At 41.0% G+C, this 144,179-nt stretch overlaps 3 protein-coding genes, 1 long non-coding RNA gene and 1 pseudogene across 7 annotated transcripts; 1 reads left to right on the top strand and 4 right to left on the bottom strand.

Moving 5' to 3' along the window:
• The first annotated feature begins 6,415 nt into the window (after positions 1–6,415).
• PDP2 (pyruvate dehydrogenase phosphatase catalytic subunit 2) lies at positions 6,416–15,693 on the top strand. 2 transcript variants are annotated; one of them, XR_012471836.1, is made up of 4 exons: positions 6,416–6,510; positions 6,753–6,860; positions 7,197–13,101; positions 13,613–15,693. XR_012471836.1 is itself a non-coding variant. In XM_074202984.1 (3 exons), the coding sequence occupies exon 3, from the start codon at positions 7,250–7,252 to the stop codon at positions 8,852–8,854; it is 1,605 nt and encodes a 534-aa protein (XP_074059085.1). In that variant the 5' UTR covers positions 6,416–6,510; positions 6,753–6,860; positions 7,197–7,249; the 3' UTR covers positions 8,855–15,693. The 2 variants fall into 2 exon arrangements, 1 of the variants encoding a protein (XP_074059085.1); XM_074202984.1 differs by having other exon boundaries at positions 7,197–15,693.
• Positions 15,694–43,541: 27,848 nt separating this feature from the next.
• Positions 43,542–63,491, bottom strand: LOC141500081 (uncharacterized). The gene is made up of 3 exons (XR_012471833.1): positions 59,811–63,491; positions 47,799–47,873; positions 43,542–46,939 (listed from the first exon to the last, which is right to left on the bottom strand). It is a non-coding gene; the product is annotated as an uncharacterized LOC141500081 (long non-coding RNA).
• A 1,470-nt stretch (positions 63,492–64,961) lies between these two features.
• Positions 64,962–105,459, bottom strand: CDH16 (cadherin 16). 3 transcript variants are annotated; one of them, XM_074202959.1, is made up of 19 exons: positions 105,275–105,459; positions 100,228–100,342; positions 98,050–98,110; positions 95,751–95,834; positions 95,063–95,218; positions 94,496–94,634; positions 92,966–93,124; positions 91,752–91,948; positions 88,138–88,260; positions 87,040–87,190; positions 84,801–85,025; positions 82,959–83,035; positions 82,159–82,347; positions 75,339–75,580; positions 73,100–73,233; positions 71,226–71,489; positions 70,827–70,934; positions 66,168–66,284; positions 64,962–65,425 (listed from the first exon to the last, which is right to left on the bottom strand). In XM_074202959.1, the coding sequence occupies exons 3-19, from the start codon at positions 98,092–98,094 to the stop codon at positions 65,331–65,333; spliced, it is 2,505 nt and encodes an 834-aa protein (XP_074059060.1). In that variant the 5' UTR covers positions 98,095–98,110; positions 100,228–100,342; positions 105,275–105,459; the 3' UTR covers positions 64,962–65,330. The 3 variants fall into 3 exon arrangements, with proteins under 3 accessions (XP_074059060.1, XP_074059055.1, XP_074059068.1); XM_074202954.1 differs by lacking the exon at positions 100,228–100,342 and having other exon boundaries at positions 105,275–105,458; XM_074202967.1 differs by lacking the exons at positions 84,801–85,025; positions 100,228–100,342.
• An 11,467-nt stretch (positions 105,460–116,926) lies between these two features.
• On the bottom strand, positions 116,927–127,957 carry RRAD (RRAD, Ras related glycolysis inhibitor and calcium channel regulator). Its single transcript, XM_074202948.1, has 5 exons — positions 127,882–127,957; positions 127,023–127,404; positions 123,159–123,232; positions 121,454–121,658; positions 116,927–118,267 (listed from the first exon to the last, which is right to left on the bottom strand). The coding sequence occupies exons 2-5, from the start codon at positions 127,381–127,383 to the stop codon at positions 117,990–117,992; spliced, it is 918 nt and encodes a 305-aa protein (XP_074059049.1). The 5' UTR covers positions 127,384–127,404; positions 127,882–127,957; the 3' UTR covers positions 116,927–117,989.
• A 15,811-nt stretch (positions 127,958–143,768) lies between these two features.
• The window catches only part of LOC141513471 (small ribosomal subunit protein uS2 pseudogene), a 960-nt pseudogene continuing 549 nt past the window's right edge, over positions 143,769–144,179 (bottom strand).

The following is a 144,179-nucleotide window of genomic DNA, read 5'->3' as shown; positions in this document are numbered from 1 at the left end:
GGTATAGAGGCCTTAACCAGGGAATGTGCTGGTAAATACTTAACAATCAACTTTCTGAAGGGGAAAAAAATGTACCCAGAAACAGTTTTAAATTAAACTGAATTATTAACATTTTCCTATCTCTTTGAGACAATTGATGAAATAATAAATCATGCCCTGATCATTTTCAAGGTATAAATGCTCCTATATGAAATGTTTTGAGCTGATTCCAAAACACCCCTACTTCAATTCCCCTTTTTATCCTTCTAAAATGAGAAAAATGTATAGATAAGACAAAAGGGACCAAAGAGAAAGGAAGAAGAAAAGGGAAAGGGATAGAATAGAGGAAGAAGAAGGGGGAAGGTGGAAAATGCAGAGTTAGAATCGCTCAGGTTATGATGTAGCTTCAGATATGGTTAAATAACCAAATCCAAACAAAGATTTTTCATAAGAGTTTGGAAGGGGGTCTCTAGAGAAGTGTTCAAAGGAACTGTCCTTGACTCTATGTTGTTTGCCAGTTTTATTATTTACTTAGATAAAGGCACAAATAAAACAATTTTGAAGACCGTGAAGGTATCATGAGCAAGAATTTTTAAGGCTTCCTTGGCCTGGCCCTCAGAAGCCAGAACTAAGAACAACTGGTAGAGATTGCAAAGACGCTATAAATTAGGCTTGATAGAAGAAAAACTTATGTAACATTTAGAATTATCCCTAAGATGGACTGCCTTAGGAAGTAATATGGCTGTCAGATCAAAGAAAATTGGATTCTTACTGTTGCATAATTGACAATTTAACATATATCTTGGATTGTATTTTTATTTATTTTGTTAAACATTTTCCAATTCCATTTTAATTTGGTTCAGGCTAAACTTGGGCTGAGAGTTTGACATTTCAGAAATAGTTGGTCTCTCTTCACTTGATATCTATAAAGAAAAGTTTTATGTACCTGGTCAGGTATGTAATAGAGATTATGTGAGTTGGTTTCTTCAGTTTTTGCTATTTCTAAGATTCTGCAGGGAGCAGGAATCTACTACTTCCCCAGAAAGCCTATTTCAATTCTATGTAACTCCAACTGTATAGTTTATTTTCTCTGAGACTTCCTCTTTAGGACAAAGTATAATAAATCTAATTCATCTTCCACAGGAAAGTCCTTCAAATGTGAAGGCAATGTTGATGTTCACTGCACCTATTTTTCCGTTTCTAGGCTAAACATCCACAAAGAAACTGATTAACTCAAGGTCACACAGCTATTGAGTCACCTGGTTTGAATCTAGGTCCAAATCTGGGTCTCTCCTCTACTTTGTGTCTCAGGTTCCTTAGGAGCAACATACCAAGGGGATGGTGGTAAGGAAGTTTTAAAAAAAGGTCATTTTTGAGGGGAGGAAATGGGAGACTGGGAGAACTTGGGAATGCTCAAGCTCAAAGAGAGAAGACAGAAAGAGCTGGGATTTCTGGCTTTGCTACATTTTCTAACAGATTAGAAACTCCTTGGTTTAGGTTTTCCTGCCCAGGGAGAGTATTGGGGTGTTTCAGAAGCAATTCACCATCCACTGTTCACCAACCATATATTGTTGTTGCTGTTTGACCTTCCTTCTAAAAGAGGACCAAGGCATCAGGGAGGTGATGCCATGGCTTTTCAAGAGAGTTGGATTTAAGTGAGGCAGGGCTGTGCAAAGTCATCAGTATTTATTAGGTGACAACTGTTTACTAAGGCAGGCACAGAATACAACTGAATTCAGGGGAATAACTAAAATGATTAAGTTATTTCCTATATTTGAGAGCTTCTAATTTTAATAAGACACTATAAACAAGAATAATATATCATTCATATATATATATATATATACCTAAAACATAGTTCTGTAACATAAGTGGTTGGTTTTCTTCTTTCTTTTTTAATCAAATTGACCAGAGGTTTATCAATTTTATTGGTTTTTTCATAATACCAACTTTTGGTTTTATTTATTAATTCAATAGTTTTTTGCTTTCAATTTTATTAATTTCTCCTTTAATTTTTAGAATTTCTAATTTGGTACTTAATTGGGGATTTTTGATTTGTTCTTTCTCTAATCTTTTTAGTTGCATGTTAAATTCATTGATTTCCTCTTTCTCCAATTTATTCATATAAGCATTTAGAGCTATAATATAAACATAAGTGGTTGGAAGATCATCTTTCCCATAAAGCCTTTTTTGGGGGGCGGGATCCTCTGTTTTTATTGTTTTGTTGTTAGTACGGCTATTTTATTATTTTTTTTAGCTATCTTTTTTTAAGATTTTGTTTGAGTTTTACAATTTTTCCCCCCAATCTTACTTCTCTCCCCCACCCCCACAGAAGGCAATTTGCCAGTCTTTACATTGTTTCCATGGTATACATTGATCTAAATTGAATGTGATGAGAGAGAAAAATCATATCCTTAAGGAAGAAACATAAAGTATAAGAGACAGCAAGATCAGACAATAAGATGTCAGTATTTTTCCCCTAAATTAAAGGTAATAGTCCTTGGTCTTTGTTCAAACTCCACAGTTTATACAGATGGTATTTTCCATTGCAGACAGCCCAAAATTGTCCCTGGTTGTTGCACTTATGGAATGAACAAATCCATCAAGGTTGATCATCGCCCCCAAGTTGCTGTTAGGGTGTACATTGTTCTTCTGGTTCTGCTCATCTCACTCAGCTTCAGTTCATGCAAATCCTTCCAGACTTCCCTGAATTTCCATCACATACATATACCACAGTTAGTTAAGCCATTCCCCAATTGAAGGACATTTACTTGATTTCCAATTCTTTGCCACCACAAACAGGGCTGCTATGAATATTTTTGTATAAGTGATGTTTTTACCTTTTTTTATGATCTCTTCAGGGTATAGACCCAGTAGTGGCATTGCTGGGTCAAAGGGTATGCACATTTTTGTTGCCATTTTGGCATAGTTCCAAATTGCTCTCCAGAAAGGTTGGATGAGTTCAATGCTTCACCAACAATGTAACAATGATCATTATCCTTTCTGGTCATATTGGCCAGTCTGAGAGGTATGAAGTGGTACCTCAGAGAATTTTTAATTCACATTTCTTTAATAAGTAATGATTTAGAACAATTTTTCATATGACTATGGATTGCTTTGATCTCATCTGTAAATGCCTTTGCATAATCCTTTCACCATTTGTCAATTGGAGAATAGCCCATAAAGCCTTTTCAAAGGGATCAAATTAGAGAACAGAGGGGTGGTCCAACTTTCACCTAGATACCTTTAATCAGGTCAATTTAGTACTTGAAGATTTTTCTAAGAGAGAATTCTCTTAATTATAAACAGAACACTGGCTAGTCTTAATTCCATCAAGCCCCCCTCCAGTTTTGCTTTGAAGGTCTTTTAGACTTTCCTTTTCCTGGAGTGTTCCCTTTATCTCTTCCCAAGGTGCCCCTGTACCTCCCACTTCATTTTATGTTGGTCCCCCCTTTCCCCTTTGATAGGATAGGTCTGAGTATCAGGTCACACCTTCTGACCGTTAAGGCTATTTGAGGACAAATAGTAAGTGTCCATTATGGGAAGGAGTCTGGCTCTCTAACTATACACTTCCCTCCCCCCTCCCATGCACACTGGCAAAGTTCTTGACTTAGAGAAACATCAGTAAATGTGCTTGTTAACCTACTTCTGTTTTGCTCTTTCTTAAGGCCAAAACCTCTGATAATGTTTTTGTCTAATTAGGACAGACTCTGGAAAGGTTTAACAAATTTATTTCCAACAGGTCAAAACTGTGGGTGATGACCTCTCCACATCTTGGGAAGGCTCCATCACAACACAAATATACTTTACTTGATAACTACGCAATAGCTCTGTATAATCAACTATTCCATAAGGGAAATTGGAAGCGATAGAAGGTAGGGACAGCAAGGTGGTACAGTGGAAAGAGTGCCTCACCTAAAGTCAGACTTCAGATCCTTCCTAGCTATATGACCCTGGTTAAGCCACTTAATCATATTTGCCTCAGTTTCCTCATCTTTAAAATGAACTGGAAAAGGAAATGGTAAAGCTCTCCAATATCTCTGTCAAGAAAATCCAAAGATGGGGCAGCTAGGTGGTGTAGTGGATAAAGCACTGGCCCTGGAGTCAGGAGTACCTGGGCTCAAGTCCAGTCTCAGACACTTAATAATTGCCTAGCTGTGTGGCCTTGGGCAAGCCACTTAACTCCTTTTGCCTTGCAAAAACCTAAAAAAACAAAACAAAAAAAAAGCCAAGAAAACTCAAAGAGGATCACAAAAGAGTCTGAAATGACCAAGCAACTGTTGTTGTATGCTTTTGTGAATGTTTCTTCCAGCCAGGAAGATTGGAAGTAGGAATGGAAACATAATGGAAAAGTTATCAATGGCTAGCTGCATTCTGGTGAAGATAGAATCAGAATTACCCATCAGATTTCCTTTGCATGAATGAATTATGCTGAATTCATTTTTTTTAGTTTATCCTATGTAGGGGCAGGAGAGAGGTGAGGATCAGGTCTAGGGGTATATGAATATAGTTTGGTAATGATTCTGCTTTGAGTCACTGGCGGTCAGGCAGGCAACAAGAATTTAAGAACTTGCTAAGTACTTATAGAACAGCTAGGAGCTACTGTGGATAGAGTCATGAAGACAGTTCAAATCCAGCTTCAGCCATTCACTATCTGTGTGACTCTGGCAAATCACTTTTTGCCTCAGCTTCTCATCTGTAAAATTAGCTGGAGAAGGAAATGGCAAACTACTTTAGTATCTTTGCCAAGGAAACCCTAAGTAGGGGCACAAAAAGTTGAAGATGACTGAACAGCATGTGCTCTTAGGCATTGTGCTAAACGATGATGATAATTTAAAGAAAAAGAAAGGCAATCAAAGAGCTTACATGGGGGGGAGGGGGAGAAGACAATATAAAAAAAAAGAGCTGAAAAGTGGAGAAGGGGAAATTACCGAACTTAGGCACTTCCTCTGTGTAGATACCATAAACTTGTGATGATTGGAAGAATTCTGAGATCCTTTTTAGACAATCAACAAGTATTTTTTAAGTGTTGACCTAAGGCGTGTGTGTGTGAAACCCCCTAGGTCATGCAGATGCCCTTTGTGCTGAGGAGTACAAGATGAAAGGGATGATGGATATATTTAGCATCTCTCTCCTGCAAGTCTTGCCAGGAACCTTAGAACATCAAGCTAGAGCAGAAGGTTGCAAGCTGGGGGTGCTGCAGTTTGTTTACCCCAAATCAGCAGGAGCCATAAACCGCTAATGAATCGAGTTCACAATCGGATAAGAGATGGAGGCAGGAAAGCAGAAGCCCCTTCCCCAAGATCCTTTGTGACCTCTTGGTGTGTTTGAGAAACGTTTGTGGGCCAGGAATATGGGGGAGGGAACTAAGGAGGAAGGAGAGAGAAAGATCAATGGTTATCAGATGTCCTTTGGATGAAGGAGGTAAAGGTATGCTGAATTTATTTTTTTATGCAATAAAGCTACTAGGATGATGACCTAGTAGGTCGCCTATGAATTCTGATGAAAGATACTGAGAGAATTAAGTGGAGGGTGTGGACAGAGCTCCAAAGTCATTTTATTTCGTCCCTAAATGGAGGGCACGGGGTAATGCCTTGCTGCAAGTCCCGGTACTGGGGCAGGGCTGGCATCTGAGGCTTTGGGAGAGCACGGTGTTCACGGGCGGGAAAGCCCGGGGGAGGCAGGGTTCTAAGACGCCACTTCCACGTGGGCATGGGATATCCGGAGATCATTAAAAAAAGGCAAAGCAAGATAAGCAACCGGGGGAGGCGGTGCCGGCAGCTTCGGGCCGGCCGGCGGGAAGTTGTGGTGCCAGGCCTGGCCGTGAGGGGGTTGGCCCGGGCCGGGGGCAGCTGCCAGGCCGGGGGCGGCCCTGCGGGCCGGGAAAGGCCGGGCCGAGTCCGCACTCCGCGGGTTCCCGCTAAGGAAAAGCGGTAACAAGCCACGTCTTCTGAGGGGATTTCCCAGCCAGCCCTTCCCTCGGGCCTCCGTGGCCCGCGGGCCCGGCCCGGCCTAGGCTTCCCCTCCGGCCCTGGGAGGACTTGGGGCGCGAGACAACGGGGCCGCGGGCGCGCCCGGCCCCCGAGGCGCGGAAAGCCCGCGCGTTACCCATTTGCAGTCACGTGTTCATCCCGGCCCCGGATCTCTCCCGGCCGCTCCGCTCTCCGGGGGCTGGGTCAGAGGTCACCGCGTGTGCGCCCCCCGCCCGGGTCCTTCCGCGTCAGCTTGGGGGGGGTCGGGCCTCGCGGCCGCGCCCTCGCCCCGCCCCCGCCCAGCTCGGGGAGGGGGAGAGGTGAGGCGAGGAGACGAAGCCTCCGGCCACCCTCGGCGGCCCTCCCCATTGGCTGCTGCCTCCAGCCGTCGCGGGCCGGCGCCTCCCGCTCGCCCAATGGCAGGGCGCGGAGGGGGTAAGGGGGCGGGCGCTGCGGCCCGCCTCCCCGGCCCTGCCGGGAGCTAAAAGGCGGGGGGAGGCGGAGCGGCCGCAGCAGCCGGGAGGCCCGGGAGCGAGCGGCGCCCGCGGGTGCGGAGCAGGTGAGGCCGGCGCGGGGAGGCCCGCCCCGGGGCCGGGGGAAACTGAGGCCTGCGGCGGGCGCGGGGTCACCCATGGGGCCATCAGCGTCGGCGACCCTCCCCTCCCCCTCTCCACGAGCTTGCGCAGACCCAGCTGTAAGGGCCCCTCCTCCCCTCGGCCTGAGGTCACCCCAAAGAAGCCCCTGTCCCCCCAGACTGGGGGCCCCACCACCCCGCTCCCATCCTGTGGCTTTCTCCAACAGATCCTGCCCTGGCACGGGTGCCCCTGGAGGCCCAGACCCGGTGCGGCCACCTGGAAGGAGGGAGGAGCCCGACCTTTGCCCGCTTCTGGCTGTGATGAGCCTCCAGGGGTAAGACTTAGGAACTTGACCTTTGGGGGGGGTTGAACCAAATTTTCCTTGGGTGAAAGTTGCCCAGCTTGACCCCCCCCTTCTGCCCCAAAACAGCACTTAAAATGTTTTGAATTCTTTTAAAGGGCAGTGAAACAGTTTCAAGCCTATTTTTATACATGTTCTATTTCAAGAATTGTCTTCTTGGGGCGGCTAGATGGCACCGTGGATAGAGTCAGGAGGACCTGGGTTCAAATCTGGCCTCAGACACTTAATAATGACCTAGCGGTGTGGCCTTGGGCAAGCCAAAAAAAAAGGATATCTTCCAACCCTTGCAAAAACTTCTTTACCTTTCAGATTGTAGAAGATCTGATTGTCCTGAAATCTCCCCATCCCGTCTTAATTTCATAATGTCTAGTACTGTGACCCGTCAGATTTTGAATTCAGCCAGAAACAGGCTTGCCACATTCCAAGGAAAAGGACATTTGTATTCAGGATGTGTCCAAAGCAGAAATAAGTTGAAAAGGAAGGTTTTTTCCAAAGGGCTGTTGGACTCCACAGCAGTAGATTGTGGACTGCACAGTAGTGGCTTTTTTCTTCAGAAAGCTTTCCGGCACACTTCCACGGAAGAAGATGACTTTCATTTGCAGCTCACACCTGCCCAGATAAGTGAAGTCTTGAGAGCTGGTGAATCATCACGGAAAATTCTTGAATATGAGAGCAAACTTCGCAATCCAGTGTTAAGGTTTGAAAGTAACCAGTTGGCTGCCAACTCTCCAATTGAGGACCGTCAAAGTATAGCATCTTGCCTTCAAACTAAAGGAATGATGTTTGGTGTCTTTGATGGGCATGGGGGCCACGCCTGTGCCCAGGCAGTAAGTGAAAGACTCTTCTATTATGTTGCTGTGTCCTTGATGTCTCATCAAACCCTGGAGATGATGGAGGATGCCATGGAGTATATGAAACCTCTCCTGCCAATCCTGCAATGGTATAAGCGTCCAGGTGACAGTATTTACAAGGAAGTCACTTCCATGCACTTTGAACACCTCCGAGTATATTGGCAAGAGCTACTTGATCTGCATATGGAAATGGGGCTTACCATAAAGGAAGCTCTAGCATATTCCTTCCAGAGACTGGATTCTGACATCTCTACTGAAATTCAGGCTCCCTTAGAGGATGAAATGTTGAGAAACCTCTCCTTACAGGTTGCCTTTTCTGGTACAACAGCATGTTTGGCTCATGTTGATGGGATTCACTTGCATGTGGCGAATGCTGGGGACTGTCGTGCTATACTTGGGGTGCAGGAGGAAAATGGAGCTTGGTCTTGTCTGCCCCTTACCCGAGACCATAATGTCTGGAACAAAGCTGAACTCTTAAGGCTAAAGAAGGAACACCCAGAATCTGAGGAGAGAACTGTTATCATGGATGATAGGCTATTGGGTGTTCTCATTCCTTCTAGGGCATTTGGAGATGTCCAGTTAAAATGGAGTAAAGAATTGCAGCAGAGTGTCCTTCAGAGAGGTTTTGATACTGAGGCATTGAATATTTATCGGTTTACTCCTCCTAACTATCACACACCACCTTATTTGACTGCAGAACCAGAAATCACTTACCACAAATTAAGACGGCAGGATAAGTTTCTTGTTATAGCATCTGATGGACTGTGGGATTTGCTAAATAATGAGGATGTGGTTAGGCTTGTTGTGGAGCACCTTGAGGAGGCTAGTAGGCAGAAACCTGAACTAACTGAGAAACCAGCTAATTTGGGCCTCATGCAAAGCCTCTTACTGCAAAGGAAAGCTAAAGGTATCCATGCCCCTGACCAAAATGCAGCCACTCATCTAATAAGGCATGCCATTGGATGCAATGAATATGGAGAGATGGACCAGGAGAGGCTTGCTGCCATGTTGACATTGCCAGATGATTTAGCACGGATGTATAGGGATGATATCACAGTTACAGTGATCTATTTTAATTCCGACTCAATTGACATGTTTCATAAGGGGAGTGAGTGAGTTTCTACCCCTTCCCCTGTCTATTGCAAAATTCATTATAAAAATTTTTTGTTTAAGCTGTCTTATTTGAATTTAACTTAAATGAAAAGTGTGTACAAATGTCTACTGAAATATTTTAACTTAATAGATTAAGCTAAAACAAGTTGAAGACTGGTTTAATATTTTCATAAGCACAAAAGAAACCTAATATGAATGAGGTCAAACTATGTATAACCTAGTTGAACAAAATAGGTTGGGTTGTTTGTCTTTTTAAAGAGTAATTTGAATTTGAGAAATTCCAGTCCTGATTAATGTTAATGCTTGGAGCTTTGAATTATGTGAAAATTGATTCTTGAGTCACATAGAATAAACTAGACCAGTAGTTTTGTTTCCCTCCATTTCCAGGCTACTATTGAATTCATCAGGCATAAATCTTACATTTTATTCATATTATATATTATACATATTATATTTATATCTGCAAACTTGGAGTCATGATTCACTGGATAAGGACTTAATGGGCTGTGAAGGGAATTTTTTAATATCCATGCGTGGTTTACAAAGCATACTATTTATACTTTGCTCTAGTCAGTATTATATAATATTTATACTGTTGTCCTTGTGAATACATTTTGTAATGACATGTCCTTTTTTTAGGTCCTGGAAAATTGAGTGTAGGAGCTTACAAATGGATCTCTGCATGTATGCCTTAAAATTTGTGGAACTTTTTCCCTACCCCCCCCCCAGCCCCCTTCTCCCTCAAGTGTAGGTAGTAGAATAATTATGCAAGTTCCAGCCTGATCATTTGAATAGATATCACCTAGCTTGTGGCAGAGACTTAAGTAGGCATAACCTCCCCTCTCTTGGCCTCTTAGGATCCATCTTACTTAATTTTTTTTTAGGTTTTTGCGAGGCAAATGGGGTTAAGTGGCTTGCTCAAGGCCACACAGCTAGGTAATTTAAGTGTCAGATCAGATTTGAACCCAGGTACTCCTGACTCCAGGGCCTGTGCTTTATCCACTGGGCCACCTAGCCACCCCCCCCCCCACTGCGCCACCTAGTCACCCCCATCTAACTTAATTTTTAAATTTTATTTTAAGACAATGGGGTTAAGTGACTTGCCCAAGGTCACACAACCAGGCAATTATTAAATCTCTGAAGTTGAATTCCAACTCAGGTACTCCTGACTCCAGGGCTGGTGCTCTGAGTCACTTAGCTGCCCTTAATTGATTACTTCTTAATGTAAGTCTCCCTGCTTTTACCTATCAGGATTATTCCCCCTACCCGTATCATTTTGACCAAACCTTCTCTTTGCTATTGCTGACAATTAAATGATGTTAAGGGGAAAAAAGTGGAGGGCTTGCTTTTCAGTTTTATGGGGACTTATCAGGCTTTTTGAATGCAAGATTTGAATTGAATTGTAGAGGACTGGGGTTGAGGTCAAGAAGACCTACTTTCAAACTCTTGTCTTTGACACTTGTTAGCTGGGTGACTTTGAACACATTTGAGTGTTCCATTGTAATGAAGTCCTAGAAAGTCTGATTCATGGAAACTCCTTCACCTATTCTGATATTTAAGAAGCATCTAAATGGTACTGTTCATCTCTAAATCCCTAGGGATTTACTTATAAGCTATATCAAAACTGGAACTAATCAGAATTTAAAACCTATAATAAGTTAGTGGTTGAACTCTAGGTCACAGATCCGGGGATTAAAATTGTCAGCCCAATACTTGAAGATGGTCTTTATCTGTATGCTTGTTTTTAGAATAGGCTAAATTAACAGCCAGTATTTCACTAGCCACTGCTCAGTATCAAAACTGAAGCACTAGTTAAAAGGTAGTATTTATTTGGCATTAGTTTTCACCTATAAGTTCTTTAATGTTTCATGGATATTCATTCTCTGGAGGGATTCCAAGCTTTTTCTTGTGCTCTTTATCCCCTCTCCTGAAAATGGAACTTTTTAGCAAGGGATGCTTGGTACAACTAAGAACAGGTCTACTTTACAAAGGTACCACTCTTTGTCAGTGTCCTAGGAGTGATCAGAACACCTGCTGTCTTTGGGTAACACAAGAACCTGAGGAATGTGAATGAGCCATCACACACACACACACACACACACACACACACACACACAAATTTTGAGAAACCAAAGGTTTAAAAAGCTAACACCTTGTGTTGCTCCCTCCACCCTCATTCAGAGCAGACAAAAGTGTCCCTCAATTAACTATGGAGTTTATATATCTTGGGCTTAATAAGGACCCATCCCTTTTGAACCTCTATTAGTCTGACTTGGCACTAACTTTTACTATTTATTTTGTTGTATTTATCAGATTATTGTATCCCTCATCCACTGATGTTGCGGATAGTAGTAAAGGGTTTGGAACATTTTATTGTTCTCCATTTTCTGTTCACCATGCTGTAAGACTTCATGTTTGTGGTCTTAGTTTTAACATGGGTTTGGTTCTGTAAGTAATAAAACTTAATTATGCATTTATTCAAAACAGTTACTGGTTTTGAACACTCATTTTTTTTCACCTAGGTAGATTTGATTCCTGATGCCCATGATAGCCTTAAAGTATCAACTAGCGTAGCTTGGGTTAATTTATTTCTGGGAACAATATTGCTGCGTCTGATGTCTTTGGTTTGACAAGAAAACACAACTGAGAATGCTGCTAGTATTGATATACTTCACGTAACTACATTTTTTTTAAGCTTACTAAAAAAATCAACATTTTTAGGGGGGCAGGGTCTTTAACAAAATTTCTATTTATAATCTTAGAGATTGTGCCATATTTGAGATTTTAGTTTAAGCACTTGGGATTATAAATATAACCAGCAGTTTATCCAGTTAGGTGATATGAATCTATCTGTAAAGAATCCAGACTTAACTGCAATAATGCACTTTGCAGGCAGCCTACCTGGAGATCCTATTTCTGAGATTCTCTCCCATTTGGTACACTTTCTCATGTTATAATCTTTGATCTGGAAGGATCAACCATAAGAAATGACTTTATAATTCATTGTGGGGATGGTTGTGAATATTCAACTTTCCAAATGTCTGTAGATGTCAAGGAAAAGATTTGTTTGCTCAAGAACAGTGCAACCTTTGGGTTAAAGAATTGAATCATGTCTGTTAGAAAACTTCAGCCTCATCCGAACCATGCCCTCAGCTGCTGTTTCACCTTCTCTGGCTTGTCTTTATGTTGGGACTATTAATGGTTTGGGAGGTTAGCAATAAAGGTCTTACCTAGGAGAGAAAGTTTTTTAGGACAATATTTTTGGATAGGAAGAAAAATTGAATATTACCAACTAGTGCAGTTTCCAGTGTTCTGCTGGTTTCATAATGTGAATGTACTTATAGAACTCACTTTGTTAATTTCTACTCTTAAAGGAAACACAGAAACAGCACAGCGATTTTTTAGGAGTCCAGATAGCTACCAACATTACTTTCTCCTCCAATTACAAGAACTTAATCAGAAGTCTTTGAAAAGGGGCAGCTAGGTGGTGCAACAGTTTACCTAGCTGTGTGACCTTGGGCAAGTCACTTAACCCCATTGCCTTGCAACAACAACAAAAAGTCCTTTGAAGCATTAGTTTTTGTGGGACACTAGCTATTACAGGTTTGTATTTATAAGGAGAGATGTCCTCATCACTGTGAATGTGAAATGTAATTTGATCAGATGTACTGACAATGAAGCACTTTCTAAAGGAATACATATCTTTATCTTAATTTCTCAGGCATTTACAAGTTTAACTTGCCATGGAGAAAACATAGTTGTCTTATTAAGAATTTACAGTATTGGTGAAAATTAACAATGCTCTTTAATAATTTCTGAAATTGTATTTGTTATACAACTATTCATATGACTGATTTTTTTTCTAACCATTGCAAATATTTAAATGAGCAACTTGTGAATAAAGTAGCAAAACTAATCTTGGCATTGGCAAAATTTTTTTTTTTAATACTGACTGTTTTAAGGCCTTACATTAATAGATTAGATTTGACCCTGGAAATTTTAATGGGCTGTACAAAATCTACTCTTAAGTTGAGTGGATACTCTGTGTACTGGTGGTTTAAAGGACAAGACAATCCCATTCCAAGTGTTTGTTTTTTTTTTTTTAGATTTTGCAAGGCAATGGGGCCAAGTGGCTTGCCCAAGGCCACAGGACTAGGTAATCACCAAGTGTCTGAGGCTGGATTTGAACTCAGGTACTCCTGACTCCAAGGCCATTGATCTATCCACTGTGCCACCCAGCCGCAGCCCAGGTATAGTGGACGGCCACTCAAGTTCTTGTACTACTAAATTATTATGTTGCTTTATTGTTTGGAAATCTCTTGATGATGCTATGTGATTACAACATAGCAGCTTCTTAGTGTAGGTCTTTGGCATGACCTGGAGAATGGTCTTACTCCTTCCACTCAGGTCTCATCACTAAGAGTTGTTCATTGAGTTTCTTTGAAAGTAACTGTAATCATTATTTTAAGGATCCAAGATTTTCATCTGTGAGAGTCCTCTTTTCTGATACAGATCATCACTGCCTGAATTTAATTAGGCCCCAAAAAAGATGTTGCCAATTTGAACGTAGTTGGTCCATAATCAGCTGATAGAGCCTGTCCTTGAGCCCATACTCCAGGTCTCTTCCAATTTAGTATTGCTATGTAAATACCAGCTATTCATCTATGAAAGTTGGAAAAGCACTGTTTAAATGTTTGTTGACTGACCTTTCAGGAAACAGGATCATCTTTCTCCAATTCATGTATTGTCTTTCCCCCTTAGGACTGAATTTTCTGCCTGCCTTAACTCTTAACCAAAGCTCCAGTAGAGGTCCATAATAGAGGACTTAACGTGGGCTTCTCTAAAAAATTAGATTCATGAAAGAAAAAGGCCATCTGCCCTCTGATCTTGTCACATGCAACTTTGATTAGTTATTGTTAAAGGATTCATTCTAATCAGTGGATTTTTTTATTTTTTTAAATTTTTTTTTATTATTGGGATAAAAACTCTCTGATAAAAACTGGGAAAATTGGAAGTTAGTATGGAAGAAGCTTAGATTAGACCAACACCTAACACCCTTTACCAAGATAAGATCCAAATGGTTACAGGATTTAGACATTAAAAAACAATACTATAAGCAAATTAGAAGATCAAGGACTAGTTTACCTGCCAGATCTATGGAAAGGGGAACAGTTTATGATTAAGGGAAGAGTTGGAGAACATCACCAAAAACCAACTACATGATTTTGATTATATTAAATTAAAAAGCTTTTGCACAGATAAAACCACTGTAACCAAGATCAAAAGAAATGTAGTAAATTGGGAAACAATCTTTACAACTAATGATTGACAAAGGACTCATTTCTAAAATATATAGAGAACTGAGTCATATTTTTAAAACAAAAAGCCATTCCCCAATTGACAAATGGTCAAAAGATATGCAAAGGCAAATTACAGACGAGGAGATCAAAGTCATCCATAGCCATATGAAAAAATTGCTCTAAATCATTAATTATTAGAGAAATGCAAATTAAAGCTTCTCTGAGGTACCACCTCACACCTCTCAGACTGGCCAATATGACCAGAAAGATAATGGTCACTGTTGGAAGGGTTGTGGGAAATCTGGGACACTGTTACACTGTTGGTGGAGCTGTGAACTCATCCAGCCTTTCTGGAGAGCTATTTGGAACTATGCCCAAAGGGCAACAAAAGTGAGCATACTCTTTGACCCAACAATACCACTACTGGTTCTATACCCTGAAGAGATGATGAAAAAGGGTAAAAATATCACTTGTACAAAAATATTCATAGAAGACCTGTTTGTGATGGCAAAGAACTGGAAATCAAATAAATGTCCTTCAACTGGGGAATGGCTTAGCAAACTGGTATATGTATGTCATGGAACACTACTGTTCTATTAGAAACCAGGAGGGATGGGAATTCAGGGAAGCCTGGAGGGATTTGCATGAACTGATGCTGAGTGAGATGAGCAGAACCAGAAAAACACTATTACCCTAACAGCAACATGGGGGCGATGATCAATCCTGAAGAACTCACTCATTCCATCAGTGCAACAATCAGGAACAATTTTGGACTGTCTGCAAAGGAGAGTGCCATCTGTTTCCAGATAAAGCCATGGAGTTTTAACAAATTTCAAGGACTATTCCCTTTAATTTAGGAAAAAAACATATCTTATTGTCTGATCCTGTTACCTCTTAGACTTCTTGTCTCTTCATTAAGGATATGATTTCTCTCTCATCACACTCAATTTGGATCAATGTACAACATGGAAACAAAGTAAAGTCTGACAGATTGCTTTCCGTGGGGGGGCGAATTGTAAAAGTCAAATAATATCTTTAATAAAAAAAATAAATTAAAAAAAATGTTGGTTGAATTGAATTATTTTCATGGAAGACAGTGTTGATTTGGGGGAAAAGAGGGTCAGAAGGTAGAACCACTACTTCAGTGGTCTGGAAAAAGCAATGGATTTAGAAGAAAGGTACTTGGGTTTGAATCCAGGTTCTACTAAAAAACTAATTGTGGGCTGGGAAGATGGGATTCAATCCTACTTTGGACACCTAGGGGAAGTAGGTAGTATAGGTCTGATAATCTTGACCTCAAATCCTTAGAACACTTACAAATTGTGTGACCTTGACAAGTCATTTAGCCATTGTTTGCCTCCATTTTCTCATCTGTAACTGAGAATAATAGCATCCACCTCCCAGGGTTGTTGTAAGGTTTATATATCTAACTTACCAGGTATGTAACTGTTATTTTATTTTATTTTTGAAATTTTCTTTATTTTTTTTTTTTTTTAGGTTTTTTTGCAAGGCAAATGGGGTTAAGTGGCTTGCCCAAGGCCACACAGCTAGGTAATTAAGTGTCTGAGACTGGATTTGTACCCAGGTACTCCTGACTTCAGGACCAGTGCTTTATCCACTACGCCACCTAGCTGCCCCTTCTTTTTCTTTTTAAATAAATCCATAAGTTCTGAATTTTTCCCCAAGCATTTAGTATCTTCCCTTCTTTCAGACTCTTGGAGAATTTATCCCTGAAAACTCAAAATTATCACCCTTAGCACAGACTTCCTCGTTTACTTAATCTACTGTAGTTATTCTAAACAACTTATTGTTTACAATTACATTTCATTATGGATTCTATTTCTATTTACTTCATGAATTATATAAGGGTCTATATTGCTGGAGTCCCAATACATTAGTCTTCACTTTCTTTGAGAAGAAAATCATTTATTATGGAAATTTTTGTGAGATCCTTTCAAGTTTTTATTCTCCTTGCTGTCCTCCTTCCATTTTTATCCATAACTATTCCAGGGATGATTTTGCTTAATTATATCTCATGCCAAGCTTTGTCAAACTTGTTTTTTCTTTTCATTGCTTCTAATTATTTTATGAGGCAATATTACTCATAGTTTTCTCCATCCTCTTCTAAGAACTTTCAGGCAAGTTTATGTTCTAAATTGATGTTTCCCTTGGCTGCAAGTTCTCTCCGCTTGGCAAAGATATCATCAATTTATTGGCTGAGGGTTTCCAGACTCTTTTTATTCACCTCATTCAAGTAATCCATTTACATTGGTCAACGTTCTCTAACAAATGACCATAAAGGGGTAAATGTCTATTCTTTTATCCATTTCCCATTGGTCAGTCTCAGCTCATTTAAATAGGCCATGTTGGAATTGCCTCATTTGTTTGCCATGTTTTCTTTGTTCTAATCTAACTCAGCATCACTTTTGATCTTTGTTCTATTACCCAGTTGTACATGAGCAGTTGATTTAGAAATGACTTCTACATCAGTAACCCTTTGTTTGCTATCTGTTAAAATATAATCAATTTCATTTTAGTGACGTTATTTGGCATTTGTAAGTGGTGCAGCTGGTTTTATCTTGAATCCAAAGGCATCAAAAACTATTATCCCATGGGATTCTTGGTCATTTCTTTGTTTTTTTTTTAGGTTTTTTTTTTTTGCAAGGCAAATGGGGTTAAGTGGCTTGCCCAAGGCCACACAGCTAGGTAATTATTAAGTGTCTGAGACCAGATTTGAACCCAGGTACTCCTGACTCCAGGGCCGATGCTTTATCCACTGCACCACCCTAGCTGCCCTGGGTCATTTCTTGTTGCAGTGCCCCTGGAAATCATTTATAAAGAGATCACCATGAAAATAATTGTAGCTATTGAAGAGGACTGGAGAAAGAAGAGAAATTCTATGAAAACTTGATAAGATCCTCTAAATGAAAAAAAAAATTGATACTTTAATAGTTGGTGAAATCAGGACAAAAAAAATAGATAAATGAAATTGCAGTGAAAAAAGATGAAAAATTTAGTTTAGTAGTAAGAGACCAAAAGAGACCACAGGCTTATAGATTATATGAAGAAAATAACAAAAACCATATTAACCCTGAAATATAATAGGACTTTAAGTTTTAATTTTCCTAGACAGAATTACATTTTAGCCAGGCTTTAAATCAAATGAAGGAATAATGGAATTAAATTTCTTTCAAAATAGAATCCAGCAAATTTTTATTTAATGTTTATTATTTGTAAGACATTATGGTAAACCCTAGGAATACAAAAACATACACAGTTCCTATCCTCAAGGAGCTGAAATTCTCTTAAGGGGATATCACTGACAGACAGAGGAGGGAGTATTTGAACTGATCTTTAAGAAGATATTCTAAGAGGGTCTATGGGAATACATGGAGGCCAAACTTGAATCTCAAGTTTAAAATTGCTGTTGTTAAGTTGTTTTTCATTTGTGTCTGACTCTCCATGATCCCATTTGCTTTCTTCATGGCCAAGATACTGGAGAGATTTACCATTTCCTTTTCTAGCTCATTTTATAGATAAGGAAATTGAGGCAAATAGGGTGAAGTGACTTGCCCAAGGTTACCTACCTAGTAGGTGTCTGAAGTCAATTTAAACTTGAGAAAATGAGTCTCTCTCATTCCAGGCCTGGCATTTTATTTTATTTTTATTTTTAGAATCTTACAATTTTTCTCCCAACCTTGATTCCTTCCTCCCACCCTCCACAGAAGGTAATCTGATAGTCTTTACATTGTTTCCATGCTATAAATTGATCAAAATTGAATATGTTGAGAGAAAAATCATATCCTTAAGGAAAAAATAAAATATAAGAGATAGCAAAATTACATAATGCATAAGATAACTTTTTTTTTTAGAATTGAAGGTAATAGCAGGCCTGGCATTTTAAACCACTGTGCCACCTCACTGCCCTCAGTTTGGGATTACATTGGGAGAATGATTTCACAAATATAAATCAAGTTTACTTTTTCCCAACTTCCTTTGGTGGTCATGATGGTTAACAGTGGGTGTCTCCCAGGGTTGTATCCTGGTCCTGTTTTTTTCTCTGATTTCATTTGAAGACATCTGCTCCCAAGCATTTAATTATTATTTCCATACTGATGAATCGGACACTCTATGTAACCTTAATCTTTGCACTGCCCTCCAGTTTCATATCTCCAAATATCTATTAGATATCTCAAGCTGAAAGTCCAGTAGATATCTGAAACTGAACTCATCATCTTTCCCCCAAATTCTCTCTCCCTCCAAATTTCCCTATTTATTACCAAAGATAATCTTCTTCTCAGTCATCCAGGTTTGAAACCCAAGTGTTGTCTCTACTCCTCTCTCTCTCTCTCTCATACACAACAATTGCCAAGGTCTCTCAATTTTACCTTGGTAATATCTCTCCCATGTCTGTCCTTCTTTTCTCTGATATTGCCACCATTCTGCTTCAGGTCTTCATCTCCTCACTCCTGGACTATTGCCATTGCTTGTTGATTGCTTTGCTGATACAAGTTTTCCCCCACTTCAGTCTATTCTCTTCTCAGCTGTCAAAGTGATTTCCCTTTAGCATAAGTCTATGTTGTCCTTCTATTCAATACACAAATATTGAGGTTACTCCTTATTATCTGTAGCATCAAATATAAAATCCTGTGATGTCCAAGACCCTTTATAACTTGTCTCCCTTTCTAATTTTCCTACATCTTATGTCTCCCTTGTGTATCTTTGATCTAATGACACTGGTTTCCTCCTGTTCCCTCCAAATAGGACATTCCATTTTCCAATTTTGTCTCACTCTTCACCTTACTGGGAATGCTCTTCCTCCTCATCACTACCTCTTGGCCTCTCTGATTTCCTTCAAGACTCAGCAAAAATCTCACCTTTTCTCAGAAACCTTTCTCAATCTTTCTTAATTCTAGTGTCTTCCCACTGTTGATTATCTCCTGTTTTTTCTGTATAGAGTTGGTTTGTACATAGTTGTTTCCATGTTGTCTCCCCATTAGGTACTAAACTCCTGTTTTTGCCTTTCTCCTCATAGAAAGTGATTAGCACATCGTAGGTGGTCTCTTAGTAGGCACAATAAGTTTACAACTGATTGACTACCTCTTATCATGTCTCACTTCTTTCCAGAAACTAATTCCAATCCTATTATTTCCTAGGTTCTTTCCTCCAAAACAAAAATCAATACTTAAAAAAATTATTGTGTTTACTTTGTGGCATATTTTGAGTTAGGATATAAAAGTTCAAAAAAAATTATGCAGTCTCTGCCCTTATGGAGCTACAATTATAGGTCTATAGGGGTAGGAGTAAGAAAGGTATTGGAAAAACTAATTTTTTTTAGTTTTTTTAGTTGTAATACTATAAGTGAGGAAGATGTGTCCAAACAAAAGACATGAGAGATTTCTTTGGTTTTTTTTTTTTTTTCTAATTGTTATTTGTCCTTTGTTTTCCAAAAGGACCAATGACATCACAGGGTGACATCTTGACTTGAGGGTGAATTGGATTTAAGTGAGGCAGAGTTGCTCAAAGTCCTCAGGCTAACTCTCTCTTCCAGAGTCATCGAGTCCAGAGACAGGACAAAAGTCAAGATGTGAGGCAATGTCCAGGACACAATAGATAACCTTGTTGTCCTCAATGTCTGACCAAGCTCTCAGCACTATATAGCCCTGCTTTTGTTGCCTTTGTAGCCATTGAAACAAATTACCCTCATCAGCCCATTCTACCAGAAAAAGTCTTCATATCAATTCACCAGTGGGCTACCCTCAGTTATGTTTAACCTAATTTAGTCCATCTGTTTAGTTGCTCAACAGCCCTCACACCAGAGGTACTACTCCTCCCTGAACACCCCACAGTCCACATACTTTATGATTCAATGACACTGGACACTTGTTATTCTTCAAAAAGACCCTCCATCTTCTTACATTTTCCCCTTGTCTGTTTCCCATACTTGAAATGTTCCCTCCCTCTCCTCACTTCCATCTCCTGGTTTCCTGGACTTTCTTAAAGTTAAAATCTTAACTTTTATGAGAACTTTCTCAATCCTTTTAATGCTTCCCTTTGAGAGGGTTTTAATTTATCCTAACAAAGATCAATACTGCACCAAGACTTTTGGGACACCCTCTACAGCCTATCTGCTTGTAGTTGTTTACATGTTATTTCCCTGTACTAGAATGTAAACTCTGAGGGCAGGGGGCTGCATTTTGACTTTCTTTGTAACTAACATTTAGTAGTACATCAACTGGCACGTAATAGTCTAATAAATGCCTACTGATTTGACTTGTTCTTCCCATTAGAATGTGAGCTCTAGTTATGTGTTTAGTTATACTCCCCCTCCCCAGCTCTCAGGACATTGTTTACACATAGTAAGGCACTTAATAAAGACTTTATTATTAGTTATCCATTTCTAGAATTCGGTATGTATTTCCAAAGATCAAAGATTTAGAGCTAGATTGAATCTTTACAGACTATTCACTTTAATGTTTTCATATGATGATGGTTGATGATTGATGATGATGTTTGTCCTTTGTTCTCAAAGAAGATTGTGATATCAGGAAGGTGATATCATGACATGAAGGTGAATTGGAGTGAGGGGGTGCTGTGCTAAGTCATCAACCTCATTTTCTCCTCCAGAGTCATCTGAGTCCAGTGGCCAGATATGAATCAGGACAATTGGAGATGCCCCAGGATTTGAGACAATCAGGGTTAAGTGACTTGCCCAAGGTAATCACACAACTGGTAAATGTCAAGAATGTAAGGATTTGAACTTAGATCCTCCTGACTCCGGGGATTGTGCTCTAACCACTACAACCATCCTAATTGCCTTAACATGCAACATATAACATTCAGTAACTGAGGGGCATAGAGGTTAGCTTATTTGCCTTTGGTCAGAGATAGGAAGTTAGGAAGTGACAGAACTGAGATTTTTATCTAGGTTTCCTGATTCTAAGTCAGAATTCTTTCTATTAGAGCTTGTTTCCTTCCAACTTTACCCATTCCTTTATATGATAACTTTATCTCCTTACCCTTTGCCCATCTGGTAATAAGGATAGAGGGATGCTAATCCACCTCCAAAGGAATTGTGGAAAGTGGGATGATCCCACCCAACACCCCCTGGGAAAGTTCAGCCCATTTACACCTTGCTTTTACTTTAACATAATGATCTTACCTTGTAATCAGTATAAGATTTTTGTCTTCATTAAATGACTCCAATTTTAGATCACAAAAGAAGGATACAGATATTGGAGCAGATGCTATGCCTCAGTTCAGAGGGAATTATAAAAATCCTACTGACTGAAGCAGAGCCAAGCAGTCCTATCTTCTTTAAAACCAGGGCTATACCTGATTTTATCTATTTATTTATTTTTAGATTTTATTTATTTTGAGTTTTACAATTTTTCCCCTATTCTTGCCCTCCCCCCAGAAGGCATTCTGTTAGTCTTTACATTGTTTTCATGCTATACATTGATCTCAATTGAAGGTGATGAGACATATCATATCCTTAAGGAAGAAAAATAAAATATAAGAGATAGCAAAATTACATAATAAGATAATGGCTTATTTATTTATTTAAGGCTATGAGGTTAAGTGGCTTGTCCAAGATCACACAGCTAGGCAATTATTAAGTGTCTGAGGCTGGATTTGAACTCAGGTACTCCTGACTCCAGGGCCAGTGTTCTATCCACTGAGCCACCTAGCTGCCCCGACTATATCTGATTTTAAGAAAAACCAAATCAAACTATTAATATTGTGATTTCTTGTAGCACTCTTCACTTTTTATAAAATGCTTCCGACAGAGGATGTTAGGAAAGAGATCTCCTCAGAAGTCATTTCTTTGAAAAACAAAACTTTTATGTATCATAGGAACAATGAAACAAATGTAAAACTTCTTCAAAATAATGGTTGAGGGGCAACTAGGTGGTTCAGTGGATTGAATACCGGCCCTGGAATCAGTAGGATTTGAGTTCAAATTCAGTCTCAGACACTTAATAATTGCTTAGCTGTGTGACCTTGGGCAGGTCACTTAATCCCACTGCCTTAAATAAATAAAATAAAATAAAAACACAAAACAAAATAATGTTTGAAAGATTCAGAGACTAACTGCTCACCTGTTAGATGTTAGGGAAATCTAGTGTTGTTGAGGCAAATTTCATGAAGGGAGAAGTACCTGTGTTTGGAAAGAAAAGGATTCTAACCAACTGAGATAGTTGGAATGGTCTTTTTTTTTTTTGGTAAGGCAATGGGGTTAAGTGATTTGCCCAAGGTCACACAGCTAAGTCATTATTATGTTTGTCCTTCATTCTCAAAGAGAGCCACTACATCAGGGAGGTGACAAGCATAGGAATTAGATTTGAGGAAGGGAGTGCTCTGCTAAGTCACCAGCTTCACTTTTTCCTTCAGTCATCTGAGTCCAGTGGCCAGATCTGAATCAGTCTAAGTAGAGATGGCCCTGAATAGGAGGCAATCAGGATTAAGGAACTTGCCCAAGGTCACACAGTTAAGTGTCAGAGGCTGGATTCGAACTCCTGTCCTCCTGATCCCAAGGCCAGTGCTCTATCCACTGTACCACCTACCTGCCCCTGAGGTGGAATAGTCTTGTGAGGGATGAATGAACATCAATAGAGAGAGATGGGAAAGGACAAGATTACATCTGGGAACAGTAAACAGTTCATCTGGAACATAAACTGTGTAAAAGGGAATGGGTGAGGGATCATTGTTTTCACCTAGTTATAGTTTTCAACTTTCACCTAAAAAAAGTTTGTAGTTGAACTTTGATATTATCTATTCTTTCTTCAGTCCTGCAATATAAAGGAAAGTTTCCAAATTTCTGGGACTCTGTGCATTTTCTGCAAAGGTCATCTTATTCTGTCCTTTGTCCATTTTCACTCCTGGTTTACGGTTAGTTCCTAAACTTTGAAAGAATTTTTTTGGGGACAAATGACTCCACTTAGCAACCAATGATTTTCTAAGAAGCAGCTGTAGACCGAACCCTTCTCAGTAAATAGATTACTTTTCTCAAAGGAGAGGAAGAGTATTTCATGAATACCAACAAACACTGAATTTGGAGTGAGAGGACCTGGTTTGAAATCATAGCTGTACTATTTACTCTTTGTGGAATCTTAGCTAAATTACTTCACCTCATTTTCCTTATCTTGAAAACATGATTAATAACTATTCTTACTTTATAAGGTTGTTGTGAGGTCAATAAAGCAATGTATGGAAAGTCTTTTTTTCAAACTTTTAAGTGGCATCTATATATCAATTATTATTATTATTATTCAATTGATGAATAATTACTGTGCTCTTCCCCAAAAGAGAGGGAGTTATTTGTCTCAATGTGGGGGCTCTTGTTTCAGTTTTCCCTATATATTTTGGTTGGTATTCAGTGAAATTGTTATATAGTATTAATTCACATTAGAATGAGGAAGGACTGTTTTTTGCTTTTCTTAATATTCTTATTGCTTAACATGAGAGTTTAATAAAAAGTTGTTGTCTGACCAACATTTTTGCATCCTATTGCCCATTTTTTGACATGAGACCTACTTCCTATGTTGTTTCTGCAGTATTTTTGCTCACAGCTTCTTTTTTTTAAACAAGATATACATTGACATGTATTTTCATCACCAACAGAATTATAGAGATGCAAAAGGACAGAACTGCATATAGAAACCCTTTCTATTCTTGCCTAATTACTTCAGTCATTGCTAAGTTTCTGGAAAACTAGAATCATTTCTGATACTTCTTTGCTATCCACATAACGTTTGTAAAATGTTATACTTGTTGGAAGGAATGTGGGAAATCTGGGACACTAATACATTGTTGATGGAGCTGTGAACTCATCCAACCTGTTTGGAGAGCAATCTGGAATTATGCCCAAAGGGCAACAAAAATGTGCTTACCCTCTGATCCAGCAAAATCACTATTGGGTCTATACCCTGAAGAGATCATGAAAAAGGATAAAAATATCACATGAACAAAAATATTCATAGTAGCCCTGTTTGTGGTAGCAAAGAATTGGAAATAAGTGAATGTCCATCAATTGCAGAATGGCTTAATAAATTGAGCTATATGTGCATTATGGAATACTATTGTGCAATTAGAAACCAAGAGGATGGGAATTCAGAGAAGCCTAGAAGGATTTGCATGAAATGATGCTGAGTGAGATGAGCAGAATCAGAAAAACACTGTACATTCTAACAGCAACATGGGGGCGATGATCAACCTTGATGGACTCACTCATTTCATCAGTGCAACAATCAGGGACAGTTTTAGGGTATCTGAGATGGAGAATACCATCTATATCCAAAGAAAGAATGGTAGAGTTTAAACAAAGACTAAAGACTGTTACCTCTAATTTGAAAAAAGTTATTTTGTTATATAATTTTGCTTTTTTTCCCTTAAGGTTATGATTTCTCTCTCAATGCATTCAATTTTGATCAATGTATACCATGGAAACAATGTAAAGATCATCAGACTGCTTTCTGTGGGGGATGGGGGGAGGGAAGCGAGATTGGGGGGGAATTGTAAAATTCAAAAACAATAAAAAGTTATACTTGTTCTTAATATAATTTAATTCCATAAATATCTGTTGAATTAATGAAAATCGTTACTAATTCTATGACTTTTGGTGTCATTTCCCTTTTCTAGGTCTCACTGCCCTCAATTGTCAAGTGAGGGGTGTTGAGCTTGATCAGAAACTCTTTTTATAACACAAATATTTATTTGTTTTCCAATTATATACAATACTAGTTTCTATCAATCATTTTTTGTAAAGTTTTGAATTTTACAATTTTTCTCTGACCCTTCATTCCCTCCCCTTACTCCCTGACAGAAGACAGTCTGATAATCTTTATATTGTTTCCATGATATACATTGATCAACATTGAATGTGTTAAGAGAAAAATCATATCCTCAAGGAAAAAATAAAATATTAGAGATAGCAGAATTAGGTAGTACATAAGAAATATTTTTTTTAAATGGAAGGTAATAGTCTCTGTTTAAACTCCACAGTTTTTTCCTCTGGATACAGTTGGTATTCTCCATCACAGATACCCTAAAATTGTCCCTGATTATTGCACTGATGGAATGAGCAAATCTATGAAGATTGAGCATCATCTCCATGTTGCTGTTAGGGTGTATAATGTTCTTCTGTAGACCAAGAACTCTGAACCTTTTTTAGACCCCTTTTTGCTAAAGCCTGATGATCCTTTCCCAGAATAATATTTTTAAATGAATATAATAAAGAACTCAGAATTACAAAAGAAATCAATTAAATTGAAATATTTATCAAAATATGTATTAACCCTCCCCTCCAAATTCACAGACAAGAAATTAAAGACTCCTGGATGCTTTATTCTTTTTTCCCCAATATTTAATATTTATTTATTCTCATTTTGTACAAATAATTTTTTATACATTAATAAAATATTCTTGTTTAAGAGTAAACAAAATACCCCATCCCCCTAAAAATACAGACTTGCTTGAGTGATAAAGTAAAGGGGAGAGAAAAAAATTAAAATTAATAAAAAATAATAGTAATAATTGTAGGTATGGCCAGGTGGCGCAATGGACGGAGCACCAGCCCTGGAGCCAAGAGCACCTGAGCCCATATCCAGCCCCATACACCCAACAATCACCCAGCCATGTGATATGCAAGCCACCCCAACCCCACTGCCCCGCAAAAACCAAAAAAAAAGAAGGAAAAAAAGGACCCAATATAAAATAAAATAGTAATAATAGTAGGGGTGGCTGGGTGGCAGACAGAGCATTGGCCCTTGAGCCAGGAGCACCCGGGTCCAAATCTGGCCTCAGACACCCAATGATCACCCTGCTATGCAGCCCCAGGCAGGCTACCCAGCCCCATTTGCCCTGCATCCCCCCCCCCCCAAATAATAATAATAATAATAAAAAGTGTGCTTCAGTCTTTGTTCCAACACCAACAACTCTGTCACTGGTGGATCACATTCTTTATTATACAAGTCCATCGCAAAAGTTACTTCCATATTTTTCCACCATTGCCATTGCTGATTGCAACTCCCTCCTTTTGTATTTCTCCACTACCATGTACTATATTTTCTCTCTCCTTTCACTCTGACTCTGCTGACTTTGCTGTAGGGTCGCTCAGTGGCTCAGCAGACAGATCCCTGGTCCTGGGGCCAAGAGGCCCTGAGCCACCATACCACCCCTTAGGCCCAGAATCCACCTGACCCTATGGTCCTAGACAGGCCATCCAATCCCAGCCCCTTGCAAAAAAGTAAAAAAGAAAATGTGTTATATCTGACAACTCTCCCCTCATGGTCCATCCTCTCCTCCATCACTCACATCCCCCCATTCCCCCTGTCCCCCCCCCCTCTCCTTCTTACTCCAGATGTCTATACCCTATTGAGTATATATGCTGTTTTCTCTCCTACCCACCTCTGATGAGAGCAAAGATTCCCTCATTCCCCCTTGCCTCCCCCCTTCCATATCATTGCAATAGCTTATTGTAATAAAGAAAAATCTTATTATATGAAATATCTTGGCCTATTCCCCCTCTCCTTTTTCTTTCTCCCATTTTCTTCCCTTTTTCCTATTGACTCCATTTTCACACCATATTTTATCTTCAAATTCAGCTTTCTCCTGTGCTTCAACTATAAAAGCTCCTTCTACCTGCTCTATTAACTGAGAAGGTTCATATGAGTATTATCAGTGTCATTTTTCTATGCAGGAATACATGCAGTTCATCATTAAGTCTCTCATATTTTCCCCCTCTCCTCCAATCTCCATGCTTCACCTGAGTCCTGTATCTGAAGATCAAACCTTCTGTTCAACTCTGGCCATTCCAAAAGGAACATTTGAAATTCCCTTGGTTCATTGAAGGTCCATCTTTTTCCTTGGAAGAGGACATTCATTTTTGCTGGGTAGTTGATTCCAAGCTCTTTTGCCTTCCGGAATATTATATTCCAAACCCTACGAGCTTTTAATGTTATAGTTGCTGCTAAATCCTGTATGATCTTGACTGCAGCTCCACGATCTTTGAATTGTGTCCTTCTGGCTACTTGTAATATTTTCTCTTTGACTTGGCTATAATATTCCTAGGGGTTGGTTTTTTGGGATCTCTTTCTTGGGGGGATTGGTGGATTCTCTCCATTTCTATTTTGCCCTCTGCTTCTAAGATATCAGGGCAATTTTCCTGTAGTAATTCTTTGAAAATGATGTCAAGGCTCTTTTCCTGATCATGACTTTCAGGTATTCCAATAATTTTTAAATTATCTTTCCTAAATCTGTTTTCCATATCAGTTGTTTTTTTCAATGAGATGTTTCACATTTTCTTCTAATTTTTCATTTTTTTTTTGGTTTTGAAGTAATGAATCCTGATTTCTCATAAATTCATCAATCTCCCTGAGTTCTATTCTTTGTCTGAAGGATTTGTTTTCCTCAGAGAGTTTTCTTATGTCTTTTTCCATCTGGCCAATTTTGCTTTTTAAAGCATTCTTCTCCTCAATAACTTTTTGAACTATTTTACCCATTTGACCTAAGCTGGTTTTTAGCATGCTATTTTCTTCAGCATTTTTTTGGATTTCCTTGACTAAGCTGCTGACTTCATTTTCATGTTTTTCCTGCATCTCTCTCCTTTCTTTTCCCAGTTTTTCTTCCAACTCCCTCATTTGATTTTCAAAGTCTTTTTTGAGTTCTGTCATAGCCTGAGCCCAATTTCTGTTTTTCTTGGAGTCTTTAGATGCAGGAGCTTGTGCTTCCTCATCTTCAGACTGAGTACTTTGATCCTTCTTGGGCTCATATGCAAAATATTTCTCAATGGTCTTCCTCTTGTTTCTCTGCTTGCTCATTTTCCCTGCCTGAGCTTGTTTTTGGGGTGCTTCCTGAGCTTTTGAGACACTCCCACAAGGGTCTTAGTGTGTAAGGCTCTGTCCTCCCTCCTGGTCTGTAAATGACCATAAGTGCCCCTCTGCCGGGGCTGAGGTGGGGGGGCCCTGCTATTCTATGGGGGGGCCTAGACTTCCAACAGGATCTGAATGTGATCAGAGCCCCAGAGTCCTTCCAGGGGCAGAGGACAGAGCTCTGCAGTCTCTCTCTCTCTTCACTCCCCTCTCTCAGCTCAATGGGATCATGCCCTGGGGGGCTCCTGCTTACCAGCTCCACCTGCTTATGTTTCCTGGATCTGGAATGCAGTGGCCAAGCTGCTGGCTGTGTGCCCTGAGGGCTGGACTTCATGGGCTTGCTCTGGCAGAGGTCCCCGCCCAATTTGTGCCTGGTGCTCCCCAGGGTGTAGCTCAGGAGACTCCCCCGCTGCTGTGAGTAGTGGCTCCCAGCGCCCTGGGGCTGCCTCTGGGAGGCTGAAGTTCTTTTGCTCTGGCAGGCCGCCTCTCCAACCCTGGGGAGCAGAGCCTTTTTGCTCTTTTCCAGGTTACCTTGAGTAGGAGAACTGCCTCACTGGGACCCTCTGTGGGTTCTGTCTCTGGAAAATTTAGTTAAAGTCCTTAGTTTCGAAGATTTATGAGAGAGCGCCTAAGACATGATCCGCTCTTGTTACCATCTTGGCTCTGCCCCAGATGATTTATTCTTAAGATCTTTTGAGTGTTCTGCTCTCTAGACCTTCAAAGAATGGATTGGCTATGGTGGGAGCAAGTCAGTTAAGACATAAGGGTTTATTGGTAGACCATAATCCAGAGAGTATGGGGATGGGTGGGGAAAGGGGATAGAATACATTTCTCCTTTACTAAGGAGAGTGGAGTGGAGGGATGTGGATTATAGCATCTAAGTAGTATGAGACAGATATTATCCTCTGGGTCAGTTTGGATCCCAAGTTTCTACTTCTGGTAATGGTGTAATAGTTGACAATGGGAGCTGTCCAAAGTTAAATGGGCTGCTTCTGTAAGTTTCCTATCAATTGTGATTTTTGAGTGAAGACTTGACCATCCCAGGTGTTCACATGGACTATTCGAGCCCAAACTGTGGTAGATCATTCTGAACTTGCATTGTTCTGATCAGCCACAGTTAGACATGCTGTAATTTGTCTCAGACATAGGGATGTCATTTTGGTCTTCTTTGATCACAAAGGACAAGAACTGAACCAAACCAACTTATGGTCACATGTCAGACTTGTTACAGAGAGTATTTCTTTAGATTTGTGAACTGGGAGTAATTATAACACCTATCTTGGGAATGTTTGGAGAAACAAGATAAAATATATAAAGAGCTTTGCAAAGCTTAATACACTAGGCAAATGTGTCTTTTTTTCCTCCTCCTCCTCCTTCCCCTCCTCCTCCTCCTCCCCTCCTCCTCCCCTCCCCCTCCTCCTCCTCCTGATCCTTTTGCTTCTGCTCCTCCACCACCTTCACATCTACTGCTTCTTCTATTACTCTTGAGGGACTGTAATAATAGAGCCTACCGCAAGATGTCCCCATCACACCTTCTATAGCTATGAGCTGTTCCCTTGTAAGAGTTTTTCTTAATTCATAGGTTTTCAGCTTAGAAGATCATCTAGCTGAGAGTTGGGGTTCTCTACCTAGAATGATTCATGGCCCCTTTAGGCAGTCAGAGTAATGCTTTTAGCATCAAATACAAATAATTCATATAGGATCACAAAGGAAGACAAAGGATAGGGAAAATAAAGATGCATTTTTTTCCTCCATAGAACTTTATGGACTCCTTGAATCTGATCATTGGAGTTATGGGGACTCACATTAAGAACTGATGATATAGTCCAACTTGCTTATCTCACAGGTGATGGAACTGAAGTCCAGTGAGGGGAAGAAGGATCCTCCTTGTCTAGGAGGATAAATAATACTCCTTTTCCCCCCATATCACATTCCCTTTTAAATAGCAGCATTGGATTCCCTATTGAAGACTACAAGATATTATTTCACCCTAAGGAAAGTTATACATCTATCTTCTCTGTCTCCTGCTATGCAAAACAAAAAAAAAAAGGGTAAACCCCAGGAAGAGTTACTATTCTTAGCTAATATCTCCTTCCTGTGTTGTTATTTCCCTTATTTTTATTAAATGACTAGTCAGGGATGGACTTAACCAATTTCTGCTAATAATTTGACCAATAATGTAATGTCGTAGAGTGGTAATGTGGTAACGTGTAGAGTCCAGTGCCAGGAGCAGCAGGATACATACAATAAGGAATAGCATGAGGCCTCAAAACTCATTCACTTTCAAGCATTTATTATATATCTGTCTTGTTCAAAGGCATGGGGAAATAAAGATAAGACCCAACAGATAGAAATAGTCATGTCCTCTGGGAACTTGAATTTTATCGGTGAATATCATATATACAAAAGATAAGTAACAACTGCATAACATAGTAAATTATATAAATATCTACATCTATATCTATAGCATTTATAATTATATCTATAAGTAGTTTGGACTTTGACTGGGTATATCTGCTTACCTGAACTGCTCCACCTCTCACTTCTTTGTTAATTATCTCTCAGGGTGTATACAACAATCTAGTAGGGATGGCTGTTTGAGTTACTAAAGATGCAGAAATGTTCTTTCTCATTAGTTTGCTCTCACCCCAGCCTAAGAGGGGAAGAATTTCTTCTCCTTTTTGGATTAGTTTCCCCTCTTTTGCTCTTAGACTGCTAAAGGTTAGAACAAGAATTATTATAGATTGTGCTCTACTTTAAAAGCAGTTTAAAATAGTTTAGATAAGTAGTAAAACAAGACAAAATAGGCTGAAATATGAATTATGATTAGGTATGTATATGTGTGCATGTGTGTATGTGTGTATGTGTGTGTGTGTGTGAGAGAGAGAGAGAGAGAGAGAGAGAAAGTATGTGAAATCCTTTCCGAAAACTAGGAAGACAACTATCATATATAGGCAGTTGGAAGGCAGCTTCCCCAGACTGTATGTACAACAGGGAAGTAGGGGAAGGAAATGTGCTGTGGACTAGATTCTATGCCCTTCTAAAAGCTTTGCCCAGGAAAGAGACTTAGTAGGGTATACTGAATTTGTTATTAAAGAATTAGGGTTCCATTCCTCTCTCTGACCTTCACTTACTATATAACATTGGGTAAATCACTCTCCCTAACCTCAGTTTTCTCATCTGTAAACTGAGGTGCTTTCACTAGATAGTCTCTCTCTCTCTCTCTCTCTCTCTCTCTCTCTCTCTTTATCAATAGATGCTGAAAAAGCTTTTGACATAGATAGTCTCTAAGTTACATTGCAGCTCTGGTTTCATAGACTTAGGTTTGTGGTTGATTCCTACATCTGCATTTCATTACCTGTGTGATCTTGTGTGCTCAAGTTCACTGAACTTCTCTGGGTCTCAGTTTCTCATCTTGAAAGAACTTGGATTATTGGATAAGCTTCTGAGGTCCCTTCTAGCTCTAAATTTGTGAGCCTTCTTTGGATTTGCCTAAAGGACTCTTTGCTGTCACACTCTGGGTTCTGTGAGGCTATTTTGAAGTCTGCAAACTGGAAAAAAATCCATCCACTTACAGCTGAATTTCTTTATCAAGGGATTTTCCCATTTTTAAATTGTTTTATGTGCTATGACCTAGCCAGGTGGACAGATATAAACTCTGATCTTGGATTTTGGAAGACCAAGTAATTATTTCCTCATATACTTACTATCTGTGTAATCCTAGGTAACTCATTTAACCTTTCTTAGTCTCAACTTCTTCATCTGTAAAATGGAAATACTTATAACACCTATCTCATAGTTATTGTTAAGACTGATGTAAAGTACTTTTTGAACTTTTAAGAACTCCATAAATGTTATCTATTAATAGTATTAATTATAAGTATTAATATTATTATTCAGGTGGCTAGATGGAACAGTGGATAGAATGCTGGGCCTAGAATCAGTAAGATTTATTTTTGTGATTTCAAATATATGTGACCCTGGACAGGTCACTTAACCCTGTCTACCTCAGTTTCTGCATCTGTAAAATGAACTGGAGAAGGAAATGGCAAACCACTCCAGTATCTTTCCCAAGGAAACTCCAAATGAAGTCATGAATGAAATGGATCCAACTGAATTGATTGAATAATATTATTCTTTATTATTAATTTTATATAAATATAATTTTATTAAATTTATAATTTCTTAATCTGAATTTTCTGTTATACAGTTGAGAGAATGAATGAGACTGATAGAGGGGTGGGGTGGAAAGACCCTGGAGTTAGGAAGACTTTAGTTCATATTTGACTTCAGACACTTATTATATGATCCTGGTAAATCATTTATTTTCTGTTTGATTCAGTTTCCTCAACTATAAAATGGGGGCATCTCCCAGGGTTGTTGGGAGGATCCAATGAGATAATATTTGTAGATCAGTGCCTGGACAGAGTGGGCATGATATAAATATCTGTTATCTTCATCATTGTAGATAGAGAAAACAGATTATTAAGTATTCACTGTACCAAGTAGGAAAAAATGACAGACCTTACCCTCAAGGAGCTTAAATTCAAATGGCAGAAGATAACACATAAAAGGCAGCTAATAGAAGGGCTGGGAGGTGGGGGTGGAAGTGGTACTGCCAAGGAGGAAAGGGGGAAGAGTTCAGACAGTCCAGAGCTGAGCCATGATTTTTGTGGTCACTTCCATAGATGGAGATTTCAGGGTGAACTTTCTCCAATTGGAGTGAGCAGCAGGGGGGAATCATCTCCAGCATGAGAAAGTGATTGGGATGGAGTTGGATGAGTCCATTGTCAGAGACTGGGTAGGTTAAAAGAGAAGGAAAGAGAGAAAGAAAGAAAGAAAGAAAGAAAGAAAGAAAGAAGGGAGGGAGGGAAGAAAGGAAGAAAGAAGAAAGGAAGAAAGAAGAAAGGAAGAAAGAAAAAAACTCAGTGGCTAGAGCACCAATCCTGGAATCAGGAAGACCTAAGTTCAAATCTGACCTCAGACACTTAATAATTACCTAGCTGTGTGACCTTGGGCAAGTCACTTAACCCTGTTGTCTTAAATAAATAAAATTTTTTAAAATTGAAGGAAAAAAGAAAGAAGGAAGGAAGGAAGGAAGAAAAGAAGAGAGAGAGAAAGAAAGGATGGAAGGAAGAAAGGAAAGAAAGGAGAAAGGAAGGGAGGAAGAGAAAGGAGAAGAGAAGAGGAAGAGAGAATATGAGCAAAGGAAGAAAAAGAAAGAAAAGAAAGAAAGAGATAGTGAGATAGAAGGAAAGGGAGGGAGGAAGAAGGAAGGAAAGAAGAAAGAAAAAAGAGGAAGGAAGAAAGAAAGAAAAAGAAAAGAAAGAACACTGGCTTAGTAGTCAGAAGAGCTAGGTTTAAATCTCAGCTCTGCCATTTATTGGTTACATTCTCTTTGACAAATCACTGCTGTGCCTCTCAATATTTTCTTTGATCTAGTCTATTATTTTGGCTCTGATACCGTCATGGCAAGGAGGTAACTGTAGAAGGTCCTTTGAAACTCTACAAACTTCAAACATGAACATAGTTGACAGTCCCAGTATCAGCTACATGAAGAGAAGTTTATTATCAGGAGGTTGGCCACTAGGTGATGAATTCTTTGCTAATCTATCTGTAAAATGGGTATAAAAATATTTGTGCAAGGTTGTTTTATAAATGGAAAATGTGATAAAACATAACTGATCATTATTTTTCAGTCATTTTAATGGGTTAGGCTATCTCATCAGAATGCAGAGCAGCTAATTTTTTCCCCAATTACAAGCAAAAATGATTTTCAACATTCATCTATTTGTAAGCTTTTACATTCCACATTTTTCTACCATCTTCCCTTCTCTCTTCTCTCCCCAAAACAGCAAGTAATCTGATACAGGTTATACATATACAATCACGTTGAACATATTTCCATATTATGAGAAAGAAAAAAACATAAAACAAAATTTAAAAAAGTGAAAAGTATATCCTTTGCTATGAATTCAGACTCCATGTTTTTTTCCTTTGGAGGTGGATGACATTTTCCATTACAAGTCTTTTAGAATTGTCCTTGAGACAGGTAAGTTTATTCTGCATTTGTCCTAAGTTCTCCCCAGAGGATGAGCAAATTGAAATTCTACCAGATGGGAACCACTTAGGAAAGTGAATGACTTTTCTATATTACATCTGGAAAGTCCGTTTGGGGAATCTCTGGTACTTTGGGTCCAGAATGATGAAATTCAGAGTCTCAGAATCATAGAATGTTAGTGCGGTTAGAAAAACAGAATATGAATGAATTAAATAAAAACATTTAAGTTCTTACTATGGGCAAAGCAGCATCCCAAGTGTCTGGGTTACAAATAGAAATGTAAGACAAACCCTGATCTCAAGAAGCTCATATTTTAATGGAGGAGGCAACACATATGGAGGTTTCAGCTGTAAATTTGATGGAAAAGTCTCATAGTCCTTAGGGTGCAGCAGCAAAACAGAAGGGAATGCTTTTTCTTTGATGTCATTTCCACTAATAAAATGGCATCTGTTTCTGGATGTTGAACAGTTCTACCGAGCCAAGATTTTGGTGGCAAGAATGTTTGTTCTGGGTCTCCAATAGCTGTGACTGCAGCCCCTGCAGGAGCAATTGCCAGGCTCAGGATGGCTCCTCAGGATGATGGTTGAGGCCACTGGCATGGACCCCCTGCTATTTCCAAGGCTTTTTGGTTCAGCATCCTGGGCTGTCTCCATCAGACTCTGAAGAGAGAAGGTGGTTCAGGTGGTTCAGGTGGTAATGGTGATTTGATCTACCCAGCACATGCTGCCCTCTATCTTTCTCTCAGGGTACCTTACTGCTTTGGCTAAACTGGTCCACTCGCCCTACAGGTGGCAGCTAATCAGGAGACTGGGAGGGCTGTCCAGCCCCTCCTCCACAGGAGCTGCTCCCCCAGAAGATGGTTGCAAAGGTTGGGAGTGCTGCTACCCCTGGGGCTCTTCCCTTTGTCTCCCTATTGGTAGCAACTGATTGACCAGTGTGTTGAGAATATAATATATTAGAGCTAAATAGGATTTAAGAAGAGAGAAGTGTAAGCTAGAAGGTATTATAGAAATTACTTAGGCCAGCCCCCTCATTTTACAGATGAGAAAGCTGAACCCAGAGAGAAGTCATTTGCCCAAAGTCATTTGTTGAATCAGCTACAGAACAGGAACAAGAATATAGTGTTTTTTCAGACTGGATAATTTGGGCTGTCTCCCTTTGCCTCTTTCACGTGAACCCTTCCTCTGCTTTATTCCTTCTTCTTCTCCCTCACCCCTCTCCCAAACATTTCCAAAACCATGTTTTGTTGAATATGAGTTCTGATGAGAGATATCTTTTTTTTCCCCTTCTACAATACAGGACAAGTCATTTAACCTCTCTGCCTTAGTTTCCTCAACTATAAAATGGAGACAATAATAACATTTAACTTTCAAAGTTGTTGTAAGGATAAAATGAAATACTATTTAACACAGTACCTTGCAGATAGTAGATGCTTAGTAAATCCTTCCTTACTTCCTTCCCTACTTCCCTCCCTCTTTTTCCTCTTTCCTTCTTTCCCCTTCTTTCCTCCTTCTTTTCCTCCCTGCCCCTTCCTTCCTTATTTCCTTTCTTTTCTCTCTTCCTCCTTCCTGCTTCCTTCATTCCTCCCTCCCTCCCTTCTTCCTTCTCTCCTTTCTTCCTTTCCTCCTTCCTTCATTCCTTCTTTTCCTCTTTCACTCCTTCCTTCCTTGCTTCCCTCCCTTCTTTCTTCTTTCCCTCCTTCCTCCTTCCTCCTTTCTTCCTTCTCTCCTTCCTCTTTCCTTCCCTCCCTCCCTCCCTCCTTCCTTCCCATTTTCCTTCCTTTCTTCCTTCTTTCCTTTCCCTTCTTTTCCTCTTTTCTTTTTTCTTTCTTCCCTTCTTCCTTTTCTCCCTTCTCTCTTTTTCTTGCTTCTTTCTTCCCTTCCTCTTTTCTACCCTCCTTCCCTTATTCCTTCCTTTCTTTTCTTCCTTCCTTCTCCCTCCCTTCCTTCCTCCATTCCTTCTTTCCCTCTTTACTCCTTTCTTTCTTCCCTCCTCCCTTCTTTCTTCTTTCCTCCTTTCCCCCCTCTCCTTCCTCTTTCCTTCACATTTCCTTCCTTCCTTCTTCTTCTTTTTTTTATTTTAGTTTTTTTTGCAAGGCAAACAGGGTTAAGTGGCTTGCCCAAGGCCACACAGCTAGGTAATTATTAAGTGTCTGAGACCGTATTTGAACCCAGGTACTCCTGACTCCAGGACTGGTGCTTTATCCACTATGCCACCTAGCCACCCCTCCTTCCTTCCTTCTTTCCTTTCCCTTCTTTTCTCTCTCCCTTCCTTCTTTTTTCCTTTCTTTCCTCCTTCCTCTCCTCCCTTCTCCTCTCTTTATCTTGCTTTTTCCCTCTCTTCCTTCCTTCCTTCCTTCCTTCCTTCCTTCCTTCCTTCCTTCCTTCCTTCCTTCCTTCCTTCCTTCCCTCTTTCCCTCTTCCCCATCTCCTTTTTTTATGTAGTAGGGGCTCAGGAAGCATTTGCTGATGGTAGTAGTACAATATGGAGAGGTGCGACATAATGGATAGAATGATGAACTTGGAGGCAGGAATAAGAAGCATAATATATTAAGTGTTTGTAATGTGCCAAGCACTGGGAGCACAAATTCCTGACCTCAAGTAGCTTGCATTCTATGGACAGGAAACAACACACACAGACACATACACACACAGATACACAGACACACAAACCCCATTCAATACAAAAGGCAACTAAAATAGGTACAGACTAATCCCTAGGGGAAGAGTCCTAGCCTCTGGAGTGGATCAAGAGAGGTTCTCTATAGGAGGTGGAACCCCAGCAGAGCCTTAGAAGAAGCAAGGAATTCCAGGAGGGTGGGATGCATTTCAGGTTGGGGGGAAGGCCTGTACAAAAGAGTCAAGTAGGGAGAGAGATGGTGGTTGTGGATGGGGGACAGCAGGTGGGCCAGCTTAGTTCAGAGGTAGAGTGTGTGAAGGAGGGGAATGAAGAATAAGTCTATTGTGAAGGCTTTAAAAAGCTAAAAGGAGGAAGAAATCATGAAAAGGGTAAAAACCCACATGTACAAACATATTCATAGCAGCTCTGTTTGCAGTGGCAAAGAATTGAGAATTGAAGGAATGCCCATCAATTGGGGAATGGCTGAACAAATTGTGGACCACGTATGTGAAGGAAAACTGTTGTTCTATTAGAAACCAGGAGGGACAGGATTTCAGAGAAACCTGAAAAGACTTGCACGAACTGATGCTGAGCAAGATGAGCAGAACCAGAAGAACACTGTACACCCTAACAGCAACATGGGGGTGATGATCAATCTTAATGGCCTTGTTCACTCCATCAGTGCAACAATCAGGGACAATTTTGGGTGTCTGTGATGGAGAATACAATCTGTATCCAGAGAAGGAACTATGGAGTTTGAATGAAGATAAAAAATTATTATCCTCAATTTTTTTGAATTTTTAAATTGCTTTTTGAATTTTACAATTTCCCCCCAATCTCGCTTCCCTCCCCCACCCCCACAGAAGGCAGTCTGATATTCTTTATATTATTGCCATGCTATATATTGATCAAAATTGAATATGTTGAGAGAGAAATCATATCCTTAAGAAAAAAATATATAAAAGATAGCAAAATTACATAAGATACTTTAAAAAAATTTTAAATTAAAGGTAATAGTCTTTGGTCTTTGTTTAAACTCCACAATTCTTTCTCTGGATACAGATGGTGTTCTCCATCTCAGATATCCCAAAATTGTCCCTGATTGTTGCACTGATGGAGTGAACAAGGCCATTAAGATTGATCATCACCCCCATGTTGCTGTTAGGGTGTACAGTGTTCTTCTGGTTCTGCTCATCTCGCTCAGCATCAGTTCGTGCAAATCCCTCCAGGCTTCCCTGAATTCCTATCCCTCCTGGTTTCTAATAGAACAATAGTGTTCCATCACATACATATACCACAGTTTGTTAATCCATTCACTCAATTTCCAGTTCTTTGCCACCACAAACAGAGCTACTATGAATATTTTTGTACAAGTGATGTTTTTACCCTTTTTCATGATCTCTTCAAGGTATAGACCCAGTAGTAGTATTGCTGCATCACAGGTAAGCACATTTTTATTGCCCTTTGGGCATAATTCCAAATTCCTCTCCAGAAAGGTTGGATGAGTTCACAGCTCCACCAACAATGTAATAGTGTCCCAGATTTCCCACATCCCTTCCAACACTGATCATTCTCATTTCTGGTCATATTGGCCAGTCTGACATATACTCAATTAAAAAAAAAAGTTGTCTTAAGTATTACATAATTTTGCTATCCCTAACATTTTCTTTCTTTCTTAAGGATATATATTTTTTTTCTCTCAGCACATTTAATATTGATCTATGCATGTCATGGAAACAATGCCAAAATTATCAAGTTGCTTTCTGTTGGTTAGAAGGGGAGGGAAGGGAGGAAGGGGGGGGAATTGCAAAATTCAAAATCTTGCAAAAATGATTGGTAGAAACTACTATTGTATATAATTGGAAAACAAATAAAATATATAAAAAAATCTAAAAGGAGACAAGAGGTTTGTATTATTTTAGTCTAGTGGCAAAAAGGACTCATGAGGGCTTAAGCAAGAGAGTGATGAGGTCAGGTAGCTGTGGAGCGGTGGAATGGAGTGGGGAAATAAGGAGACTTATTAGAAGCCAGTTCTGGAACACTCACATCCCACTTTGGACCCTGTTATTGTGTAACCATAGGTATGCCCTCTCTGGGCTTCAGACAGTTCTTCAAGAATATGAATTTCAGACAGATGCAATTATTCTTCCCATATCTGTAAAATCATAAGTCTTTGCTGTTCACAAATCAAAATCACAAATATTGATGATGATGTAAAACAGGGAGGTCAAATTCAAATAGAAGGGGGCAGCTAGGTGGCGCAGTGGATAAAGCACCAGCCCTGGAGTCAGGAATACCTGGGTTCAAATCCAGTCTCAGACACTTAATAATTACCTAGCTGTGTGGCCTTGGGCAAGCCACTTAACCCCATTTGCCTTGCAAAAAGCCAAAAAGAAAAATTCAAATAGAAACAAGGGCTACCAATCTGTTCAAGAGGATTCTTAATGGCCACCAATTGACTTAGAAAATTCTTTTTCACATTATCTATGCTCTATTGTAGGCAGCTAGGTGGCATAGTGGATAGAATATCAGACCTGGAGTTAGGAAGACTCATCTATCTTGAGTTAAAATCTGACCTTACTAGCTGTGTGACCCTGGGCATGTCACTTTAACCCTGTCTGCCTCAGTTTCCTCATCTATAAAATGAACTGGAAAAGAAATGGCAAACCAATGCAGCATCTTTGCCAAGAAAGCCCCAATGGGGTCACGAAGAGTTGAACATAACTGAAATGTTCTATCTTGTTCACTATTTCACAATTACATTTTATTCTGGTTCAGACTGTACTTGGGAGTCTTGTGTGTTTGTCACCTCTGTAGTATTGACCCATAGGACCATATCATGTGTCACTGTTTTCCATTAGCTCCTAAATTACAAGTTCCCATGGGGACAGAAGCTATAATAACTTTGCCTTGGGGGAGGCTGCATTGGTGACTGTGATTTAAAAAAAAAAGTAAGGAAAAATAAGTAAAATGCCATTCACCGTCAGAGAAGAACCTGAGGAACTCTGAATGCAGATTGAAGAATAACTTTTGTTTTGTATGACTTCGCATGTAAAATCCTTCTCAAGGTGAGAAGAAAATTTAGAACTTAAAATTTTAAAATTGCTAAAAGTTTTTACATGTATTTGGAAAATATTTAATGTAATAAGTAAAATATAAAAAAAGAAAATAAATATAAATGAGATGGCAAAAATCTGTAAGGACCTTGTCCTTAATACATTGTCCTCAATGACTGATTGCTGTTACTAATTAAACTTTTTATGCACTTTGATCCTCTGTGAAAGTCTTTGTGTAGTAAGATGACCATCTTGGAGAAATGGGAGTTCTAATAGATCTTAAGATGGAAAGGTTGTGTATTTTGATAAAGCCCTGGACTTGGAATCAGTAAAAGCTGATTTCAAATTTAGCCCCAGATACATACCAGTGGTGTGACCTTGGGCAAGTTACCTTTGCCTGCCTCAGTTTCCCCAACTGTATAATGAGGTAATAGTAGCGCTTTCCCCCCAAGATTATTTTGAGGATAAAATGAAATGGTCTCTGTAAAGTGCTTTATATGTTATATATATTAGTTCTTATTACTATTTGTTTGTCATCAAGACTGAGCTTAGCTAATTTTGGATATGAAGATTGTACTGGTCTCTCCCTGAAGTGCCTGAGTATTTCATTGATTCCACCTGTGAGTAGTATCCCCCCACCCCCAGTTGGTCCTGGCTCCTGGTCCATGGGAGTACTGACTTCAATCCTCTTGGAGGACTCTAAAAAGAACTTCCAGTGTCTGACCCTGTCTCCCTGAATAGGACTTGCTAGGGACAAACTGACCCCCCCCCCTTGCCATTCTGAATGGCTGGGACTTGGGTCCCACTAAATTTTAGGTGCCACTCATCAGTGATTGGGTTGGCTACAAGTCCCATGGTATGTCCCCACTTGGAGTATCTAAGTGATTCTGGAATTTCTTTGTTGGATGCCCTTTCTGGTATTTCTATTAAATCACTTTCCACTGGTGCCTTTCAAAATTTTCACTGGGATGTTTGTTGGGGCATCTGGGTGGATTAGAACCTTTCATGTTATCATTTTAATAAAAAAAAAACTAAGCTTACATTCTACATATAAAAATTAATTTTTTCATCTACCTGCAAAGATAAGTTTTCCACAGTTCATTTTTCTGTATGATTTTGAGCTCCACATCTTTCTCCCTCCTAATGTATAACTATGTTAAACATATTTCCATATTTGACTTTATATTCTAGTAGAGGTATATAATCACATCAGGAAATGAAGGGTCATGTAAGAGAGTTTTGATCTGGGGAGTGAGAGAAGCTGTGTGAGTGATGCCCATGGCATCACTTGTCACATCCTTTCCATCAATAGTTCTTACAGCTAGGATACAATTGGTTATGAACATTGGACTTTCCCTACTAATTGATCAGGGAATCTAGGTGGTAAAGGGAATAGAGCCGCTGGATCTGGAGTTAGAAGACTCATCTTTGAATTCAAGTTTGGCCTCAGACATTTACTAGCTGTGAGAAACTGGGCAAATCAAAGTTTCCTCATCTGTAAAAAAATGAACTGGAGAAGGAAATGGCAAAACCACTCCAGTATCTTTGCCAAGAAAAACTCTTGAAGAGTCAGATATGACTGAAAACAACTGGATAGCTCCAACCCTGCGCGGATCATCAAAGTCAGCGGTGAGTGGATTATCTCCTCCAGAGTGGGAAGGGAATAAGCAGTTATAAACACCTACTGTTTTCCATACAGTGTACTGGGAACTTCAGAAACATTATTTCAGTCCTCTTTAGACTGAATCCAGAGAGACTGGGGGCTCATCCGACATGCACAAAATAATTTAATATCTGGAAGCTGATGAGGGCACTTGGAGAAAGGGAAAAAAAGGGAAGGGAATGAACATAGAGTCTTGAGTGATGCCTCGGGGGATAGTGATGCGAGATGAATGGGAGTGATCAGATGGGGAGGAGGAAGGCCAGGAGAGGGCAGTGTCACAAAAGCCAAGGGAGAAGGGAGTCTGGAGAGTGGTCTTCAATGTTAAGAGCTACAGAGGTCAAGAAGTGCATTGGATTTAGCAGTTGAGAAACAATCAGGTCCCACTTGGCCCCTCTTGGTCCCCGTGTCCCCTGGGAAGAATAAGGCAGGTTCTCAGAGGGTTTCCAAGCTTAAGACTTTCTAGGCTGTAGTTCTGGGTGTGGGAGAACCAGATGAAGCTCTGATTCTCTTTCATATCTTCCCTGCTTAGTGAAGGAGCCCTCCCTCCTTTCTCTGCCACCTCATGATTCACATCCACATCCATTAGGACTGCCTGGGCTTGGGTCTTGCTGACTATATTGGGAAGAGAATTTATGTCACTAAATCTGCTCGGGGTTGATTTCGGGCTGGATATTTTTTCCCTTTATTAGCATCTTGGTCCAAGATTCTTTCTACTCTCTTGTAAACTGTCATACGACTGGGTTTGCCCACCTCTCACAGGGAGGACTTTGAAAATGATTGCAGTAGCTGCTGGGCTGGGCCCCAGCCCCCTTTCCAGAGAGAAATTCATGACAAAACCCAGAATTGTTTTGTTTTCCCCATGAACTGTTTATACAGGAGGATGAATTTATTTGGAATTGGAAAAAGAAACCCAAGCAAATGTCTGAGACAGTCCTGAACCACAAGTTCCTGGGGCAAGATGAATCGGAGCCCTTTGGCAAAGTCACCTAACATGTTGACCATTTTGATTCTAACCAAAAGGCACCTACATAATAAGTGCTTAGTGAATGTTTCTTAATGGAAAATTAATATTAATTAATACTAGCATTAGTGTTTATATGATCCTTTAAGATTTTCAAAGCAGCATACAAATATCTCATTTGAACCTCATAACAACCTTAGAGAAGTAGGTGTTATTATTATTCCCATTTTATAGCTGGGGAACCTGAGGCAGGCAGTGGTTAAATGATTTGTCCAGATTATAAAGTTAGTATGATGCTCAAGATCAGATTTGAGTTCAGGTCTTCTTAACTCATAATCTAGTCCCAAACCCACTGTGGCTAGGACACTGCCCTTAAGAGATTCATCATCTATTGGGGGATAAAACCCAAACAAAGATATTTCATGATAAGTATATTAGATGCAGAACAAAATATTACATGAGATGGAAGGTTGTTACTGTTTAGATGGATCAGGGCTTCTTAGGAGAAGTGACAATTGAATGTAATTTTAAAGAATGGATAGAAATTCATCAGGCCAAGAAGAGAAGGGTAGAGGAGCAAAGGGTAGTCCTAAAGGTAACCAGGTTTGGTCAAATCATGGTGTATGCAAGAGGAGAATAAGGTAAAATAAGGCCCCCAGATTGTGGACAGTTTTGTCTAATTCCAGACATCTCTTTTTCCATTTCCAGGGTCCATCTTCCTTTTTCCTAAAAATATTATTGATATTGAAATGCTCTCAGAGCCAGGCAAGATGTTGAATTGGTGTTTGTGTTCATAGCTCTCTCATCTGCTTCTGCCTCTTCCTTCTCTCCCTGTAGGGAAGTTCATGATCTCTTGTTCCCATGCTGTGGATTTATCTCTTCTCCTAATCTATTTTCAATAGTCACCTTGAAAAGTCTAAATAAATTAAGTTATAATTATTTTCATGGAAAAAAATCAATATTTATCACAAGCCCTGTAATATGAGACAAGGATTCTTCTCATTGCCTTGGGCATAGACTAAAACAAACTGCCAACTCTTTTCATTTCTGCTTGGCACCTATGAGTCATCTTTACATTAAGCTATGACATCTTTCTTTCTTTCTTCCACTTTCATTTATAATAAACATTTCAAGATTGCTATGGTTCTGTTCTTCCAGTTATATATTTATTTAATGGTCATTAAGCAAGGATAGCACATTTAGAGTGCCAACAGTCAGTTAACGTTTACAGGTCAGAACAATTATCTATATATATATATTAACATTTATATGTAAACATATAAAAATTTATATAAAAATATTTTGTGTAAAACATAACATATATAATACATAGATTTATTGATGTGTATGAAGGTATAGACATGAAGCTATAGACATACAACACACATGTATGTACATACCATATATATTATAATAAAGAGAAATACCCCCAAGCAATATATAATAATATAAGTATGTATAAGTATACTTATATTCACATATGCATAAAAATACACATATACATATAGAAGCCTTTACTTATGTCCCAGACCTTGTGCTAAGCTCTTGGGTGCAAAAAAAGGGCAATAACATCTCCTGCTCCTGAAGAACTCATTTTACTTTGAGGAGACAACATACAGACACTATTATTAAATGGTACTGGTAAAGTTCTTTTCCCTAGGATTTTGATTGAGATCTGAAGGAAAATAAGGAAGCAAGGAGACAGATGAATAGGGAGAGCCTGGGAGATAGCTGGAGAAAATATATGGAGTTTGGAGTTCGGAAGGAAATCAGATGCACCCCTTGACACCACTCTGCCATCATCATAGCAAAAGTGGATTGAACAGAATGGAGGTCCATTTGGGAATGTTCTTTGTTTCTTGGGTTTCCAGAGCCAAAGAATTCATTGCTAAGTGACCAGCTTTTAGAAAATGTAAGAATAATAGGTGGAACTCACAGACAGGCAATAGATGCAGACTCAACCCAAGAAAAATCTTCCTAACAATTTTAGAGGGGAAAAAGCAGAATGAACTGCTTGGGAAAGTAGTTTTTCTCTCCTTATTTCAGGTCTTCAAGAAAAGGTTTGATGACTTGTTCAGTTGTAGGTTGGACCAGAGTCTTGAAAACCCAGAACCCTTAGATTTGTAGAAATCTAAATGGGATAGTGGATTGAAATTTCTCATAGATATATGTGTAGATATGTGTAGATATATGCTGGCTATAATAATTATTATACTATAATATATAATACTATAATAATTACTAAATAATATCACAATTACTATTCTTATCACATACACGTTAGATATGATTATTTTTATCTCAGTCAATCAACTAGAATTAATCAGGTTTTAGGCACTGTGCTGAGTGAAGTCCTAGAGATATTTGCACTTAATCTAAAGGTATAAACTAAAGGTATGTGGGCAGTAGAATTTTAGGGATTAGAGACAGAAGGCTGTATGTATGATCAACCTATGGTCAGTCAGCTCAGAGTTGTAGTGGGTTACCTTTCACCTCAGAATTCTGGTTCTTTTTTGGGTGTCTGAGACCACTTGTTCCCCACTGCTTGATTGAGTGGATAATGATGATAAGGCAGGACAAGACCGAACCTCAAGATAGTCTAGCTGTTGTCCCTAGGGTAAGAGTAGGGGCAATGTAGGGGCACAATTTTGGATACACACAAAATTACAATATTGGAGCCAGAAAGGGATCTTAGAATCCATTTCGTACATCTCTTGTTTTAAAGGAGGAAACTACATCTCAGGAAAAGGAAGTCATTTCTCCAATTGCACAGTGAGTTTAATGGTGGAACCCAGAAAAGAACTTAGGTTTCTAGACTCCTGGTTTCTTCTAGTGAGGCAATGAGAGGGAGGAGGAGTGTAGAGAAGGGAGGAGGGGCAGTGAGCAGGTCATTTATTTATTCAATGCTAAGTCCAGTCTTGGCAGGCTTCCTTCCCCCACCTCTTCTCAGCTCCATCCCTAAAGCCTTTCTTTTTTCCTTCCCCCACCACGTTTTCTACTGTCTCCCAAATAAAAAAAATAAAAAACCAAAAAAGTATGCTTACTTCTGTTGATTCTTATTTTTCAGGGTCTCTCACGGAATGAGGATAACTCCCAGAAGTCAGTTTTCTAAGGGACCTCATGCATTATTTCCACTATATCCCTATTGACAGCTTCCCAGTCTGGAGGAGTTGACATTTGGCCATAAAACAGGGTCTAGAGGGCAGCCAAGATTTACTAAACCTGTTCCTGTTATATTGTTTGGGGGTATTTCTCTTTATTATTTAAAGGCAATTAGTTAGGTGGTAGAATAAAAGTGTGTTATATTTGTTGTCAGGAGGACCTGGGTTTAAATTTAGCCTCAGATACTGATCAGCTGTGTGATTTTGGACAAGTCACTAATTTTTACCTTCAATTTCCTTATCTTTAAAATGGGGATAATTATAGTTCCTACCTTTTAGGGCCATTGTGATGATCACATCAAGTGACATAATATATGTAAAGTGATTTTTAGACCTTAAACTATTTATATAAATGTTAACTCTTACTTTTTATTAGGTATCTATAAAGACTATTCTTACTCCTACCCTCCATCCCCATACCACAGCAGAGCTATGGGTTTCCGTCCATCATATGAATTCATTGTTTTTGATTATACTACCATAACATTCATTTCTCTAGGTTTCTTGACTCCATCTTTGTAGATTGTGTGTGTGTGTGTGTGTGTGTGTGTGTGTGTGTGTGTGTGTGTGTAGGTCAGAACCGCAGGTCCAGAGAGACAGATATAACCATATTCTTTTTTTTTTTTAACAAGGCAAATGGGGTTAAGTGGCTTGCCCAAGGTCACACAGCTAGGTAATTATTAAATGTCTGAGACCGGATTTGAACCCAGGTACTCCTGACTCCAAGGCTGGTGCTTTATCCACTGTGCCACCTAGCCGCCCCCCACCATATTCTTTTGTGTATGCAGTCTGCCCATCCTTGATTACATTCGTTAGAAGGTGGACATGGCTCTCAGCAAGGTTGGAGATTTATCTTCACCCCTTCAATCTCATCTGTCCTCTCTCCAGAGTTATATGATTCAAGTACATCTCCCCATTGTCCTTGGGCAGCCCAGAACTTTGAAGGGATGAGATATAGACTTCACCTCAACCAGGGTTAGTAGGTTAGGATGAAGAGGGGATCCCTTTCAAGAGGGAGAGGCCAAGTTGTGAGAGATCTTATTATTTTTCTTTTTAATCTAAAAAAAATTTTTTTGAGAGACTATCTTCAAACTTCATTACATATATCTTATTCCCCTACTACACTATAAACTAAATAATGGCAGGGACGAATTTGCATCTCCATCACCACCAACATTTGCTGCAATGTATTATTACATCAACTTAGAGATCTGAGTGGAAGTTTGAAAGACGGGGAGGATTTGGTTCAGTACAAAGCAGGTAGAGTGATTAAGGAAAGTGAGAACTTTGTGAACAAAGATTCAGAGGCAGAAATGATGAGGGCCTGTTCCCATTAGTTCCAATTCTTGGTCAATAGGCCAGGGACTGGAAAGAGTTGTTGGAGGAAGTTTGTTCCCTAGGGAAAACAATAAAAAAACAAAGTCAAAGTATTTAGCGAAAAGTGACTAATTAATTTCATATTATTTCTCTTTAAGAGGGGTGGCCTGGTAGTGTCTATGTCTCCTTTAGATCCCCAGGGGTTAGTATGTTGGAAGGACGCAGAACCCACATGGACTAGATTTACTGTGTGGTCTTAGACAAATAATTTTCTTCCTTAGGGACTCCATTTTCTGTAAAATAAGGAATGGTTTCATTTTTATCTTCATGGTCTCAGGGCCTGTCCCAGAGCCCTGTATAGTAGGAGCTCAATAAATGCAAATATTGAGTTGAATGTGTTAAGATCCTTTCTAATGAATCCTCATTAGACTTAGACTATGTTCTAATATTTCATATCCTAAGGTCACTCTCAACTCTGACCTTCGGTGATTTTATGGGAAGCGGAGATAGCTCATCCTTCTTCAGGGCTTGATGCTGCCTCCTGCCCTTCCCCATCTCCCAGGTGGGGTGCCCTGAATTGGGGGTCAGAGTCACACTGTGTCTACAGTTGGAGGACTCTGCGTCAGAGATCTCCCATGCAAACCCTCTGACCCACTTATACTCAAAACTCCCTTTCCTCAGGGCTTAGAAACCACTTGGAAGCACTGCCCTGGCCCTCTTAGCTTCTCTGGGTCAGGCCATAAGGGGCTTGGCTTCCCAAAAGTCTCCGCTGAGGGGGAGGGAAAGGGGTTCCCATCTCTAGGACAGACTCCAGTTAGGAAGAGCTGCTGAGAATAGCCTTCAAGGCAGGGTTCCAGGCTGTCCTGACCTCTTGGCTGAGATTTGGGGCAATTGCCAGGGGGCCTATTTATATCTCTTACTGGACAGGGAATTCTCACCTTGTGCAATTATGAGGGGAAAAGTCATGTGACAATCCAGATTGCTTATCTCTTTCCACTAGTCCATGTTCTTTACTGAAACAGATTAATCCACAAAGGAAGGAATTGGTCTAGAGACCAGGAGAAACCAAAGGTCTCCTGCAATAGAGGGGACTGTCATCTATCATCCCATACTCTCCAAATCCTATTATTGTCTGTATTAGGCTAATAATTACAAGTCATGTCTACACTGCCTCAAAATTCACAAACATTTTTTCTCATAATCTTGGTGAGTATACAGGGGTTATCATTCTTAATCTTTTATTTTCCTTTACTTTTTTAGGTAATCAGGGTTAAGTGACTTGCCCAGGGTCATACAGTGGAGGAGTCTCCATAGAATCATAGAATCACAGAGCATCAGAGATGGGAGTGATCTTAGAATCTAAAATAGACTATACGTTTCTGAAGATGAATTTGAACTCAGGTCTTCCTGACTTCAGGGCTGGTGCTCTATCCACTATGCTGCCTGGTGATCTATTATTCTTTTTCTATAGATTACAAATAAATTCAGAATTTCTGAGTTGAAAGGAAAGGTCCAAGTCCAGGTTAGGCCTAACTCAGAATCACCTCTGACTCAGACTCTTCAAACAGTGGTCAATAATCTTTATTTGAAGAGTCCTTCATGAGAGGGAGACAGCCATCTCTCAAGGTGACCTGTTCCCCATTGGAACCACTACTCTCATTGGGAAGTTTTTCTTCTATCCAGTCTGAATCTTTCCCAGCAACTTCTAGCCACTCCCATTACTCCCAGTTCTGCCCTCCAGGGTCCAGGACGATAAGTCTAATCCACCCGGAGAGTTTCAGAATTTTATTTTTTGAGAGTTTTTTGAGAATCCTCATGGATATTTTGAGAATCCTCATGGATTCACTTATCTCCATTGAGTCCATGGTACCCTTTTAAGCCTTTCTCTGAACTCTTTGAAATCTGCTCCTCCAAAATCTCAGGTGCACTGCCAAACTGCCTCCGGATTTCCTCTCCTTCATCACAATTCTATGGTGAAATGACCACTTTCCCCCTAAGTTTTCCTATTACTCAGAATCCAATCCAAGATAGAATTTCTCATTGTTGGTTCCTCTACTTTTTGGAAGATGAAATTATTATCAAGGCAGATCAAGAAATTATTAGCTGTTCTGCTTTTGGCAAAGAGAACTCCAGCTGAGTCTGGATAATGGATCATTTGTTGGGAGCTCCTTTTGTGTATGAGTTAGACTGATTGTCCAGATTCCTTCCAATTCTGTGATTTCCACATAATTGAATTTCCCCCATCACTACTACTAAATTAAGCCTCTGTGCCAGAATTATAATTAATTTCCTTCACTTTCATTTATTTCCTCTTCTCTATTGTTGATATATACTACATTCCAATGACAAAACTCTTCCCATTTTTCCTTCCATTGACTTTTCCCCAAATGTTCTCCCCTGTCATTCCTTTGTAAGGGGGACCAATAGATTAATTTATGTTGATTATAGATTCTTTGATAAGTTTCTTCCTCATTTTGTGTGTGCATGTGTGTGTGTGTGTGTGTGTGTGTGTGTATGCAGAGATATGCATAATACATAGACTGAGTATTCTGGGGGGTTTCATAGGTCAAGATATGATTTACAGACAAGAAAGGAGGGTTGGGAGTCATGGCTACTTCTTTGTATAAAGGTCTGTAACTTAAAGAACCTTTAACAAATTGCTTTAATTTTCATTTTTATTGCCTAGAATGCTCTTGCTCTACATTTCTGCATCCTGGCTTCCCTAAGTCAGCTAAGATTCCATCTTCTTAAAGAAGCCTTTCATGGTTCTACTTAATGGCAGTGTCTTTTGGTTTTGTTTTTGTTTTTGCAAGGCAATGGGGTTAAGTGGCTTGCCCAAGGCCACACAGCTAGGTAATTATTAAGTGTGTGAGGCTGGATTTGAATTCAGGTACTCCTGACTCCAGGGCTGGTGCTCTATCCACTTTGCCACCTAGCAGCCCCAGGCAGTGTCTTCCCACAGAGATTTGTACTTCTACATCCATAGTTATTTGTCTTCTATCTTCTCTCATTAGAAGGCGAACTCTTTGAGGGTTAGAACCCCAAGTTTTTATCTTTTTTCTGTATTCCTACATTTCCTGGCTCATAGAAAGTCATTTTTATATCTTTGTTTTCTTATTGACTTGACTTTTCTTCTGTGTAGTAAATAACCTGGAATGAATGCATCATGATACCTCTAAGATTAAAGATGAAATTATTTTAATGTGATACAGGAAATGACATGGGGCTGTGAAAAAGCTGTGGTTTTGAAATCCCAGGTTCTGTGTTCTACTCTTGGCTCTGCTATCTGGCACTTGAATGTCTTTGGATAAGCTATTTTTCCAATCCCATGTTCCTTTAGTCAAATTGGCGGGTTGTGTGAGTTGTTCTCCAAGCTTTCCACCTGCTCTAAATTCTATAATCTTATGAATCTCTTGGCTTTCTATCTCCCTGTTCTGGAATCTTTGCCATCTGTTGATTTCTGGGAGAACAGTAGCTTAGGCCTTTCCTTCTTGGCCATGGAGAGAGCTAGCCAAGAGTGGCGTGAGAGAACCCGTGACTGATCTAAGAAATTCAAGTTGATGGGATTTCTCTGAGTCTCTGCTCCCAAAACAGCAATAGCTCCATATCTAATAATCAAAGGGCAGCTAAAAAAAGTGGCTGAGGGTTGAGCCACAGTCCTTATCACAAAGCTTGGGAAGGTTTCTTTGGATGGAGAGTGTTGACAAGGACACTCAACCTCTGGGAGGGTGTCTGGGAGAGTGGAGGCCGGAGCTGGGGAGAGAGAGCATAGTATGACATGGCAGGAGTGCCCTCTGCCTTGCATGTCAGGGGACTGCCTAGGAGAGTGTTACAGGACATAATGGTAGAATGTTAGAAGTGGAAGGGACCTTAGAACATAGATTATTGGGATAGAAGACTCGAGGAAAATATACTATTAGAACAGAGAATATCAGAGGCAGTTGAAACTTAGGACATTTGTAGAATCCAGAGTGCCAGAGGCAAAGGACTTAGAACCGAATGCCTGAATTGAATTGTGCGCAGTATATTAACTTTAATCCTCCTTTATAGACTTTGTTATTTGTACTTGGGTGAATCTAGTCAAGTCACTTGCCTGTCTCAGTTTCTTGCTTTGTAAAATGAAGAGGACAGCCTTGATGACCTTCCAGCTGTAAATCTGTGATCCTAAGAGCAGTCATTTGTCCATAAGAACATTAAGGATACATAAGAACATTACAATCTAAGTATATTAGTATACATTATATATATATAATAAAATTAAATATATTAGAAAAAGACCTTGAGTCAGCACTTTTGATATCAGAGCTGCAAGGGCTTTATAACATCAGGGCCCTGAGGGGATTCTGGGGTCAGTCACTTCTGGGAATAAGAGACATATGACAGGGAGTCACTAGTAAACAGAGAATAGCCATATGGAGCCCAAAGTCAGAGATGAGCTTTCTCTCATGGCATTGTTGAAGATCAAGACCAGAAAGGCAAGAAACTAAGATTGAAACACTGGCCATAGATGTGTGTGACCTGGGTGATGGGGCTTCTTAACCTCTCTTGTATCATTGGCCCCTTGGGCAGCTCTATGGTATAGTGGATAGAGCTTTGGGTCTAGAGTCAGAAAAATTCCTTTTCCTGAGTTCAAATCCAGCCTCAGACACTCACTAGATGTGAGACCCCAAGCAAATCATTTAACCCTGTTTGCCTCACTTTTTTTTCATTTGCAAAAAGAACTGGAGCTGGAAATGGAAAACCATTCTGGTACCTTTGCCAAGACCAAACGAAGACTGTGAAGAGTCAGACGTGACCCAAACAACTGAACAGTCATAATACAAAAGAGATCAATTATATTGAAACTGGTTTCAAAATAAAATACAGTTATCAAAAAACCTAACAACCCACCAAGGTCATGGACACCAGATTAAGAGCCCTTGGTCTAGCCCAACCCTCTCATTGCTTCCAAGCTCTGCCCTTCCTTGGTGATTTTGGGATGTTTGCTGCCTTCGGATTGGGAGGTGAGCACTACACTTTAATTTTGTATTCTGCTTGGGACTTCCATTTCCCAGCAGTCTGACCTTTCCAACTCATCACATTGGCCACACACATCCATTGCCGGTGGTCCAATGCTAGTTTCTAGCTTTGATCTTCAGTAATACCAAGCAATGAAGTTGGACCCAGGCTCATCTCTGACTCTGGGCTCCACATGGCTTAGTCTCTGTTTAGTGGTGACTCCCTTTCATGTGATGTGTCTCTTGCTCTCAAAAGTGACTGACCCCAGAATCCCCAGAGGGCCCTGGGGCCCTCAGAAAGGCGATGCCACTGCCAAGTTTCCAGGGAATGTGTTGGATAAGAGACCTTGTGACTCTGTTCCCCAACTCTCCTCTGACAGTTTTCACTATCTCCCAGGTGAGTAAGAATAGTAACAGCCCCCCCCTGGGGCAGCTAAAATGGGCAGCTTCACACCCCGGCCCCTTGACTGACCCCCTCTCCCCTCCCCTAGGATGTGCTAAAACAAACATGCATGAGTACTAAAAGTGTTAAAAATACCATTGCCACTACTGTCCCTGTGAATCTAAGAACTGGGGGACTATGATACAGATATCAAGAAGTCCCTTAAATGGTGATGTATCTTACTAAGGTTCTTTCTTAAGCCTTGGTTATATCTTTAGCATTGGCCAGAAGTAAGGAGATCCAAATTTTAGCCCTGGTCATAATACTAAAATTGGATGACCTTGGGTCAGCCCTTTTAAGGATTTTGGACTTTGGAGGTGGAAATCATCTTGGAAGCCATCTTGTCTAACTCCTTCATTTTACAGAAGAAAAAACCAAGATAAACAGAGAGAAATGATGAAGTAGATACCTAGAAAACAGCAGTGGCATGATTCAATCCCAGGACTTCTGCCTTCATAGGGCTTTTCCACTACACCTTGTTGTCTCTTAAACCTTCTTGGTGGTTTCAGTTTTCTCATTAGCAAAATAAGAGAACTGGACTCAATGACTCTGCCTTCTGGACTGGCAATGATGGGGTGGGGGGTCTTCCTTCCTCAGGAGTGAAGAGGAGCTCTTGTACCCTTCTCTGCTTCCTTGGGGAAACAGTCAACTCTGAAAGTGGATTTCCTATTTTTCCTTTTTCTCAATGTCTGGAGCTGCCTGGCTGCCCTAGTAATGGTTTGGACTTTCTGAATACTCCTGGTAACCCCTAAGCAGCTTCTACTCTCCTTGAAATCCCCAAGTCAATTCAAATTGGGCATTGGGGATGAGTCAGTTTGCAGACTGGCAGGGTTACATTATTTCTCCCTAAATTAGGCCTCAAGGGGAAGAACATCGTGGCTGCCATAATCTATGGGTCTTTGTCATTCCAATAGCTCACAGCATACAGGCAGACCCTGAAATTGGTGATTCATGGCAGAAACAAGAGAAAACCTCAGGGTCTTTGGAATCCTGTTGTCTTCACTTGCCCATTCCTGTCTTTAGCCACTTCCATTCATCTCTTTTAGCTTCAGGCCTTTTTGGATCATGCTCAACCTTTTGATAGCACTTAGAGAGTGGTGTTAGCTCCAAGAAGCAACTTACCTAGCAACTCAAATTGAGCCATGTCCCCTGCTGCACTGGCTTATATTATTTTCTACACTAGTTTATGTTTTCTTCTACACAAGTTTTTATTTTGGGTGGCTAGGTGGCACACTGTATAAAGCACCAGCCCTGGAGTCAGGTGTACCTAAGGTTCAAATTCAGTCTCAGACACTTAATAATTACCTAGCCATGTGGCCTTGGGCAAGCCACTTAACCCCATTTGCCTTGCAAAAACCTACAAAAAAAATTACACAAGTTTATATTTCCAACTAAACTGACCCATGGGCTTACATATTTCTCTTTCCAGAATCATTTACTACATCAATCCTTTTATTTTCATTTATTTATTTTATTCACTTTTATTTTTTCCTATCCTCCCATCTATTCTGGTCCATGCTCTCTTCTATATTGACCTACATCATCAACAAACATTTATTTTTTTAAAAAAAATTATTGATTTATTTGTAACATTCATTGTTAAAAAAAATTTTTGAGTTTCAAATTCTCTCCTTTCTCCCTCCTTTACTCTTTGAGAAGGCAAAGAGTATACTATCAATTGTATATGAAAAACATATTTACATACTAATCAAAAAAAAGTAAGAAAAATATAGTGAATTTGCCTTCAGAATTCATTAGTTCTCTCTCTGGAAGTGGATAGTTTTTTTCATCATGGGTCCTTTGGAATTGTCTTGATGGGAGAAGCTAAGTCACAGTTGATCATTACTGCTCAACTCGCATTGATTAAATTGTGCTAAATGCTGAGAATTTAAAGAAAGACAAAAACAGGATCCTTGCCCTCAAGGACCTTACAGTCTAATGGGTGGAGACAACAGTATTCTGCACTTGCCTCTAGGCTCTGCTCTCTTCTCACTGGTTTTCTTCTCTATGCTGACTTGTGTTTCCCTCTTTCCCAACACATTCTTCCCACACTGACCTTTTCTAGACATAATTGATTACAGCCCCTGTGTGAGTCCGTGTTCTCCTCTCCCTCAGCTTTCAGAGAAGGAGTATGAAATATAGTCCCTGCCTGTGAGAAACTTCTAGTCCAGAACGGTAGCTAGTTGACTCAGGGTAGGAACCTTAGCTGGGAAGGAGTATACATAGGATTGAGCTGGCAAGTAGTACAAATATGGGTAAGATTATACAAAGGGAAAATGGCTGAGAGCTTAGGTGGTCAGGGAAAGTTTCCTAGAGGAGGTGAGAGCTCAGTCTTAAAGAATTGATAGGTTTTGAATGGTTGGAAAAGTTTGGGGAAGACAATGAAGAGATGAACTTGGTTAGAGCACAGAGAGGTATAATAATCATGCAGTCATTTTCTTCAATCATGTTCAACCCCCATTTGGGGTCTTATTGGTCAAGATACTGGAGTGGTTTGATATTTCCTTCTTTGACTCATTTCACAGATGAAGAAGAGGCAAACAGGGTTAAGTGACTTGCCCAAGGTCTCACAGTTAATAGATGTCTGACACTGGGTTTGAACTCAGATCTTAATCCATTATATCACATCTTAGGTGAGAGAAATGGTGAAGTAAGGTAGGAACAATTCTGAGAGGGCTGGTGAGGCGAAGTTAAAGATTTTGGACTTAATTTTGTATAGGCAGTGGAGATTAATTACATACTTGCTGGTATGACAAATATGCATAGCAATGGGCCAAAACTATATAATACTTTTTTGGGGGGGGTGTTGTCTAAAGATGAATTTTAGCATTATCTTACTGGCACCCAGCCCTCCACATCCATCATTGCTTTCAAACTTCTTATCGTGCCCCTCCCCCATTTACTAGTACCCTTCTATGTATTGTGTTCCTCTATTAAAATGTAAGCTCCATTAGTGCAGTGGCTGCCTGGTGTGCATTTCTACCTCCAGTCCTTGGCATGCTGACTACCATAAAGTAAATGTCTAATAAATGTGTCTCTCTCTCTCTCTCTCTCTCTTCCTCCTCCCCACCTCCATCTCTGCTCCTCCTCCATCATCTTTTTCTTCTTCTTTTCCTTCTTCTTTCTCTACCTCTGTCTCTGTTTCTCTGTCTCTGTCTTTGTCTGTCTCCCTCTCCCACACACATACTTCTCATCTATTTAGCTACCTCCCTATTATGGGTGTGAGGAACTTCCAGTGAGATACCCCTCCACCAATGCAGATCTCCAACATATACAGCCTTAGAAAATCACCTGGAACATTAAGAGGGCGGATGCTTTGCCCTGGATCAGCCATAGTGAGCTCACAGAAAAATTCATCTTGGTCTCACTGGCTTCGCCGGCTTCCGTCCTTCCATCAGAGTCTTTCCTGATTCCCACTCTCTAATACCAGTCCCTTCCCTCTGATGACTATTTACCCCCCACTCAAGGGACCTCCCCAACTAGACTGTGAGCTCCATGGGGGCAAGGACTGTCTTTTGTTTTTCTTTGAATCCCTCACAGCTTAGCAGTGTCTGATACATAGTATGTGCTTTAAAATGATCATTGACTGACTTAATAACCCACAAAGTGTTTTCCTTATAGCAACTATGAGTTAGAATATTAATAATGCTCTTATTATCATCATTACTCCATTTTACAAGTGAGGAAACTGAGGCACATAAAAATGAAGGAGCTTGTGCAAGATCATTTGTCTAGTGACAGAAGAGGACTCAGACCCTTTCTGCCCCAGCTTGCCACCTCTCAGGTCCCAGGGTCCTGCTCTCAGAGGGTTCACTCTCCACATCATAGGCTGGTTCCTGGGTTTTTCAAAGATTTACTCAGCTCAGTTTCATGGAACTGGGTCCTTTGGAGACATCATCTATCTTCCTTCCTCCTGGCCTCATCTTCCAAAGGTCTTTCCCTGGGAGGTCCTGCCCCTTTCATACTGAAGGAGTTCAGAACCAGAGCTGTTTGGACGTTTAAATCATAACATCACACTCCATCAGTAGCTGGGAGACCAAGAGCCTGGCTACCACCCTGGCCCGGCTGGCCCTTGACTGGAGCTCAGAAGCTGCCTACACTCTTATCTTCCCATCTCCTACTTCCATCTCTACCCTAGACCCATTTTCCCAACATTTCTATCACTGTCCCTTCTGTGTAATTTAAGGCACTGCTGTTTGCTCACTCTCTAGCAGGTGTTATTTGTTCATCCTTGAAGAAGACCATGTCATCAGGGAGGTGATACCATGACAAGCACATGAATTGGATTGGAGTGAGGTGGGGCTATGCTAAGTCACCAACCTCACTTTCTCCTCTGGAGCCATCTAGGATCAGTGTCCAGATATGAATCAGGATGACTGGAGATGGCTCTGGGTGTGAGATAATCAGGGTTAAGGGACTTGTCTAAGATCACACAGCTAGAAACTGTCATGTATCTGGAGCTGAATTTGAACCCAGATCCTCTTGACTTAAAAACCAGTGTTCTATCCATTGAGTTGCCTAGCAATTAGGCCCCTTTGGGCAGGCAAGACTTGTCACGGGTAAGTAAGGAGCAAAACCAGAATTCAAACCATGGTTCTCTGACTTCCAATGGAGGACTCTTTCCTACTTTGGCACTTTTCTCCCAGGGTTGTTGTGAGGATCAAATGAGATCATTTTTGGGAAGCACTTAGTGCAGTGACTGGTACACAGTAGGGCCTTAATAAATGCTTCTTCTTCTCTCTCTCTCTCCTCTTTTCTCTTCATTCCTTCCTCCCTCCTTCCCTCCCTTCCTCCCTTTCTTCCTTCCTTTCTCACTCCCATCCTCCTTCCTTTCCTGCCTTTATTTTCCCCTCCTTCTTTTCCTCCCTCTTTTCTTCTTCCCCCTCCCTTTCTTTCCTTCTCACTCTATCATGATTCTGATTCTATGACCTTTTCCCTCTCCCTACTTGCTTTTGACCTTCTGCTTCCTATTCATTTGTGATTTCTCCTTCTCCAATTTATCCTGTTTTGTTGACCTCTGAAACAATGACAAAGAAAACCTCCAATCAAGGCAGTGCCTTAGATTATTAGGCAACTTGCTTTTGCTTATTACTGCATATTTAAGTCAGGGAAGGAGGAAGACAATGACCTTGTTCTCTGTACTTGATTTTGTTCCTATGTCCATCCCAATTCTTCAGTTCATTTTCATGAGAGATCAAAAGAGACTTGGGGTTGAGAAAGTGGAGAATATCAAATCTAGAAAGCCTTTGGCAGTTTTCGGGAAGAGCACATTCTAAACTGATGCTGACTAGGTACACTTTAACTAAGGACAATTAAGCAGAGAGCCACTGGAATTTCTAACTTTGTCACAGTAGGTCTCTGGCAGAGAGTCTGCCCAAACCTGAAGATCTTTATTAGACAGGGCAGTTCTGAATTTCTAAAAGCTTGGAATCCAGTGTGAGAAAATCTCCTTTTGAATAGGAAATTCTCATGTTAGTATTTTTTAAACATTTTAATTGATTAATTTATTATTCCAACTACATACAAATAGTTTTAAATATTTATTATTTTGTAAGATTTTTGAGTTCAGAAATGTTCATTTTAGTCAAGGACTGGAGAAACTGATGAAACCTTTTCATAAGAAGAAAAACCATCAAGGATTTTTTCTAGCTTAGGGCCTGAATATTTGAGATCTCTGCTCTGTAGTTAAAAAAGTCTCAAAGACTTCAAGTAAAAGAATTAAATTAGAGTTCACCTCAGCTGAAGACCTAAGATGATACCAGAAGCTGAAAGAAAAGCTTCACAACTTCATGCACTGGAGCAATACTTAGCAGCAATCAATGGGGATTCCAGAACCAATGTAATGCTATCAAGAAAGGGTCATAAGAGACCAATTGTGGGTCAATCCAGTGGGAGAAGTGAGATACCATCACTCAAAACAGAGGTAGCCCTGCAGCATTAAAGGTATGAGCTGATTTCTTTTCAGGGATTATCGTGAGTTTGAGGGAGACTATACCCCAGATTTGGGGGGAAATGTTTCATTGTTACTGTTTTTACTACTTTATTTCATAAATATATTTGCTTTAAACTATTTGGGTCCTTTGATCAACTAAGAACAATAACAGTAAACAGGCAGGGTCTTGTTCACTCTGATTTTAAGTGGATGTGGACCTTTAGTGTAATCTCAGTGAGTGAATTGAAGGGTACACCCAGGAGCTACTTGAGGGGCACTCAAGTCTCTGTTTGCCTCTAACTTTCCTCTACCTGTTTCCTTCTTCTTTGATTAGAAAACCATCTTATTCATCCTGAAATTTTCTGTGAGCATTACTTTGTCAATATTGGACAGCATAGCTATCTCTATAGGGTCACTGTGAAAATGCACAGATTAGTCAATTAGAAGGAAAATTAGTATGAAAAATATAATAGATAGAAGGAAATGTAGAATGTTAGCATTAGAAGAAAACTGAGAGATCAGCTTATATAACCCCTTCATTTTACAGATGAAGAAATTTATGCAAGTCACAATCTCTCAGTTCAAGTTTCCTCATCTGTAAAATAGGGATAATGTTTTTATTATTTACCCTTTAGCATTGTTGTGAGTATCTAATAAGACAATATAAATCAAACTGAAGTCCAAGCTATTACCATTGTTAGGGAAGTGACTTGTCCAAGAACACAAGGAAAGGAGGGAGGGAGGGACAGTGAAATAGAACTATATCCTTGATGGGGTGACTGGAGTTTTGTCTCAAGATGTCAAAATATAGAAAGTTCACTTAGGGAAAGTGGAAGTTGGTTGCTTCCCTCTCCATGGGTGTCTGGCCTTTCTGCCACATTGCCTCTAGTACTAGCCAGTTCTTTAGAATTCTGTAGGAAGGGCTCCATTCTCTCCCCCATTAGCACCATAAAAAAATCTTGTATTGCTCTGGAAGGTTGTTCTCACTCATGTCAGTCACAACCTAGAGTTGCTAACCGTGATGTTGTTCCTAGTAACCACTGGTTCTTAAATGCTAAAGCAGGGTTTCCTTTCCTGGGTAGGTACATTTAATGGGAGTCCCCTTATTCTCCAATCCCTCTGTGTACAAATGGCCAAAGAAGACACAGAATCGGCTTTAAGAAGCTTCCAGTCTTGTAATGAGGATAAGTCCGGGACATGACTGTAATATAAGACAAACATGGGGAAAGGGGCAGGGCTTTGCCCCTTGAGGACCTTTCAAAGAAATTTTTTAAAAATAAATATTAGGACACACACACACACACACACACACACACACACACACACACACACAAACACATGGGCTTTCTAGGAATTTTCATTCCCAGAGGGGCTTGAGTTGGCTTCAGAAGAAGCCAGTATGTTTGACATTGGTCTGTTTTATTGACCCTTTCAGTAGATAGAGTAGAGGGACCTGGAGAGAAAGGAACAAAGTCAAAGAGGGAGAGATATGATGGGGATAAAGAGACTTGGTCCTAGGGTCTGGCTTGGATATTTGGGCTTCTTTTGCCTACTTGGGTGGGTCTTTGGGAACCCATACCTGATAAGTCTTCTTGCCTCCATCATCCTGAAATGAAGGAGCTGCTGGCAGGGAGAGGGAAGTTGGAGATGTTGCTGAGGAAGAGATCTCTGATATAGGAAATAATGAATGGAGGAGGCAGTTAGGTGGCACCATGGGTCTCCAGAAACCACCCCCTTAGTGTCAGGAGGACCTAAGTTCAAATCTAGCCTCAGACACTTGTTACTCATTAGCTGTGAAACATTGAGAAAGTGACTAAACTTCATTGTCTCCTTCCCCCCCAAAAGAAAGAAAAGAAAGAAGGAAAAAAAGAAGGAAGGAAGGGAAAAAGAAGAGAAAGGAAGGAAGGAAAGAAAGAAAAAATGAATGGGAAAAACTTAGACTTCTTTGAACTTTTGTAGATTAAAGTAAGCAGAACCAGGAGAACAATTTACATAATGATCACAAAAATGTAAAAGAAGGAAGCCCTGAGAAAGATGCCACTCTAAACACAGAAGTTCCCAGGCATGACTTTGGAAGACTTCCTGCCTCTCAAAAGAGAGGAGTTGGGTCAGGGATACAGAATGAGACATATTTCAGTGTTGATTTGTTTTCTTCATATTTGTTATAAAGGAAATTTCCTTGTTAGAAGAAGAGGGAACAAGCCATCAGGAAGTAGGATGATGATGAAGAAGAAAGAAGAAAGAAGAGAAGGAAAGGGAGAAGAAGAAGGACAGCTAGGGGGCACAGTGGATCTGGACCTAGAAACAGAAAGACCTAAATTCAAATCTTCCCTCTGGTACTCACTAGCCCTTTGACCCTGAGCATGTCACTTAATCTCAGTTTGCCTCAGTTTCTTTAACTATAAAATAGGGATAATAATAGCACCTGCCTCCCAGGGTTGTTGTGAGAATTTAATTAGATATTTGTAAAGTGCTGTGCACAGTAGGGACTATATAAATACTTATTCTCTATTTTCCCATAATAACATTAGCTTATGTTTATATAGTGCTTTACATATATTATCTCATTTGATCTTTGCACCCATCTGTGAGATATGGACTATTATTTTAATCATCTTACAGATGGGGAAACCGAGGCAGATAGCGATTAAGTGATTTGCCCAGGGTCACATAGGTGGTAAAAAGAAAACAAAAACCAAGGTCTCCTATAATCTTTGGCACCCTTTTGTCTTGCTGCTTGACTTTGATGACTCTGGAGGAGACAGTGAGGCTGGATGAGTTTACACAGCTTTGCCTCACTTAAATCCAGTTCATGTACAAGTCAATACATCACCCTGTGATGTCCTCTTTGAGAATGAAGGATGAACAACAACAATGAAAAGGAGGTATTTTTGACCTTGGGTTCAACTCTGCCTTCTATAAGCTGTGTGACCTTGGACAAGTCCTGTTCCAATTTTGGAATTCAATTTCCTCATCTGTAAACTGGAAGAGTTAGACTTGATGTTATATAAAGTCTCTCCCAGCTCTAACATTCTACATTTTGCATTCTAACTATCCTTAATTTATGATCCTTTCCTGCTCTGATAACCAATGGTCTATGTTCCGACATTCTTTCTTTTATCTCTGACATTCTGTGTTAATAAAATTAACAATAATAATAGCATTTCTATTAGCACACCTAGCTGCCTAAAGTTCCATGGGTCCTTCTAGCTTTATCATTTTGTTATAAGGTTGTAGATTTAGAATCAGGTCTTAAGGATCAGCTAGGACTTGTTTAAGATAAGTAGCAAAAAACCAGGATTCAAACCCCTGCCCTCCGAGTCCAAATGGAATATTTTTCTCACTCTGCCGTGATTCTGAGTCTTGCCCCCATACAGATTTCTTTTTAACCATCTATTTTTCTACTCATTTGTGGTTTTCCCCTGTCCAGTTCATTCTTTTTTGCTAACCTCTGACACAATGGCAAAAGTTACCCCAACTAAGGAGCTGGTCTCCCCTCTGGCCCAGCCTCCATGTGCCCAGCCAGGGTGGTGCTGCCATTTTGCCTATGAAAGACTTGTATGGTTGTTGGTATTGACTGTGAAGGATGTAAGACTATGAACAAAAGAGGGGACTCCTGCTACTGCTCCCATAAAACAAAATAAAGCAATGCAGTTGGGGGGGGGGGATGGACAGGGAAGGAGGAGAGACAAGTTGGTCCCTGAAGTGGCTGCTGGCCCGGGATAGATTTTTGGTTACTCTCCTCCTTTTGCCTGTCGCCTGAGTCCTAGTTGAGAGAGTCTCTTAGTTGAAGTGCTCTAATCACTTGAACTGGAAAAAAAGTTTAAAAATACCCCCAGATGTTTACATTCCTTCCACATGAGCTTCTCTGTTCTCATTGCAGTTTGGCCCTTTGATCGGTGCCTGCTGATTGGGAAGTGTCTTTGGCATTGGACACAGGCCCAGCTCAGCCCCCTGACCGGCCCCCTGGAGGCCCCAGTAACATCCCTGAATCCTCCCTGTACCCAACCCCACCACAGAATCAGAGTGGGTGCTGAGAGACAGGGACAAAGGGTAAAATGTAGTGCAATTAGCCTAGACTCTCACCCAACAGAGCGTCCTTCCCAGACAGAGGCCAGACCCCTTAGGCCTGTCAGCCTCTTCTTATTAATAATAACAATAATAATGACTCAATTTATTTGGAGCTTTATATTGATAGTTCCCATTTCTGGAAGACTTGAAGGTATTGGAAATAGGGCCACGAAAGTGGATAGAATAATGACTCTATTGTCTGAGGTTCTGTCTTTTTTCAGTTGTGTCCTATCTGAAGGTTTCTCAGCAGGGGTACCTGCCATTTTCTTCTCCAGTTCTTTTTCCAGATCAAAAAAGTGAGGTCAACAGGATGAAGTGACTTGCCTAGCATCACACATTTAGTAGGTGACTGAGGCCAGATTTGAATTTAGAAAGATGAGTCTTTCTGACTCCAAGTCTGGTGCTCTAGTTACTATACTACCTAGATATGTCATCCTTGTTACTCAACTAATAATGTGAATTTGAGCAAATTATGTCTCTTGATTTCTATTTCCTCTTCTGTAAAATGAGATGTTTGGACTAGATGGCTTCTTAAGGTTCCTTCTAGCACTAAATTCTATGATGCTAAAGTTTAGAACATGCTTTCTTCACAGTAACTCGGTGAGGTCCATGATATTGTTATAAACAATCCTTACTTTACATATAGAGAGACAGAGACCTACAGACACAAAGTGAATTACTCTTGGAAGGCAGGAACCATAGCTTCTCCTTTTCCTGGCTCCTAAAAAGGATAATAGAATGTAGACTATTTTGGAAGGTGTCTTAGGAGATGGAGTATTAGGACACACCCCTTACCGCTGCTCTCATATCCAATCTGTTGTCAAATCTTGTCATTTCTACCTTCGTTCCATTTCTGCTGACTGATATCACCGTGGAACAAGCCCTTATCACCTCATGCCTACACTATTTGCATTAACCTTATGGCCAGTCTCCCTGCCTCAAGTCTCTCTCCATGCCAGACCATCCTCCATTCAGTCACCAAAATGATTGTTCTTAAAGCTCAGATCTAACCATGTCATCCCCTACTTAATTAAGTTCAATGGCTCCTTATTACCTCCAGGAGGCCGTATAAAGTCATTTATTTGTCACTTGAAGTCCTCTATAGTCTGCTGTATACTAACATTATTTCTAATAAGTCTACATTTTCTTCTCGAAGTGAACAAAGTAATAATGATGACAATGATGATGATGAGAGCAGCTAGCATTTATATAGTACTTTCTAAATAATTAGATAATAATTATTTAAATAATTATTATTATTGTTATTGTTGTTGTTATTGTTATTGTTATGCTTTACAATTGAGGGTATGAGGGGAGGCAGAAGTTGAGTGTCTTTCCCAGGGACACACAGCTAGTAAATGTCGGAGGTCAGATTTTGAACTCAGGTCTTTGTAACTTTGTGACTTCAGGCTCTATCTGCCTACACTCCCTAGCTATAAAAGTACTTGACAAATGTGAGTTTATATTAGAACATCCAATGTTCTATGATCTGATGGGCTGAACTAGACAGTGCAAAGAGATGGAGGAGGGTTTGGCGTAATGGCAAGAACATTGGATGCTGAATTACTGAGCTTGGGCTTGAGTTTGTGCTTGAGTTTGTGCTGTTAATTATAAGTTGAGCAATGGGTAAGTGCCCATTAAAATTCTTGATGCCTCCATTTATTTATCTGTAAAACAAGGAAGTCAGGCTTGATGAAAGTGAAGTTCTTCCCCATTCTAATATTCTTTGATTTTATTATCTCACCTTCACAGGCTCCTGGATGAAGGAGATAGGACATTGTCCCTGGAGCAACCTAGAGAAGTTATTTGGTAGATTGTCAGCCTATTTATCTAGGAGATGGGTGCCTTGATTAGCTAGCTTTTCATGTGGGTCCTCCTTAACCCCCACCTAAGTCCACAAAGGATCTACTGTCTCTCTCTCCAATTTGACTCAGGAATATCCCCAAAGTCTCTAAAAGAAAGAAAGATCATTTCCTCTTGCCAAGCTCTGAACATATAATTCTAGAAATAGGGTCAGGTGAAAATGAAAGGGTGCTTTTCATAATTTCAAAAATATTTGAAATTCATCAGTTCATGGGCACTGGGATTTTAGACTATGACCCTTTCTAACATGTCTCTGTAGCTGTTGGAATGGGTATAGGGAGAAGGATTGGTAGAGTTTTGTTTATGATAGGGAGTAAGGATCAGTTTTCAATCAGGTTGTGGGCATGGGTTCATCCATATGTAGGAATATATTTTGGCATATATCCTCACATGCATACTCACACACAGAAATGGCCACATATGTAGATATAAACTCCACTTAAGGACTCATACCTAGTATCCCCTCTAACATGCATATAATACTTATGCAGGTATCAATTAAATCTAAAAGTTCACCAGGGAAACACCAACCATAAGACTCATAGAGAATTCCTTTGACCCTCCCCCCTTCTATGTTCCTGGGAGAACATCCCTAGTGAGGCAGACCCTTTAAACTAAACAAGAGTCTTCCTTGTATTCTGTATATCCTCCAATGTTTAGCAAAGAGCTCTGTATTTAGAAGGTGTTTAATCCGTATTGGTTGACTGAATAGGCCTTCTAAACACTTAGTTTTGACTAACCTACTTCTCTCAACTCAGAGACAGAGGGATGAAAAGAGAGGCAGATGGATAAATCATTGGAAAGAAGACATGGGAATTTAAGAGCTCTGGACTCAGTTCCCACCAGGTTTTATTATTCTATAGTAGTAAGATGACTTTTATGTGAGAAACTAGCCATATTAGAAGAAAGTCTTATCTTTTACTGTTGGGGATATGGGCTCCAGGTTTCAGAGGAGAACTCTTTTTGGGACAGATGCTGTCTTGTCTGGTCCTTCTTCTAGTGCCTTTGGCTCATTGCAAATGGGAGGGCAGAAGTTCATCTTTGAGATGTTTTAACTAAGGGGTTGATCTCACCCAACTCTGTCCAGAATCCAAGTCCTCATTGTTGGAAGTATAGAAATTGTGGGTTATAGGGAAGGCAGGAGACTCAACCATGTCTGGCCCCATCAGACAGAATCTTTAAGGGGGATGCTGTCTGGTGGTTGTTCTACAGTCTTCCTTGTGAGGGCCAAGTGGCTGAAGATCAAGATTAAAAAGAAACCTGGGATGTTAAAGAGAGAGTCAATCAGTTCCAGGGGGCTTTTCCTTGATCTTGGGCAACCCAATTTACTAGTAATTAAAGGTGGGTTAACATATTTGTTGTTATTTTAATTGAATATTTTTTTTTATAGAAAAGAAAGCATATATTATTAAGTCATATGCCAATTTATACTCTTAGTTTTGGAGGGGGAATCCAGCTAGTAGACTCAGACAGCCATTGTTTTTCACCATTGTCTAACTCTTGGTCATTTTTCAAATTGCAGACCTGTTTCCCTCAAATGAGATAATATTTGTCAAAGACATAGCATAGTGTGCAGTATATTATTTCCTTTATTCTCCCCCTCCCCTTCATCATCTCTCCCTCTCTCTGTCTCTCTCCTCTGAGCCCTTCTGGGAGAAGCAAACTCATAGTACTCATGAAATAAAGTGCCCTTATACTTGCACTATAAATATAAAACTTAGGATATTTATTAGAGACAATACTTTTAGAAGTAGTTGGAAACCCACATGTATTCAGGAAGGGTCAATGGATTTTGGACACTCAGAAGGCAGGGGTATAGAGAAAGTACTCTGAGTGTCTGTAGTTAAGTCATTTCCCTTTCTTTAGACTTCAGTAAGAGATTGCTGTAGTCTATTCCAGTTCTAAATCTGATAACCCTCTGAACCTATACGTAGCCCCCAGTCTCTCTCCCCACATTGATGGGTTTCATCCAGATCACAAGTAAGACCAAGACTTCACTTACCTATTGCTGCAAGGGTGCCCACCATGATGCCAACAGCAGACAACATTGTGGGCATTCCCTTCATCCGATCCACTTTAAGTAAGCATCTCCTCTCTGAGTTACACACGCAGACCATCACTGTGACCAGAAGGAGGGAAATAGTATTAAGAGCTGGGAGGGCCTTGGGAACACAAAAAATCAGAGTTGGAGGTATCTTAGAACCCGAATGTCAGAAATGGGAGGATTGTCAGGCTCTTCTCTGTTCTCATCAACCAGCATGTTCCAACTGATTCTACAGAGGAGGAAACTGAGGTTTGGAGGGTGGAAATGACTAGTTCAAGGTCACACAAATGGGGATTATCCAAGCTAGATTTGAATTTTGGACTCTAAATCAAATGCTCTTGTCACTATATCCCATTGCTTCAGGACTGATGCTGTAAAAAGTAATTGAAAATATAGAGCTAGGGTTTTTCACCTGGAGTCTGCAGGGCTTCATGGATAGCTTTTTAGGGGGTCTGTGGATTTGGAAAGGATGAAGTAGCTAGGTGGTACAGTGGATGGAGCAATATTTGAGTCATCAAGAGCTGAGTTTAAATCTTTTTTTTTTTTTAGGTTTTTTTGTTAAGGCAAACGGCGTTCAGTGGCTTGTCCAAGGCCACACAGCCAGGTAATTATTAAGTGTCTGAGACCGGATTTGAACCCAGGTACTCCTGACTCCAGGGCCAGTGCTTTATCCATTATGCCACCTAGCCGCCCATGAGTTTAAATCTTACAGGAAAAAAATTACATCTTAATTTCACTAACCTTTAAGCTGAAATTTAGTATTTTTTCAATTGTGAATTTTAAAATATTTTTTATAAATTTAGATGGCCTCTCATGTCCCTCCAACCCTGAGATTCTCTCAAGAATTTGGAGTTGGAGGAAAAGGAGTTTCCCAGTCTCCCTATCTTTTTTTTTTTAGATTTTTGCAAGGCAATGGGGTTAAGTGGCTTGCCCAAGGCCACACAGCTAGGTAATTTTTAAGTGTCTGAGGCTGGATTTGAACCCAGGTACTCCTGACTCCAGGGCCGGTGCTCTATCCACTGTGCCACCTAGCTGCCCCCTCCCTATCTTTTTGTCTACCCTGAATATATCTTTCTAAGTTTTAATTCTGACTCCTTTTCTATTATCCAAATACTATCCAAGGCACAACTATTATACCTTCAGGGCTCCAGATAGTTGATTCATATCATCTGCCTTGATTGCCCTTTCTCCTTCTGTGGGGCCTAGCTATTGGAAGATGGACAGGCACATACATTGTTGGTAGAACTTTGAATTGTTCCAGTTACTCTGGAAAACTACTAAAATTTGACCCACCTATTCCACTATGAGCTTTAGATCCATAGGAGTTAATAACAGAAAGAAAGGTCCTATTTATTAATATATGCCAAAGAAGAAAAAGTTGAAAGCAAGATTGCCTGTTGATGAAGGAATGGTTAAATTTAGTAGAGTATGTGGATATAGAGGTATATTATTGTATTGGTAGAAGCAAGGATTAAGTGAGATTCTGGGAAATACAGAAAGATTTTTATAAAGTGATGCAGAGTAAAAGAAGAAGCATATTGGAAATGAACATTTTTTTTAAAAAAGCATCAGTTCAAAATTATTGGACAAGGAAAGTACCAAGTAACATCATGAAAAAGTTAGATTGATTGTATTTTAACAGAGAAGAAATAGATTGTTATTATTTGGGAGTTACTTCAGAATTAGTCGTATATGTGTGTAGTCAGATCACTGGCAAAGAACAAAATCAATTCCAAATTAGAAGAAATAACAAAAAGAGAGAAGAATGTATATAAGTATGTTGAGCAACTGAGGAAATTCAAGTAAGATGCTAAAAATTAGAAAATATATAAAAAATCTTTTTTTTGCAAACTATTAAAATTTCCCAAGGAAGTTTAAATCATATAAATCCATCACCATAAGGAGAAATCCAAATATCTAAACAGATTATCAACATTTCCTAAGGACATTTAATTGAGTTAAATTCATCACCATAAAGAGAAGTCCAAAAGCTTAAAAACAGTGTTAGCCAGCAAATACTTGATTTTCTTGCCAAGGGGAGAGATATGGCAGCCAAGGCTAACACTGGGTTAGAATATAAATGTGTTTGTAAAGTCTAATGGGTAATAGTAATGGAGGATTATGAATAGAATCCCCTCATAAAGTAGTGAAAAGCAGTGGAGGGACAAATCAAGTTTGCAGAATGGTTGGCAAGAGACCCTATAAAGTCAGATTATCCATTTCAAGGACATTTAAGGATGCAACCAGAAGGACAGGCAATTAGATGGCTCAGTGGATCTGGATCAATAAGACCTGAGTTCAAATCCTGTCTGATACTAGCTATGTGACCCTGGGCATATCATGTAATCTTGTTTGCCTCAGTATCCTCATCAGTAAAATAAACTGGAGAAGAAAATGGCAAACCACTCCATCATCTTTGCCATGAAACCCCCAAATAGGTTCACAATGAGTCAGACATAATTGAAACAATTGAACAACAACATGTAAGTAGTTATATAATATTTTCTTTCCAAAGAGGTCTTATTTTAGGAGCAGAGTCTATTTTTAGGTGTGCATGTCAATGAAATTCAACAACAAACATTTATTAAATGCCTACTGAATGAAACTATAAGGAATATGTCTTTTGAGATACAGACTCAGAACCTAAGAGATGGTGTTTCTATAGGGACTGTCAATACTAGTCAGTAAGCATTTTCCATTTGCTACGTACTGTATCAAGTGTTGGGGATACAAAAAGAGGCAAAAGACATTTCTCAGGGAGTCCCCAATCTAATTAAAATATTTGCAATTAGTCTCAGTGCCCAGGTTAGGGTTGCTTTGTTTGGAAACTGGGTCTCTGTCTCTTACCTGGGCTAGATATGCAGTGGCCACTCCCAATCTGGTCCCCTTACTGATCAGCACAGATGCGGCAGCACTCCATGCTTCCTTACCCACCCCAAAGCCATCCTACATTGGTGTGTGACTTCTAGAGTACATCCTTCAGTCCTACTTTAGCTCTCCTGATGTCAAGTGATGTACCAACTTCCATTTCCTCAGCATCAGGGAAAACAGAAATATGCCAACACACCTAGCTCGCAGGTTAGACAGTTCATTAAATGAGAAGTGACATATGGAAGTTGAATGAGAAGAAGGAAATGACTTTTGGGGGTAACAACACCTGTTCCCTATCACTTGTTAGCATTAGACCTATGACAGCCAAGGGATACCCACATGGCATTAGATTTGGGGATATTTAAGATGGTATACTCTATACTTATATGCCTAATATTTCTTTATTTTACCGTGATTTTACTAATCTAATTAAACTGTATGCTGTCTGACAGAACCTCCTGCCGGGGGATGTTGGGAATATGTGTATGAAATAAGACATTGAATGGTGAGCAACCCTAGATATAGAGCCTGGGATATAATGTCATAGGGTCCCTCAAACCAGGGGACCTGTTATTTCTATGGGACTCTCCCTGTCACATGTGAGAGACAATAGGATGTCTCTTACCTAGAGAACCATGTGGATGCTGGGGTAAGGGGAAAAGTTTAGATAAGGTGTGGTTCTTGTCCTCAAGTCTAGTCTAGTATAGGAATAAAACACAAACAGAGATAGCCCTAGTAGATTGTATTACATGCTAATTGAACTGTTGCTATTTATTCATTTTTCAGTCTTAGTGACCTCACTTGGAATTTCTCTATTTCCTTCTCCCGCTCATTTTATAGATGAGGAAATTGAGGCCAATGAGGCTAAAGTTGCACATCTACTCAGTGGGTGAGGCTCCCTCCAATCTCAGCATTCTATTCACTGTGCCATTTTAGCTGCTTGATAATTGATTTAGAGAAGTGAAATTTAGTTTAAAAATGTTTAATTGAGTTTAAAATGTTATGGGAAGTCTAGAGGAAGATAGTTACCAAGTAAGGGAATTAGGGGAGGCTTCCTGGAGGAGTGACATTTGAATTCAACTTGGCACAAATTCAAAATATGGAAGAGCAGGGAGAATGTTACAGGCTCTGGGAACAACATGAACACAGGTGGCATGGAGATAGGATACTACGGGTTATGGTGACTTGTCCATTTTGGCTTAAGAGTAGGATTAAAAGTTATCAAGGCAAGGCAGTGGTAGGGGGCAGGAGGCCCTGACTCCAGGTAGGAGGCTTTAGATTTTACTTGAGGGGCAATAAGGAGCCAGGGAAGGATTCTGATAACTTTCTCTCTTCTAATGTATCCTGAATATATCTTGGAGTTATGTCTATTTGTGGTTTGCTTGTTGTACCCTTATACTGAAGTAAGATGTGAATCTTTGAGGCCAGGGAATGTTTTTGCCTTGCTCTGTTGGAAACAGTAGGCACTCAATAAATGCTTGCAGACCTGATTTGACTGGAGAAACGACATATCCAGATCTAGGTGTAGGGGACCAGAGCTATACATACATGAAGAAATTCAGTCTGGCAGTATTGGGAGAGATATATTAGAGAAAGAAGAAGGAGCCTTGAACATTTCCATGCACTGAGCTACTGAGCTCTTAGGGAACAAGGACTATTTCATCTTACACTTCTCTTTCAAATGATTCCTGTACTTTAGCTCAGCAAATACTTAGTTGTTTCCCTCCGGAGATGAGCAGGGCTTACCTCGTATTTGGAGCAGCTGGGTCTGAGACAAGTGTGTCAGGAAAACTGGAACGAAGTATTCTTGGGGTTCCAACCAGTGGAGTGCCATGGTGAGGTAGGCATGGGTGTCTAAGATAGGAAAAGTGTGGGATGGATCACAAGATGGCAGCCAGGGCTCAGTATGTGATGGATCCCAAGATGGAGAACTGGAAGGTACCTTGGAGGTCATCTTGCCCATCTCTTTCATTTTTCCAAATAGGGAAACCAAGACCCAGAGAGGAAAAATTGCCCTCCACAAGGTCATCCAGTTTTTCTAGTCCCAAATCCAGGGTTCTTCCCATAAATCCCACTGTCTTTCTTGAAGAATTACCCAGTCATTCGGTCTCCTGCTTCTGGACCTCTACCCAATCCAAAACTCACCATTGAGTGCCCGGAGCCTCCACTCTCGCTGTACTGTGGGGTCCTCGCTTAGAGTGAAGGAATAGGGGTCATTGTCAGCAGCATGCTCTCCCCACAGCTGAAGCCCATTGATGATCACTCCCTGTGGTACATACTGGGGAGTGCAAAGGATCTGGAGCGGGGAGGAGACAGGTACAGGAAAGGAGGGGGATTTTCGAGCAGGGGATGGGAGATCACGCACTATATGAAGTACCAGAGCTGCTGTGGTAGATAGGTTGGGATGGTCTGCAGAAGAATCAAAGACAAGGTCAAGGACCTTCCCCCCATTCAGAGTGGGTAGGGCGAAGTTCTACAACCATTGATTATGTAGGGAGTGAGTTATTCAGGAAGAAGGCTAACTAGAGATTGGGAACTGGGAAATCCCTCCTCATCTCTGGGTTTCCATTTCTTCTTCAGAGAGGAACAGCAATGATTTGAAATCAGAAGAAGTGGCTTTGAATCCCAGTGGCATCATTTACTACCTATGTAACCTTGAACTTTGGGCTTCCATTTTTTCATCTATAAAACAGGGCTATGGATGATGTGATCTCTTGGCTCATAGACTTGAGAGCTGGGAGAGATCTTAGAGGACATCTAGTTTACTTCTCTTATTTCATAGATGGTTAAGTGACTTCTCCCAGGTCACTTAGCTAGAAGGTGTCAAAGGTGGCTCTTAAAGCCACGTTATTCTTGTCTCTCTAGCCCTTACTCTATAAATTTTGCTTCCTCTTTGAGGTCTCTTTCAGCTCCAATCCCTTTAGTTCTCAATAGGGGACAGAACAACATACCCTTTCCCCACCCCAACCCATCCCAAATCCATGCATTTGATTGGGACTTTAGAGATCCAATGCAGGGATTCTTAATCTGGGATCTGTGGATTTAAAAAAAAATTGTTTTAATATTTGAATATTATTGGTTTCATCATCCTGTAAGTTTTGCTTTATGCTTCTATAGATATTATCTCAAGAAGGGGTCCATAGACTTCACAAGACTGAGAAAGAATCCATGATGCACCAACAGATTAAGAATTCTGGATTTAATCCAACCCCCTCCCTAAATATGAGAGAATGGAGGGCCAAAGCCCAAGGCCACATAGTACTCAGTAGAACATTGCAGTCTAATGCTCTTCACCATAGTTCTCTTTCTCCTAATAAATCCTACCTCTTCCTACCAATACCCAGATCTCCTTGATCACCAGGGAGACCAGTTTATGCAAGTGGCTCTCATTCTTTAGGAAGATGGCAGAAGCCAATTTATGCCAGGGGTTCTCATTGGGGTCTAAATGGTGGAGCTTAATTTTTTCCCCCTTGGGCCTTGTTTAAAAAGCAGGGTGTAGGGAGTAGATAGTACACAAAAGGAGCAGTGGCTCTTTAAGAGAGAGTAGCTTCCCATCAAATCTCCTGATCAACCATTGATCACCTTTACCTGATTGAGCCAGGTAGTCATGATGGAGGGTGCTGGAAGGGTATAGGGAAAGCTTTTTGTCTTTATAGGGGAGTTGAGTGCCTGCGTGAACATCCTAGACTTAGCTTGCAGATGGAGACACTACTTTATACAGAGCTATCCCAAAGTGGAATGACTTGTCTTGGAATTTGATGAATTACCCATCAATTCCTGTATTGAAAGCAGATTGGATGGATGACCACTTGTTGGGAATAATGAAGGGGGATGTCTGCTTGGTGTGGGATGGTATGGATTATCTCTGAGAGTCCTTCCAACTTGGAATCTATGATTCTGGACTTCATACACTTCTTGGCCTCATTGAGAAAAAACCCCATTGTCTTCCTTTCGCTCTTTTTTCTTAGAATCTCTTTGACTCAGTGTGTGGGGCCAGCTCCTCCCAGATTCTCCCTTACCCATGATCTCGGCCACTACTTGCACAGTGTATGTCTCCTTAGGTTGTCCAGACCCCAGTTTCGAAGCTGTTCGGACTTCCCCAGAGTGTTCTTCAATGGACAGCCACCCTTCAAAGTCATCCATCATAGAGAACCTATGAATACATTGGCAAGAAGGTGGGGAAATAGCATGGGACAGACTGGAAGAAAGAAGGGGATACCTAGAAATAGGTGGATGAGGGAATGATAGAAAGGGCAAACCTTTCTCCTCTCAGGAAACTGTCCTCTGACTAAAATCATGTAACTTCTCTGTGCTTCAGTTTCCCCAGTGGGATTCTTCACAGTTTTATGATATCTAGAGCTCCAGCTGTCTGGAATGGTGACCTCATAGCTTTCTTTGGCTTAGAACGGGGGACCATAGGATCATATATTTAGAGCTAAAAAACTTTAGAAGTCATCTAATGATTCAATCCCATTTTATAGAGGAAGAAACTGAGTCACAGAGAAGCTGGAACTTGCTCAAGAACTCAAAATTAGTAATTGGGAGTGCTGGGATTTGAACTCAAATCTACCTTACTCTAAGACTTCTTTGCATTGTGTCATGTGCCCTCACTTTACATTGTGTCACCTATATTATAGAACAGTTATAAGAATCAAAGAAAATAATATATTTATATTACTTTGCAAACCATAAAGTTAAATAAATATTGGCTTTTAGATTGTGAACTCCTTGAAAGCAAAGACTTTAGGGGATTTTTTTGTTGTTGTTGCTGCCTTTCTTAGAATCCTTGAGGCCTAGCCCAGTGTCCTACACATAACAGGCTCTTAATAAATGCTAGTTAATTTGATTTGAATATTATTCTGTCAGACTGGGTCTGGGGATGGGCCAAAGGCAACTGGAGGCTGGGAATGGGAGAAGGGAGCTGATCACATGAGGTCAGAGCTGAGCCCTGGGCCAAGTCACATCTGGCCTTCATTTTCTTCATCTGGAAAATGAGAGGGTTGAATTAGATCACTTCCAAGGTTCCTTCTGGCTTGAAATTCTGGGGTTCTGGGATTCTGCCTCCATAAGAATTCCATTTCCCTCAATCAGGACAGATCAATCTGATCTTCCAGAATGTGGTCCTCTGTGTGTATAGGGGAATGGATGGCAATGGGGCAAGGAGAATAATCATAATAAAAGCTCACATTTCTATACTTTGAAGATGTATAAAATGTGTTTCTTGTGATGGGATGGATAGTATAAGTATTATTATTCCTATCTTACAAATAAGGAAACAGGTTCGGAAAAAGTGACACCTACAATTCCACAACTAGTAAGAATTTATCAAAGGATCATAGGTTTAGCACTAGACAGAATGTTAGAAATCATTATTTGCCCTGCTCATTTTACACATGAGAAAACTGAGGCAGACAGAGGCTAAATGACTTGCCCAGGGTCACACAATTAGTAAGTATCTGAGACAGTATTGAAATCTAGATCTTCCTGACTTCAGTCTAGTATTCTGTCTCTTGACTCAAAGCCAATCTTTTCTCCCCTCAATTTAATAAATATTTATTGAATGTCTACTATATTCAAGTTAGTATAGAAAACACAAACAGTACAAATTGAATTCAATTTTCAAAAGTCCAAGACTAGAGAGTTTTTGTTTTTGTTTTTTCCCAGAGCATCAAAAGATTTTCATACCTTCTAATTTCACTTTTCCTGCCAGTCACTAATCCTTTTGCCCATATCTACAACCAATTCCTTCCAAATATGTTTTTTGGCCATATGATCCCAACACAATGTATACAAATATAATGTAGACTAGAATACTTAAATATATAGAACTAGAAATTAAAACATATATGTATGTATAGATATACATACATGTATATATGTTCTAATGTTACATGAGCCTATAAACTGATGCAGAAATCATCAGAGGAAGCATTCCAAAGATGAAAAGAAATGATTTTGAGATTATCTGAGCTTTGAGACCACTCATGTCATTGTATATTATCACAAACAACATAGTAGCAGGAACACTTGATTTGGAATCAAGGATCCAAGATTCCACTCTTGTCTGTGCCACTTTATCTAGGGAATCTTGGTTTTGTCATTTTTCCATTTCTGTAAAATAAGTGGGTTGTCCTAGATGATATCTCAATTTCCCCCACCCGCATTCTAAATATAGGAGTCTCCATAATATAACATAAATCTGGTCATGGAGAGCAGACAACTTCCAAAGTTGAAGAGAGGACAAGAGCAGGCTGTTACCTGAGTGGTGGGCTGTGGGGATCCTCAGTCCCAATGGTCAGCAGGATGGTACCTGGAGGGGTACTGTCTGGAATGGTGACCTCATAGCTTTCTTGGCTTAGAACAGGGGGCCACATAGGTTCCTCCACTATCACGGTCACGGTGGCTGTGACTGATGGGTCCATCCCTGACCCAATGAGCTCTGCCAGGTTCTTTGCCATGATCACTAGTTCATAGCTTGATGCTGAAGTGTAGTTCAGTTTCTGGGATCAGAGAAGTTGGGGGTCACTGTGAGCTCTCTCTCTTTTTGTCTCTGTCTCTCTGTCTCTCTGTCTGTCTGTCTGTCTGTCTGTCTGTCTCTCTCTCTCTCTTTCTCCCTCCCTCTAGGGATCCTAACATTTGCTACCCCTTCATTTAAGTGCATCAAATTTCATGGAAGGTCTTCCTTGATCTCCACAGTCAGACTGTTTGCCACCTACTGTATGTAACATCTTCTACCTTTATACAGGCTAGGTTCCAAGCCCTGGAATTCTCTCCCTCCTCACCTCCACCTTTTTGAACTCTTAGCTCTCTCTAGGGCTCAGTCAACATGCTTCCTTGTATATGATGCCTTTACTGATTCCACCAACTATGAGTTCTTTCCTTGCCACCTCCAAATTATACTTTGTATGTATATATATGTATATATATATGTACATATATATATATGTATTTACTAATTACTTACATGTGACATGGTTTTTTCTCCCCAGTGAAATTTAAGCTACTTGAGGGTAGGTGAGCTGTCATTTTTAGTCTTTGCGTGCCCAGCCCACCTGGCACCTACTAGGTGTCTAAAGAAGGTTTGTTAGTTCCAATTTTTATAATTTTATTTCTAATTTTAGTTATTTAAGGCAATGGGGTTAAGTGACTTGCCCAAGGTCACACAGCTAGGAAATTATTAAGTGTCTGAGGCCATCTTCCTGATTCCAGGGCTGCTACCCCCTTGCTGATCCAATTGAACTGAATTAATAAATGATGGCCATTGTCTCCTGTACCACAGGTAATCCATGCTAAGTCTTAGATTATTTGTCCCTCCCCTCTAAGTTAGATTCATGTGCTGAAAGGGGCCACGTGCATTATCTGAAGTCTGAGGAAGTGGGATCTAATCCCAGCCCTGATATTTATAAATCTTTTTTGACATTGGGCAAGTCATGAGGACTTCTCTGGGCCTCAGACACTGGGTTGATTTGAGAAGTGAATGAAGTAATAGTCTATCAAATCTGACTTCAGACACTTGACTTTTACTATCTGTGAGACCTTGGGCAAATTGCTTAACTCTGATTGCCTCTCATCCAGGGCCATCTTCAGTCAACCTGATTCATATCTGGTCTTGGGAAGAGAAAGTGAATCTTGTGGCTTAGCATAGCACCTCCTCACTCAAATCCAATTCATGTGCATGTCATGGCATCACCTCCCTGATGTCTTCAGGAATGAAGGACAAGCATCATCATTGTCTATCAAATACATTGCAACTCAACATACTGAATTCAGGTTAGCTGGCACTCCTTTACCTAAGTATACCATTCCTGAGAGTTCAGTAATAAGGGACCACATTCTCCTCAAACATTGCAATCAAAGCCAAGTTCCCAATTCTTTCTTGTGTCTGAACATCATACAGTCTAAAAGACTGCCTCTCTCCAGGGGAACTGGAGGAACAGACAGTTGCTATTCTCTATGACTGAGGTGTTGGAGGAAATAAGAATATAGTTCTTTATATAGGAAAACTCTGGGATGGGTCCCTTAAGCTTGTGCCTGTTGTAATAAGGGATGTAAGGCATAGAACCATCTTTAATCTCTTCCTCATAACCCCACAGTACATATTTGTGAGGCCCAGGGTTAGGACCTGGGCAAAAACAGGGGAAATATAGTCTTTTTCTCTGTGTGTTCCTGTCCCCTCAAGAGCTTTCTTTACCTTCCAACCAGCCCACACTTCCACCAGATCATGACTGCCCCTGTACTAGATGTCTATGGTCTTCCAGGCTGAGAAGGTTCCCCATAAATGGTCTTTTATCCACTTTCTATTCTGAAACGGTTCCAGAGCCCCAGCACCTAAGATTTTCCCTACTCCTACTCCTCCCTGCCCCCGGTGTGGAAGGGCCTATATAGCTGCCAACCTTGGGGTGGGTCCAGGATGTGCCAGGAGGAGAATGCCAGTTTTTGCCTTATTTGGCCAAACATGTTTCTAGAGACTCTTGCTGCTTTCCACCACTTCCCACTCCCCCCACCCCCAACCAGGGAAGGGGAAGGGAGAGGGGAGGAAGAACACTTGAGACTGGGTCCTTCTCCAGTCCCTAAACACCTACCAAAGCCATCAGATCATTAGAATTCCTCCAGGATTTATGATAGGAGAATTGTATATCAGATTATAGAATTTAGATCAAGAAGGGACCTCAGAGGCCGTTTAGTCCCACTCCCTCATTTGATAGATGAGGATACTGAGTTACAGAGATATCAAGTGACTTGGCCCAGGATCCACAGCTAATAAATGTCAGGGTCTTTTGAGATTCTAACTTTCCACTTCTACTACTGAACCATCCTTATCTGAATGGATAGCGTGGGTTTTAAGGACATGGCATCTTTAGGCCTTGGGGCATGACCAGAGGGAAATAGAGGGCTTGCCATTCTGTTCTGGGCTTAGGCAAGGGGAGGAAGGAAGGGGTCTGAAGGGTGGAGGAATAATAACAATAGCCAGTATTTTATATAGCAAATTAAGGTTTGTGTAGTACATCTACATGTGTCATCTCATTTGACCCTCACAGCAGTAGATTAATATATTATTATTATTATTATTATGTAATTATAATATCATGTCTTTATTTAAAGATAAGGAAACTGAGATAGACCAAGGTTACATGGCTTGCTAAGAGTCACTCAGGAAGAATCTGACCTAGGATTTAAACTCATGTTTTCTTGACTTTAACGTCTACATTCTTACTATTAAACTATCTAGATTAGCTTTTTCAGGACCAAGCTTTCCTTTGTGACCTCATTTCCTAGACTACCATCTCTTCCATCCAGTCTAGGCAGATACACTGTATTCATAACTCTGTCCTACATACAGTAGGGGGGGCACTAATAATAACAGTTCACATTTCTAGTCATAATAGTAATATAGTCACATTGTAGTCACATTTGTAGTCATAATAATAGTAGTCAGCATTTAGCAAGGACTTTAAGATTGGCTAAGATAACTTCTGTTAGCTAATCCTCATGACAACTCTATGAGATGAATGTTATTCTTATTATCCCCATTTTACAGATGAGAAAACTAAGGTCAAGTGACTCAGGGCTACATGGCTAGTAAATAATATCTGAGTAGGATTCAAATTCAGAGCATGCTCCCTCAAAGGAAAGAAGGATACCAGTTTTTATTAAACACCTTCTACACTTGAGGCCCTTTATAAATATCTCTTTTGATCCTTATAATAACCCTATGAGCTAAGCGTTATTATTCTTCCCATTTTGCAATTGAGGATACTGTTAGCAGACAGAGGTTAAGTAATTTGCCCAGGATCACATAGCCAGTAAGAGTCTGAGGCTGGATTTGAACTCTGGTCTTCCTGACTCCAGTTTGAGAATTCTAGCTTGTAGTGTTTTCCTTCTTGTTTGTTGGTGTTGAGTCATTTCAGTTGTGTCTGACTCTTTGAAGTCCCATTTGGGGTTCTCTTGGCAAAGATATTGATACAGATTACACTTCCTTCTCCAGTTTATTTTACAGTTGTGGTAACTGAAGCAAATATGGTAAAGTGACTTGCCCAGGATCATACAGTTAGTACATATCTAAGGACAGATTTGAACTCAGGTCCTCCTGACTCTAGGGTTGATAACTCTATACACTATGCCACCTAGCTCCTCTCTTTCTCCTCTCTCTACTATTTTCCCAAAAAGTCATCCAGCCTTAGTCTGAAGATCTCTAGTGAGGGAAAATCTGCAACCTTTTGAGATTGTGCTTTTCACTGGGGGACAGTTTTCATTGTTATCATGCTTTTTCTTTATGATGGAGTTGAAATGAGTTATCTCCTGGATGATGTCCCATATCTCTGGGTGATATGTCCTTAGTTCCTTTCACCAATCTTGACATGGTGCAGCCTTGAAGCCCCCATTACCCCGGCTGCCTCCTCCAGAGATCCTTGAACATCTTTCAGAGATGAGCACTATGTTTCCAAAATGGAAACTGGGGCTGAGGGCTATAGGCCTATCACATCCATTGGTCCGAACTTGGCTTAGTAGTGCACAAGCTACTGAGGTTTCATTTCATTAACCACCCCTACCCTATCTTTTTCAGACTAATTGCTGACTAGCTGTACCTCTCTTCTCTTGTAATTCTGCAATTTATTTCTTCAACCTGTATAGGATTTTTGATTTATTTCTATTAAGCTTCATCTTGTTTACTATTACTATGAGTAACAGCTGATATTGATTGATAGAGAGCTTTGGACTTTGCAAATACTTTGCAGGCATTATCTCCTCTGAGCCAAGAAGTTACCCTTTGAGGTCAGCGCTATAGAGGGTGCTTTTCCCACTTTAAAGAGGGCTTCAGTAATTTTGATTTAATCCATCATGCTTGTCCGTTGGGATATTTTTGGATCCTGACTCATCCAGTGTCATTGGAAAAATGGATAAATGTTCTATCTATGTCTTTATTCAAGTCTGACCGAAGTATTAAGCAGGATGGAATGAAGGACAGCTCCCTAGGGCACTGCACCACAGACCTCCTTCCAAGTTGACATAAAGTATTTAATAACTCTCTGGGTCCAATCATTCAGCCAGTTCCAAAACCATTAGCTGTACCATTGTCAAAGCTAAGACTCCCTATTTTGATTGGTTTAGGCATTATATCATGATTTATTTCACTGATGTCAGAACTTCTACCAGGACAGATCACAAATTGGATATAACTTAGAGTTTTGGAAACTTGCCTAAAGTCTGGAGAGGTTAAGGGACTTGTTCAAAGTAATATAACTAGTAAACATCAGGGGTTTGATTTGGATATAGGACTTCCAGATTCCAAGTTAGTATTCTATCCATTATGAAACACTGCCTCTGCAATTTAGTATCTTAGAAACAGCTAGGTAGTCCAAGGAATAAAGAACAGGATCTTCCTTCCTGCTTTTCTTCCTTCTTCCTTTTCTTTTTCTCCTCTCTCTTCTCTTTCTTTTTCTTCCTCTTTTTTCCCTTTCTTCTTTCTTCTTTCCTTTTATTCCTCATTCCTCTCTTTCTCATTTTCTCTTTCTTTTTCCTCCTTTCTTTCCCTTTCATCTTCCCTCCTTCTCTTTCTTCTTCCCACTTTCTCTCTCTTCTTTCATTTCTTCCTACCTTCTTCCCTTCCTCCTCTTTTTCCTCCCTTCCTCCCTCTCATTTCTCCTTCTTCCTTCCTTATTTTCTCTTTTTCTCCTCCTATCTCCTTCTTCTTTCCTTTCTTCTTTCTCTTCCTTCTCTTTCTTCTTTCCTTCTTTCTCTTTCTTCCTTCCTTTTCTCCTTCTTCCTTTCTCTTTCTTCCTTTCTCCTTTCTTCTTCCTTCTTTCTTTCTCCTTCTTCCTTCTTCCTTCTTCTTCCTTCCTCCCTTCTCCTTCTTCCTTCCTCCCTTCTCCTATTTCCTTCCTGCCTGCATCTGTTTTCTGAATGCATCTATTTATTCCCTCTCTCCGGGTGTTCTATAGTAGACTCCCATGACATGATGGTCTCTCTTTCTTCCTCTGTTGACTTTGATCCAAATGTCAGGAAACTCAAGTTTTATAGATTTGCTTGAGGTCTTATTATAGCTGTGTGACCTTGGGCAAGAAAATTCTTCTTCGTGAACCTCAATTTCTTTGTCTATAAAATGGACATGGTAGTACTTTTACTATTCATCTCCTAGGATTGCTGTGAGAAAAGTATGCAGAAAATTGCTGATTTTCTTGGTGAGATGATCATGGTTAAGTAACTTGCCCAGAGTTACACAGCTAGTATGTGTCTGAGGCTTAATTTGATCTCAGTTCCTCCTGACTCCAGGGTAAATGCTCTATCCAATACACAACAAATCTTAAACTATTAGAAAAGGGTGAGTTATAATTATTAGTCTATAAACACACAGGTAGATAGATAGCATATTTGGATGTGCATCCTATACTTATGTACCTGCTCTAACCTGCTGTATTGTACATGCACACACACACACACACACACACACACACACACACACAGAATAATTAAATCTTCAATTCTGTCAGTACTTTGTCTGATTGATTTCTTATTTGACCATGTCAGTCAGTCAGCAAGAATTGACTAAGCACCTGATAATGTGATAAATACTTTAGATCTCAGTCTAATTAGGGAGATCATACCTAACAATTTTGTCTGCCTAGATGAAAGGTACTCTGAAAAGAGAAGTTTATTAGTATCTAGAATAGGGAGTGCTAGCAGAATGAACCAGAAAAGTAGGGGGTGAGATTTAAGCTGGGACTTAAAGAAATCCAGGGAAACTTGGAGGCGGAGATGAGGGGGAAGAACATTCGTGGCAGGGGGTCAACCCACTCATGGGACAGAGCTCAGCTCCCATAAGGGTGATGGATGATCCTTCTGCAAAGCCCTAGGGCTTTGTTCTTCTTTGCCTCCCATTCCCCTCCATCCATTCCCAACTATCCATTCTCAAATCCCTATATATAATCCATCCTAAGTTGGATCTTGCATAGAAAAGTTTCACCAGGGGCTCCCCACCTCCAGATCTCTCTCAGGCCCAGGAACAAGGAACATAGCTGCCCTGTAAGAGAAGTTCCAGTTACTCTTCCCCTCAGTGAATTTCCCTCCTGAGACCCCTCACCTTCTGTAGTCGGATGTCTGCATGGCCACTCTGTGGGTTTGAATCTAGGACAAAGGTTTCACTGGGGTCCCCTTCCACAATTGAGAAGTCAATAAGAGTGTACTCCGGGTCGAGGTCAGCATCTGTGGCCGTGACTGTGGTTACACGAGTCCCCAGTGCTGTATCCTCAGAAAGGTTGACTGGTCCATACTGAGAAGAGACAGAGCATTACTCCAAGAGAGGCAATGAAGTACAAGGCAAAGAACACCTGGTCTAGTATCTGGGTTCAAATCCTTGTTCTGCTCTTTAATGGAAGAAGTCATTTTTCATCTCTGGACCTCAGTTTCTCCATCTTGTAAAAAAGAGAGTATTAGACTAAATCGTCTCTAAGTTCCTCTCCAGCTATAAATCCTCTAATCAGCCCCAGATGGAAGGGGATTTAGCACTATGGAAGAAAGGAAAGGTAACAAATTTTTATTAAGTGGCTACTATGTGCCAGATACTATAATAAATGCTTTAAAAATATTTTTTCATTTGATCGTCACAACTTCCTGGGAAGGAGGTGCTAGGATCCCCATTATACAGTTGAGGAAACTGAGGTAAACAGACATTTAAGTGATTTGCCCACAGTGACATAGCTAGTATCTGATATTGAATTTGAATTCAGGTCTCCAGAACTGTCTCCATAGTGGGAAATTTGAAATCTCTCCCTCCGGGTCCCTGACACCTTTCATGGACTCAGCCCACACCACCTATACTCTCTTGTCCAAACCACTCTTTTGTGGGTATGGGATGGTCAGTAGTGCAGTATCTGCCTTTACCTGAGAGGCTGTGAACACAGGGGCATGGTCATTCACATCCAGGACCTTGATGGTGATTTCACAGGTACTGCTCAGACCTAGAAACCACAAAATTACTGAAAACACTTCTCAGAGGTCTTTTTGTCCCATCAATATCTTAGTAGAGGTCCACATGACAAGATCTTTGACAAATCATCATGAAGTCTCTGCTGAAAGACCTCCGGTAACAGGGAACTCACTACTTCCTCAGGCAGCCCCATTTTCCTTCATACATATCTGATTGTTATGAAGTTTTCTTCCCTAAAGAGCCTAAATTCACACCTGCAATCCTTTGCTCCTAATTCTATCCACTGGGCTTGGGCTGATGGGAGGGAGCAGAACAAATTTAATCCCTCCCAAATGATGGTCTTTCAAATACTTGAGAATGTGATTGGGTCTCACCTAAATTTTGTCTTCTTCAGGTTAAGTAGTTCTTTAGAAAATCGATCTATGACATGGCCTTAGGACACCCTCACCCAGAGGCAGCTAAATGCAGCAATGGATAGAGCAAGACTGGAGTCCAAATTCAGCCTTAGACAGCTGCTAGCTGTATGACCTTGGACAAGTCACTTAACCTCAATTTCCTCAATTGAAAAATGGGGATAATAATGGGACCTACTTCCCAGGATTGTGGTGAGGCTCAAATGAGATAATATTTGCAACCCTGTTATACAATGGGTGCTTAATAAATGCTTGTTTACCCCCTTCTAGCATTTATATAGCGTTTTAAGGTAATAAAGCACTTTACAAATATTATTATCTCATTTGATCCACAAAATAACCCTGTAGATACTATTGTCTCCATTTATAGATGCCCAAACTGAGGTTTATAACAAATGACTTTTCCAAGATGATACAACAAGGTTCTGAGGCTGAATTTGAACTCAGGTCTTTCTGACTCCAGGTCTAACATTCTCCAGAAAACATGGAGAAGGGGATGTTTGGGAAAATCCAGCTCACATCTTCAAGTCCTCTCAGGATTGGGAGGGATAACCCTTGTCCCTGAGAAGGAGATAGCAAACAAAACATGGTTGCAATCTACTGGACTGAAGCATTTGAGTAGAGGGAATACCCTTCCTGTGGTCATCTCAGGGATCGGACCCCAGTGGGTGGGATCCATCAGTCAGTCAGTCAATGAACAGAGAAGGTACAGGCAGTATAATAAACAGGAGAAAGTCTTAGAGTAGAGACAGGAGTACTAAGAGAGCCCTCCTGCGAAAGGTGGAATTTGAACTCAGTCTTGATGGGGAAGTGAAAGGGAAAAGCAATCCAGATATGGAGAAAAGCCAATTTTGAGATGAAAACCTCTCAAAAGGATCTGGAGGAACAAGAGAGTTCAGTATGTGGAGAGGAGTAAGATGTGGGAAATGTAAGCAGGGCTAAGTTTCAAAGGGATTTCAGCACCAAACAGTATTTTCTATTGATCCTGGAGGCAATAAAGAATCACTGAAGTTGATTGAGGAGGAAGATGGCGGGGTCAGATGGGACTTTAGGAAAAGCATTTTTGCAGCTGAAAGATGGCTAGATAGATGTGGGAGAGAGACCTTAGATCACTTACACATCCAGAAGTCTATTACAATAGTGCAGGTGAGAGGTGAGGAGACTGTGCATTTGTGTAGAGAATGAATGGATAGAAGAGGATTTATGGGGGAGAGGTCAAGGTAAGAAAGGATAAGATTTGGGTCTTATTCTGTCAAGGATGACAAGACTGGTGATTGGGAGGTGAGCAGCATTCTCGGTAGGATAGGGAAGTTGAGAAGAGGGCAAGGGAATGGGAGGAAGATGATGAATTCTGTTTTGGATGAGGATTGTATAGACAATTACCCCCTTCTTCTCCAGCCAGGTCAACCGCAAGCACCTGCAGTTTGTAGACTTCTCCTGCCCTGAGTGGGTTGTTCTGTACCATTACTGCCCCTGTGTCGCGGTCCACAGTGAAGGAGGACCCCTCGAGTCCCACAAGTTCCTCGCTCAGTGGTTTGTAAACCACATGGGAGTTAAGAGAAGTAGGGTCATCAGCATCTGTGGCCTGAAACCTGGTCACCTCTGTACCTATATAGGAGGGAAATAGCACCTGTCACCAGAGCACTGACCTTGGAGTCAGGAGGACAGAAGTTCGAATCTGGCCTCAGACATTTGACTATTCCTAGCTATATGACCTTGCAAGTCACTTAACCCTGAATGCCTCACCTCCAAGACAAATCTCCAGTTGTCCTGATCCACATCTGGTCACTGGACCCAGATGACTCTGGAGGAGAAAGTGAGCCTGGTGATTTAGCACAGCTCCCCTCACTTATATCTAATTCATGTACTTGTCATAGTATCACCTCCCTGATGCCATGGTCTTTGAGAAAGAAGGGCAAACATCAGTAGCAGCACCTGTCACCAGGGGTGCAGGATGGACTGCAGCACGACCCGAGCCTGACCATAGACTATTTATGGTAAGGTTATGACTGAATCCTAAGCAGATTATAGCTCAACCATTGTCTGTCCATGATTCACTTGATTTGACCACAATCTGATTATAACCTAGCCATGACTTGACAACATCTTGCCACTGATTACTCTAGAAACAAGGGTCTGATATGTCATATTTTAACCATTTTCATTCACAATTCCCAGCAAGGGTTCTATTAAATAATTCAGTTTGGCAAATAGTTATTATGTATTATTATGTATTATTATTATTATTATTATTTGATTATTATAGCTAAGGTACTTTGCTAGAACTAAAGTAACTTCCATTTTACTAGGTACATAGATACATAAATACAAGGTGGTTTACTTGGGAGAATCTTCGGAGGTCGTCCACTCCCTCTGATTGCGCTCAACAACTCCAAACCAGTATAATGACTTGCAGAATCACAACTCGGAGTAGGATTGGCCCTGTTTTGCCAATCTCCATTCCTGCTCTTCATTTCCCAGAACTCAAGTCGGAGGCACCCCTTCCTGCCCACTCATCTTCTCCTATCCTTTTTTTCCTTAAAATAGTTTTGGATAGCTTGCATTTCTTCTTTTAAAAACTGTTAAGCTGTTCCTATGCTTTGACCTTTTATCTCTCAGGGAATGTTGCTATATATTTATATTGTATGTACATAAATATATCCATTTCTTACATATGACTATATATTTGTATGCATCCCCTATATATCTTGACTATCAGATCTTTATCAGAGAAATCAACTGCAAAGACTTAAAAATCAGCTAACTCTTTATCTTCAATTCTAATTGCTTGGATTTGGCTTGTGCAAAAGCATTGCAATTTTATGTAGTGGAATTGTCCATTTTATCTTTCACAGTCATCTTTTCCCCTTGTTTTGTTAAGAATTCTCCTCTTATCCATCACTATAAAAATGATTTTCCTTCCTTTTTCCTTCTTTAAGTGGCTTGCCCAAGGCCACACAGCTAGGTAATTATTAAATGTCTGAGACTGGATTTGAACCCAGGTACTCCTGACTCCAAGGCCGGTGCTTTATCCACTATACTACCTAGATGCCCCTCTTCCTTTTTCTTTCATTTGTTTATGATATGACCTCTCTTATTTAGATCCTGTAACCATTTGGAGCTTATTGCATTATGTGACTTGTGAGGAGTTGATCTCACACTAACTTCTGCCAGACCATCCTGTTCTTAGTTTTCATCAAATAAGGGAGTCCTGACTCCAGGAACTGGTGTTCCTGGACATCATAGGACATCATACTACTATTTTCTATTGTCTCTGGGGCATATTTACCTAATCTGTCCCATTAATTACCTTTCTGATTTTTTTTAAACCAGTAACACAGTTTTAATAGTAATTGCTTTTTTAACATAGTTTGAGATACCTGAGGAAACTGAGGCCTAGCTAGAAAGGGGAAAGTGACTTGTCCAAGGTGACACAGTGATTAAGTGGCTGGGTTGGGACTCTCCTCAGGTCTTCTGATTTCAAATGCTGTAGTTTATCATCTATATCCCATTGGGAATTTTGGGTATATATATATATTCTACCCAAAAGCCATTCTCTATTCTGTCTCATCCAAGTCTGCCCCTTCATCTTTTCCAAACCAATCCCAGAATTTTAGTTTACCTGAGGGACTGAGCTCAAGAACCTCAGCAGGGGACTCAGCAAGAGAGCAGGTAGGGGGGTTGTCATTCTCATCTGTCACAAGGACTCTTAGCACCAGTGGGTCACTGTAGGCCAGGCCTTCCATATTCCTGGCCCATATAGACAGTAGGTACTGTAGGAAGCAAATCAGAGGTTATACTTGGGAGGAAGCATAACTGTGGGGGGGATGGATGTGAAAATACATATGTGTATATATAGGTCTGAATACCTACATACACATCAACACACAGAGTTATTTTTCTTCACAGGAATTGCCTCTGCATCTTCCTTTTACATACTTAGTTACATTTATATTTATTCGGAAGTGTGTATGATACACTTTTTTACTTCCTTTCATATATAGATGTATATATATATATATATATATATATATATATAAATACATGCATATATACAAAATATACACTTCTGTTCACATATACATAATAGATAGATCAATATAGATAGAGATTTGTCTTCAGCTGAACACATGAAAGCAAGATGGCCCTGTAACTACATCTCCGGTAGCCATGGAGAGGAATTCCCAGCAGCATGCTCTGAATGGTTCCCCCACCTGCCAGACTAAGAGACCCTGGCCCTTTGATAGCCTATGAACACTTATGATATATCACTGCCCTCTTCTGAATCCCCTCAAAATAAAAGATGATTGATAGTGAAAATGAAACTCATCCTCTCAGTAGCTAGAGGTTGAGCGGTAGTGTGTTACTACTAAGTTCCAACACACCAACTCCTCTCAAAATACGTATTAATATACATATATTCATATATTCATATAGACATATACATGCATGCATAATACATATCTATCTATATGTATAGTTAGATATTGAGAGATGGACAAATTTAGAGAATCCACTCCAAATGCTTACATAACCAATGGTGGTGGTAGAACATTCTGAGCTAGTACTGGTCTGATCAGCCAAAGTCAAACACACTATAACTAGACTCTAAGGTTGTGATTCCATTTTGGTGCTAATAGGATAACAACCAACCAATCTATCTATCTTTCTCTCTTTATCTATGTACCAACTTCCTCCCAACAATGACCAGATTCTTCACCTCATCTTGCATCTCCCGGTCCAACTCTTGGGTCATGCAGATGTTTCCTTCTTTGTTCACTTTAAAGGGTCCTGGGGGCTGGCTCTCCAGGTGATATTCCACACCCCCACCACTCCAGTGCACCTGGATGGGGTGAAGGTTGGAGACAGGATGAGGAAACAACCCAGGAAAGGGGGATGGGGCAGAGGTATCCACCAAGAGCCCACCCCCAACCTTTATCATAGATTCAGATTCATGAACTCCAATATGTACAGTCCTGAGTCAGAGACTTTTCCTTTCTTGAAATGAAAAGTTAATTGGAGGATTAGCTAAGCCTACCATCTCCTGCACACTCTTCATAGCAGTGGGAACCGTGAATCAGGAGACTTGGCTTTGATTTTTGTCTCTGCCCTGAGCTAAGTCTCTGGATGTTCCCAGGTGAATCACAGAACTTTATGCTACTCAATAAATTTACTAGTTACAGCTAAACTAGGCTGTTGTTTTATCTTTTACACAGACTGGATTTCCTTACCCTTCTACCTCTGCTTCCCCTAGGCTTACAATGTCTTTTCTATTTCTCATTGACAGTGAAAAATCTGAAATTCTAATGTTTAGTTTTATTTGATTCTTTGTAACTCCATTTGGGGTTTTCTTGGCAAAGATAATGGAATGGTTTGCCATTTTCTTTTCCAACTCACTTTACAGATGAGGAAACTGAAGCCAAAATGGTTAAGTGACTTGCCCAGAGACACCCAGCTAGTAAGTATCTGAGACCAGATTTGAACTCAAGATGATTCTTCCTGATTCCAAGTTGCCACTTAGCTGCCTGAAACTCTACCCATCTTTAAAAGCCTAACTCCTATGCCACCATGACCAGGAAGCTTTCCCTGATACCTGGTTGATAATAGCTTTTCTATTTGTTCTCACACCTCACTTTATTTTATACCATTCTGTTGTATAGATCCTATAATATTAATGTTGGATGCTATGGTTATCTAATCCTCTAGAAGACTTTATGCTCTATGAAGGGAAGGTTCTATCTAATTTATACTTTGTGTCTCCCCCAACTCCTTAAACAGTAATCTGCATAGAGTAGATACTTCACCAATATTAATTTAATTGAATTAAATGGAGACAACAGAACCTTGCATCTGGAGTCTGAGGACCTGAATTCAAGCCTCAGTTTCCCTATTTATTTAACCTTTGTGACCTTGAACATGCTCCACTGAATGTCTCAAGTTTCTCTGTTAAATTCAAGGTCTGATCTAGATGCTCTCTAAAGTTTTTCCTATTTCTGAAGCTATGATCCTATGACTTTTTGTGCTGGAGGGGGACTTAGACACCATCTTGTCATCCACCCTCATTTTACATATATTGTTAAGGAGACCAAGGTCCAGGAAAGGGAAGAGAGCTAGGTTGTGGAGCTAGGAAGAACTGAGACCCAGGTTTCCTGACTTCCTAGTATTCTCAGACTCCCAAAGTCCCTGACTACAATTAAAGACCCAGAGATCTGGCTATTGTTTGTGGCCTTGGCAAAGTCCAGATCTTGGCTAGGTCCCAGTTTCTACAGCCTTTGACAGCTTCTGCTAATGAGGTGGAGAAAGTTGGGACAAGGGTAAGTGGAAAGGGGGTTCTAAGGAGGCCTGTGGGTAGATCCCAGAACAAATACTACTATCTGAGGCAGCTGAATGGCTCACTAGATAGAGCACTGGACCTGGAGTCGGAAAGACTGGAGTTCAAATCCACACTCAGACTTACTAGCTGGGTGACTTTGGGCAAGCTGCTTAACCTTTCTTTGCTTCAGTTTCTTCAATTGTAAAAAAAAAATTATAATATCAGTTACCTTCCAGGGTTGTTATGAGGATTAAATGAGATAATATTTGTAATGTGTTTATCATAGTGGCTGGTATACAGTAAGCATTATGTGTTCCCTTCCCTTCCTAAATTAAGCTGACCTGCATCTGGGGCACTGTCAGTGTAGTTCTGGGGGAACAAGGCATTTTTGGGGTATAGGAGAAAAAGAGGGAGTGGTGCCTCTTGGGGCCATATGACTCATATCTCAAACTATGTGTCTAAGAGTAGAGGGTTCTCTTTTCTCCCCTTCCCAGGCCCCCCTCCAGGCTGTGTTATTATGACCCAGTGGGCTATTTTTAAGTTACCCACTGGCCTAGGGCATTCCAAGGGATTCCCCAATGGTGTAAGGGAGGATGGGTGGTGTGGGGGATGGGAAAGAGCTTAGTTAGGCTCCTCCGGACTCTTGTCTGGAAGCTAAGATTCTCTGAAAGGCATTTCTGTCTGTAGGGTGTGAATCCCTAGCTATGGTGTTGAGTTTTCTCACTTTGAGGGAGCCAGAAGGGGCTAAAGGCTAGACAGGGAAGCTCAGAGGGAGAAGGAAAGATTTAGACTCTTCAGGTTTTTGACTTCTTGCTTCCTACTCAAGACCCTTTGATGGATGTAGCCAAGTCAAGTCCTTCTATTGTCATTATAAAATCCCTAAGGACAAATATCATATTTTTCCCGAATTCTGAAATCCCTACTAAAGTTTCATTAATCCATCTACCCTTGTGGGATGTAAGAAGGAATGTTTGGGGGTAATGTGAATGACAATGGCAGAACACCTATGGAGATAACAAAGAACCACAGAGTCATAGAGTAATTGACCTTGGGTAGAATAGTCAAATTGTAGAATCGTAGAACTACCATTGGCATAAAAAGCCATAGGTATCTTGAATTATATAAGTATAACCTCATGGAACTGTGAACTGGGACACTCAAGAACCTTAGGCAATTCAAAGCAACCTAAACTATTGGAGCCAAATATTCATATACAAAATACATATGTATATATGTACCACAGAACTATAAACTCATGGCTATATAGGATCCCCAGAATAGGAAAGCCCCTTAGTAATCACCTAACACAATCCCCTCAGTGCAAATGAGGAAACTGAAGATCAAGGAGAAGTGATAGGTAGCTAGATGGTTAAGTGGAAAGAACTTGGGATAGATGTTTACTAGCTGCATGGCTGAATCACTCAAACTCTCTGTGCCTCAGTTTCCTTATCTGTAAATGGGGATGTTATAGCACTTCCCCCTCAGGGTTATCAAGAGCATCAGTGTCAAAGTCACATTAAAAACTGGGCCACCCTTGTGGGTCATATAATGACTTAATATTAAAATGTTATGCTATTTGTTTTATTGAATTTTTATTTTGTTAAATATTTTCCAATGACATTTTAATCTGGTTTGGTCTTTACTCAGGAATGCTACATGTTTGACACCTCTGATTATGAGAATCAAATGAGCTAATATGTGTAATAAACTCTGTAAACTTTAAAGTACTTTATCAATTTTATAAATTATATGTAAATATAAATTTTAGTTATTATGATTGTTGTCCCTGGTGGTGGTGTTATTAGTCCAAGGTCATTCTGATAGATGATAACTTTGAGGAGGTAAATGGCAGAGCCCAGACTAAATCTTAGGGCTCCTGATTTTCATTTCAGTACTCTTGTTCATCGAACAATCTTCCCCAAAGCAGCTTGTTGCTCCTTATATGGATGCTATATAAATTTAAAGTGAATCCTCCTTTGTTGCCATTTCTTGGTCTCTGTATGAGTTATATTCTTACTTACATGGCTGAAGTAATTGGGGCACAGGTTCTGGACATTTTCTGCCAGGTGGATAGGGTCAGGAGCTAACCAAGTATTCGCCACCACATCAATGTTCACAGTGGCCAAGGTTCGGTGACCTGAGGTCTGGTCTCCAAGGTCTTTTACCTGTACCAGCAACTGGTAGTGGCTCACAATAGTAGGATCAAGCCCAGAGCTTCCTAAATGGTAGAGAAGAAGGTAGGAATGAGGTGAATCCACTAGAAATTCACAGCCTCTGCCTAGAGCTTGGTATCAGGTCACATTAGAATGTACAATCCCATTGGGTAGGAAGTGTTATATGAAGGAATATGAGGTATTACAAAATAACTATAGGAGGGGGTGGCTAGGTGGCACAATGGATAGAGCACTGGCCCTGGAGTCAGTAGTACCTGAGATCAAATCTGGCCTCAGACACTTAATAATTACCTAGCTGTGTGGCCTTGGGCAAGCCACTTAACCCCATTGCCTTGCAAAAACTAAAAAACAAAAAACAAACCAAAAAAATAACAAAAAAATAGCTATAGGAGCTAAAAGTTCTTTGAATAAATGAGGATGCATAGATGGATGGATGGATGAATAGATGGACAAGTAGGATGAATGCCCAGAAGAATGAATGAAGAATGAAAGAATGAGTGCATGTAGATGGGAGCAACCAGTGAAGACTTTTGGTCTAAAACTTTGGACTTGGGCCCCAAGGGAGAGGGAAAACTTTCTCAGGGTCATGGATATAGGGAGATTTCATAGATATCAGTAAATTTAGAGCAGGAAGAGTCTTTGGAGGTCATTTAGTCCAAACCTCCATTTTATAGATTAGGAAAGTAAGGCCCAAAGGAAAGTGTTTTGCCTCAAATCATATAAGAAGTAGCTTCTTGTTTATAGGATTGACACTTGGAAAGCATCTATGCCTTGCTGTACTTTTTAAAGTCTGAGTCATTGGTCTATTAAATTATTGCCATTTTGTAGCTCACTATAAAGAGAAAGATGAGAGACAAGGGGGAGTTAAGTCCTCCAGGATCAAAGTTTAAGAAGAGACCTCATTACTGCTACTACCCATGGACTTGGGGTCTCTTCCCTGAGAGCAGTAAAGTTCAGAAGTTATCATTCAACATCCTCCTCCCAGGATCCTCATCTCACTAAAGGCCATAAAGCTCACTTGGACACCCCAGAAAAGATTAGGGAACATAGGATCTACTTACCCTTCTCACTGAGGGCAAGGCCCCCTGACCTGGACTCCAGTTGGAACATGTCCAGGGAGGGCTGGGCTGGAGTTTGATTCAGGATGTGGTAACGCAGATCTGAGTTGGTTGTGCCTGGTTCATCCCCATCTGTGGCACTGAGGTAGAGGAAGGGTACACCTGGTCAGAGGAGAGAGAGAGAGAGAGAGAGAGAGAGAGAGAGAGAGAGAGAGAGAGAGAGAGAGAGAAAGGAATGATTGCTCTCAGAAAGATAACATTTCAATCCCCCTCCCCCGATTTCTTTTCTCTTGATATTCATTCCCAAAGGCTCCATATCTTACTTCTCCTAGGCATTATGGATTATACTATTTAGGGCTGAAAAATCACACTTGAAGTTTTCTAGTACAAGCCCTTCATTTTATAGAAGAGGAAACTGACACTCAAATAAGGAAAGTGACTTGATTAAGGTCACACAGTTAAAGTAGAAGAGTCAGAGTTGAAACCCAGGCTTACTACAAATCTAACATTCTTTCCATTATACCATAATGACGATAGTGGCATAGGCTTGGAATCAGGAAAACTGAGTTCAAATCTAGTCTCAGACCTTTGATAAGTATGTGACCTGAGTCAACCATTTAATTCCAATCTCTGTTTCATCATCTGTAAAGGGGGGGGCAAGAATAGAGCCCACCTCATGGGATTGTTCTAAGGATCGAATGAAACCAAATTTGTAAAGTTCTTTGCAAACCTTAAAGCATTATAGAAACGCTAGCTATCATCATAAAGGTCCTGATTATCCATGAGGACGCCTCACAGCATCCTACTTTTTTCACTCACCCTCTAACACACACACACTTTCCAGTCTATTGCTCCAACTCTGCTAATCATCAATATTTCACAATCTGTGTGTGATATCCCTCAGTTGGAGTGATCATTATCACTGGTGCAGATTTAAAGTTCTTTTCACATTGGTAGATGGTCTTCATGAGTTCCTGAGGTTTTCTGTTCACTGAAGCTTTTGGTTTTTGCAAGGCAGTGGAGTTAAGTGACTTGCCCAAGGCCACATAGCTAGGTAATTATTAAGTGTCTGAGACTGGATTTGAACTCAGGTCCTCCTGACTCCAGGGCCAGTGTTCTATCCACTGCGCCACCTAGTGACCCCTCATTTTTTTTAAAGAAAGAATACACCATAAGACATCAGGGCAGGACTTAGGGGGAGGAACAGTATGACTAATACTAACCCCATTATTTCTTTACAATTTATAGAGTTTGCCTCACAGCAATTCTTTGAGGTAGATGATATAAAAATCATAATTTATTGATGAGGAAACTGAGGTTCAGAAAAGGCATGAACTGTATGTCCACCAAGACTTCCTCTATGTTTACTCTAATCCCCAAAGACCCCTCCCTCCAAGTTTAGACAAAATAACAGACTTCCAGAAAGGAATAATGGGTAACCACCAGGGATGTTCAACAATGGAATGAAGTGCATCTAGAACATAAATTTTGCCCATTCTGACCCTCCAACCCCCAACCCTTACAGTCACTCACCAGCATGGGTCCCCTGGCTCAGGATCCCTGTGTATTCATCTTTGGTGAACTGGGGCATGTGGTCATTCACATCCTTTACATATACTATCAAAGGCTGTGGGCCCCAGAGGAGACTCCCATCTTCAGCAGTGACTGTCACCTGGGAGGTCACCATGGGAACCGGAGAAAATGAATTAGTTCCCTGAAGGAAGCATCATGTTTTTTTTTTTTTAATTGAACAGGTGAAAACCTGGGGAGACAAGGATCTATCTCTTCCCAAGTAATAGCAACTCATATCCATAAGCAACAAGTCAACAATGAGCATTCTTGTAGGATCTGCTATGGCACTTTAAGATGCACAAAGCACTTTTCTCCCAACATAGGGGACATGTTAATACCTTTATTTAAGAGATGAGGAAACCAAGGCTCAGGGTGAATAACAAGTGACTTGTTTGGGTTCGCAGGGTTAGCATGTGTCAAAGCTGGGACTCAACAACAGAACTACTGTAAACTTGATGCTCTGTCCTATACTGCCTGCAGGTGTTCCCAGTTCCCTGAGGTCCATGGGAATTGGTCAGGGATTGATACCTGAAGGTTGTACTGGGCCTGCTCTTCACGATCCAGGGGCCTGGTCACAAAGAGGAAGCCAGAATCAGATTCCACCCCAAAAAGACCTTCTGCAACTTCTTGGCCAGCCACGTGGACCACAGCAGGGCCTTCTGAATGCACAGCAGGCAATTTCAGCTGAGGTGGATAGGGCCAGAGAACAGAGAGAAAGGTCAGAAAGAGAGGAAGAACAGAGAGGGGGAAATGTGACTGAGAGTGAGGATTGCTGAGTTTCCTGGCTTTTGAAGATGATGTGGGAGCTGGGACCTTAAGGAGAGGTCTTGGTGGAGTTGGGTGGGTATGTGATGAGAGGAGGGCTTTACTTAGAAGGGAATCTCTTGGGTTCAGTGGTCCACAGTCCACATGTAAGTATATATGTATGTATGTATTAGGGATGGCAGTGGGTGGAGCAGCTTCCCGACTTATGATTTCAATGCAGCTGAGAAAGTTTCCCTTTCTCCAAATGTCTCAGGCCAAAGATGCTTGAAATCCCACTTTTTTTTTCATTTGACATCCCCTACTAAAATGCAAATCTATCCCAAACCGTACCTCCACCCCTAACAACAAACACAAGAAGTTATTATACAAAACAAGACTTAAGTTTCATTCTCCCTCCCTCCCTCCCACGTTTTCCTCTAGTTCAAGGTCTGTGGTAATAGGTCCTCATTACCTTCTTCAGGTACAAAGGAAAATTTCCTACATAATTTTCTGGAACTTCCACATAGAGCTCACTGGTGACAGCTTCAGAAACAACCTGTGGGGAAAGATGTCCTGAGCCCCAAGTTATTGCTTCCAAAAGAACATTAAAAAAAAGATGATTTTGGGTATAATGGGAAAGAACAACAAATCTGGAGTCAGAAAAGCTGACCCTGTGTGACTTTGAGTGGGGTAGTCAAGCTAGACAGTTCCAAAGTCTCCATTTCCTCCCTTATTATATAAATAAGGAAATGCTATTGTCAGAGTACACTAGAGGGATAGCATGGTGTCAGAGTATATTTAAAGTCAGGAGAGCTATGTTAGCTCAGACATTTACTAATTGTGTGACCAGGAGCAAGTTATTTTTATCTCTCAGAGTCTTTCCTCATCTGTAGAGTAGGAATAATGATCTTAGTACTAGCTAGCATATAAGATTGAGGTCAAGTCTCATTGATTCTATTTCCCCACTCAGTCTCTCCCTTAGAAGAGGGCTTTTGTTGTAGTTTAGTCATTTCAGTCATGTCTGACTCTTCTTGACCTCAAATGGGGTTTTCTTGGAAAAGATATTGGAGTGGTTTGACATTTCCTTCTCCATCTCATTTTACAGATGAGGAAACTGAGGCAAGCACATTGAAGTCACTTAGGATGACTATTATCTTCTGCTTATTGATTATTTCCTATTTATCCTCTGCATAAACCTGTTTGTACATAGTTTGCATTTTGTCTCCCCCATCAAATTATGGGCTTCTCCAGGGCAGGGACTGTCTTTTTCCATTCTTTTTTTCCCTCTTTTCTTTTCTTTTCTTTCCTTTTCTTTTCTTTTCTTTTTTCTTTTCTTTTCTTTTCTTTTCTTTTCTTTTCTTTTCTTTTCTTTTCTTTTCTTTTCTTTTCTTTTCTTTCCTTTCCTTTTCTTTTCTTTTCTTTTTTCTTTTCTTTTCCTTTTTCTTTTCCTTTCTTTTCCTTTCTTCCTTTCCTTTCTCCTTTCGTTTCGTTTCGTTTCGTTTCCTTTCCTTTCCTTTCCTTTCCTTTCCTTTCCTTTCCTTTCCCTTCCTTTTTTTTTGCTTTTCTTTTGTATCCCCAATGCTTAGCATGGTGACTGGCATGCAGTAGGTGCTTCATAAATGCTTACCAAGTAACCCACTTGTCAGAATCAGGACTTGAAACAAGGTTTGCTGATAGAGGTTGGCTATCTTTGCATGATGCTTTGCTATCCTTTGGCTTACAGGAAACAGGCCCTTTATAAATATTTGGTTAATTAAATTGTGAACCTTAAAGGAGTATATGAAAAAAAGACTTTTGTCAGTCTGTCTCTAGGCCATCATGACTTCATGATATTCCAACATTCCTAGCCCCCTATAGTGTCAATCCCTTTGCTGAGTGGGCCTCTGAGTGGCAATGTGGCTGTTAATCTCATCTTCAATAGCCAAAGTACTAAGGATCTGCTCCAAGGTAGCCCAGTATTGGGTTCATTGCATTCTAGGACATCCTTACTGAGATGGGGAAGAAATGGGAGAGATGGAGCAAGAAAGGCATTGGTTTTTCCAGGATGCCCCAGTCTCATGTCCTTAGGCATTCTACATTTGAATCATAGGGGTTAAAACTGGAAGGAACCATAGAGACTGAGCCACAAGTCATTATTTCATCAATTCAGAGAACTTCCTTATATGGAAATTCCCTCTACCAATGCAGCTGAGCAACTCCTTTATGACTTAGAACCTTAAGAGAGTTGCTTGAGCATGGAGAGGTTAGGCACTTTGCCCATGATCATCTTGTTTCAGAGGCAAAACTTAGATCTAGGTTTCCCAAATCCAGGACCCTCTCCATACTCTACGAGACCTTAGAGACTTCAGAGAAGATACTGAGGTTCAAAGAGAGGAAATAACTTGTCCATAGTCACACAGTGAGTCAGGGGAAGAACTGAAATTAGCACCAGGCTTCTTGACCCTATTTTACTAGGTTTATAGCTATTCCTCATTTTCCTCATATGTTTATGTTTTGTATTCACCATCCAAATAAGCTTGTTTTCTCTCATCTGCAATCTCTTAAGCAGGTCTCTTTGACTTCCTTGGACTTACCCTGGTCCTCGGTTTGACCAAACTGTGCCTTTAGTGTATGCTTAGCTCACATGAAAAAGAAAAATCAAACCTGGAGTGTTTCCCACACTTTCTGAAATCAGGCCATGGCTGGTTGGTCATTCATGACCCCATAGTGAGGACAGGTGACATCCACCCTTCTGGGCTGGGCCCCAAGGAGAAGTCATGTCCGTCACTCACCTGGCAGATGAAAGAGCAGAAGATGCTGAACAAGATGGCAAACATCCCTGGAGGCCTTGCACTGAAAGAAAGGAGGCTGGGTCTAAGACAAGTAGCCTCCTGGTCAGCTTTACCTTTCTCCCAGACCCAAGCTCTGAAATAATCTCAGTCCCTTCCCCTCCTTCTCTCTAAACTTTGACCCCTTTGAGATCTTTTCTCTTCATAATCCAGTTAAAGGACAAATTGTACTATGGGAAGACAGACTCTAGAGTCTGAGGCCTGAATTTTCCAATTACTAAAGGATACCACTATCTTCAACTACCAGGTCTACAATTTTAGTGTCATCAGGCAACATGTATTTTATTGAGTGTTTACTAGGCACTGGGGATAAAAAGAAAGACAACAAGAGGGTCCCTGAGGTCTCACAGTTTAATGGGGGGTGCAACATACTCTTTCCCACTCTCTGTGTGTTTGTATGTAGGTATGTATATGAATATAGGGGTAGCAAAGCAGTACAGTGGCTAAAGTACCAAGCCTGGAGACAGGAAGACTCATCTTCTTGAGTTCAGATCTGATCCCAGATGCTTACTATCTATATGACCCTGGGCAAGGCACTTGACCCAGTTTGCCTCAGTTTTCTCTTCCATAAAATGAATTGGAGAAGGAAATGGCAAACCACTTGGTATAAATACCAAGAAAATCCCAAACGGGGAGGCTCTAGTAGTGTCTGTGGATGTGGATGTGGATGTCTGTGAGTCTGTGTGTGTGTGTGTGTGTGTGTGTGTGTGTGTGTGTGTGTGTGTATGTTTGTGTATGTGTCAGAGAGAGGAAGAAGATAAAAGAAAAGGAAGTAAGAGAAAGGGAAAGGGGAGGAATATATCCTTAACTACATATCCAATCCCTTTCCATGTCTCCTATACATCTCTATCCCTACTAAGCTGCCACCATCCCCTCTTTCTTGGACTATGACAACAGTCTTCCAAATGGTCCTCTGCCTCAGGTCTCTCCCTACCTCAGTCCAGTTTGCTCTCAGCTACCAGAGGGGATTTTTCTAAAATCTGTTCCCACCATGTGACCCCTGAACTCTTGCTCAATCCATTCTCATGGTTCCTGCGCTCTGAGGGCAGGTGTTTAAAATTCTTCCTTCCCTGGCTACTTCCTATCTCCTATAGTCCAGTTCTCTTACAGGTTCACTCCCCTCCACAGTTCTGCTCCATTAGCATACTGATAGACAATCAAAATGCTCCATCTCTGAGTTTTTTCACTGGCCTGGAACACTGGACCCCTTCACTACCACTTCTTAGCTTTCTGGCTTCTTTCAAGTTTTAACTCCAAGCCCATCTTCCTCAAAAAGCCCTTCCCGGTTCCCCTCCAGATGCCACTGGCTTCTCCTTTTAGATTGCCTTTCCTCTATTCTGTATCTATCTTTTATTTATTTGAATTCAGTGAATCCCACTGCAGTAAATACTCCCTGAGAATAGAGCAGTTAGAAGGCACAGCGAATGAAGCCTGGGCCTGTAGACAAGAAGATCTGAGTTCAAATACCACATCAGACATTGATGAACTGTGTGATCCTGAGGAAGTCATTTAACCTGTTTCCCAGAACTCCAGTTTCCTGAATTGTGAAATGGGTGTAGTAAGAGTGCCTACCTCCCCATGTTGTTATACTATCAAATGAGATATTTGTAAAGTTTTACTATAGTGCATTGCATATAATAGATGCTTAACAAAGACTTCTTCCCTTCCTTTTTTTAAAAAAAACTTTTTATCCATAGTTCTTAGCACAGAAAGTGCTTGGCAGATGTCTATTGACCACTAACTCAGGTTTGAATCCCACCTCATAAGCATTCCACTTAAATGATCTTTGGAAATCCCTTATACTCCTTCAGCCTCAGTTTCCTCATCTGCAAAATGAAGAGTTGCACTGGATTGGTATCTGAAGGCCCTTCCAACTTTAGACCTATGTACTGTCTCCAGTTGTCCTGATCCATATCAGGCCACTGGACCCTGGTGGCTCTGGAGGAGAAAGTGAGGCTGGTGACTTAGCACAACAACCCTCACTCAAATCCATCTCAAGTGCTTGTCATGGCATCACCTCCCTGATGCCATAGTCTTCTTTGAAAATGAAGGACAAACAGAAAAAATAATACAATCCCTAATTTAATATAGTAGTTGAATTCAACACTCTTGTCTCCTTACCCTACTTCTCTTCTACAGGTTGGATGTCTCCAATTGTTTATATGGTTTGGTTCGGAATCCCCTCAACATTCCAGCCACTATACTTTGGACCTGTTGGAACCTGGTGAGGTCCTTCCTGAAATGTAATGATCATAATGGATAATATTCCAGAAATCTGGCCTGCCCAGAGAACCAAAAGACTATTCTAAGGACCAAGGATTTGAGAGTTGGAAGCAGTTAGAACACTGGTCTTTAAAATGAGGGTTATACCTACCCCACCTCAGCAGACCATGGTATCATCCCAAAGGAATGTGGAAAGATTGGGTTCACACCCACCTTTTCAGTGACAGTTAAACTCAGGGCTTATCTCTACTACAGCTTAACCACTTCCTTCACCCATTAACAAGAAGCTGTGCCCCCTCTGCCAGTCTTTGGACCCTTTGGGTAGTTATAACCTAACTTCAATAACTACAGTAAAATCCCCCCTCCCCCCTCCCCAAAGAATACCCACACTCAGATTCCCAACCACATCCATTTTGTATCAGGTGCCCTGAAAGATTGGGTTCTATAATATAGGACAATGTCTGGTAAGATTTATTTTTTCATTTTTGGTGGGATAGGGTGATGGGTTGTGATCTGAACTGACAACTCCATTATATTGTCTTTCCTCCCCAAATCCACTTCTCTTCTGAACTTGCCTTTTTCAGTCAAGAACACCACTATTCTTCCAGAATCCCAGGTTCTCAACTTCCTTGTTATTCCTGTCATTTCACTCAAATGAGACATTGCTTTCCAAAGTTACCAATGATCTCTTCATTGACATGCAATGCCCTTTTATCAGTCCCCATATTTTCTTGTGCTCTCTGCCTCTTCTGACACTGTCCATCATCCTTTGCTCTTGCTTACTTTTTCCTCTCTAGGTCATTATATTAATATGTCACATCTACCCAACTTAAAACTTGGAAACAAAATTTTACCATGTTAAAACACTTCCAAATGGAGAGAGTTTCAGTAAGTTCTATTTATTAAAAATATGAAAATATGACACCTTCTGATTAATTTGGAAGAATTGATTGACATCAAGGAAGATGGAAATTTGTGAGCCAACCCCCCCCACAAAAAAAAACCTTTTGTAAAATTGGTTGATGATATTAGAAAATGATTCTCATGATTTAGTGAGAACAGCCAATGAGGCTCTTCTTTTATTTGGAGATTTATATCATTGTGAGATATTTTTTTTACTTCAAAAACCTTGAAAAGCAAGCATTAAAATGGCATGAATTTATAAAATCCAGCTTTGAAATCATTGTTATCATAGCATTAAACCAAAATTTGAAAAAGCAATGCTCTTACTAAAATATCTGCAAATCACTACAAATAACATTTTGTTGAAATTAACAAATAAAATATTTTCAAAATATGACATATTTATGTCATCCTTTTAAAATTTTCTGTGTTTTATATTGTACATAATTATTAGTAAAGTAGATATATTACATGAATAAAAATATACTTATATTGGGGAAATGGGATCAAACATCTTTTATTGATAGGAATGCCCAATTTAAAAAAATTGGGGATCATGCCTTAGAGAATATCTCTCTTTAAAAAAATTAACAGATGAGAAAACTAAGACTCAGGGAGTTTTAAATCTCTCAGAAGAGCTCTTCTCTTTTATTTCCACTGACTAAACCTCACTAGATTCAATGACTTTTGAAAGTAGTGCATTTGGGGCGGCTAGGTGGCGTAGTGGATAAAGCACCAGCCTTGGAGTCAGGAGTACCTGGGTTCAAATCCGGTCTCAGACACTTACTAATTACCTAGCTGTGTGGCCTTGGGCAAGCCACTTAACCCCATTTGCCTTGCAAAAACCTAAAAAAAAAAAAGTAGTGCATTTAAGCCAGGTACCAGGTCTAGAGAGTTCTCAGGCCATTGTCACTGTGTAAGAGGTGAAGGGAAGTAGTTATGATGTTTGCCTGCAACCCTAGGGAGACCCTCAGCACCAAATAACTTCCCGTTGAATAATGTGAGAATCAACAATGCCCCATAAATAGACTCTGCTAATCTACCAAAACTCCAATTGAGTATTCTCTTGGGACTGTTCAAGGTCCCAGAGCTCAGTGTTCTGTAATTATCTCCACATGTGAATTGCATTGAATCATAGGATTTAGAACTAAAAGGCTCTTAAGAGATTTTTCTACAGCAAGGCTTCTTAACTTTTGTTAAGGCCCCCTAGGTAGTCATTGGACCCCTTCTCAGGAAAGTTTTAAAATTTTTTAGGAAATTCTACAGATCAATTCGAATTTAGTGAAAATAATATGTATTTTTTTCCTATTCAAATTCACAGCCCTCCTGAAATCTGTCCATGGATCCCATTCAAGGAAAAGCAATCCATACATCTCAGATTAAGGACCCCTGATCTGATTCAATACCCTTAAATTACTGAGGAGGAAACTGAGACCCACAGTAGAAAATTACTTGTCCAAGTAGAGCAATGATTCAAAGCCAAGCTTGACTCGTCCTTCTCTCTCACTTTCTACATCTAATTAGCCATCAAGTTTTAATGCTTACATCTCAGCAGTTTCTCACCCAAGTGCCCCCTTCTCTGCATTGCCACTGCCCAATACATTACCCCCATCTATGGTGGGAGCCTCTGAATGGTACCTGCACCCATTTATCTTTCTAAAGAATAGCCTTGAAAATGTCACTCTTCTATTCAAACAACTTCAAGGATGCCCCGTTGCCCACCTGAATAAAAGCTAAATTGTTTGGTTTGGTGTCCATGCTGATTTCAGCCTACCATGCCAACCTTATTTCACATCCAATGCTTCAATCAGGCCAATCATCAGATCGGAGTTATAACTAGAAATTTTTCTACTTAGAGTAATGAAAGGGTCAGGGTTGGGAAGAACAGAGAAGAACTTATCTGGGTATGGTTTTCAGGGGAAGGAATCCCCCCAAGAACACCAGAAAATTCCTATACTACCAGAATACTCACAGTTACTGAGAAAATGTTTTCAGGGAAGTTGCTATCTGGGGAAAGAAAGTTTGTATTGTGAGTACCCTCTAATTTTTGGCACCCTGGTACAAAACACTGATTATTTCACCCCCAGTTAAAGCTTTACATAGGATTTCTAGACTGAGAATTGGAATGGTCCAAAGAAATTCATCTAGATTCACCCCTCCTTTTTGCAAAAGAATACACTGAGACCCAGGGGGTGGAAATGACCTGCCCAAGGTAAGTAGATAATAGAGCTGAGGCCAAATTGATTTTAATTCATTGTTCTTTCCATCCTATCATGCCCTATACCACTCTCCCTCACTTCTATTTACTTCATGGTATTATAGAATTCTAAGATGAAAAAGATTTTAGAAATCCTCTAGTATAATCCCTTCTTTATAAAAAAAAAGGAAATTGGTGACTAGGGAGTATAGTGATGAGTTCGGGGCTTGGAGTTAGGAATCCTCAAGTTCAGATTTGGGCTCCAGATACTTTTAAATTGTTTGTCCCTGGAAGAGTTAATCCTTCTCAGTCTCATTTTCCTTAAGTATAAAATGAGGGGGTTGGAACTGATGGCCCTTTCAGCTCTGATCTGTGATCCCAGGACCTTGCCCAAGGTCACAGAGCTAACATGGAATAGAATCCAAGGGCTGACAATTTGGAAGGTGTTGCTGAGTCTCAGTAACCCCCTCCTCCCTTACTAAGATAGCCACCTCCTCTTCTTGGCCTTTACTGTACCCCTTCTCTGGCACTTATCTCTTATATCTATCCATACCCCTGATCAGATTGGGAGCTTCCTGAGGGCAGGGAATGTTTTATCCATCTTTGTCTTTCTCAGAAGGCTTTGCATGCAATAGTTGCCTGGTAATTGTTTTTAGTGGCTACTGCTGCAGTCCAAAACTTGTTCCAAAGTCAAGTCAAAGTCTAGGGTATTTATTAAGTACTTGTTCCAGAGAAATTCTTGAGGGGAATAAAGCAGATTATCAACCAGACTTTGGTGGCTGTGGCCTAGACTATAAGTACATAGTCACTGAAACAATCCTCAGTCTAAGGAGAGAGAAAAAAAAAGAACCAAAGAAGTCTTCTTCACATTACACCACAGGGAAAGGGATGCAGCATGGGGATAGCAGAAAGAGACCTGAATTAAAAAATCAAAAGACTTGAGTTCAAGCTATCTGTGTGACCTTGGACAAATCATGTACCTTTCCTGGAACTTAAAATGTTTTCTCATCTGTGAAATTAGGGAGTTGTACTATTTGTTTTCTGTTCCCTTAAAACTTTAAATTCTATGAATAAAATTCTAGAATTGCAATCAAAAGGTGGGTTCCAGAACCTCATGTTTGGCGCTAGCACCCAGATCCAGTCCCAGATTCATCTCCAGCTCTGAATGACTTTTCATTGTTAGTGTGACCTCACTGATTTCTAGCCTTCCCTAACCTATGATGTCTCCTTCAAAGAGAGGTCAGAAAATGTCTTCTACTCCCATGGCCCTTCCTATAATGTACTCTCCTTCCCTCAAGCTGCTAGAAGGGATAAGTTCAGTGGAATAGTGGAAAAGCCATAAGGGATACAACCTAAGTCAAAAATCTTAGCCTTTATTCAATTTAATCCAACAAGAATTTATGGAGCTTTGGAGGTTGGAATCCTTAAGGCTCTGAAAGTTTGAGGTTGGAGCCCTTAGGAATAGTGGTTATTCCTAGTCTAGGGAAAGGCCTTCAGGAGTCAGTTCTATCTACAAAACCCTCCATCTTAGCCGCCCTTCTCCCTGACCTCTATCCCTCTCTGAGTCCTCTGCCCTCCCTAGTGTTAGTCCTTTTCCTAACCTCCATCTTCTCACCTTTACTTCTATATTTCAACCCCTGCCCTCTATATCCCTCTTCAAGCCTCAGTGTCTCCCCAGTGCTTTCTCCAAACCCCCTCTGATGAACTTTGTCTCTTCTCCAGTCACTACTTCTCTTCTTAACTTCTGGCCCTTCTCCGGCACTCCTTTGCTCCTCAGCTTCTGTACCTCCCATCTCTAGCCTCTATATTAGACTCCATCCACATTCTGGTCATAGACAACCTTACCTACTATTGTCTTCACTCTAGAGAGATCTCCAGGCTGGTCCTTCTCCAGGGAGGCTCTGGGGGAGCTACAGGGACAGGAGGCTCACTTGGGCTAGTGTCCCAGCTGCAGGGTGTCTTAGTCTAGGAAAACTCCGTTCACCTCCTCCAGGGCCTGAAGGACAGAGGCCTGACTCACCAGAGCTTGCCCCTAACTGCTTATTAGTTACTGATTGACTTTCTAATTAAGAAAAGTCCCAATGACTAACTCAGGAGAACCACTGACTGAGATTACCGACCGTGTGACTGGGAGCTGGGCTTCAGGTTGGGGTTTTTCCAGCTGGGTGGCACTGGTGTGTTTGGGGTGTGCGCACAGAACATCAAGGGACAGAATAGGACTCAGCCCCAAGATAGCCTAGAGCCCAAGTGGGGGGGCTCTATCACTTATTGGGGACCATCTAGCAGAGCAGTCTAACGATGGAAAGAAAACAAGCAAGTCAGAAGGTCTGGGTTCAAGTCTGCTTCTTTGTATTATAATTTCCAGCACATCCCTTCCCTTCTCTGGAACTCAGTTTCCCTATCCATATGGCGTTAGACCACATCAGGAATTCTTAATCTGGAGTCTGTGATAGCTATATTTCACTAAGTTTCCTTTGGAATGCTCTGTATTTAATTTTATGCATTTAAATGAAGTTTTAATTTAAATTTTTTTCCAATTACATTTCATTTTTTGTAAGATTTTGAGTTTCACATTCTCCCTCCCTTTCTTCCCCCCTTCCCAAGACAGTAAGCGAGCTGATATAGGTTATACATGTATAATTGTATTAAACATATTTCCATATGAGTCATGCTGTAAAAGAAGAATCAGAATAAAAGGAAAAGACATGATAAAGAAAATCATAAAGCAAATTTTTTAAAAAGTGAAAGGTGTATGCTTTGGTTTGCATTCAGGTTCCATAGTCCTTTCTCTGGATGCAGATGACATTTTCCATCACAAGTCTTTTAGAATTGTTTTGAATCACTGTGTTGCTGAGAAAAGCTAAGTCTATCATAGTTGATTTTCACACAATATTGCTGTTAATGTGTACAATGTTCTCCTGGTTCTGCTCACTTCACTCAGCATTAGTTCATGTAAGTCTTTCCAGGTTTTTCTGAAGTCCACATACTCATGATTTTTTTTTGGCAAGGCAATGGGGTTAAGTTACTTGCCCAAGGTCACACGGCTAGGTGAAGCTGAAGCCGGATTTTAACTCAGGGCCAATACTCTGTCCACTGTACAACCTAGCTTTCCCCATGTTCATGATTTCTTACAGAACAATAGTATTCCATTACATTCATATCCCATAATTTATTTAGCTATTCCCCAATTGATGGGCATCCCCTCAATTTTCCAATTTTTTTACCACTACAAAAAGAGTTGCTATAAATATTTTTGTACATTAAAAAATGCATTTCTGAGAAGGGGTCTGAAACTTCCTCATAAGAACCCCTGATAGATGAACTCTAAGTTTTTTCCATCACTGATATTCTGTATTCTAATGTTCTGTGTTCTAGGACAGAGAACTTGCCAGATCTAATATTCTGTGGTCTGTCTCAGCAACAACCCCCAAACTGTACTTTCCCTCTCCCTCTCCTGAATGAAAACAAGTGTGTCCAGGAAGTATGACACAGTAAAAAGAACACAGGTTCAGATTGAGAGGACCTAGGGCTCAGTTTTTACCTTTGCTGGGCAAATCATTTAATAATAATAATAACTAACATTTATATGGGACCTTAAGGTTTACAAAGTATTTTATATAAATTATATTATTTCACACACATCCTAAGGAGATATTATTTCCATTTTATGGATGAGGAAACTGAGACTGAGAAAGGGGAGTAACCTGCCTATGCTCACATAATTAGTAAGCAGCCTTAACTGGATTTGAATTGAGCTCCTTCAAGTCTGGTGTCCACCAAGCTGACAACCCAGGAAATGGCATTTCCACAAGGAAGGCAAAAGTCATGACATTTTCTGTCCAGCTCCAGGGGAGAGGAAGCTAAGTTTGAGAGTGAAAGTCTCCCAGCCCAGGAAGGCTTTTCCTGACTCCAAGTCCTATGTTCTATCAGCAGCAAGGCCACCTTGCTGATTCGTAGGCAGCTACTTTTCTAGGCCTCAGTTTCCTCATCTGTAAGATGGGGTTATTAGGTCTTTTCTGGTTTCATATCTATAATCCCAAGGTCCTTCTTTCTCTGTCTCTATTGCTGTCCTTAGATTTGCTGGAATGGTCCTCGTAGTCATTGGACTAGCTGTAACTATTGCTTGGTAGATAAGAATCGGATAAGTGATTTCATCGTCAAGTGTAGTCACAGCACCTTGGCCTCTAAACAAAGCTTTTTCCGTGTTTAGCTCCTTCACTGGTCTCACTCCTGTTCCCCCCCCACCAATCTTTCTTCTCATAAAATGACAGCCCAGATACTCCCACTTGTAGTATGGGTTTTCCTTTTGGGGGAGGGTGGGAAGAATGGGTACAATTTAATTAATTTCTCCTAACCTTCAAACCCCTATTTCTACAGACCCTTTAACCTTAGGTAGTCTTAGTCTAATCCATCTTTGTTGTTGAGAATACTGGATAATTCAGGGTTTCCTTATCCATTATCTTTTTCACTGTCTATTCCCCTAGAGTCTCCTGGAAAGGTTTGTCTCCCAGGAGGCTCTGGGAGAGGTGGAAGATTTGATCTGCCACTGTTAGCAGTTGTTAGACTTCAGTGATCATCAACCTGGATTGAAAAGGAATTGATGAGCAAACATTTATCTAGCACCTACTATCTGCTAGGCTAATCACTTAACAAATATTATCTCATTGGAAACTCCTAACAACCCTGGAGGGAGGAGCGACTTTTATCCCCATTTTATAATTTGGGGAAACTGAGGCAAATTGAGGTTAAGTGACTTACTCAGAGTCACCTAGCTGCTTCTAGACATCAAGGGAAATAAATTCAAACCCCAGCTCTTACACGCTGCTGTGGGTTTCTGGGTAAATCACTTCACTTTGCCACAACTTGATTTTCCCCATCTAAAAACTGAAGATGATATTACTTTACAGGATTGTGGTGAGGAAAAGACTTTCAAGAACCTGAGGAAATATGAGTTGTTATTCAGCGCTCCCCAGACCTTGAGGTCTGATAGCTCTAGCTTTAGCATGAGCTTCTTTGGCAGCGGTCCCTGGATAAGGGTTTGGGGCTCTGCTCTAGGTTGTTCTCTTTCTTGGGAAAGGGCTCAATGGGTAGAATTCCCCAAGGGCCTTCTATGGCTCAGTCTTGGTTATGTCATCCACCCCTTTTCTTGATTCCCTGAACACTCACTGCACCCCACTCCCTAACCTCCCTCCCCTTCTACACAATTATGATTTCAACTGGAACGGAGAGATAACATTGAGATAACATCCAACTGTGGTTGGATGGAACTAGGTAACTGAGGAAGTGGAGAGAACCAGAATAGAACTCCTTTCGAGAGCTGCCCAAGGAGCCAGAAACATGGAAGTCAAAAGATGTAACTCTCTCCCACTGTCCCTCTTTCTCCATCTCCTTCTTTTTTTAAAAAAAATTATTTAAGGTAATGGGTTTATATGACTTGCCCAAGGTCACACAGCTAGGCAATTATTAAGTGTCTGAGGCTGGATTTGAGCTCAAATCCTCCTGACTCCAGAGCTGGTGGTCTATCCATTAAACCACCTAGCTGAACCATTCTTTCCATCTCTTGAAGGAAAACACTGGCCATTTCATTCATGTTTTTCAACTTGGTGTCATTCTAATAGGGCAATCCCAAATAGCCATCAAGCTTTTTTCTTCTTCCCTAATTTTAAGTAAGATCATCCATGACCAGACAACAAGAGATTCCTGGGAAAGAAGTATAGGAGAAGGATCTGGCTGAGGTTGTTGGATATGAGTTAGTATAGAAAGTGGAGGGTCTAATGAGGAGGTAGTTAGAAATAACCTTGGGCACAGGACATTTTAAAGAAAACTGGACACCATCATCCCACTGGGAAGGATGGGGTACTTAAGTCAATGATGTCACTAATCAATATATGACCTTGATCACACATGTCACTTCCCTTTTTTTGAGTCTCAATTTCCTTATCTAAAAATGGGGGGAGGGGATAAAACAATCTCTAAGATTTTTATTAGTTTGAACATTCTATGTTTTAACAGACTGTCTTACAGTTGAGATAGCTGGTGGTGTTAGATAGAGTGAGTCAAAAACACCTAAGTTAAAATCCAGTCTCAGCCATTTAACTAGCCTTGTGATTCACTGGATAACTCACTTAACCTCTGTCTGCCTCCATTTCTTCTTCTGTAAAACTGAGGAATGATAATAGCAACTGCCTCCCAGAGTTACTATGAGGATCAAATGAGATAAATTTTGTGAAACACTTAGCACAGGGCCTAGGATATAGTCAGCATTCCATAAATTTTAATTTCCTCCCAGCTCTGACTCCCTCCAACTCTGACATTCCATTCTAAGAGCCACCCCCTCTTCCACTTCCACTGTTCTAATCTGCCCCTGAATCTAAGGGTATTCGTGCAGAAAACTCTGATTCCAAGTTAGAGAAATTGAGATTGTGTTTTTGGCTCCTCCTCAGACCACCTATGTGACCTTGGGCAAATCAAGGTTCTGGGGTGGGGGTGGGCGAGATCTGTAAAATCAGGTAACTACCATCTTGGATCCCTTCCAGTCCTAAATAGACGATCCTGGGATCCTCTGACATGGCACAGAATATTTCCAGATCTAAACTTTATAGCAAGGCTCCACCTAACCCTTGTACTGTGAACAAAGTAGGAACACAGCTAGTCAAGCTTAAAGGACTAGGACCTTGTCCATGACCTTGAACCTGGCCACATTGAAAAAAAAAACTTCTCTGGAACGTGGCTCAGGAAACTCATGCTCTCCCCTGCAGATCCCTGGCCCAAGGCCTCCTGGAAAGGATGAAATAGGCATTAGTCCTATCCCCATGCTGAGAGGGAGACACACAGATCTTCACATGAGAGGGTTGGGGTTTGCAAGACCTGAATCAGTGACTAAGATTGGGGGATTGGTGCCATTGAGATGAGCAGAGTAGAGTTGGGCCAGTGGGGGGAAGCAAGAAAAAATGTTCTTCAGGAAGAGATTATTGTTTTAGGAAATTAGGATTATGGAAGAGGAAACCCACTTCACAGGACGTCAACTACTCAAGTTTGAACAGACTTGTGATCGAAATCACTCTCAGTTTATAGATAAGAAATAATCATATCAAGATTTACAAAACACTTTTCTTATGACTCTGAAATAGGTAGAGCAAGGAGCAATGCCCCCATGCTTACAGAGATACTCTATGATTTGCTCAAGGTCACAAAACAAGTTAGTAATAATAGCTGACATATAACAATATTAATACTAACAATAATAGCTAGCTTTTATATAGCTTAAGGTTTGTAAATGCTTTGAAAATATTATGTCTTTTGATTCTCACAACAATCCCCTGGGAGGTAGGTGCCCTCATTTTACAGATGAGGAAACCAAGGCAGGCAAAAATCAAGTGACTTGTTCATGGTCATACAGATAAGTGTCTTAGGCAGCATCCGAACTCAGGTCTTCTTGATTGAAGGTTCAGTGTTCTATCCACTGAGTCACCCAGGTGTCTTCCAAAATTTGCAAAGCATTTTCCACGCCTACTTCATTTAATCCTCATGACCAAACTCCTGCAGTGCAGCAGACATCACAGGTATTATTCTGAAGCTACTAGCCCATGGCCACACAACTAGAAATGATAAAAGATAGGATGAACTCAGACCTTCTTGGTTTCAAGTCTAGCACTTTACTCACTATGCGAGGCTGTTGGCAAAACTCAGATGTTTTGAGAGCTACCTAAATCTAGGCTCGATGCTTTAGAACCATGACTTGCTTTCCTATATTAAACCAGTTTTTAACTATTCATTCTTTGCCAGCATGCTCTCCAGAACAAATGTTCTTCCCTTCCTCATCCCCTTTACATTCTCTTTTATATGAAATTATAACACTCAATCATAATGGCACAACCACAAGAGGGTGGCTTAAAATAAAATGGTGTCCACAATGCCATTCCCATTTTGACTGTGTTCCCCCATTAGAATGTAATCTCCCAGAGGGTAGAGGCCTGTACTAGGTAGATAGAATTTAATTATTGTAAATGCTTGTTGGCTTCACTTGACTTGCTCAGAGAGTGGCAGGGTCATAGGATCATAGATTTAGTTCTGGGAGGAACCTAAGAGATTATCTAGTTCAATCCTCTCATTTTATAGATGAAGAAATTGAAATCCAGAGGATGGAACAGACTTGTCCAAAGTCATATTGTCAGTAAGTGACTGAATCATAATTTGAAACTTTCTGACTTTGGACTCAAGATCTAATCGTTTCCAATACCACCAATAGGTCTATTTCCCATAGAGATCATAAAAAAGGGAAGAGGGCCCACGTGTACAAAAATATTTGTAAATATATTTATATATATAATTTTTATATATTTATATATAAATATATAAATATTTATAGCAGCTCTTTTTGTGGTGGCAAAGAAATGAAAATTAAAGGGATGTAATTTAGAAAAAAACAGATATCTTACTGTCTGATCTTGTTACTTCTTATTCTTGTCTCTTCTCTAAGGATATGATTTCTCTCTCATCTCTCTCATTGCACCCAATTTGTATCAAGGTACATGGAAACAAAGTAAAGACTGACAGATTGCTTTCCGTGGGGGGGGGGGGGGTGGGGGGAGGGAAGTAAGATTGGGGGGAAATTGTAAAACTCAAATAATATCTTTAATAAAAATTAATAAAAAAAGAAAAAAAGAAAACTAAAGGGATGGTTAATTGGGGAGTGACTATACAAGTTGTGCTGTCTGAATGTAATGAAATATGATTGTGTTAGAAAAAATGATGAGCAGGTGGATTTCAGAAAAACCTGGCAAGTCTTAATTAACATGAACTGATGTTGAATGAAGTGAGCAAAACCAGGAGAACTTTGTATACAATAACAATAACATTGTGAGAAGATCAACTACGATGGAGTTAGCTCTTCTCAGCAATCCGATCCAAGACAGTTCCAAAAGACTCATGATGAACAGAACAGTCAGAGAAAGAACTATGGAGTCTGAATGCAGATTAAAAGCATATTATTTTTACTTTTTTTTCTTGTGGTTTTTCCCTTTAATTCTAATTCTTCTTTCACAACTGTCTAATGTGGAAATATGTTTAACATGCTTGCACATGTATATTCTATATCTGATTGCTTGTTGTCTTGAGGAAGGAGGAAAATTTGGAACTCACAATTTTATAAAAGCGAATGCTGAAAACTATCTTTAAATGCAGTTAGAAAAAAATGATTAAGTGAGGGAAAAAGTCTGATGTTTTCTTCACTACATTTAGTCCATGGAGAAAACATGGTGTAATGGAGAGTGTCCTGGCTCCCAGCCAACCAGTCATCTGGACACCAATAGCTAAGCAGCTTTGAAATCTTGCAATCTGCCCTGTTGGTTTCCGTGCAAACCCCAACCTCCCCACCCCACAGACCCTTTCAATCTCTTGCTTAGGGAACAATACATGTTTAATAATCAAATCAATATTTCTATGGTAACCGGAAGGAATAGGACAGTCTAGTGCCATATGGCTCCCTTCCCAATCCCTTGTGACTTTTCCTGGTCACCTTTCTCCATTATGTGTTATGTCCTCTACTAGATGGCAGAAACTATCTCACTATTAGATTCATATCCCCTGTCCTAGACACTTTTCCGAGTCTATGCCTCAATAGCATCATTATTTTCATGTATTAAATGTATTAAATTAATCTATGTACTAGATGCCTCATAGAGTGATTGTGAGAAGTGAATGACATAACAGATTTAAAAGCGTTTGAAAAAGTTAAAAACCCTCCAAAAATGTACCATTGTTACCACTACACTCATACAATTTGAAACATGTCTCTAATTATAGCTTGTCTTGATTGGTTAACGCTCTCTTCTCATTCTATAGGTGCAATCAACTTCCCATTTAGACATTTAGCTTCCTGGATGTAAGACCTCCGACTTTTCTTTTTTGTCTTGTCACAGGATAGGACAAGGAACAGGAGGGGATGGATGGAGAGAGGGAGGGAGGGATAGAAGGGGGGGGAGAGAGAGAGAGAGAGAGAGAGAGAGAGAGAGTGAATCGATGGAGAATTGTTGTTTGTCCTTAATTCTCAGAGGACCAATGACATCAGAAGGGTGATGTCTTGACTTGCAAGTAAATTGGATTTAAGTGCGGCAAGGTTGTGCAAAGTCATCCTTACTCTCATGGAAGAAGGAAAGTTGGAAGAGAGAGAGAGAGAGAGAGAGAGAGAGAGAGAGAGAGAGAGAGAGAGAGAGAGGTAGGCAGTATGAGAAGAGTGCTGGCCTTGTCAAGAGCTCCTGAGTTTGGGAGGGATTCAGGGAAGCCTGGAAGGATCTGCATGAACTGATGCTGAGCGAGATGAGCAGAACCAGAAGAACATTGTACATCCTAAGAGCAACATGTGGGTGAGGACCAACCTTGATGGACTTGCTCATTCCATCAGTACAACATCAGGGACACTTTGGGGCTCTCTGCAATGGAGAATACCATATGTATCCAGAGAAAGAATTGTGGAGTTTAGACAAAGACCAAAGACTATTTTCTTTAGCTATAAAAAAACCCACCATTTTCTTATTATATAATTTTGCTATCTCTTATACTGTATTTTTTTCCCTTAAGGATATGATTTCTCTCTCATCAATTCAACTTAGATCAATGTATAGCATGGAAACATCTAAAGACTAACAGACTGCCTTCTGTGGGGAGTGGGGGGGAGGGAAGTGAGATCAGGGGAAAAATTGTAAAATTCAAAATAAATAAATAAATAAAATAAAAAAGAGGTCCTGAATTTGAATCTTGGCTTTCCTATTTATTATGAACAAGTTTCTTTCAGTCTCTGAGCCTTGCAATTTCTTCATCTGCAAAATAGGGGCAACTTATGAATGCACTCTCTTTTTACCTTAACCTCATAGAATCTTTATTCCATTAAAATGTAAACTTCAGGGGTGGCTAGGTGGCGCAGTGGATAGAGCACCTGTACTGGAGTCAGGAGTACCTGAGTTCAAATCCCACCTCAGACACTTAATAATTACCTAGCTGTGTGGCCTTGGGCAAGCCACTTAACTCCATTTGCCTTGCAACCCCCCCCCCCAAATGCAAACTTCAGTATCAACTTCTACATGACAGCTTTTCTTGATCCTCCTCCATATTCAGGAGTAATGAGACTAAGGGAGTCCTCACTGAGGCTGACTGAACTCCTCCCTACCCCCCTCCAAAAAAAAAAAGAAAGAAAAAATCTTCAGGAGGCTCATTCCTTCCCTAAGCTTTTACCCCAAAGAAACAGTCACTGTTGCCTGTTCTCTTTTCTAACTTTATCTTTATGGCCATCAACAATTTTTCACAGGATTATAGGATTCAGAGATGAAAGGCTCCTGACAGAGATTATCTAATTGGACCAAGGAGAAAATTGAGGTCCACAAATAATAAGCAGAAGAACTGAGATTTGAACCCAGGCCCTGTGACTCAAATTCATCATTTTTTCCACTACACTACAGGCTGTCTTCCTGGGTGGTCCCTACAGAATTGAAGTCAGACCAAGTTGTCCTTACCACGATTTAATTAGAAAGTGGTTAGCACAAGTTGTCCCTGCCTTTTCTCACACTCCCCAGCACACTCTGGACCCCCTGAGGGCCTGGCTCTGAATGACTGTGGGGGAGGGGATAAGGCCAAGTTGGGAGAGAGAAGGGGAGAATATGGTCCTGAAGTCACAGTGAGGGGGAGAGGGTGGAGGAGGGGAGGGAGATGTAGCATGTCAGGGTAACTGAAAACTTTAGTATGCCTTTAGCAGACGTTCTCCACCCCCATTTCCTTCCTCAACCACCCCACCTTCTACTTCCTGCTCCCCTCAAGCCAGGGCAAAGTCTCTAGCCTAGAGTTCCCCCCAAAGTGATAAAAGGTGAGTCCTCTCCTCCTCCCTCTCCTCTTCCCATTCCTCCTTCCCAATCTGTTCCCATCTCTGAGGATTCAAGGGTCAGGCAGGGAAAGGGTTGAGGGTTCAGATGGAAAACAAGTCCCCCTGAAGGGTAATAGAGCCTGCCCCCCTGAAGAGACAGAGTGCTGTAATCCACAACCAGAGGCAGGGAGCCTCCAACCTGCAGAATCAGGTTCAAGTTCAGGGATATACCCAGCAATTTCTGTGACTGGGGTAAGGGAAGGAGGAGGTTGGGGTTGGAGCATGGGAGGCTGGCTAAGGGTATGACCCAGGGAAAACCAGTCCCAGAACAAATGATTGATGGAAAGAATATAATAAGACCGTAGGGACAGGGGTGGATTAGGGGTGCAGCCAAAGGAGGAACCTATCCTGGGATACTGAGAGAGTTCCAATATGGCTAAAGAGAAGGAACTAAGACCAGTCCCTGAAGTCAGGGCCAGGCAAAGAAAAACTCAGGGTCAAATCCAGGGTGAAGACTGCTTTTCTAGGGCAAATCTCTAGTGGCCCCCTTCTATCTCTGGCTTTGGGGGAGTCCAGGAAGGGATCCCAACTTCTGCTGACAACCCCCCAGTGCTGGATTAGTCTGACATTTCTCTAGATACCTATTCTTTTTTTTAAATTGTTTTTTGAATTTTCCCCCAATCTCACTTCCCTCCCCTCACCCCCCACCTCCCACAGAAGGCAGTTTGAAAGTCTTTATACTGTTTCCATGCTATACATTGATCAAAATTTTGAATGTGTTGAGAGACAAATCATATCCTTAAGGGAAAAATTAAAATATAAGGGATAGCATAATTACATAACAAGATACCCTTTTAAAAAAAAATTAAAGGTCTTAAATTAAAGTCTTTGGTCTTTGTTTAAATCCTACAATTCTTTCTTTGGATACAGTTGATATTCTCCATCATAGATCCCCTAAAATTGTCCCTGATTGTTATACTGATGGAATGAGCAAGTCCATTATCGCCCCATGTTGCTGTTAGGGTGTACAATGTTCTTCTGGTTCTGCTCATCTGGTTCAGCTAGATGTCTGTTCTTATGGAGTGAAAACAGTCTAACTGAATGGTTTCCCATGGGGCAGTCTATATACAGATCAACCTATAAGAACTGCCTCTAACAAAGCTAAAGGCTTCCATTCTGAGCTGATCCTGGTACAAGCTAAAATCCAACCCCACCAAAAATGCTGAAGATTATAGTTCTTCCAGCCCCAAACAGAGCTGTCCAAAATGCAGCCTACAGTAAGATTTTATGTGGCTCCCTCTGGGTTTATTAAATGCTCTAGTAAATGAAGCCGAGTCAGGGCAGAGCTCTCACTAAAATGGGGAATCAATATATTTTGCCCATTGTATCAATAAAAACTTTAAAAAGTAATGTTGGACAGTCTTGTCCTAGAATATAGAATGTTAGAATTGGAACAAATCTTGAAACATGAACTGGTTGAACTAAAAGGAACTTTAGAACACAAACCATCAGAGAAGGTTCTTAGAACATGGAATATTAAAAAATACCTTTTTCCTCTTGAACCAAGGAGAAAATTGAGGTCCACAAATAACAAGCAGAAGACCTGAGTTTTGAACCCAGGTTTTGTGACTCAAAATTCAGCATTTTTTTTCCACAGTGAGGGAGATAGAGATTATTTTATTCCATTTTATAAATGTGGAAAGGTGGAAGAACATACCAAGGATGAATGGATTTCAGAGTGGGAAGAGACCCTTGAGCATAAAATGCCAAGAGTCTTAAGAATCTAGTCCAACCATCTCATTTTCTGGAATTGGGGAAACCGAGACCCAGGGAATAGAAGTGATTAGCCCAAAGACAGACAGAGGATTATGACCTAGCTGGTACTAGTTACCAGGAACCTGAATCTCCTTTGCTCTTCCTGCAGCTAGCATAGCCTACCAAATACAGAACAGAGGGGAAAGGGTTCTGAAGAAAATAATGTGTCTGGGAAAGAACTCTTACAGGAAATAATCCTTTATTATAAAAGTCTGCATGTAAACAAATAATAAATTCATCAAACAACCTAAATGGAAGTGCAATATTAACTTACTGCATAAAATAGTCAACTAATCTCCCCCTTCCCTCCCCATTTATTTTCTCCCACTGGGATGTGGTTTCAACTGTCCCCACAGGGGTCTGAAACAAGTACAAGTACGGGCCTGCGTACCCAGGTCCTAGGGCCTCTTTCAAGGGATGACTTGGGACAGTGCAGTCATATCCGATGAGCCATCCTCTCCATGTCCATCTGTAGCACAGGCACCCCAGCTAGGTCAGAGGATCTGACCTTTTGGTTGGAAGGAGGCCCCTAGGGGCAAGGGCTAGAGCTCCAGCTGCTTTTGGTTTCCAGTCTCCTATTTCAGTCACTCCAGCCTTGCTTCCCAGAATCATTGGTGAATCTTAAGGCATCATGGATTTCAAACTGGCAGGGATTTTCAAGTTGTCCAATTCCCTTATTTTGTAGATGAAGAAACTGAGTCCCAAATTGGGGTAGTAACTTATCCAAGACCTCACAGTTAGTGGCAGAGTCCTAGGATTTGAATCCAGGTCCTAGGATTTCAAATCTAGCACTCATTCCACTATACCATGGATAGGGGCCCTGTGCCTATCAAGAATACCTCTATGCCGCCCCTTGGGGTGCTGCCCTTCCCCCTTCCCCCATAACAGTTCTGCCTAGAGCACAGAGAGATCATGGCATGATTTGGATTTGGCCTTGAAAGCCATCTTTTTGTTGTTCTTGGCCACAATTCGGCCTAGGAAGCGCTTTGCTTTCTTGCCAATGCTCTCTCGCCTCTTGGTGTTGGCCATCCGCCGGGCATTGTCTTCTTTGCTGTCCTTCCTGAGCCGGATCTGCCGGACGATGCCCTCAAACAGGTCCTGCACGTTGTGATGAAGGGCAGCCGATGTCTCAATGAACTTGCAGTCAAACACGACAGCACAGGCACGGCCCTCTGTGGATCCCAGAGGAAAACAAGAAGCAATGAGGAAGGGGGAATCAGAAAAAAGGATAAGGTGGTGGGTGAGGGGGCAAGGGGTCATGGGGGTGAGGGACTATCAGACTTCTCTAAAGAAGCCTAGTCCAACATCCTTATTATCAGCTAGGCTGGGTGACTGGGCAGATCACTTCCCCTTTACTTCTGTCTCCTTATCTATAATGTAAGGATTCAAATAGATCTCCAAAGTATAGAACCAATCAGTCAGTTAGTTAATAAGCATTTATTAAATGTCTATTAGGTACCTGGCACTGTCCTAAGTGCTTTGCTGAGTGATAAAGAAAGAGAAAAGATCATCCCTACTCACAAGGTACTCAGTCTGATTGGGAGACAAGTAAATATGTATAAGCTACATACAGAATAAATAGGAAATAATTAACTAAGGGAAGGCACTAGAATAAAGAGGGGTTGAGAAAGACTTCCTGTAAAATGTTAGAACAGGAGGGAAACTTAGAAAATAATATACATAGAGATAAGGGATCTTAGTGACCAGTGGGATCAATAATGATCATTTAGTTCTACCCCTTCATTTTACAGATGAGGAAACTAAGGTTGAGATAAAACAAACTTATGGCTCTAATATTTTGTTCCAATCTCCTATGTTTTCCAGCTCTATGTTTATAGCCTTGGTTAGAACCAAGTGAGCGAGCATAGCTTTGGGATCTTTATGAGAAATAAAGTCAATGTGACTTCTAAGAGAAGACTCCCTCAGAAGAGTGCTATAGGGTTGGGATTGCTTCTACTTCCCCCTCTTCTTCCCCTCACCTCAACTCAAGCAAGTCAAAATGTAAGCTTCTTGAGGGCAGGGGCTGACATTTGCCTTAATAAATGTTTATTGATTGATTGAATAATCCAAAATGATTCTTTACATTTTTATAATATCTTATACTTTTCAGAATTCTTCACTACTATGAAATTCTCAAATTATTTCTATAAAGTCAGGATTATTTACTTATTATTTAGTGACACAGGCAGTTAAGAGTCAGATCAAGGGATCAAAACTAGGTCACTTGTTTTTAAGACCACTGATAGTTTTATTGAACTTGCAGTCATCATGGAAGTGAATGGTAAGAGAATGGAATATCCTGAGCCCAGGAGTATGCCCTGGCTCCATTCAGCCTAGGAGGCATGGGGTACTTCATGGGGGGAATCCCAGACTGAAAGGCCAAGAAGGGCAGGCCAACACAGAGAGAATCAGGAGAAGCAAGTCTTCCTTCCTCCAAGGTGATGTCAGAGGTTAGAAGTTTCTTCTCACCTTCTACCCTACTAGAAGCTAACTACCCCAGATTCTTCCTTTCACGCACAATCTATGCCCTGGCTGGCCCAGAGGAATACCTTATATCCTGACCATCCTACATCCAGGAGAAAGTGAAGTCTTGCTCTTCAGGTTTCTCATAACTTTGAATTTGGGCATGGGGGAAGTTATAGAAAAGTCTTTTATCTAACAAATGCAGAAGTCACAAAGTGCTGACAGAAGCCCATAAATAAATGACACCACTGTTCCCCTGAAGCCCTAAATTTCTTCTTGCTCAGAGCTACTCAAATTTTAAGAAATTTCTAGCTTTCACAGAGGGATCTACACAGTCCCTCTTACCCTTGTAATAATAAAATAATAAATTATTAATTATTACTAATTATTAGTGAAAATTAATTATTATTAACTAGCATTTATATAATGCTTTAAATTTGCAGGGTATTTTCATTTGTCTGTCTGAGGTTGAGACATTTGGGGTTCTATTGGATTGGCTCCAATAACTTCTGGTAATAATGAACAGGGAAGGTGGTCCTGAGTACTCTGTCTCTGTCTTTCTCTATGTCTTTCTCTCTGAAACTTTCTCAGTTTCAGTCTTGATCTCTGTCTCTCTGTCTCTATTTCTTTGTCTCTCTCATAATCTCTTTACATCTATCTCTCTGTTTCTCTCATTCTATCTTTCTGTGACAATCCCTATCTCTGTCTCTCTGTGACTATCTCTGTTTGACTCTGTCTCTTTCATTTTTTAGCTTTTTTTGGCAAGGCAATGGGGTTAAGTGACTTGCCCAAGGTCACACAGCTAGGTAATTATTAAATGTCTGAGCTCATATTTGAACTCAGGCCCTCCTGACTTTAGGGCTGGTGCTCTATCCATTGCACCACCTAGCTGTCCCCTGTTTCTCTCATTCTGTCTGTGATTGTCTTTCTATCTGTATCTCTTTATGTCTGTCTCTCTATCTCTGTTTCTCTTTCTGTCCATTTGTCTCTATTTCTCTTTCTCTCTCATCTACCTAATAGTATAAATAAAAAGACTAGGAATGAATATGTTAAAGTTGGGTTCAAGACTCAGCAATGCTGCCATTTCCTAAATGCATGACCTTGGGCAAGTAAAATGATTTCCATTTTCTGAGTAGCTTTAGAAATAGTGCTAATAAAATGTAAATAACTATATAGGGACTGAGAACCTACTAGAGCTAGTGTGAGAAAGGGGGGGTGGAGGTGGACACTGGGGTTCTTGTCATTATCTCCCTCTTCTTTGTTTTGTGGATGTTTGTATACATGCCTTTCTCCCCATTAGACTGCATGCAAACTCCTTTAGAGTACCCAGGTCTGTATTATATGTCTTTGTACCCCCAAGCTCAGAGAATGAATACTGGCTTCTAACAACAGAAGACCTGGATTCAAGTCTCAACTCTGAGACTTATTGCATTTGTATCTTTGGTCAAGTCACTTAACTGTCTACGGCCTCAGTTTCCTCATCTGTCAAAGGAAGGAGTTGCATTAGATGAACTCTTATAGCTCTAACTTTATGTCTTCTCAGAGGAAGCTATCCTATGAGGCTTATCAAACTAAGTCACCCTCTGCTTTGCCTTGGCTCCCTATTAGACCTATTCTCTCCTGGACTCCACCCCCCCACCCCCCCAAGTCTTCCTCTGGTTCCCCCCATCCCCACCAAGCCCTCAACCTCCCACAGAGTACTGTTCTGAACTGACGTGCCGAGAAAGGCAGGCTGACTTCAGCCAGCATTTTTCTGTCTTATATTTAGAAACTTGGCGGGTCCCGGGGGGGGGGGGGGGCGGAGGAAGGGGGGGGTGTCACTGTCTTTTAACCATGCAATTGCTGGGGTTTGAATCCCAGAATTGGGGCCTCTCCTCCTAGGGTCATAGACTTACCATCCACAGAGACCTCTCGGGAGCGGACCAGGTCACTCTTGTTGCCCACAAGGATGATGGGGATATCCTCTGATTGACGGGCACGCCGAAGCTGAATGCGCAACTCTGAGGCCTTCTCAAAACTGACTTTATCAGTGACTGAGTACACAATTACATAGGCATCACCCATCTTCATGCAATGATTGGACAGCCACTGACTCTCATCCTAACGGGAGAAAATTCACCCTTTAGGTCATCGAATCAACTCCCTTGCTGCCCTTGACCTAGCCGCTCCTTCCTTAGCTTCTATGAGACCATGGAATTTCTCTCAGGCTGCCAGGGAAGGAGGATGAGCAACAAGTTCTGTTTTTCTTTTCAAATAACAGGCTTATCTCTAATCACAGAATGTTAGAACTGGAAGGGACCTTAGAAGACAGAATGTTAGAACACAAAATGTCTCAAGCTATAAGAGATAATACACTTTTGAAAGTATCTGCTTTGTGCAAGCAATTTAGATAAGACCCAGTTATTGTCTTCAAGTAGCTAAGAAATCATCTAGTTAGAAGAATTCAGGAGTCTTTGTTCTATCCTGATTCTATCACCTTGCTATCTGAGTCACTTTTGCTCTCTGATCTTTGGCTTCTTCATCTTTAAAATGGGGGTAATTCTACTTGAACTACTTATCTTAGGGTCCTGGTTAGGAATGATTCATCTCTAGCTTTACAAAATATTCTCCTTAGAACAACTCTGAAGTAGTTAGAGCAAGCAGAATTATTGTTATTTTATAGATGTGAAAACTGAGGATCAGAGGAGGGGAGAGACTTGCCTAGGGTGACACAGTTAAATAAGTGGCAGAGCTGGCATTTGAACCCAGGGCTCCTGCTTCCAAATCCAGAGTTCTTATACTTTGATGTCATGTATACAAAAGTGCAATGTGGTTTCAAAGCACTAAGTTGAAGAATCATATAAGTTATAAAAGCTAGAAATTATATCTCCCTTATTTGGCAGAGGAGGAAACAGCACCAAAGTGAATTGTTCAGTGGCACGAGGAGCTAGTTCTTTTGGTCCTTCTTGCCACCTTTCAAATACTTATCATCAATTTTAGCCAATAGCATCAGTCTCTGAAGGTGGGTTGAGGAAAATAGGACAAAAAAAGGAGGGAGGGAAGTGTTGAGAACTAATGTGAGGAGGGCTTCTCCATGGTTCATAGAAAGTCCTGCTTCAGGATTTGTTTAAGGCAAAGTGAAAGCGAATCTTGGGGATCCCAAGGGGGAACTAATGCAGCAGTAAACTACTCTTTCCCCTTGGTCCTGGAAATGTTTAAACTTTGAAAACAAGCCTTCCCCCCTCCCCTTAAATTCAAATGCCTGGAGGGAGGAGGGGAGGACCATGAGGAGAGAAAGAAGGGGAAAAATGGAACACTGAAATAATTCAGGATTCTATAAATTGGTATGACTTAATGCAAAAAATACTTGGCTCAGCACTATCATGACTTCTTTCTGGGCATCAATTTCCTTATCTATGAAATGAGGGAATAGGGGGACTAGGTGAACTCAAAAGTCCTTCCAGTTCTAAAATTCTGTGGTCCTAAGTTCAGGTCTCAGAGATATGATGACCATATGTATTACAACCTGCATAGTCATAAGCACCATTCCCCCAGCAGCCAATCAGATCCATCTTTCTTACTAGCTACCCCTGACCTCCCCTTCTTGGTTTGGAGTTTTACCTGTTCCCAGATATCAAACACCATGAGGGAAGCCTCTTCTCCATCCACCACAATGGATCGGTCGTAGGTATTGCCTAGGGAAAAGAACAAGGTCATTGGTGGGAACCTTATAGAAAGAGGGAAAGGCAATATGTGCTAATATATCCTGGGTATGGCACAAGACCTTTGACCTCCTTCTGACCCCATAGTCCACCAATTCCTGTGCTAAATGGTTCCTTAATCTCTCTTCTCCTTTCTTTCTTCTTGGGTTTTCAATTATAGATAGCAATGAACACACACACACACACACACACACACAATCATAACCAGTCTCCTTCCCATCTCTATATCTCACAAACTGGCCCACTTGAGTACAGTTACTCTCTCTTTTTGCCTTTGTTCCCCAATACCTAGCAAATAGTATATACTATAAAATGCTGTTATTTTGGATGAGTTCCCTAACTTCCTTATCTATACCCCTGTTTCTAATTACAGCAGTGCCCTTAACCTCCTTACCCCTCCCTGTTTTCCATTATTGCTAGATCTCTAAACTCCTTATCTATTCCTGTTTTCTGTTATAGCTAAATTCCTCAACTCCCCATTCAACTCCCCCCATCCCTCTGTTTCTTATTATAGCTGGACCCCTAACCTCTCATCTATCCATCTGTTTTCTATTTCACTTGGACCCCTAACCTCTCTTCCCCCATCCCTTTTCCTTACTATTCCCATGATCCCTGCCACTGTCACTGATGATCCATAGCGTCACATTCAAGGAACATAAATAAATACATTCTCTACTCCATGAAGCCCAGTGTGATATCATTGTTCCATTGTGATACATGATGAGTGATACAAGGCATCAACCCCCACTTCTTCCTATGACAGTGGAACCTCTGCTTATCTGCTAATAATATACTTCCTATCCTCACATCCCTCCTCAGCCAGGCAGGGCCTGGAAGATGGGAAGAGTCATTGCCTTTTCTGCTTTATTGACCAAGAAGTTCCTAGGCTCTTGGGATTATTACTCCCACTGTGGTCTACTAAAGTCTTAAGTAGAAAGCATTAGGATTCTAGATTGAGCAATGGAAGAGACTTCAGAAGTCGGTCTAATCCTTTCAATTTACAGATGAGGAAACTTAGACTTAAAAATTAAGTGAATCGCTTGGGGCCATAAAGCTATTAAGTATCTAAATCATGATTTGAACTCAAGTCTTCTTGGAGTATTCTAATCTTCTATGCTAAGCTGGCTCTGGCCTGGGCTAGTCTGGCCTGGAAAGACTGGTTCACAGGCTGAGGGGCCCCATAAAACATTAAGAAAAGGTCGGTTAGCCCAAGTGTTGCTATTCAATCACATCTGACTTTCGTGACCCCATTTGAGGTTTTCCTAACAAAGATACCCAAGTGGTTTGCCATTTCCTTCTTCTTCATTTTATAGATGAGGAAACTGAGGCAAACAGGTAAGTGACTTCTCTGAGGGTTGAATTTGAACTGAGGAAGATGAGTCTTCCTGATGATAGGCTCAACAATCCATCCACCGTGTCAAATAACAACCCAGTAGAGAATATAAACTGATCCAAATTTAGGAGACATCGTCTCTGTACTTCCTGAAAGTTGCTACACTCTCCCCCAGTATCTGGAAAGTAGTGATTGCTGACTGGTACTGAGAAGAGCTGGTTGGTCCTGTAATACCCAAACTTCTCTTCTACCAAATCCTATTTGCCAGCAGCTATTATCCTGGACTAGGACTGATACCTGGCATAGTAGCCTTCAGGGAAGAGAGACTCAGTCCACCAAACTTATTCAGGAAGCCACAGAAAGTCAGCTCTCTGTGACCCAAAGACCTCTTTGAAAAAAGAGTGGAAAGATCTAGCAGTCAATCAACAAGCCTTTATTAAGAATAATGGATTTGGAGTCAGAATACCTTAGTTGAAATCTTGTCTCTTCCCTTGCTGTCATTATGAACTGAGATAAATTACCTTTTCTTCCCCAGGCCTCAGTTTCCTGATCTGTAAAATTAGGGGGTTGGACCAGGTAATCTCTAAGATTTTTATGTTCTTGTTCATCCTTCCTTCTCAAAGATTTCTCATGGATATCTAAATGCTATGATTCCAGATTCCAAACTGGGAATTTATTAGACCATCAACAACACCCTGGACATCACTCTTGCTTCCAGCCCCCAAATCTTGTCTGGTGGACACCTAGAGTTTTGTCACTTCCCACCTCACTTCAAGAAGCTTAGGGATGCCTTGCCCACTCCCCATCCCCTCCAACAGCCTCAGTATTCCTAATGGATGGACAGACAGGTGAGCAAACTCCTACAAGTTCTACTCTTCCATTTTTTTCTCTCTACTAAAAATTCTAAAATATCACACCCAGAAGGGCCTGCAAGGGGTCTAGAGACTAGATTCTAGTCTTATCCTATCTGTTTACAATGCAGAAACTCAGGATCAGAGAAAGGAAATTATTTTTAAAGGTCATTCGGTAAATTCATTGCAAAGATGGGAATTCAGATCTGAGTTTTCTGCTAACAAAACCCTATGGAACTCTCTCACTCCACCTCATACATTAAACTTTTCTCTCTCTTCTCATCTGGGAGTGGGAAGGGCCTCTGGCTACTAGAAACCTGTCTCTCTGATCAGAAATCTCCTCTAGGATCTCCAACTTTCCCATGAAGACCCTCAGAACCCTCTTTTTTCTCTCCTGACTCCTTCCCATCTTAATTCAATTCAATTCAGTAAGTACTGAGGCCCTTCCTAAGAGCTTCCTCACTCCACCTCATAAGTCATTTTTCTTATAATCTCAGAGTGGGCAAACTTGGGCAACTAGAAAGCCTTTCTCTTCCTGATCAGAAATCTCCTCTGTAGGATCTCCAGCCTTTCTCCTCTGGTTCCTTCCCATCTTAATTCAAGTCAATTCAGTAAATCCCTAGGCCCTTCCTAAGAGCTTCCTCACTCCACTTTAGAGAGCATTCTCATAATTTCAGAGTGGGAAGGGATTGGGCAAACTAGAAATCTTTCTCTCTCTCCCTGATCAGAAATCTCCTCTACAAGATCTAATATTTTTGTCCTTCATTTTCTTTCTTTCTTTTTTTTAAAGGTTTTTGCAAGGCAATGGGGTTAAGTGGCATGCCCAAGGCCTCACAGCTAGGTAATTAGTAAGTGTCTGAGGCTGAGTTTGAACTCAGGTCCTCCTGACTCCAGGGCTGATGCTCTATCCACTGCGCCACCTAGCTGCCCCTGACCTTCATTTTTTGAAGAAGACCACAACATCAGGGAAATGATGCCTTGAGAAGCATATGAATTGGATTTGAGTGAGGGGTTGCTGTGCTAAGTCACCCGCCTCACTTGCTGTTCCAGAGCCCCCTGGGTTCTGTGGTCAGATATGAATCAGGACAACAGGAAGTGGCCTTAGATGTGAGGCAAACAGGGTTAAGTGACTTGCCCAAGGTCACACAGTGTTTGAGCCTGGGTCCCAACTCCTGTCCTCCTGGCCCCAAAGCCAGGGCCGTCTCCATTCCACCCCAGCCTTTATATTTAGGTCCTTAAGGATGTCCCTCCTTTCTCTCCCAGGTTCCTTCCCTTAATTTCATTAACGGCAGCAGGGCTGCCTCCGGAGTATTCCCGCTCTGAAGTTATGGGCAGAAGGATCTCTGGAGTGCGGAGCTCTCAGGAAGGCCCCGAGGCTCCTGCAGTTTCTAGGGGCCGGTGCCAGGCTCTGGGGCGCCAGGCCTCGCGCCACCTCGGGGCTTGCAGTCCTCACTCCTTTTCTCTTCGTTCTCTGCAAGTGATTTGTCCCACCCAGTACGAAGTGTCCAACGCTCATTCTCCCACCAGCCCCGGCCGCCCCAAGGCTGCCCGGCCCTTGCTGGCCGCGCCCCCCACTCACCCGCCGCCTCGGCTTCGGGTCCGTCCTCGACGCCGCCGAAGATGCGTGCCAGGCTGGTTTTGCCCACCCCGCGCTCGCCCAGGAGGATCACCTTGTACAGGTGGCCGTCGGCCTCGCTGCCTGAAGAGCTGATGGAGTCGGAGGAGCCCGAGGCCCAGCAGTCCGTGGCTTCCCTGGGGCCGCCGGAGGGGCGGCGCCCCAGGCTGGGCAGCTGGCCCAAGGGGCCGCCGGGCAGCGCCGCCTGAAGGTCCCTCTCGTCCACTGGCATGCTCCGGCGGTGCAGGTGCTGCTGGTTGAGGAAGGGCGTGCTGCCCCGCCGACGGTCCCCGCAGCGCCGCTGAGCCCCGCGATTCAGAGTCATCGTGCCCCCGGCTAGAGCAGGCTGGGCAGGAGGGCACCCGGTCCGGGGCGGGGGGAGAAAGCAGACGGGAGGCCGCTTGAGCTGCCCAGTCACCCACCCCGACTTGGGCGGCCCTCCCTGGGCTCCCCCGCCCCACCTAGAGGACCCTTCCCAGATGGCTCCCGCCCTCTCCCCCTGCCCCGCCCTAGGGCCACCCTAGGACCACTTCTGGGGAGGTGGGCGATGGAGCCGCGGTCAGACCCCAGGGCCACACCCCCACCCAGACACACACACACACACACACACACACACACACACACACACACACACCCCTTAGCTTCAGTCCGCACCCCTGAGCTCTCAGGACAGTCCGGTCCCTTCAGGGTCCCTGTTGGAGGGGCCCAGGGCCACCGGCCTGAGCCAGAGCCTGGCACCCCTGGGGGGTACCAGCGGGCAAGACAGGGGCTCCGGACCTCTACCCTCCCTCCCTAGCGAGAACCGAACCCCGGCGCCGCTCACCTCCCGTAAGGACTGAATAGACACGGACTCCGATTCGGATTCCGACCCGGCCCAGTTGCCTCGGCTTCTGCTCGGGCTGTTCTCTCGGAGTGCCCCAGAGCCGCCTATTTATGGCCCCACTCGGGCAGAGCCAGCCCAGACCCGCCCCCTGTCCTGCCTCTCCTCCCCCCTCCTCCTGGGCCTCCCCTTCCCCAGACTCTGCCAGCTCAGACTCAACCCTCAAAGGGAGGGGGCGGCAGCTGGCGGGGGTTCGGAGGACTGACGTGTCTGTACTTAGCCCGGGCCTGAGGGGAAATCCTGGAGAGAAGCTCCCCCCTTCCCCCCAAACCCCTGCCCTCCCCTCGACTCCCGCCCCAGCCTGGGAAGGGGAGGGCTGTGTGAAGAAGAGCCCCGGGTTTCGAGTCCAAGCCCCTGGGCTCCAATTCCAGCAACACATTAACTCGTAGTGTCACAACACCTCCCTGAGCCTCAGTTTCCTCATCTGTTAAATAGGAAGGAGCAGGATGAGGCTGTGCACTTTTGTTTTCTAAGACCCCCCCTCTTCCTAAATCTGGGGAACTGTGCAGAGATAGGTGGGCGAAGCGGGGGCAGCTAGCTTCTACAACCCCAGAGGTCCAGACACATCTAGGGGGAGTCGAGGCACTGGAGAGGGACACCCATTTTGTGTGAGCCTCAAAGTGGGAGAGGGCCCTTTCAATCTTTGGGTGCCTGCCTCGCTTCCACCTCCTGTTGAGGGACGCCCATTTCCGGAGATTGGAGGCCAAGGGTAAGAGGGCAGGTCAATGTTTTGGAGAGCAAGGTAGGTAGAGGCAGGGGGTGGGTGGAGGGAAGCCAGAGGGGACGTAGACCTGAAAGCATTCACCCAGTTTACTTTAAGAAAAAGAATTCCTGCCTCTCCAACCACAGCTCTGGGGCGCTTTGTCCAGCTCCCCAACTTCCGAACCCCATAGAACCGCAGAGTTCCCTCTTACTTTTCTAACAGACCCAAGTCTTCCCCCAAGCCTAGAGAACCATCCCCAAAACAAGGTTCCCAGGGCCAGCGTGGGAAGGAGTCAGGGGTGCTGGTTTGAATCCTATCTCTTTCGGTACTGTTTGGCTAAAAAACATTTCCCTTTGCTGGGTTTTAGTGTGTTTTTCTGAGAAAGAGGGGCTCGAGCTATCTAATCCAGCAGAGATTTCAGGTTGGGTCTTGGTTTAATCTCTTTTTTCGCTCTTTTATTTTGGAGGTAATAAGAATTAAGTAAATTGGCCAGGGTCACACAGCTAGTTAATCTCTGAGTTGAAATTTGAACTCAGATCTTCCTAAGTAAAAAACAGGAGTTGGGCATCTAACAACCATTCTAGTTCCAAATCTTTGATCGTGGGTTTTTGAGGACAGAGATAAATAACCTGGAAGGTCAGGAAAGGCTTCAGGGAGAGCTGAGGAATGAACAAGGGGAAGGATTTTCTGAGGAGGAGATGGGCATAGAGTCTATGGACTTTGATCTGCATGATGATGGGAAATGGGGTGAGCCTGTCGAATGGCTAGTGGTAGAGCTTGGCTAGGCTGTAATTCAGATTGTGGAGGGCCTAAGATGCCAGTTTGGCAGAATTTCCATTATGTCCTGGAGGCAATGGGGAGCCATTGATGGTTTCCTGAATAGAGTTTTCATAACTGTGCTTCGTATTAGGAGGCTTATTTTGGCAGCTGTTTAGAAGATGGATTGTGGTGGGGAGGGAATGGCTTCTAGAAGAAAGATCATATAGGAGACTCCTCCAAGTGGTCTTGAACTATGGTGATGACCCAGTGGGTAGAGAACAGGACACAGATATTATAGAAGTACTGACCCTTGGCTACCTTCTGAGGAACCAGAAATTTCTTAGGGTGGAAGGTCAGGAGTAGGATCTGAACCTTACCTTAAAAATGGGAGCTGAGTAAGCAAAGGGCCCCAACTGTGAAAATACAGAAAAAAATATTTTCCTTTTTGGCTTAGAGGATGGGCAACCATTTGGAGAGTGTTAAAGGAGCAAAAAATACTTAGATGGTGAAGTGGATAGAGTGTTGGACTTGATGTCTGGTTCAACCTGAGTTCAAATGTGACCTCTGACACTTTCTAGCTGTGTGACCCTGGATAAATCACTTTACCCTATTTGCCTCAGTTTCCTCATCTGTAAAATGAGGAGAACAAAATGACAAACCACTCCAGTATCTTTGCCAAGAATATTCCAAAAGGGTCAGACACAATTAAAAATGACTGAAAACAAATTGAAGAACAAGAGTTCTCATTACCAATAAATCATTCTCTCTCTCCCATCCCTCAATACAGTGAGTCTGAAATCCCCTATGATTGAGCCCTTCTTCTTTGGGAGATATAAGACATTATAGGATTGTAGCATTTAGAGAGGGAAGGGACTCTACAAGAGAAACTAGTTAGAGTTCTTTTTATAGTGGAGATCCAGAGAGACGGATCTGAGACCCAGGGTCATAGTGTAATGAAGGGCAGGCCTTCTGACTCCATGTCAAGGCTCTTTCTAAGATCCCATACATTGCTTGGAATGAACACCTTATGGGGATTACTTTCTTCATCCTTTTTAGTTGGGTGCTCTGTAGAGAAAGGATGAAAACAAGAAAGGATCATTTTTATGGGATAGAGAAGATAAAGGTTGGGAGCAGAATTGGAGGAGGGAGAAATTGAGAGAGAACTAGCCTGGGTTTTCTTTGTCATATCCCTGATGCTTAGGGGAAAGAGGAAAAGAGAGGTATTGTCACAACCTGGTGCCTTTACAGCTCCTGGGGTTGGGGTCTCCCTCAACCTTTGTCTCCCAGGACCTCGGGTGAATTAAGAATTTACATTTCTATGGTTCTTGAAGGTGTCTAAAACATACTCTTTTAAATAATTGAGGTAAGAAAATGCAGCAGTTATTAAACCTGATTCTATAATCTCCATTTTACAGATGAGAAAATTGAATCACAGAGAGGGGAAGTTGACATGTGATATCATAGGATCATAGGATTTAGAGCTGGAAGGGACCTCAGCCCGTATCTGGGTCAAACTTCTAATTTTACAGAGAAGGAAAAAAGGTAGAAATGATTTGCTCCAAGTCATTTGGATTTAAACATGTGTTTTTGTATTTCTGGTTAGTAGCCCCCACCCTCTCTTTTCTCTTCCCCTGCTCGGTTTTCTGGGCCTCTGTCCAGAGATAGCCAATACAGGCAACTGGGTTAAAAATATCTTCTCCTGCCCTCCTCCCCCTCCCCCACCTCTGTCCTGGGGGTCCAGCTGGCCTTCCCCAAGCTTCCTGGATGCTGAGCTCATGAGGACATTTTGGTAAATCTGGCCTAAACATAGGACCAGGTGGGTCCTGACCCCATGGCTGGCCAACTGGGCTCATGTTGCATTGTCTGCTGGCCCCAGGGCCTAGCCTGGCCTCTCTCCTTGGGAACTATAGGAAGAAGAGAGCTTGGGAAATATTCATAGACAAAGATATGAAAACAACTTCTTGTTCTATTTACTGGGATTGCTTCAATCAACATTGCTTATTAAAGCAATGACTACATGCTACATAGTACATGGGGATAATGACCACAGAACCTGCTTGGGAGTTAGGAAGAATTGGATTCAAGTTTCACCATTGACAGATACAAGCAAGATACTTATAGTCTTAGTATCCCAGACAAATCTCTACCTTATGAGAGAGAATGCTCTTCTGGAAACTTCCTATACCCATGAAATCACAGGTTCATTTTTGGCTTTTATTTAAAGTGCCAGGCAATGAGGATATACTCTGTAGGTGGGGGGAGGGGACATATCTATCTATCTGTCTATCTATCTATTTATATGTGAATATCTATCATCTATCTATCCATCCATCTATCCACACTCACCTTTGTATAGATAGATATAGTAAGTTTGAGGGAAAAGGCACCAAACCACTGGTAGATCAGGAAAGATTTCATTTGGAAAGTGGTGCTTTGGCTGAACCTTGAAGGATGCTAAGGATTCTAAGAATCAGAGATGAGGAAGGAGGGCATTCCAGGCTTAGGATTCAGCTAATACAAAAACCTGGAAATAGGGAGAGGATAGTAAAGTGCAAGAAATAGCAAGAAGACCTGAGTGGATCTTAGAATATAGGAAAGGGAGTAATATAAAAACGTTAGAAAGGTAGATTGGTATCAGAGTATAAAGGCCTTTAAATATCAAATATGTTCTAAAGGTAATAGGGAGTCACTTGAGTTTATTTGGTGGTTGTGTGGAGGGTGGTTTGGAAAGGGCAAAAATAATGAAAACAGGGAGACTAATTAGGAAGATATTGTGACAATTCAGGTAGAGATATAATAAGGTTTGAACTAGGGTAGGGGTGGAGAACCTGCTTCTGCCAAGGGCCATTTGGATAATTATGACATTATAGCACATCATTCGAGGGCTATATTTGGTCAAACATTTAGTTAATTCACCGCTAAAAAGTTACTAGATTTATTTAATTTTGAGCCCCTCCCCACTTTGGTTGCTTTGGCAACTCCACACCAATACAGCTATGGGCTGGAGGTTCACCATCCCTGATGGTTTGATGAGAGAGAGAGAAGGGGGACAGATAGAAATATTGTAGAGTAAGCCACAAGATTAGGCAACTGTTTGGATATATGGTGTGAGGGAGAGAAAATTCAAGATAATGTTGAGGTTGCAAACCTGGGTGATTGGAAGGATCTTGGTCTTTTGAATCAAAATAAGATCATGCATCTAGAATTTGAAGGGAGTTTAAGTTTGGAAAGATGGGTGGCATTGTGAAGGATTTTAAACTACTCTGGCCATTTTTATGGCTGAAGAAATAATCAGAGAAAAGTGAAGTGATTTCATACAATAAGGATGATTGGACCCTGAATCTCATGCTCTTTCTACTAAAAACAAAACAAAATAACAACAAAGATAGATAAGAATTTAGGGGGCATTCCAGGGTGTCTGATATAGAAGTAGATAATGACTTATCCAGAGTTACTGCCCTGAATTATCATAGAACTTGGAACAATCCTTAACCCTCAATAGAGAGCTTAATAGAATTAGGTTGAACACTTTCAATCTGAATTACATTGTAAACTAGGGGATAGACTGAGGCTGAAGGGGATAGGAATCTTGGACTATCTTAAGGCCCTAATTTGACAATGATAGGGCTTTAGAATACAGAATGTTCTTATATAAAATGTTTTCACATAGTAGATGCCAGGTATATTAGATTAAATTAAATTTTAGAATTGCAAGCACAGAATATTAGAGCTAAAAGGAAACAAAACACCATATATAAAAAGCTGGGGGGGGCTGTAGAACACGGAGATGAAAGAAAACTTAAATTATGGAATATGAGAGGTGAGGAAGACCTCAGAACACAGAATGTCAGAGATGGAAGGAAACTTCGAACCAGGAATTTTAGAACTAGAGAGACCTTGGATGTCATTTAGTCTAACACTGTCATATTTCTTATAGTTCAGTTGTTTTTCAGTTGTGACTGACTCTTCATGACTCTGTTTAGGGTTTTCTTGATACTGGAGTGGTTTTTAATTTCCTTCTTTAACTCATTTTACCCCTTGTCCAGGGTCACATAACCAATAAGTGTCTGAGGTCAAATTTGAACTCAGTTTCCTGCCTCCTGGCCTAGTGCTCTCTCCACTATGACATCATTTTACAGAGAAGAACATTGAGAATCAGAATGTTTGAATAATTGTGTACCTATTAACACCTTAGTGAGTATAATAGAAGTAATTCAGGTCTGGGGGTCAGGAGACCTGGGTTTGAGTTTGCTCAGTGGTTTTTAGTTTCCTGATCTTGGGCTAGTGGCTTCCTTTCTCTAGTCTGTAAAGGGAAGAGGTGGGTCTAGGGGACTTCTAAGAAGAATTCTTTCAGGTCAATGACCTCCTAAGCAGACTTCTTGCAACCAGCCTCTCTTTTCTCTGATCCATTCACTAAACATCACTCTAATTGTAGCTTTTATAGCATAGATCAACTATGTTGCTTAGAAGGTATCAGTGAATGGCTCCCTGTTGCCCCTAGGGTAAAATATAGATTTTTCTGTTTTCATTTAAAATCCTTCACAATGACACCCATCTTTCCAAACTTATTACATGTCTGAATTCACTTACTTCGAACATAAATTCCCTTAGGATTGGGATTCTTGTGTTTTGTTTTTGTCTTTAGATCTCTCAGTCTCGGGGCTGGTGCTTGGTACCTGAAGAGAATTAAGTACCCTACATTTCTAAATCAGAGAGCTCTTCTCCAACTCCAATTTCGTGATCTATAGTGGGGACAGAGTAATACCTGCCCTCCTTGACTCCTTCATAAGGCTGAGTATCCTGTGAGAAGATACACAGACAAGAAAATGTAAATTGTAAAGTACATGTGAGAGTTGATTTTTATCATTGATTGGGAGTGGCAGAGGTTGAGATAGGAGAACCAGGTTGGGGGACTGGGTTTGAGGATAATGTCGGTTGGAAGCTGGACTTTAGTTATTGCTGGTGACATCATTCACTTCTGTTCTTTCCATTCAATTTGATCTCCACTAAGTCTCCCCTGAGTTAGGTCCCCACCGGGTCGTCCTGACAACGGTGGCAGACACAATACGGGGCTGTCCTTCATCTGTTGCCTTGGCAACTGGAGAGTCAGCTCTCCACCCTCCCTGAGTCAGTCGTTTCCCCCCCACCCACACACATACATATCTCAGGGGCTTCCTTTGTTTCCTGGGCTTCGAGCCCACTCACTGGGAGGCTCATATTGGAATGTCAGAGCTGGAAAGGACTTTCACAAATGAGACCCAGGGTAGGGAAGGCCACTTGAACAAGATCACAAAACAAATCTGTGTCAGAGGTAGGCCTGGGGCGGCAGCTAGGTGGGGAAGTGGATACAGCACTGACCCTAGAGTCAGGAGGACCTGAGTTCAAATCCGACCTCAGGCAATGATTACCTAGCTGTGTGACCCTGACAAGTCGCTTAACCCCATTACCTTGCAAAACAAACAAACAACCAAAAAAAAAAAAAGGTATGCCTGGAACCCAGGTCTCTGAAATCCTTCTAGGGGTGTGTGTTCCCTCACAGAATCCCAGGGGATTAGGGATTTGCCTCAGGGGGTCATCTCATCAGCCTTCCCTGCTATGCCATGTCCAACAAGGAGTCATCAAAGTCTCTGTCTGATGACTGCCATTGGAGGCAGAACCATTACTTTCCTGGCATCCTAGTTTGCTTTTGAACAATCCTTTTTATAGGGGTTTCTTTTGACCTCAGACTTTCTTGGGGGGGGTGCTCTTTATAATTTCTGATTCTGTCCTCCGGGGTCAAAAATAGCACTTCTCCCACTTCCACATGAAAACTCCTCAAACAATAATAGTAGTGGTTCATGTTTCTAGTGGACTTTCAACTCTGAAAAATTCTTTACATGTATGATCTCTTAGAATGGGCTCAACTCAAATTGGTTTCCTGGCGCTCATTCAGGTTTACTGACTTGAGTTGGATTTAGTAAGGGGGAAGGAAGGAGAAATGCAGTTAGGGTCTCTGGAGCCCTCCAAGGGTAAAGGAGCATGGTGAGGGTTCTGGGATGGGAGGAGCGACTTCCCATCCTCAAAGAGCTCATTTCTGGAAGCTCAGGGCTTGTCACAAGGCCCTAGGAATCCAAGTGCTGGGCCAGGTTGCACAGCCTAGGTTGCCCCAGGCAGAGCAAACAAAATCCAGTGTCCTTGGCAACAGCACCTCCACTTCTCTCCCCCCCACCCCCCACAGCTCACCACTCCCTTCCCACCCTAGGGCATCTGGAGTCTGGAAATATCCTCTGAGTCTCTGGGTCTGAGGGGCCTGGGCAGCTGGTGGCACCTGGCCTCTTCATCACTTGGAGATCTTCCCCAGAGAGAAGGGGGGAGGTCATGTCGGGCCTAGCCAACACATCAGGGAAAAGCCCTAACTCAGGTTTCTGTCTAGGATATTATTAGCCTTTGACCTCACATTTGTTTGTGTCACTACCAAGGGAACCATGTCCACATAGGCCACTCAGGGTCCAGGCATCCACTGCTGTCACTGGTCCCTGAGACCCTCTAGCCCAGGTCCCTCCCAGCAGAAACAGCCTTGATTGTGGGTGGGTGGGGGATCAGAGAACCATAAATTTGGAAATTCAATAAAGTTATGAGTTCTTAGATAAGCTTCTTCCCCCTCAGGACCTTGGTTTCTTCATTCATAAAATGGAAAAGTTGGACTAGATAATCTCTAAGGTCTTTTTTCCCCAATTCTAATAATCTATGATCTCAAGCTACTTCCATTGATCACATTGGATGTTCTAGTTTTGTTATTTTATGTTTGTTTGAGGCAATGGGGTTAAGTGACTTGCCCAAGGTCACACAGCTAATAAGTATCTAGCAAAAGTAAACTCTAGGAATAGTTGCTCAGTGCCCCAGGAAGAGAATAAAAACTGTTAATGGAGAAGGGACACGGGAGAGATAGGTGATATGTGACTACAAGCATGGATCCAAGGCCAGGCAGAGAGGGAAGGTGTCATGCGGCCAGATGATGACACTGACTTTCTCATAATGAGTCAAGCTCTTGTGAGAGTGACAGTCTAAGCATCCCAATGAATTCAACCTTTGGCTGCCCTGTATTTGTCTAGAGTAAAAGTAGGCAGGCTAGTGAAATAGAAATAATATAGCCTGTGAATCCAGGATGCCTGACTATGAGTTCCAACTCCATTCACTTACCAGAAGTGTGGGCTTGGGCATAACCCCAATCTGAACCTGCTTCCTTATCTATTATAAAGTAAGGGTGAGTAAACTAGATCATAATTCATGTTTCCATTTATATCAGTTTACAAAGTAATTTCTTTTTAAATTTTTTTATGATAGTTTGCTTTTACATGATCTTCATTTCAAAAGCTTATGTCTCCTCCATCCTACCCACTGAACCATCCCTTGTTACAAGGAATAAAAAAGAGGAAAAGGAAGTTCAGTAAAACTAATAAATTCATCATCTGAATCTGACAGTAGATTGACTAATTCATACCCATCATTTCCCACCCTTGCAAAGAGGGGAAGGAGATGCATCTCTTCAACACTTAGTGAGGTTAAACTTGGTCACTATAATTACATAACATTTACTTTGGCATTATCCCCATTTAATCATTTAAGAGAAGCATTTGTAGAGTGATTTAAGGTCTGCAAAGCACTTTACACATGTCATATTTGATTCTCATAACAATCCTGGGAGGTAGGTGCTATTATTATTCTCATTTTACAGAGGAGGAAAAGAGCAGTAGAATGACTTGGCTAGGGTTGGATAGCAGATCAGTACCTCAGTCAGTATTTGAACTTTTTGACTACTCTCTAACCATCTAGTTGCCTCTAATTCAATTGATATGGTGATTTTGTGATTTTCTATATTGAAAATATACAGATAAATATATATATTTATTTTTCTTGATTTTACTTATTCACTCTGTATCAGTTCATAGAAGTCTTACTAAACTTCTCTGACTCCATAACTGTCATTTCTTATTGCTTAGCACTATTCAATCATATCCATTCAGGTGCAATAATCTGTTTAGCCATTCATAGGATCATAGATTTAATGCTAGAAGGACCCCAGGAAGGGAAATGACTAACCCAAAGTCACACAGAAATTCAAGTTGTAGAAAAAAGGATTTGAACTCAGGGCTCCAAATCCAGTGCTCGCTTCCCCTACACAAGGCAACTTCTAAAATGTCTTCCAGCTCTGACATTCTATGAAAGATTAACATAATGTTGATGCTGAGTCATGTCTGACTTTTGATGACCCCATTTGGAGTTTCCTAGGCAAAGATCCTGGAGTGTTTTGTCATTTCCTTCCCTAGCTCATTTTACAGATGAGGATACCGAGGCAAACAGGGTTAATTGACTTGCCCAGGATCACCCATCCAGAAGCGTCTGAGTACAAACTTGAACTCAGGTCTTCTTGACTTAGCCTGGTGCTCTATCCACTGTATCACCTAGCTGCTCATTGGTATAATAATACAAGGACCAAATTGAAATTAATGGTATGAGATTTTTGTGGGCTGCGGAGGTCATAGGATTTTCTGGTAGTGGAACTTGAAAAAAAAAGAAAAGTGGATTTAACTAGCTCAGTGTCTGTGTGTGTGTGTGTGTGTGTGTGTGTGTGTGTGTATGTGTGTGTGTGTGTGTGTGTGTAATAGCTTTAAATGCTCCTTTTGTACAGGACCTTTTCTATAACACAGAAAGTTTCCCTTTCTTAGTTTTGGAAATTGGGGTTTTTGCCAGGGCTATTTGTAGGGCCTCAGAAATAGTTACATTAAAATGGATGTTCAGGGATTTGGGTGGTGGTGATAGTACTTCCAGTTGGCACTCAGGTAGCCCCCAAGGGCTCATTGTTCCCATTTTAGCACACATCACTTCCTCTGGCCTGTTTCTCTTTTAGGATTGGACTGGATAATCTTTCTTTTCTTTTCTGTCTTTGTTTCTTTGTTTTTCTTCCTTCCTTCCTTCCTTCCTTCCTTCCTTCCTTTCTCTTTCTTTCTCTCTTCTCTCTTCCTTCCTTCCTTTTTTCTCCCTTTCTTCCTCTTTCCTTCCTTCCTTCCTTCCTTCCTTCCTTCCTTCCTTCCTTCCTTCTTTTCCTCCCTTCCTCCTTTTTCCTTCCTTCCTTCCTTCCTTCCTTCCTCTCTCTCTCTCTCTCTCTCTCTCTCTTCTCTCTTCCTTCCTTCCTTTTTCTCCCTTTCTTCCTCTCTTTCCTTTTTTCCTTCCTTCCTTCCTTTCTCTCTCTCTTCTCTCTTCCTTCCTTGCTTTTCCTCCCTTTCTTCCTCCCTTTCCTTCCTTCCTTCCTTCCTTCCTTCCTTCCTTCCTTCCTTCCTTCCTTCCTTCCTTCCTTCCTTCCTTCCTTCCTTCCTTCCTTTCTCTCTCTCTTTCTCTCTTCCTTCCTTCCTTTTTCTCCCTTTATTCCTCTCTTTCCTTTTTCCTTCCTTCCTTCCTTCCTTCCTTCTTTCCCATATCTCTTCTCTCTCTCTCTCTCTCTCTCTCTCTCTCTCTCTCTCTCTCTCTCTCTCCAATCTCCAAGGACTCTTAATTTAAAGTCTTATTTTTAATGCTCTATGTCCTAAGGGATCTTCTCATGCTAACATTCTACCAATGGATCGTTCAAACCATCTGAACCTGTACACCTTCTTGGGAAGGGGTCTGCCATGGCCTCCCCTCCCATCATGGTACAGTGAGAAAAGCACTGAATTTGGGGTCTGGAACCTTGCTGACAAGGGGAAACCCTGAGATATGTAATAGTAGCGGGGTGTTGGCATCTTCCTCCCTGGAGGGGTCTAGCACAGGAGACATTCCTTTGGGACTGCAGAGGAACATTTCTGCTGGGGAAGCCGGGGACCACTCCCTTGGGGGGAGGGGATGGCCTTAAAGAGTTCCAACTTGTTCCTTGTGCCAGTCTCTATCGCCACCTGCTGAATATAACTCTCACAGTACCTCAATCACAGAATTTGATTGTCCTTACTCAAAGAGGACCATGATGTCTGGAAGGTGATTCCAGGACTTGAAAGAGAATTGGATTTAAGTGAGGGAGGGCTGTACAGTCACCAGGATGGATATTCAAAGGATATTCAAAGACTTGACTTGGAGCAGGGATCTCTATTGCAATATATCTGATGGACTTTTTTACTTCTCCTTTAAAAAATTTTTTAAAATGTTTATAATTTTTGTGATCACATATGCATATCTTTTCATTCTTTGTTAAATTATTTTAAAAATGTACTTATTTTCTAATTACATGCAAAGATAGCTTCAACATTCATTTTTTTGCTTTTGTTTTTGCTGGGCAATGTGGTTAAGTGGCTTGCCCAAGGCCACACAGCTAGGTAATTATTAAGTGTCTGAGGCTGGATTTGAACTCAGACCCTCCTGACTCCAGGGCTAGTGCTCTATCCACTGTGTCACCTAGCTGCCCCCCTCAACATTTATTTTTGTAAAATTTTCTCCCACTTTTCCTTCCTAAGATAACAAGTAATCTGATGTGTTATGCACATACAATCATGTTACTCATATTTCTACATTGGTCAGGTTGTGAAAGCAGAATCAAAAAGGGAAAAGTCACAAAAGGGAAAAATCACAAGAAAGAAAAAAACAACAACAAAAGTAAAATAGTTTCCTTTGCTTTGCATTCAAACTCCATAGTTCTTTCTCTAGTTGTAGATGGCATTTTCCATCATAAATCTTTTAGAATTGCCTTTGATCATTTTATTGCGGTAGTTCTGTTCTTTCTTGACCTCATTGCTGCACTGAATATTGTAATCTCCCCCTGTCCTATTTGTGTTTCTTTCTGAGCTTTCTTTCACTCTTAGGTATATTTAAATTCTTTCCTTCCTTCCTTCCTTCCTTCCTTCCTTCCTTCCTTCCTTCCTTCCTTCCTTCCTTTCCTTCTCCCCCTTCTGCTTTCTTTGCTTTTCTTCCTTCCTTCTATCCACCTTCCATCTCTTCCTTCCATCTTTTTTCTTCCTTTCCTCCCCCCTTCCTTTTCCCCTTCCCTTCCTTCTTTCCTTTCTTTTTCTTATCTCCTTTTTCCTTCCTTCTCTCCATGCCTCCATTATTTCTTTCCTTCTTTCTTTTTATTTTCCTCCCTTCCTCCTTTCTCCTTTTTTCTTCCTTCCAGCTTTAATTTCCTTCCTTCCTTCTTTTCTTATTTCCTTTCTTCCTTTTCTTGACATCATTTCAATTATCCACCAAATTCTCTTCCCCAGTAGAAGTCCTCTTCTGTAAACAGTAAGTGTTATCAAGCAATCATGCTTGCTAGACTATGGATGTTTATGGCATCTCCAATCCACATGCTTTGTCTGTAAATATCTCTTTCTATACCTCTTGTTTATCACTTAGCAACCAAGAGGTAGAAAGTCTTCATCTTTTTAAGTATTTTAAAGTCCTGTTTAGGAACTCAATTGATCAGAGCTCTGAAAATCTTCCAAAGTTGTTTTGCTTTACATTATTGTGGTCATTGTATAAAGTATTATTTGGGTTTTGGTCTGCTCATTTCACTCTCTATCAGTTCCAATAAGTCTTCCAAGGTTTCTCTGAAACCCTCATATTCATGATTCCTTATGGTGAAATATTGCCATTATTTTCATGTACCACAATTTGTTCAGTCATTCCTCTATTGATGAACAATGATTCTGTTTCTAATCTTGGATCCACAAAAGGTGCTCTTGTTTATACATAAAGGCCTTTTCTCTGGATGCAAACATCTTTCTTCATATCTCTCCACCCTTTCCACCTCTCATATTTTGATTGGTCACCTGCCATTTCTAGGCTTTCCCCTCTCTAAATTTGTTCTCCACTCAAGTCACCCAAGTAAGCTTCCTAAAACACATCCAATCAGATCACACTCAAGTTCAAAAAATTTCACTGAGAGACTCCTTTTTGCCTTTGAGATAAAGTATACAGTTCTCAGGCATTTGATTCAGGTGACCTTTCCAATTTCATTTCCTATAGTTTTCTTTCACAGACTCTACTTTCTAGCTTGAATGACCTCTTTGCAATTCTTTAATCTTTTCATCCTGTCTTTTGCCTTTATACCTTTGCAGATTGTTTCCTGAGACCTAGAATGCACCCCCTGTTCCTAGCCACAGACTCCCATTTAGAATTCCGAGCTTCCTTTAAGGTTCAGTTCATGGACCAGCTCCTATGGGAAACCTTCCTGGATCTCCTGATTTTAGTGCTCTGTAATTTCTACATCTCTTCAAAAGATCATATATACATTTCTTTACATCACTTCCTCTCAGTAGAATGAACAAAAGTACAGGAGGAACTTTTCATTTTCTTTGTGTCCACAAGGCTTAGCAGAGTGCCCAGACCATAGGCACATAGTGGCCAGACTTGATTATAGACTTCAGTGGCTATTCAACTTCAGCTGAGGACTAGACTGGAGGGACATTCTAGCTCCAGAGGGAGCCTACCCTGTTTGGGGCAGTTTCTGTGGTTAAGTGTTATCCTTAAATCACTCTGAAGGTTGCCCTTCCTCATCATCTCTGCCTACTATCCTTCTTGATTTTCTTAAATCCCTACTAAAATCTCATCTTTTACTGGAAGCCTGTTTCACCTCCTCTTGATTCTAGACCCTTCTCTCTGTTAATTATTTCCTTTTTATCTTGTAGGACAACTAGGTAGAACACACACAAGGCCTGGAGTTAGGAAGAAGAGTTCAAATTCTAACTGTGTGACCTTGGGCAAGTCACTTCAGCCTACTGACCTCAGTCTCCTCATCTGTGAAATGAGTTGGAGAAGAAAATGACAAACCAGTCTAGTATCTCTACCAAGAGAACCCCAAATGGAGTCATAGAGAGTTGTATACAACCGAAACAACCACCACCAACAATTTATCTAGTATATAATTTGCTTTGTATACATGTTTGGATGATCATTTCCCCATTACATTGTAAGCTCCTTGACAGCAGGGACTATCTTTTGATTTTCTAAACTCTCTAGTGCTTAGCTTAGTACATTGTGGGTACTAAATAAATATGAATTGATTGGTTGTCTTCCACCCATTGCTCTAGCTCCTGGAGTCGAAAAGAACAAATGCTTCCTCCCATTGTCCTCCGACTCCTTCAGATCAGTCATCATACCCACCTTCTGTTTTATATTCTCCAGGATAAACCTCCCCAGCTCCTTTAACTATTTCTCATTTCCAGATCCCTCATTGTCCTTTGGCCAGGCTTCAGTCTTTTAAGAGTTCTCTTGAGGGGGGAGCTTCCAGAACTGAATGAGATGCTCCCTCCAGCTGTGGTCTGATCCTGGTGGAACTACAGAGGGACCTCAGCATGGTGAGGCAGAAAGATTAGAGTTGAAGTCAGAGGGCCTGCTATTCTCACTCATATATGAGCTGTGGAACCATGGTTACTTACTTTCTCCAGGTCTCAGTTTCCCCTTTTGTAAAGAGAGAGGGTTAGACTAGATTATTTCTAAGGTCTTTTCCAGTGTTGAAGCTATATTTGATTTTATGACTCCTATCTCTCTTATTCTGGAATATTCCTACATTAACATGGCCTGAGATCACAGTGACATTTTGGGGCTCCATATCACACTATTGACTCACACTTTACAGTTCATTAAATACAGGAGATGTTTTACACATGAGCTGTTGTCTAGGCACATTTGTCCCCACTGAGAGCAGTATAGTCTGGTAGAGAATGGTGGATTTATTCAAATCACTTAAACTCTCTGAGATTTAGCCTTTTGCTTATAAAATGGGTATACTAATATCTGCATTGTACAGTGAATAGAGCACTGAACCTAGAGTCAGTAAGACCTGAGTTCAAATCCAGCTTCAGACTTTTACTAGTTGTGTGACCCTGGGAAAGTCATTTAACTTAGTTTGCCTCAGTTTTCTCATCTATCAAATGAGATGGTGAAGGAAATGGCAAATCACTTTAGCATCTTTGCTAAGGAAACCCCAAATAGGATCAGAAAGACACAACTGACTATACTGAATAAGTATTTCCAGCCCTTAACTCATGGGGTAGTGATAAAAATAAAAAAAGAATATGTGTAATTGTAAATACGAAAGCTTTACAAACCTTGTCTTGTACTAAGAAAAGAAAATCATAAATTTACAGCCTCTCTGGGGACTCACCCTAATTAAGTCAAGGAGTTAAAATAACATGTGATGAACTTAACACATAGTAAATGTATTCGAGCAATGAGACAGAACATGGTAACAACAATAGTAATAGCTCTTTGAAGGTTTGCACAACACTTCCCTTCATGACACCCCGGTGAGGCAGATAGAACAAGTGCTGTCACCCCCATTTTTCATCCTCCTGGCCCTGGAAGTCTCGAGCACCCTATCTCTCTTTTTTTTTTTTTTGTTAAGAAACCAATGTTTATTTTCCATCCGCAGTTTTTCAACACTATTAGAGCATCTGGGTAAAACTTAGGACCACTCTGTGGTAGTTCCTACCCATTCTGTGGCCTGAGCAGTAGGAGCTGCAGACCAGTCCTCAGTAGCCGGCTGAGCACTCCAATCTTCAGTAGGGAACTGCTGAATGGGCACAGATGGCACCTGGACGCCCTCAGACCAATCAGCCACCTCTGGCTGAGCAGCAGTGAATTCTGGGGCAGATGCAGTCCATTCACCCTGAAATTCCTCCTTTGTCACTGCCTTCTTAGCTGCGGCCTGCTCTTCCTTTTCAATCTCCTCTGGATATCTGTAGAAGTAAAGATCAGGCATGACCTCCCATGGGTGCTCACGGGAGATTGTACCACGCATCCGCAGGACTTCTCAGGCCAGCATCCACCACATCAGACCCACTGAGTGAGCTCCCTTGTT

Source organism: Macrotis lagotis, chromosome 1 (assembly GCF_037893015.1).
Source record: "Macrotis lagotis isolate mMagLag1 chromosome 1, bilby.v1.9.chrom.fasta, whole genome shotgun sequence".
Taxonomy (NCBI): Eukaryota; Metazoa; Chordata; class Mammalia; order Peramelemorphia; family Peramelidae; genus Macrotis; species Macrotis lagotis.
Note: the sequence above shows the minus strand (reverse complement) of the source record. Positions and strands in the feature narration are given on the sequence as shown.

What these genes read in the sequence shown, in the direction of transcription:
- PDP2 (XM_074202984.1), top strand. Translation starts at nt 7,250, where the DNA reads ATGTCTAGTACTGTGACCCGTCAGATTTTGAATTCAGCCAGAAACAGG.
- CDH16 (XM_074202959.1), bottom strand. Translation starts at nt 98,094, where the DNA reads ATGTTTGCCATCTTGTTCAGCATCTTCTGCTCTTTCATCTGCCAG. An exon ending in TTCCTTTGTACCTGAAGAAG is followed by an intron (nt 95,219 to 95,750) that starts GTAATGAGGACC and finishes TATCCACCTCAG; the next exon opens with CTGAAATTGCCTGCTGTGCA. An exon ending in CCTGGCTGGAGAAGAAGGGG is followed by an intron (nt 83,036 to 84,800) that starts GTAATTGTCTAT and finishes TGTGGTTTCTAG; the next exon opens with GTCTGAGCAGTACCTGTGAA.
- RRAD (XM_074202948.1), bottom strand. Translation starts at nt 127,383, where the DNA reads ATGACTCTGAATCGCGGGGCTCAGCGGCGCTGCGGGGACCGTCGGCGG. An exon ending in TGTTTGATATCTGGGAACAG is followed by an intron (nt 121,659 to 123,158) that starts GTAAAACTCCAA and finishes TTCTCCCGTTAG; the next exon opens with GATGAGAGTCAGTGGCTGTC. An exon ending in CCGAGAGGTCTCTGTGGATG is followed by an intron (nt 118,268 to 121,453) that starts GTAAGTCTATGA and finishes TGGGATCCACAG; the next exon opens with AGGGCCGTGCCTGTGCTGTC.